This window comes from Oryzias latipes, chromosome 20 (assembly GCF_053564925.1).
Source record: "Oryzias latipes strain Hd-rR chromosome 20, Olatipes_Hd-rR_3.1".
NCBI lineage: Eukaryota > Metazoa > Chordata > Actinopteri > Beloniformes > Adrianichthyidae > Oryzias > Oryzias latipes.
The window spans coordinates 19,849,324-19,993,502 of NC_136256.1; the positions used below are offsets into that span (position 1 = coordinate 19,849,324).

Genomic DNA, 144,179 nt, shown 5'->3' on the forward strand with positions numbered 1-144,179 from the left:
ATAAGCAAAATTGTTATTTTGTTGTAGTTAATAAGAATGCGGTGATGAAGAAAAGAGGAAGATATGAGCACAAACATTTATTGCTTTTAACCACGTGTCAAACTCAAGGCCTGCGGGCCAAATGTGGCCCGCCATGTTATTTTATATGGCCTGTAAGAGCATAAACGTTTTTAATTTCTTAAAATAAAAAATAAAAATTGGTGTGTATTTATTCATATTTAGGGGGAATTGAACTTGAAATATCGGATTGGGCAACTATACATTAGGACTCAAACACTGTCTATATAACCTGACAGAATCAAATTTAAAAGGATTTATGCTAGAGCAGGGGTCGGGAACCTTTTTGACCGAGAGAGCCATAAACGGCACATATTTTAAATGTAATTTCGCGAGAGTCAAACAATGTGTTTGAAACTAAAAATCCAAGTGAATGTGTGCATTTTATGTAATTTTAACACTTTTAAAGTACAATAAGTATAATAAGTTGTTATTGTAGTGGACTGAGTTGAAATGGGCGGCTGTAGTGTCGCATTCTAAGTTCCGGAGTTCATTGAACGAAGAGATGCTGATTGGCCCTCAGTTTTGTCACTCAGCCTGTCGTTGGGGAGTTTCGACCAATGGGGTTCAGCTATGGGCCGAAAAAGGGAAATAGGAGGGCTGATGTGGGAGCAGGGGTATAAAGAGTTGGGGGAGCGCTCTCGGCGGGAGAGATTCAGGAGATGCTGAATAAGTTGTATGGCGTTTGTTACGGCGTGCAGTAACCAGAATAAAGAACCTTAAAAGAGGTTAAGTCTCCGTGCCTCAGTGTGAGAAAGGGACGCTACATTATGCTGTTGCTAATAAATGATGAGCATTTCTTAGCATTAATTTGACTTCTGGTGCTGCATGGTGGTTTTGCTGATGGTCTTGTCTGGTTGGTACGTGGTGGGTTTAAGCTTCATGCAGGCGTTGAGACTTCCATCTGTTAAACGTGATCGTAGGTTGGTCTGAATATTCTTTAGATGTGAGAAAGACTGCTCACATGCAGACGTGGAGCCAAACATTGTCAGTACAGCAATACTCACACGCTGCAGTGTGTGGTGTGTTTTCACCTTGCAGCCTGCGCCCACTACCCCTCCCCTCCCCTTTTCAAAGACGGTAGCGCGCATCTGCCGGGACGGCAAATTTACAGGTTTCAAGCAGGTACAGATTTGGGGTTTTGATGCTTGGTTTTACAGTTTTGATGCGCAATACATTAGGCGCTGAATTAACACCAAACGTTACAAGCTTTAAAGTAACACAAAAAAATCCAAGCTTCTGATGCTGTACTAGCCCTTTGTGTAGTTGTTCATTTGGGTCATACATAAACACCAATACATGCTGAAGCAGGCTAATTATTCAACACAAATGGCACTTATTGATCTAATAAAACAGTTTTTAATGCTCTTTGCCACACTGAGCTCTGTTGTGAGTCCATGAACAAGGATTATAAATCTACAGATACAAAAACTTTGTAATTATAATGGCAAATTCAAAGTCAGGATTTTCTGAGCTGCAATCATCTAAGAACAATTAGGATTTTTAAGCTTTTACCCTGAAGTTAAAAAAAACACAAAAAAAACACCAATTGCTGTTTAGTAAGAGACATTTTTTTAAATAAAGAAAGTCAAGCAATATTTTCTTGAAATCTGAATTTTAATTTTGAGCTTGGGCTGCTGTATTTATCTTACATTTTACCCTTTTACCAATAATTATGCAAAAAAAATGAAACCAATTATGAGCTTTCCACAGTCAAGCTTGACCTTTAGTTCAATATAGATTAATTTGGAATAAATAAAGAACATCGGAAAGAAGTCACTGAAAACATTATCCAAATAATTACTCAACTAAAACCATAAAAAAGCTAAAAAATTAAAAAAGGGAAAAAAGTGCAACAGTTTAAAGTAATGTTTTCATTTTCTTTGTATTGAACTTGATTAGAAAGAAAAATAAAATATATAAACAGTTTACTATTTTAAAAAAAAAGGAAAAATAACTACAGAGCAACTGTGAAATGAAATTAAACATACCACTTACCTAAAATTGAATATTGTTCACTGATCCACAGAGTAATATATATATATATATATATATATATATATTACTCTGCAGAGTAATATAGGGCTGCACGATATGAAGAAAACTCGCGATATGCGATATCAGTGATTAATATTGCGATAACGGTATATAAACAATTAGAAAAACAACCAAAAATATTATTCCCATTCCATTACAACAGCTTAAAAATTATACTACAAATGACCCTTGTTGACGCAGGAGGCGAACATACAACATAATAGGGCGCCATCCGATTAGTTAACAACGTGAAGGGGTCCATCTGATTGGTCAAATGCAGAAAGGGATTCTTTCAGTCCGTCAGATTGTTTGGCCACATCTAAGGTAACCATTTATTACAAATTTGCTGTCTTTTGCGATATGCATATTGCACAGCTTGATATTGCGATAACGATAAATTTGCGGTATATTGTGCAGGCCTAATATATATATATATATATATATATATATATATATATATATATATATATATATATATATATATATATATATATATATATATATATATATATATATATATATATATATATATATATATATACCCTGCAGGAATAATAAGATGGCCAAAGGAAGAGATACAGACCACGGATGTTAAGACACGAAAGCTCCTCACCATGCATGGAGGGTTCCATCCCAAATCCAGCACCCTGAGACTGTATACTAGCCGCAAGGAAGGAGGCCGAGGACTAGTGAGCGTAGAAGCCACTATCCAGGATGAAACATCCAAGATCCATGAGTACATCAAGCTCAAGGCCCCAACTGACAGTGTGCTCAGTGAATGTCTCAGGCAATGGAGAGCAGAGGATATAGTGCTGGAGGACAGATCCTCATGGGAGGACAAACCCCTGCATGGGATGTACCACCGGACCATAACTGAAGTGGCTGATATCAAGAAGTCCTACCAAAGGCTAGAAAGGGCTGGCCTACAGGACAGCACAGAAGCGCTCATCCTGGCAGCTCAGGAACAAGCCCTGAGCACCAGAGCGATAGAGGCTCAGATCTACCACACCAGACAAGACCCAAGGTGTAGGCTATGCAAAGAGACGCCTGAAACAATCCAGCACATAACTGCAGGATGTAAGATGCTGGCAGGGAAAGCATACATGGAGCACCACAATCAAGTGGCTGGAATAATATACAGGAACATGTGTGCAGAATATGAACTGGAAACCCCAAGGTCAAAATGGGAAACACCTCCGAAGGTGGTAGAGAATGAGAGGGCAAAGATACTGTGGGACTTCCAGATCCAGACTGATAGGATGGTAATGGCGAACCAACCAGACATTGTAGTGGTGGATAAAGAACAGAGGAAAGCCGTTGTGGTGGATGTGGCAGTGCCAAGCGATGGGAACATCAGGAAGAAGGAACATGAGAAACTGGAGAAATACCAGGGACTCAGAGAAGAACTGGAGAAAGCCTGGAAAGTGAAGGTGACAGTGGTGCCTGTGGTAATTGGAGCACTCGGGGCAGTAACCCCCAAGCTGGAGGAGTGGCTACAACAGATACCTGGAAAGACCTCAGACCTCTCAGTCCAGAAAAGCGCAGTGCTAGGAACAGCTAAGATACTGCGCAGGACCCTCAAGCTCCCAGGCCTTTGGTAGAGGACCTGAGCTTGGGTGAGAAACCACCCGCGGAGGGTGAGAGGGGCGTTTTTATATATATATATATATATATATATATATATATATATATATATATATATATATACATTTCAGTTTTTGCGTGTTTTCATTAGCTGGACATGTCTTAAATCACGTAACTGCACCTCTAACACAGGCTGTAACATTTTATGTGCCCTCTTTCCTTCCTTCTCAGAGGTGTCTGCATGCAGAAATATCTTGTCTGATTGGCCTCTCAGTGCACTGACCTATGACTGTATAATCATTGGTTGAGGCGATAAGTCAGTGTGGTCAAACCTGCTCAGCCATGGGTCAGTGTCATGGTAAAGACGACATCTCTGCTTTAATAACCTTCATAAACCAGAATCTGGAAGCACTGTGTTGTAACGGTGTTGTAACAAACTAAAAATGTCCCAGTGCAGCAGTGACGAGAGCCTGTCGCTCACATGGTGCTTGGAGTTAAGCTAAATCAGAACGTTGTGACTCAGCAGCTCTTAGATGACTTGGCAGAATACAGAGGAAAAGCTCAGGTATCGATGTGGCAGAGTGCCTGACATACGTCTTAATTTGCTTTTGCGACAGCTGCAAGCATGTGGAAATGTTATCCCAGCCACCGACTCTAATGGGTGTCGCGCACAGGTGGCCCTGCAGCAGTGATGTGATTAAAAGGTAATCATCCTGTACCAGACTGCCTTGTTTCGACGTGCATGTTAGAGGACTTTTATTTTCCCCAGGGCATTGTTTAAAAAAAGTGCTTTAAGAGGAAATAAATGAGAAATAATGAAATTCTCACATTACAAAATGAAGCCAAAAATGTTTTTTTAAGTTCAGTCTATTTACGCTTACACTTACACTGGGAATGGAAACCTCAATTTTCTGTAAAATATCAAGGACATCTATTTATGAATGTACTTACTGTAAGGCTCACATTCTTCTAGATCTGTTCCTTAGTAAAGGACACTTCCTATTGTGTTCAGCAGTTTGCTTCTTTGTTTTAGCCTCCTGCTTTCCTTCTAATAGAAGTTAAGATCAATTGTGTTTGCCTGGAGCACACACCTTTTGCACTATTGTTCTAAGAACTTGGTAACAGCAAAACCCGGAGTGTTTTCTTCGAAGCATCCCAAAGATGCTGCTGCAACCTTTGATTTAAGGCTCAGGTTTGTTTTAATTAATGCCAAAGTGCTGTCAGTTGTAGATCAAATTAAGAGGGTGGTAGTTTCTCTTCTATCTCTGCTTAAAAGCATCATATCTAGCTCAGGTGGACAACTTAACATGGAAAAAGTTTTTAAAAGCCAACCTTATCAATTTATGCTTTTAAAATTGTAATTTTGAAAAACCAATTTTTATGATAATATGAAAGAGACAAAAACTTCCTCAGTATTGCTTACTAGCTTGCAGTAGTTGCTTCTGTAATTTATAAAATTTCAACTTGGATTTGATGCTTTCAACCTTGTAATGTAACTCTATAAATAAAATTCTGGCTCAGAATGTTCTGATTTGATCTGGGGTTTAAAAATTCATGTGTAGATGACCTTTCTGTGACCTTCATTTAGCAGCATGAAACTGTTGGGCTCCGGCTTCCCATCAAACTCCTGCTCTGAGACCAGGCAGGACCTTACTGTGAGAATGAACCAAACTACTGAAGCATCAAATTGCTGAAGGTGCTCCCACAGTATACTGGATAAAATGCTGACTCAAGTTAGCTTCTTTTCTCTCCAAGAGACTCAGTAGAACCTACACAAGGAAGTCAGGTGGAAATAATTGTCAGCTTATTGTTTGTGACATTAAGTCCACTGAGTTTACAGTAGAACACAACTTGGCATAACTTAGTGTCACTAAACAAGAGTTGGTTCAAAATAATCTAAACAACAAGTGACAACTGGAAAGCTGTGGAAATACATGAGGTGCTTCACATGCCTTTTTTCTTTCTGGTACTACCCAAAGAAAACTGAACAAATATTCTCAGGGAAGTCTTAAGGCTATTATTTCAGAGTTTCATACCATGAAAATTTGGATGGTTTATAAAAAAATTAATTCAAATACATATTTTTCATATGAAAATTGTTCAAACGCAATGCATTGCAGTCTATATTTGCCAATCTAGTAATCAACAAGCACGCTGGTTTTCTGCAGAGACTTCTGGGAAATTTCTAGGGCACTGGGTTTTGGAATTGTAGATTTGGACAATTCTACAAAGAATTCAGAAAAAACAAGCCACCTGATTTCTTTCCTTTGATCATGCACATTTGTTTGTTGCCCATTCGTTTTTTTATCTGCTTTTTGTGCTATCCTGGGCACTTTACCATTGGGAGTTGGGTCATCTAGACCCACTAGACAGTGCTCTGAACCTTTTTTCCTCGATGATTTGTGATCTTCACTGGTGTCCATGGATTACATAAAATCTTTCCACCTTTATCCACCTTTGTCATGGTAGGAAGAACACGTCAATGCAAGGGTGGGGTTATCTAAGATAGCACAAGGGTTACAGGGAATCAGATTTGGTTTCCCCTGATTATCCGGACCAAATTTTCAGTCTGAATACATCCAGGTGGACCCTGGTTCAGGAACAGGAACCGCTCTCTGACCCATCTTTGGAGGTGTTTTTTTTTCCAGTTTGAGTACACTCTAAAACTCCTTAGATGTCAATTATCAGGTCTTTGGCCTTTTTCTCAGCCACATTTGTAGGTACAAGAAAGGCAGTGTAATGTCAGTTTCTGCAAGAGTCGTGGACTGTTTAACTGTACGGTGGTTTTAGCTTTGTTGCATTTCAATTCAGTTATCCGGATTTAAATGATTTTAAAATTTCAGTGTTTAGAAATGAAGTCTGTCCTCCTAAGCAATATGTGCTTTTAGTATGCAACTCTTTCAAAATTGTGTTCAGAGATGATGGCCTTCTATCTCCAGGTTTAACCTAAAACACCCTTTATTAAGCCTAGCACTCTGTAATTTTGTAGTACCCACCAATCATGTTTTGCAGGATGACTTCACTTCAGATGAACGACTGGTTAGGGAGATTTGGGGCTTTTATGGCCAATGCTGCTCCCATGATTTTACGCCTAATTAACTCCTCTGGTGTCCTGTTTTCACCTGGTAGTAAATGTTGAATATTTGAGGTTCCGATTTCAGCAGGTGTGGGTATATAAAGCCCATGATAATTTTCTGGACTTCTGCGAAATAAAAAGTGACTTTCTAATTTTAATTTAAAGCCAATGTGTTAGTTCAGAGTTCATTGGGAATCAAGAAAACACAAAGATAAACATGCAATCAATCTCCCTCCAGGAGAATGTCATTAGCAGACTTTTTTCTCCGCTGAGAGGACTAAACGAGGATTGTGTCAACGGCTTCTGAGGCTGAATAGTTTGTGGGCCCAGCTGGTCACTCACAAGGGAGAGAATTAAGAGCTAAAAATGGAAGCAATTTTCTTCCAAGATTAGCCTGCGAGGAAACTAAGAAAGATGAGTTTAATGAAGCCAATCAGAAGTTAGGCTCTGGAATGTTATTATTAATCATTTGGGGTTGAAGTTTTGATTATCTTACATATTACTGGCTTGTAGCCGGAACGAAAAATAAAAGGAAAATGAGAAGAATGCTGACAAGGACTTTTCTATAAATCAGCTGAATATATGTTTCTCTCAAGCTGAGAATCAACTGACCAATTGTTCATCCGTGTGCTCATTGTTTGCTAAAGAGAGCCATCTGCTGGAGTACTGGCTAAAATAAACTCAAAATGTATGGAACAAATGCTTTATAGCTTTTTTATTTATTACTTAGCAAAAAAAAAAAACTATGTTGACAGATGATATTTTCTCGCCATGCCTTCATGCTGTGCTTTCAGTCAAGGCTGCACAGTCCTTGCTCCAAACATTTACCTGGAAGCCTCTCACTTCTGAAACTGCGATGTCTGAGAAAAAATGAGTTTATATACTAACCAGTCCATTACCAACACACATTACCCTTGCTTCCTGGGAATGAGGAATTGGCAGTTTGAAGCAGATGAAGTGGCCGCAGACGTCGGAATGAAGGTCACCGTGATGTGAGCTGGAACACAAAACCTGAGAGCTATACATGGCCGTGTCATCAGGTTACAGTAATGGAAATATTGGACATTTTGTCAGTGTAATAAAATGCCAGTCAGCACTTCCATGCGTGGATACATGACCCTATTTGGTTAGACTCGATTTTTATATTTACACACAGCCAAATACATATGATTTTTATGAGATCGTAGATCAAATCGAACTGTTTAAATGTTTCTTAGAACAAAAACAAACAAACAAAAAAAAACCTCTGCGCTTCTTGTTGCAGGTTTGTGTCAATTGAAACTGATTCCTCACACGTGCAGTTGTCCTTATATTCCCTCAGGCTGACTTCTTTGAATGCCTTTGGACACTAAACCAAGGTCATTATGACCTTGTCTGCAAAATAAAGCGATCTCTTACAAAACACTATTATCAAGAGGAAACATCAGCAATATTTGCATCTGCACTGCAATTGTTCTAACAACTGCACTCCCACTAAATCGTCTGGTGTGTTGGGGACAAGCTCCATTTTCATTAAGTGAAAACACAACAGATGATGCTGGTAGACCTGGACCCTCACAATCTAGAGCTTCTCCTGTTTTGCATAAATCAGCAAATCCTACAGAAACTTTCAGCACTGTAAATAAATGTCTAAACCTCTTATTTAACCCTTGTGCTATCTTAGATGACCCCACCCTTACATTGACGTGTTATTCCTACCATGACAAAGGTGGATAAAGGTGGAAAGATTTCATGTAATCCATGGACACCAGTGAAGATCACAAATCATTGAAGAAAAAAGGTTCAGCGCACTGTCTAGTGGGTCTAGATGACCCCACTCCCAATGTTAAAATGCCTAGGATAGCGCAAGGGTTACATCAGGAATTTGTTATAAAACGTTTTAAAAATACATTTTTCAGTCAAGTAATCAAACATGAAATGTGACATATGAACACAATTTTATTTTTTAGTTTAAAAATCACATGAAACATTTGTTGCAGATCAGAAGTGTTGGACTTTCAAACATGTTTTCCATCTGACACATGAACACAAAGAGAAGGAATTGTGAAAAGTCTTTTAATTTCAAAATACAGAATGGTTAGTAATCTCTACTGAAATGCTTGTTGACTTCATGAACGCTCACACAGACAACTAAACTGATGAGGACAAACTTCTCCTGTTCCTTTGACCACGCAAGCTGCATCTTCACCTGAACGCCGGGTTCCTTATGGTGGATCAGAAAGTGCTCATCGCTGTAGTCCAAACAAACCGACGACTTCTCCAGCTGCATGGAAACGGGAGAGCAGACGCACTTAAAGGGTTTCCTGAATTCATCCAGAAGAGTGAAACTCATGACGCAGCAGTTCTGCAGAAAAGAAAGGAGCAGAGCTAACAAGGAGCTCGACTTTATTAGTGATTGCATTGTGTATTTTTCAGAAAATAAACCAGATAAAAAAGGTTGAAACATTCAGGTGCACAGGTGTTTTAAAGCAAAATAGACTTGGAGTTGTGCAACAGATGGGAAAAGATCTGAAATTTCATCTGAAGAAAAAATTAAATTCTACTTTAAAGGAAAACATTCATACAGATGGTCAATATTTAAATGATGAATTTTTCCTTTAATATACTGTATTCTTCCATTTACACAAAAAGCCAAATCATGTAAAACCAAGATGGATGAAACTATGTGAATCAATTGGATTTGAATACAAATCCTGAAAAACCCACTCCAACAAAATGTTGTGTTTTCTGAGTTTGTAACATGTTGTTGTGGCGTTTTTCTAAAAATAAAGGGCATACTTCAAGAGAATAAAGCTTAAAACTGCATTTCTGAGTATTTCTGTATTCAAATTGATGTGAATCAGAAGGAGACAAACAAGTGCTGTTTGAGTGGGTCAAAAGCTTCCTGCTCTGAGCCCTCAGTGATGGGGAGGGGAAGGGGGTGGGGTTGCTCCACACCGACAGTCCTGGTTTAGATAAAGATATCGGATAACCAACTAAGTTAAATTAAGTTTAATAGGTCATATTTTGTAGTATGACATTTGTGATCTGACCTCAGTAGGTATGTTTATTTAGGATTAACAGTGTGGTATTTTCCTTTTCCATACTTTGCTTATGTTTTAAGTTATAAAAAGAAAACCAGATCCAAATTATCTTGAAGATGCTTCAGCTGTGAGAGACTATCATTATTAACAAAAACCAATGAAAACAATACTACTCACATCGAGCTAAAATCTAGAAGCCACTATAAAATTAAAGTTAAAAAAACACGTTTTATTTTTATCTATTTATGACACCTAACAGATTCAAATGCAGCAATGTGATTTCAGTCAGCTACACACTTTTTTATTTCTTTTTTCAAAGACCTCACCTTGTGTCTTCTGTGTTATAGCTTTGAAAATAAAGTTAAAAAGTCAAAAATGTTCTGCTTCTGTAAACGGTTATGACCATGTGTCATACCTCCACTGAACCCTGCAGGGCTTCACACTGCCAGGGCAAGGTGATGCTGCCTAACACAGGTGTGTGCTGAGCCAGGTTGGTTCTACTGATGGCTGTGAGATGAATGAATCCATCAGAGATCTGATCTGGATGAAGACAGCACCACAAAACAAACAAATCTTTAGAACGTCACAATTAGAAGTCTACTATTAAGAGACTTAATTAAAGGAAATGATAACAAATCAATGATGTAATGTATTTAATATTGTTTTATGACTAAAAAGACCAGGATGCCACAGAAATTGACCACATAAAAAAAGACGTTTCCTAAAATGAAACTGTTGAAAAAAAATCCAAAAGAAACAGTTGAAGTGCAATAACTAGGTACCCTGATGGGGAAGAGGAAGCAGTTTGGCATCTTTGTGTCAATCCTTTGACCAAAGTGAATCAGAAAAGCACATTTTTTAAGTTAAATATATATATATATATATATATATATATATATATATATATATATATATATATATATATATATATATATATATATATATATATATATATATATATATATATATATATATATATATTTTTTTTTTTTTAAGAGTTTATAAATGTTTGGCCCCTTGCTATTATTTATTCATCACATAGACACTATAATTTACCAGTATGAACACAAATAGAGTACCTTTGGGGCAAAAAAGCTGGGAGAAGCTCTCAGAGAGTAGCTGACAGGTGGTGTTGTGGAGAACAATGTGCACCTGGTAACCATGGAGACCATAGTCAGGGTCCACATCATCAAAAGGTGGTTTGATGATGGGCTCTGTGTATGGACTGGAGCAAAAAAAAAGGTAAATGGTTAAATCAACAGGAAAAATTGATCTTCTCTAATGAAAATTGTGTTTTTAGTGTTTTTAACATGTTCTGGTAGCATTTTTCCTATGATCAGGGACAAACTGCGTTTCTGAGTATTTCTTTCTTCAAATAGTGATGATCAAGAGCAGATAAAAATATGCTATTTGAAATAACTGAGTTGTGATGAAGCAACTGAAATGGGTGGGCCAAAGTCTCCCTGCTCCGCTCCGTTCTGATGCATCCACTTGCAAACAAATAGATCCATTAACATCTTCATTTTCCTCATCCGAGCTGACATCTGGTCTTAAAACTCAATGGCTAGATAGCTCCCTTTTTGCTCGCTGTTTTCATAATTCAAAAAACCACGGAAAACACAATTACGATATATAAAAGTATAGATGGAGTGGGACTTACAGGTGGCACAGCAGTTTGCTCCTAATAAAGACCAGTAGATGGAGCTATAAGCACATGAAGATACACTATGCAACTCTCAACTGGAGAAGTATTGTCATAAAAGGTGTGATCGAGACAGTCGCTTCAGCTTTCAGTATCTGATCACCTGAATTAGATTATATTTTCACATGGGCATGAAAAATACAGTTTGCTGTCATCACATCTGATGAATGTCAAGAATAAGATTTCAGAAACAAAATCCTAGGAAAGTCACATTATTCCCTTCTGTGAGGAAGTCCATGAGATGGGACCTTACAGGAACATCGCATGAATTCTGACCTAATTTCCGTTAAATGTGAACCATGGCTAGAATAGTGCAAAATATCTCAGAAATGTGGATGAAAAAGGTCGGTTTCTGTGCTGCCTACCACACGGCAGATCCATGAGTGCTTCTCTCCATCAACTTGTGGAAGTGGAGGGTGAACATGAAGAAAGCAACTGAGCTTTGGCCCTGCAAAAAGAGTGTTTTTGTCCTTTTTTTTCTTCCTTCAACTAGAGTATGCTAATAAATGATGTTAAAGAAAAGATGTGGCTTCATGTGAAGTAATTACCGTCCAGAGACCCATGATGACTCCAGGTTGTAGCAGCTTCAGCTGCACCAGTCTGTCCTGGCCAATGACCTGTGCACATTTAGTTAGAGGCTGCATGTTCAACTTGGCCATGAGGGACCTCCTACGGGGTAAGACAGGGCAAGCACAGCTGATTTCACAGAGAGATGAGGAGACAGAGACATAGAGAGAAGGCTGAAATGGATGCTGCCTGTCGTTACTTCTTCAGGCCGGGGTGGTTGAGTTCAATCCTCCTGACACCGTCAAGTTGAAGGGTAGAAATCTCCCCATAGTTGGATAAGCAGAGTCCTCCGCTCCAGCACAGTGTCAAAGAAGTCTTGCAGAACTGAGACCGGCTCAGTTCCAAAGCACACACCTGTCCTGACTTGGAAGTGACGGTCAGTTCCCAGGTGACATGGGAGTTTCTGCAGGAAGATAACACAATGCTGAAACAAAAGGGGACAATTTTGAGGAAAGAAAGGGAGTTTGGGGTTAAGCATGCTCAACATAGGAATGTGGTGTTTCATACAGAAGCAATGCAGAAAACTTCAAGCTTACTAATTTACTTTTTCATTTTAAAGTTTCAGTCACAGCATCCCCCACTGTCAGATGGTGGATGACATATCAAGAAAATTAAGTTAAAACTGAACTTCTGAGTATTTCTTTATTCAAACTGTTGTGAATGAGGAGCAGACAAAAAAATCTAGTTTGAAAAAGATCATGTTTGTGACAGAAAAAACGCTGGGCTGCATCCTCTTGTGGATGACTAAATCCATGTACGTTATGGATCTAGTTATGGGTGATGGGCGGGGGTGGGGGTGGGGTTAATGAACTGAGAAACTGTTTTTTTATTTTGATTAAAAACTGCATTATCATAATTAAAAGACCACTGTTAACGGACCAAAATATGATCAGAGTGGGTCTTCAATTTATGCTCTAAAATATTGAAATGTTCTTGGTTTATTTTATTTTATTTTGATACAATAAAAATGTGCAATTTTATTTTGAAAACCTATATTTTGCATTTTGACTATTATAGTATTTTGCTTTAACCCTTGTGCTATCTTAGATGGCCCCACCCTTGCACTGACGTGTTCTCCCTACCATGACAAAGGTGGATAAAGGTGGAAAGATTTCATGTAATCCATGGACACCAGTGAAGATCACAAATCATTGAAGAAAAAAGGTTCAGAGCACTGTCTAGTGGGTCTAGATGACCCAACTCCCAATGTTAAAGTACCCATGATAGCACAAGGGTTACGTCGCTTTTGTTGGAATGATATGCAACAAATGAAATGAAATTGCTGAATCAATCAATAATGAATGTCGAGATCCATAACCCTAATTCTCCTCTAATGCAGCCGGCGTCCTGCAGAGAAATCAACCAATATCAATTAAGTAAAGGAACAAAGCTAAAAATTGGAACCCGAGAAGTCTCTGATGACCCAAGAGACTTCTCTCTGCACAGACTGTATGTGTGATGCCTTGTGAAATGATTATTAGCAAGGTAAATGGAAAGCTTCTCAGTGTCTCAAGCAGACGAAGCCCTTAAGGGAAATGTTTCAGAGAGTGGGAGGAAGGAGGGAGCAAAAGGTGTTTCTTTGTGTGTGAATCTGTCATTCATTTATTTCTTTTTCGAATTTTGGTGGGGGTTATTTGGTTTCAACAATTCAGACAGCCTCTGCTAGGAACTCATTTGTTTTGTACTCCCTTTTCTGTGGCCCAGCAAATGCAACAAACCTCAAAATTGAGTGCTGCACACTCTAATCACAGCTTCTAAAAACCCAGCAGACACTGCAGTGGAGGTGGTGAAAGAGCTTTCCCCCTGTGTGCTGGCATCCCCCACCTCACCCACCACTACCCTGAGCAGACATCGCATTCAGACACACACCTCCTTTCTCACCTTTAATAAGAAAGTGTCATTACAGAAAACAAACCATGCTTAGTTTTTGATTTGGAGGGGGATTTTTTTTTCACTCTGTCTGCCCTTGAACTTTCTCTGCAGCAGAGTTTACTCGTTCAGCAATGCTTCAAGGACGGAAGTTGGGGGAAAACGAAGTCTTGGCAATAACAAAAGTTCGCTGTACATTTTCATCAATATAAATGTTTTGAGCTACAATAAAATAAAAACTACATTTTAAAGAAATATCCACAAGGCTTAATACAATTTTTTTTATTTTTAAGCTTGGTAAGTTTTAAATGCTTGAAAAACAAATCTGTGGACACTTCAGGACTCAGAATGCTTCTAAGAGATTTAAAAGACATAACATGCATTATAAATCAAAGACACACACTTCAGGCTTCACTTAATCCAGGGGTCTGCAACCGTTAACACTCGAAAAGCTATTCAGGTCAATTTCTTACTCACCACAACAACCCAGCAGGAGCCGCAAAGTCTTACTTCAGCCATTAGAAAAATCACATTTGTATTTCTGTTATTGTTACTATTCTGATAATGTAAATGAACTATTATTTTTTTTCTGGCATAAGTGAAACAAACATAAAGAAAAAATAGCAATTTTTTAAAATTTTATATGGTTTATATATTTTATATGGTTTATAGCTGTTCAGAGGATTTCCTTTCAAAATAAAATACACCCTGTGCTATATAGGATAATCTCAATGCAGTTGTTGGTAGTGTGATGTCAGCAGTGATTTAAAAATAATGCAAAATTTGTTTTACCGCTGTTTGTGTATCTCAGCCATAATTTGTAAATCAGAACTGGCTAAGGGACTTTTATTGTATTTTTCAGACCATGAGGGGCATTTAAAATCCTTGATCCTTTTTCTGCCTTATAGTATTGGTGCACCTTATGTATCATTTCTGGTTGTGCTTACTGAGCTTCAGTTAATTTTCTGAGGTACATGAGACTTTAAAATCCATGAAAATGTTGTGGTATGACTTTGGGGTATGGGCTGGGGTCAAAGAACCACATGTGGCTCCGGAGCCTCAGGTTGCAGACCCCTGATCTAACCCTTCTCCTTGTGTTTAGGTGAGGGTTACCTGAGGACCTGCTCTGTTCGGCTTGGCAGACCGGTGAGACAACTGACATGTCCAAGAAGTTGCTTCCACGTCTTGGTGTCACGGTGTTCCACGGTGGTGAGGAAGAGGCGCTTCCAGTAGCCTGCAGCGGGATCCTTTACCTCCATGTTTAGCCCGGCTACGGGCGGGGGTTTCTGCCTTTTGTTCTTGCCAAATTGGGCCACGTATAAGTTCTTCCAGAGAGCGCTGCAGGTAAAGAATTGGAGAATAAAGAGCAGGAAAAATGTGTTAACATCAACTATAAGCTGCTTTATTTTTGGCTGAGGCACTAGTTTTCTTTTTTAATTACTCACAAGCTTCGTTCAAGCTTCATATTCATATACCCAAATTCTTAAATCATATACTGAAAGTCAAATCATTTTTGTGTGTTTCAGAAAAACATTTGTGAGCAAACTATAAATAATTAATGGATGGGCTCATTTTGGCTAATTATATTACAACAACTGTTTTATTTCTGAGTTACATAAACTGTCTTTAACCAGCTGCACCAATTGCTGATTAGGTGCCAATTCTCTGCTTTTGATGAAACAGAAACATGAATCATTGCTCCAGATCAAGCATCAATTATCCTATTTGTTTTTGAAAACCTCAGTGTCATACCTCTGCTATATCACCCAGTTACTGTTACGGCTGTGGCTGTAATATTGTTTTGTTTGTACTTTTGGAGATATAGTAGTCAATTCATGAATTGACAAAGCCCTTTGGATAAGAGGTGAAACGTCTTCTAACTTTAAAAACTACGTAAGTCCAGATGACAGCCCCTAAACCTACTACTATGATGGAATCAACCTGGATGAATGAGAGTCTTCATTGACATACTTTTGGAGTGTTTTTCTGTCTCTGTTTTCTTTTTTTCTTTTTTTTTACCGCAGTGGGAGGTTCTGTCTTTCATTTTCTTCCCCTCCTATATTTGTGTGCAGTTTGGAGCCCAAATTGTCCTTAGCACCTAGTTGGCTGAGGACGTCCAGCTCGGGTTCAATACTGCCACATCATCAGCTTTTCTTTGACTGCTATTGTTAGAGGCTTTGGTCTTTGTATTTTGGTGGTTTTTGTGTAGTTTTGAGTTTTTTCCTATAAGTAAATTCCCAGGTTATTTTCAGCCTGGGTTTTTTTTGTGAGAGTTTTTGAGTCATTTGGTGTATGTACCGTATTTTCCGGACTATAAGTCGCACCGGAGTATAAGTCGCACCAGCCCAAAAATGCATTATAAAGTAGAAAAAAACACAGATAAGTCGCACTGGACTATAAGTCGCACTTTGATGGGAAATTTATTTAAAAAATCTGAGACCAAGAACCTTGAAAGGCAACTTAAAATAACAGGGGGTTAGAGAACAGGCTAAATAGCTACATGACGCACAACAAACTGAGTACGTGCCTGCTTTATTAACATAAAACCACTATGTGAGTGGGACTTGGACTTTAAAGGGCTACTGGTAAGCTCAATGCTGGACTCCTTTTTTTAATATGTCACGTTGTTGTATTGGGTTAAAAGAAAAAAAAATAATTACCGGTAAATGTTCTAAAATGTTATACAAATGTTTGTATTAAAATGATACATATTTGTTAACCTGAAAAAAGATAATTATTAGTAAAATACTACTTAAATTAAAATAAATTGTATTTAAGTGTGGGAGCATGCAGGTCACAAACACACTTGACAGTATGAAAGTACCACTAAGTACCACTCCGAGCCTGGAGCGCCCTCTTGCAGTTGTCAGTGAAAATAACGGACATGTGAAATTATTCAACAATGTAATTTATTTCAAATATAAGTCACTCCGGAGTATAAGTCGCACCCCTTGCCAAACTATGAAAAAAAGTGCGACTTATAGTCCGGAAAATACGGTAATTTGTTCATTTAACCTGTATGTGACATCCTTTTGCAAGCCCCCTTGACAGGGGTGTAACAGTTACCAGAAACCAGAAACTTTCTTTCAGCTGAGGAACATCTCCAAGTTGAGCACTGTGGTATCAGAAGCCAACCTTAAAATGATTCTTCAGACCTTCATCTCTTCTCGTCTGCATTACTGCAATGGTCATTCTACTTGTTTAAGCCAAAAGGAGCTTTTACCGCCTCCAGGTGGATCAGAACTCTGCAGCACATCAGTCCAGTTTTAGCTCCACTCCACCGGCTCCTGCTTCCATTCAGAATCATTTCATGGTCAAGCTCCTCATTAAGTCTCTGAGATTTTAGAATCCCGCAAATCCTCTCCTACTTTTAGATTGTCAGGTCATTTTTTTTGTTAGTTATCCATCACACATTTTAAAACTTGAGGGGATCGAGGGTTCAACATTTTAGAACACACTGCCTCTGTTCCTACGCTCCACTGACTTAGCTGGCCTTAGAAAAAAAAAAAAAAACACCTGAAGACCCTTTTAGCTAGAAGTGGATTTTAAAGTTGGCAAAACATTACAATTAACTGAATTTGATCTTTTAATTGCTTCATTTAATTTTTTATCTTGTTTGATGAGGATGTTTGCTGCATTGTGCTTTTCTATGATAAGTGCTATATAAATACATTTTCCCTTTTTTGTTGGTTCCTTAAACATAAATGAACTTAAATAGGAGTGTTCAAACATAAAACTCAACATTTTTTGTTTAATCATCGATAATGATCTAAAATTAAGGGATTATATTCAAAAGAAAAAATGCTAACAAAAAACAAAAAAATAAACCATTGCAGTTTACTAAAAGCTTTTATTAAAGCCTTCCAGCTTCAAAAATAACTTAGAAAAGTTTGATTATAGCCGCAATCCTAATAACATACCCAAAAAAGACATGACTACGGTTTGCATTCTGATAAAGATTTAAAATGTAGGTGTTTTGATTTAAGTTAACTTATCAGAAGACAATATGTTCCTGGATTCATTAAGTGATTCAAATTTCAACTTCAGATTTTTTTTTAAATATATATCTTTGGATAAATCTCTCAGTGATGCTCTGTTTTATTTTGTTCTGCATTCTACAGTATTAATAATCTTTAATATTTGTCCACCAAAAACACACAATTTAACAAAGCCATTTTAAATAATTTTACTTACCAATTCTCAGTAATATATATGCATAATTTGTCAATTACATACACAGAAATGGGCCAAAATTTGAGATTCACCATCAGTGAACACACTTGACAGCAGCATTTCACACTCAATAAATACATTGATTTTGTGAGGTTTTAAAATATTTGGAGTCACCTAATGCATCCGATTAAAACATTTAAGAACGTAATATACAGCTTTGGGTCACCGTGGCAACACCCTTGCTGACACTTACTTGTCACTGGCAAGCTGATGGGTGCGCTTATTGACATAACTCATGCTGAAGAGTGCTGGGGCATCCAGGTACGACAAAACCTTTGTCACAATCTCACACGGCAGTCTGAAAAGATAATTGCAAAGTGCAAAATGTGACGGCGTTTATCTTTGGTTCTTTTAGTCTGCAGTTCTTGTCAGAAAGTTGAATGTTTCTGCCTTTTTTTATGACAGATCTTTGGCAAAAAAGACAAAAACAAGTTGCAGGTATAAAATAAATTAAAGCACGGGTTAAAATACGTTTTTAGAGATGATACGTGAGAATAAATTATACTGATCAGCTTTTTTTTTCTAAAAACACCTCTTATTGTTGATGATAGCAAAGCTATCCCATTAGTTCACTATAATAGTAAAGTTTTCCCACATTTCACAACATAAAAAAACAAAAATGTGTACACTCTATTGGCCACAGAATAAATGATATTGAGTGAAAAAAGCGGATTGACACATCTTAACTATAAATTCCCATTAATTATCTGGCTAAGTTCACACCAACACCTCTGGCTGTGATTGTACAGAGGTGCGGTTATTTTCCGGTGCGAAAAAGAACACGGCGGCTAGTGGTGGTGATAATAACAGATATAAGCTAAATTTACATGAGAGTAACATTTTAGATGGATCCGGCTCCTGTGATATCAGCAAGTAGTTGGGAGGGGGGGGTTTTGATAATCGACAACTGTCTAAAATTACAAGAAAAAAAATCTGAAATACACGTGTTTTTTGTTAATGTTGTGACTGATTACAAAAGTTAAGAGAGTGTTTGACTGCTGAAATAATGCAGAGCAGATTTGGAAACATAATTATGGCTGAATGAACAGATGTGACTGGATGACAAAAACAAGGTTCCAGGGCGATGTTGTAAACATGACAAAAAGACAAACGCTGTCTAGTGTCAGTGTCTAAGTGGCTATCAGCTTTTTTCGTTGCTTTTGTTGCTTATTCGTGGACTGGAGATAAATTGCACACAAAAAAATGGAAATGAGAATAAAAGAGACTCCTATTGACATCTTGATCCATAACCTTGAGCAAAAATAATAAAGTTCAATTGAATCTACATTTCAATAATTTACACAAATCAATTTTCAACATTAGAAAGGAAACCTAAAATTATTTAAAACTATGTGAATACAGTCAATATTTTTTTCATCTCTAATAAATATGGCATGAAATGGGATATAGTAACATTGTTATTCTAGTGCTTGAAAAACTACAAGAGCAAGATTTATTAGCCATTTTTACTAATTACTTTAAAACATATGATCAAATAAAATATGCAGGGGATGTAATCATCTTAATCTTCTTTGCATTTTTGCACACATGGCCCAAATGGGCAACAATTAATGCAGAATCTAAAATCCTATTTACCTGTACATTTACTTAACAAAAAAACACACTTGTTTCATTTGTAAACACAGCTTTGTTGAAGCAACAGGTTACCTTTCCAAGAAGTTCAGCGAGAAAGCCGAAAGTGATCCATCACTTTTTTTGTACACTTGCCTTGATCTAGAAGCAACTACTTTTGGGTGAGTTGCCATTTTTTCTTTACGGTCTTCTTATGTTTGTGGAGAGAAAGCAAATTTAGACAACTTCCTCTGACCATATATTTTTTTTGAGATGTTGTGTGGATAAAACCAATGCTGGCTGTTTCCTCGTCCCAAAGCTTATTGCCTAAAATTCACAACAGTTTAAAGCATCCATAATGACAGGAAATGTGCCCATAAACTATGTTTTTTTTTCCTCTATTTTCAAGCCTAATCTCATGCCTCGGGTTGTTTTTGTAGTCCGTGCTCCGTCTCTATGGTGACGGCGGAGGTACTTCCGGTGGAAAAGGCCTTCAAAGTAAAAGCAGAAAGCAATATTAAATGTTGGAAGACTGGATACTAAAAAGGAAAGAGGACTTGGAATTTCCATGATTCCACAATTTTTGTGTGTGTGTTATTTTTACAAGAATCAGTAAAGTTGAAAGACATTAATAACAAACTCTATTGACAGTTATAAAGGCTACAAATGCCAAAAAAAATAAAGTTTTGTTTTTATTATCTTTCTCTACTCTGTGATGAACTTTGTTGGCTTGTTTTGTACATGACATAGGTCACTTTTGCTGATCCACATGCATAATGTTAACGTTCACATTTGTTAGGTTTTGTCTTTTAGGGTAAAACAGATTTGCAACATTTCTTGTTTAGTTTGAAGTAATTGCAACACATTTTCCTGCCAATGCATTTCAATTACAGGAATTTTTAAAACATTCATTTTTTTGATTTAGTCGTTCTCTGATAGTTTTGGCACAATAACCCATGAGCCATCATCGATAACAGCAGAGGAAAATCTGCCCCTTCAAAGAGTTGAAAAACACAGTTTTCCATCATAAAACAATGTCTATAGTTTCCAAGATTGCTGTTAAGGAGCAATTATTGAAACACATTTCTATGAAATAAAAGCAATATTAAAATTTCAAAAACAAAATTGTGTTGTTGTTGTTGTTTTTACTTTCCCACGTTATGATGAATTCCTTTAAAATGATTGTGGCCCACATGTATTGACATTTTAACACGATTTGACATTTCCGAACATTTCTGTGTGACCTCCATTTCTGCCGCTCTGTTAAAACCCCGAACATAAGCCGAAATCAAAGCCCAAAGAAATGTTAAGGTCTACCATAAAGAAAGGGTCCTTTGGATCATCAATGTGACTCATCATCAGGGCGTTAGGCCTAAACTAGCTAAGGAGGGCCTAACAAAAGTGATGCTGTTTGAACTGCCCTTATGTGCTATGAAAGAGTTAACACCTCAGGGATGAAAGTCGACAGAAACATCACACAATCGGCCTCTTTTTCTTTCTAACTCTGTGTGTCTGGACACAGACAGACCTCACAATTTGAGAGTCTGACCTCATTTCAAATGTGAACATTGTGTCAATTACCACTGTGTGCAGACAGATGGACTTTAGACAGTTGGACAAGTATATTTTTAAGTGTCTAAGTGTCTTACTTTCATAGAAGAATGATCATAGAAACCATCATTTTCTCCAAATTCAAAATAAAAAAAACAGGGGCAGCACAAAATGACACACGTCCATTATACACCTAATTGATTGACAGAAATTTTATTTGGGATGCCACCTTCAGCCTGATTCATTAATGAACTCCTGCGAGTCAAGATAAAGCACAAAGCCTTGCAGATTTTACGACGAGTTCTCTTCATAAAAGCAGATGGCGTGCTTCAAGACAAATCACACAAGCGCCCCCCTGTTCCTGGAAGCCAGTAGGCTCTGCTGGCTGTCAGAGAGCATAACCATAACTCTGTTGTCAGTCTGGCCGATCAGCTCGTCCTGATGGAAGTGAAGTCCCTTTCAGGGCAACATTAGCCTCTGGTAAGGTAATGCTATGTAGGCCACATCCCTTTACTGATGGTGTTCCTTGTACTTGACATTTAGTGTTTTGTTGTTACTGTGTGTCCTTCTGAAGGCTGCATGAGCTTTTTGTCCGTGCACTTGATGTTATACACGTTAAATAATACTTTCACAGGTCAAAGTTTTTTACATATGACACAGGAGGAACAGTACTTTCCATCTGAAAGACACTTTCCATCAAAGATTGATGTTTGCCTTAAGTCATAAGGGCAACATCAAGCATCAGTGTTAGGTTATATTTGTGAATAAAGTGAGTTGAAGATAGTAACTTTCCCCCCAGAAGCAAGAAGTTGAAGTCAGTCTACTTTTTGGCTGTGTTAATGTGGCCAACATGTCTCTGGTTTGCATATCTTTAAATAGGAAAATGGCAGCTCATTAAAGGTCTATGGTGAAAGTTCACCACTTGTGAAGCCCTGTCTCAGACCATTTTAAGGGCGTGGAACACTCAAAGGGACCCCTTACATAACACTTCAAAGGAAAATGACACGTCTGAACTTGAAAGGAAAAGGTTAAAGGTGCACTAGAGCTGGCCGAGCTATAAATCATTTTTTCAAAAGTCATACTTTTAACTTTCCTGTTAATATATTTGATATTTTTTGTTATCATGATTATTTTGCAGGAAATATCCAAGCAATACAATGGGCATTAAATATTTTCTATAATCAAGAAGCCCGCCCTGCACAATTAAAATATTCCACTGGGCGGCGCACAAGTATCTGCTGGACTCGTAAAACTGCTCTTTTAAGTATTGGATTAGTGACATAAACGAGCGTGTTGAATATACTATGCACACGTAGGGCTGTCCAATGCAGCCTCTTAATTTGGGATTAATAAAGGAAAGACACTAGAAGATGTGAGCAAATAAGTGACAGTCACAGCGAGAAAATGATACTGCGTCCTCAGGGGCCATTGACCTAACAGGGTTGAGCTGATTAACATGTAAACAAAGCCGTTAGTCAGGGCATCTGCTCTTAATTGCAGCGTGCTTCCGAGGAGTCTGCCTGCAGTGGCTGCGCGCCTAAAGAATGGGCGTGAGCTGTCCCTGGAAAGAGAGCCCTTAGACTTCTGCTTTTTTTTCTGACAGCGATCTGTGCACTCACTTCAGTCCGGCAGAGACAGAGAACACAGCAGCGGAATGGAGAGCTCAGGTACGTCGGATTTGTCTTATTTGCAAGGTTTAAAGCCCGCACAATATCCAGTTTTCGGGAAACAGAAGGAATTCATGAGTTTAGATTCTGTCATTTTAATTTTGTGTAAAGTTTATATCAGTTATATAACTATTTAAACTGATTAGAACCAAATCATTCTGATTTGAATCTTGTTCATAAACCAATTATCGATGTAGAAGCTGCGGCAGCTGTTTCTTTTACGAAGAGAGTCTCTTTTACGCGCACTGATGAAAGTCAGTTTGGTGTCAAAATTCCATCAGTACCAGCCTTATAAAACAATTTCAACTTTTCCTCTCATATCACAAGGATCTTCAACAACAACAGTTTGAAACCCTCCCAAAATCAGCAAAGACGCACAGGAGGGAGGGGAGACTCTCAGCCGGAGAGAGTCTAAGTGCGTCTGTGTCAGAGGGTGTTTGGGAGAGTGAGGACGCATCACAGATAGAGGAAGAAAGGAAGAAGAGAGAAGGGGGACTAAATCTGGACCAGGTGATCCACAAACCTCCAAGGGTCGGCGGGGGTCTTTCGTTGTGTATACGGGCTCAGTTATCCAGCCACCACCATGGTGCCACCAGCGCGCTGCCCGGGACCCTGTGCCATCCTGGCACTGACCCTACTCTTGGGATGCAGCGTAGTTCTTTGCGTCGGCCAGAACGACACGGAACCCATCGTGCTGGAGGGGAAGTGTCTTGTGGTTTGCGACTCGAACCCTTCCTCGGACGGTGGAGTGACCTCCTCACTTGGCATATCAGTGCGCTCCGCTGGGGCAAAGGTGGCGTTTTCCGCCGTGCGTGGGACCAATCATGAGCCGTCAGAGATGAGCAACACGTCCATGACCATATATTTCGACCAGGTGAGATGCCAACTCAGTTTGATGCCAACAAACTCCCCGTCTGTCTCTATAAACCAATTCATCTTCTCAATCTCAAGTTCTGTTGGCATATTATGTGGCTTTGTTAAGTCGTTTGTCGGGTTTCATTCATTTTCTTCTGTGCGATCTAGTCTCTGCAATTTCGAAAATAGTTTGCTTCTTTTTCCTTTGAAAGGTTTTCCAACTGGTGTGCGCACTGGTGTGATTTACAGACCACAAAAAACACTGATCAGTCACGCGGAATCATTAATCGGCCACGGTTCAATTTCCGTTGTGTAATTTGGCTTTGATTGAATGTTTCAGTTAGTCTTCACGCTTGAGATCTTTGGGCAGCCTCCTGTAATATCTGCATCAAATTGGGAACCCTCCCAAACAGCGACTGAAGCGCAGCCTCAAACAGTTGGCAAAACCCCATCCAGTCTCTTTCATGCGCCTTTTGCGCATAAACAAGCAGCGACATGCATGACCATACATAAATAAATACATAAATAAATAAATCATCTGTGTTTGTTGGAGCCTGCAAATGAAGACGTAAATGTGTATAGATATGTAAAGAAAAACAACAACATTGTCTCATTGTGCACACAGGTTTTAGTGAACATCGGCAACCATTTCGATCTCAAAGCAAGTGTTTTCCAGGCACCAAGGAGGGGGATATATAGTTTCAGCTTTCATGTGGTAAAGGTCTACAATAGACAAACCATACAGGTGAGTCAAAATGGCCATCCGCTCTTAAAAAAGACGGCGTTCCGGTGAAGTCAGACATGAGCCTGGCGCTTTTTCTCTTCTCCCCTACAGGTGAACCTGATGCAGAACGATTATCCGGTTATATCAGCTTTCGCCGGGGACCAGGACGTCACAAGGGAAGCGGCCAGCAACGGAGTACTGCTGATGGTTGAACGGGACGACCGGGTCTATTTGAAGCTGGAACGGGGCACCCTTATGGGCGGATGGAAATACTCCACCTTCTCAGGCTTTTTAGTCTTTCCACTATAATCTAATCTGCGATTCTTCATGGGACTCTACTTAGGTCGAGGATAAAAAAAAGAAGTGAGAGAAAAAAAAATACATGCCATTTATTTATAACTGAACTGTCAGCCAAGGAAGCCGACGAATATCTGTACACTCGTCCACTATTTAGTCAAACGTTTCCTTGGAGTTGCATATATTCAAATCCATCAGCCAACTTTTACGCAATCTGGATGACTTGACATATTGATCGGCCATTGATTGGCATGAGCTTTTTTGGGGGGGGGTGTGTGTGGACCCCCCCCCTTTTTTTTTCTTGCCTGGAAGAGAAACATTGTTCCGACTGAGACACGGGTGAACACGGGCCAAAAAAAGGAGCGGATGGAGCAACTGATGTCCCGGACAGGCCGAGTGTTAAATGCTCAATTTTATGTTTGTGCAGACTTAACCAATATTTGCTTTCTGTCCCTTTCCTGAAGTTTTTGGAATTATGGACAACGACAGAAGAAGTGCTTTCCAGCCCAAGACCACCAAGACATATGATTCTTTTCTCTTTTTTTCTTCTTTTTTATGGTTTTGCACGAGAGGAAGCTTTCTTTTTCTGTTTTCTTGTGCTGTCAATGGTGTTGCGTCTGGATGCTGAACATATTGAAAATAAGCCAACTGTAGGCCGCCGACGGGTTCATGAAGTACAAAAAAGGCGACTGTTACAGTTCACAGAGAGGACTTCAAGACCCCTTTATTCAAAAGAAAATCTAATTTATCATAATGACATTACTGTGTGTTCGGAATCTGCATAGCTTTGACTGATTTAATGTTCAGTGCCGTTGCTCACCAATTGTACATTGTGAAAATAATAGAAAAATCCCTATATGTCCCGCTTAATAAAAGATATTGTATTGTATAGGCGAATCGCATTCATCACTTCTTATTTATGTGACTGCACACTGAAAGTCAAAGGCCTTACAGAGGACGCTGACAGGAGGCCACTCTGGTCGCTGTCCGAGGTGCTGAAATCAACGCATCTCAAAGATAACACTTAGCTTGATAGATACGCCGTTTAGGTACATAAATATTTTTCTATTCTTCAACTACTAATTGAAAACTTCGATCAAACAGTAAAAACAGATAATTGTTCTTTTTTAAGTGATTTTAAAGGTTCCTGGACCTCCACTTGCTGCATATTTGCACCTTGAAAGTAGATACTTCTTCCTCTGATTCCAAATTCCACTTCTACATTAAAACAATACAAACATTTGCATAGATATGAGAAGCTGCTGCTGCTTGATGACATTTTAAAAAGATGAAAATCTTCCAAAGATGCCTGCAATGTTCTGAAATGTTCTTCAGCATTTGTGTTTACACACAAACAAAAACGTGTGGTGTTTGCCATGCCCTTTCCCTCCCCTCTTTTCCATTTCCGGTACACCTGAGTTGAAATGATCAGGTGATCTTCGCTGGGGAGTTTTTTGTTGTAATTTTATTGCTGATTGCGTCTTTTTTTTTCCGGAAAGAACGTACCAGATGTGTGAGGTATGACTGTATCAGACCACACAGAGAAAAGCGTTTATCCTTTATTGATTTTCCTTTTTTCTTAAGTTCATGCCCATCAGGTCACAGACTCATGGGCCTACTGAGAGGTGGGCTGACCAAAAGGCTCAATATCAAAAGGTGTCCCTACTGCTTTGAACCAGAATTTGCCTGGAGTCTTTAATTTTGCAGGTGAAGATAAGTGATCTCTCTGATGTGAGTCAGCTGGGTAAAAGTCTGTTTACTTGTGCTCTAGTTTATTTGCAAAATATGACCTTTTTCATGACTTGGACCAGAGATGTGTGATGGACATTGCCTTTAAAGAGTCTAAAACTTAATCCACTGTGCGTAATAGACTCGGCTTTGAGCATTTTGTATTGAATCTACGATTTATCAGGCTTCTCCAACAATCTTCACACATTGTAAAAGAACACTGAGAAAGGATTTGGCTTTGAAAGTTGAATATTAAAATGGTCTTTAAATCAAAAAGTAAAAAAAACTGGATTGTTGAACTTCATCTATCAAGGAAAGATTTCCCTGGAAAACAATTAAAAAGAAAGACAACAGAAAAAAATCCCTTCAGTGATTTATAGAAGCTTGCCAAACGAGTTGCACTTGTTTGTTAAAATGCATTAATGGCACCACCAATAAAACGCAAACAAAAGAAATCCCTTTAATTATTATTTTTTTTAAACAGGGGATTCAACTGAACACCAGTTAACTCCCCTGAGAATATGTTAGACATGAACAGCTTGTAACTTGGGTCTGCTTGCCTACCTCTGCAATGTGGTTTTTCTCCCTTTTTTCCCCCTTGAATTTTGCCTTCATCTTGTGTAAAAGTGAACACAACAGCTGAGAGTAAAGACCTACTGATAGGCTGCTGATGCAGGCAGTAGGCCTGCATGGCGGAACATGGCAAGGAAATTATTCTGTTCTGTATGAAACTGGCCCATAAAGATCTCACTGTCTCCCTGCTGGAGTGAATCTGACAATAAAAGTTCAATTTAAGATCCTGAAAAAGCGAATTAAAATTTTTTGTGTTCAATAGTAACCCTTGTGCTGTCCTAGGCACTTTAACATTAGGAGTTGGGTCATCTAGACCCACTGGACAGAGCGCTGCACCTTTTTTCTTCAATGATTTGTGATCTTCACTGGTGTCCATGGATTACATGAAATCTTTCCACCTTTATCCACCTTTGTCACGGTAGGGAGAACACGTCAATGTAAGGGTGGGGTCACCTAAAATAGCACAAGGGTTTTAAACCTATTTGCAATATAAACGGCAAACTATAAGTGGCACCTTAAAGATACCATTATGGGAAAAAAAAAAAAAATTCCCAAATCATTTTTTGTTAACAGCAAAAACAAAGCTTCCATCACAACAAAATAGCAATCAAATTACTCTTATGCATTGTAAAATAGACTTGGTTCTGCTGTCACTGAAGCACAGATGGCATTTCACTGAGATGCCCTTCAAAAGCTTGAACTTACTTGCCATGGTCTCTTTTTTAACACATGTCCTCGTGACATGTATTCTTTCAAAACTCTTATTCACATGGAGAGAGATCATAGATCTGCTGCCCTCCCCCACCAGTGAACTACATGCATGAAGCTCAATTAAGTAATAGATTTATGTCAGTTATTTATTTTTTACGAGGTTGGTTTAGTGAAAGAACACCCACCCAGGAAGTGTGTACGATACATCATTCAAAATAATGAATCAAATAAATGGATATTTATTCGTCTTTAATGTTGAAAGTAGGATTTAAATATATCAGAGGAAAAAGAAAAATCAAAGTTGGCTGTTGCTGGTTTGAAATCTTTGTTGTCAGGATCAAGACTGTTTTTAGATGTTCTCTTGGAGTCTCAACACTAATCATGTCTTTGTCTTTTTATTTGGATACTTGTTTACTCCTAACAACACTAAATGTGTTATCTTTAAAAAAAAACATCAGAAGGAAAAAAACACAGATATTTGTTACAGCAAGATAAATGCACTCACTTCTTTTGTTTCCTTAAATGATTCCCCATAGATTTTTTTCCAATGTTTTCTTTGGGGTAAACAATAAATCTTAACAAGGCAATGAGCAAAATGTCTAACCTAATCCTGTTTGTAGCACAGACTGCTTTTTGGCGTAATACATCTCTTTCACACTCATAGGTCATTAGTTTGACAAAGGCCACACAACACATAAAAAACAAAGCACAGTATTTGAAGAGTTTGTTTATTTTTGTGCACATTTGAAACTTTCAACTGTCTAATATCAGTATATTGACACTGTCACAGTTGAACATTTCTCAGATTCTAAAAATATTGTTTGGTTTGGACACTTTCAATCAAATACTTTTGTTGATCTTAAAATGCTAAAAACACAAATCATTTATGTTGATTTAAATGGCTCTTTATGACTGATTTTAAATTTCAACTCTATGCATTTATAGCAATGCATTTCTATACTTTTTGGATTTAAATTTAAGAAGCTGAAACAACAAGAGGGCCTGCTCTGAAAGAACAAAATGTAAACGTAAATTCAAAATGTCCTTTCCTGTGTATTCTGTGACATTTTTAGCTCCTATTTCAGGGAACATTTTTGAACACTTGCACTTTTACAAGGAAATGGTAAAAAAAAAAATCAATTTGCCTTCTTTTTGTTACAGATGATTTAACTCACTGATAACCACAAGGAGAAAAAAAAAACTTTTAAAATCTGATTTTTTTTCTTTTTGCTGAACACTCTCCCGGCTGTGGTCCCTGTTACGAGTGGAAATTGCCTTAAGTGTGATTGTGAGTGAGAATAAGCCTTCCACAGCATCATTTTTATTCAAGCTGTTCACCGGCAAACCTAAAGGCGCTTCCTTCCGGCTCTGAAATTGCGCTTAAGGCCCTCCCTAAATATAATTTAATATATGTGACTGCAAGCTAAATTCGTCCCCATTATAAATGAAGCAGACCTTTTGATATTGCAGCAAAAAACTACCATCTTCAGACTTTATTCCGTCCTTATTTTATGGACCACACAGTTTGTCAGAATGAAACCTTTTCTGTTCTTCCATGCATTTACCATTTCTTTTACCTCCTTCCTCTCTCAAATGTTAAACGCCTGATAATTAACCTCAATCAGATCCCATAAAAGTCTTCACCTAGTTCAGTGAGAAACTTTACCTGGGGCTTTGGTATTTGTAGTTTCTCAGTGACCTAGCTAATTTGCACTTGAATGGAAAGACACTGATGCAAACAAAGAGTACGCTGGGAGGATAACATGTGACGGTGGCTTGTTAATAATGCATTTGTTTGCCAAACAAATAAATAGACGCACAACACTGACAAACATCAGTCACTGCGCCGCCTCTGTGAACAAGCCCATCCCTGAAGAAAAGGCAGAGAAAGTCTGTTTATACCTCCTGCCACTGCCTGCATTATCCATACCGCTGAAACATGCAATTCCCAAAAGAAAATACAACCTCGTCCAAGCAGCACCCTCTCCGGTTTCCCACCCCTCGCTACCACATACAGACAGTAGGCAACACAGAGGCAGCCATCCATGGCTTACATGAGCAACTCCTTGAAGTGATGGTTCCAATACATCATCTGTCTACACATTAGATTCAGGCACAGCGAGTCTGAGAGACAGCTTCCTGCACCCAGCACCTAACCAGTTTAACTCCATTCATTAGAGTTGAGGAGGGGGGGCTTGCCTTAGCACAACCAGCTGCAGAGGAGTACAGGGGCGGTGGATTCTCTGGATCAGGGAGATTTGCACACTTTAAGTGTGCATTTTTAAGTTGACAAACTTAACTACTCTGTGGCAGCACAGAGGGAAAGCTATTTTTTTTTACAGGTGAAGGTGTGAGTTCTGGTTAAAGTTTTAAAGGTAATTTGGTGCAGCAGGGAATTTCATAAAGGCCATAGTTATTGCTCCCCATAAACAAAAATAGAAAAGGAATAATAACTTGTGCACACTCTTCTTCAGCCTTTTTGACATTTCATCCAGTTTCACTGCAAATCCTGAATCTTAAAAAAGTAAAAAGTCCATAAAAATTTGTTATTTTCTGTTTTGCAAGAAAAAGAATCTTATAAAAAGTTTTTCGATAGAAAAACAACATAAACATGTCTTAATATATTTTTTTAAATAAAAATTCTTGGTAAGACCATTTTTCTTACATCAGTGGCAGATTTTTTTACTTCTTTACATTTTCTTTCCCCAATTTTAAGAAGTTTTTAAACTTATTTCTAGAGGGCAGTATGGTTTTCTGCTCAGGACTGGTACACCCCCCCCCCCCCCCGCATTGGTAAGAACTCGTTTTACAAGCTTGTGTGTTTTTCAAAAAAAGCATAAAGGGGCAATAATGTGTCTGATAGAAAACACAATCAACAGGAAACGTGAAAAGTAAAACTGTCAGGAAATTCCTATGACAGCTGTCAGAAGGTTCTTGTCACCCTGTAAATGTTAATGGCACTCTTTCTTGTTTGTCACTGGATTCCCTCCTTCTCTGTGATGACAGGCAGAGTGTCCACAAGTACATGAGAACTGCTGTTCAGCACGGAGAGCAACGTGAGTTGCTTCCAGATCATTTCGCTGATGGACCACACATCTCGTCACTGAGCATTTTCTATGATCAAATCAACATTAGAACAAGTTTTTCTCACAATGAATGATTGATTTTTACTAACACGGAAAGAAAAAAGTTGTATTTATTTAAGGGGAGGCTTAAATTGGCAACTTTTTATAATTACAAAAATAGGTAGCACATTTACATAACAAAAGAGATGCGACTTCACCTAATCAGTCTGTTTGTAGACATGTCTTCTCTTCCAATAAAGGATAAAAACATCTGATGTTAGTGATGGACAGGTTATAAAACACTTTATGAAATTATTTTGACACATTAACCACATTAGTGACCAGATCCAGTTACTTTTATTTACACATGTAAAGTATACTGAAAAATATGTGGGTTTACTAAAGTGCAATGCAACAGTAAACAAAAAGTTGATTGTAAATTGCAAAAGAAGAGAAAGAAAATCAAATTCACGTCAGAAAATGTACAACAGATTATTTAAAAAAACAACAAAGTCCAAAAGTGATCAAAACATAGAAAAAAGTTGAATTCTAAAAATGGCACACTGTTTAAGACTGTATGACTGGAACAGCCCTGTCACCTGCCTTTAGGAATTTAAAGAAGCAGCTTTTCCGTAAATCAGACAAGCAGAAAAATAAATAAATAAAAATATATTATTACAAAAGTTTAAACAAAATGACGAATCAGCCACATAATGTACTGGAAGCAGTAAAGTGACAGGAGTAATATGGTTAAATGTAAGAAGTCTTGACATGGGTCTCTTTTTTTTAAATCTTTTATTTAGAAATCATCCTTTACTGAATTATTGATCTTTCTTTTTTTTTTTCTCCAAACTTTATTTGTCAGCTTTTTCATCCACAGTATTCCGTTGCAGTATTGTTGGGCTCATATTTATAGATATGGACTAGAAAAAATGTAATTATACATAAACAAGTAATAGGTAGAAAGTATTATTGATCTTTCTATCCAGGATAACATCAGAGTCTACCATTCTTCACAGACTACCACAATTATACTTGTTAAACTGTCTCTATCTTCAAGAGGTTGTCAGGTCTTGGTATCATTCAAAGACTGTCTAGCATTATAAAAGTGCTACCATCATCCTTAAATGATGCCATATTTTGCTAAAATGGGCAAAGAGATGGAAGAAAAATAAAAGCTTAAGAATAAAGCCTTGGGGGATGCCACACAAGGATGATGCAAAGCATGAGAGGAAGCCCTCAAAGTAGACTTTTAAACTCTCAGAAAAATCTTTTCTGAACCTATTCAAGGTTGCACCTTTTGTCCCCCAAGAGTTTTTTTCCTGATTAATTATCTTTTGGTACAGTCAAAACCAATGCAAAAATGATCTAAAAAGACAAAAAGCAAACTTTTCTTTTGTTGTTTCTGTTAATTAAGGCTTTGAAATCGCTTCTAGGATTCCATGTTTAAACAAAAGCAGCAAATTCAAATTTAATCTCTTGAAGCAGTCAGTGTGTGTTTTTTAATGCGAACTGCATCTTTGATGATTATTAAATTCAACACATAAAAAGTGTTTGCAAAAAGAGGCATTATGGAAATTTGTTTATCCAACAACGAATCTGATAATCCTTTGTGGAGAGGAATCTAAAACAATTAAAGACTCAATCAGAAAAAATTCAAAAGAACTCCCAACAGTGGGAGAGAAGGAACATATAATGGGAAGTTTCTGTACAAAAAAAACCCAGTAAGTTCACCCTGCTCACCGAGTAGAGCGCTGGGTTGAAAATGATATGCAGACACGGTTTTGTTGTTTGTCACAGCACAAAACTGAGTGAGAAAAAGTAATTGCAAGGTCATGGTAATACAAGAATATTTCTATTTTGTATTCTTCTTCCACCAGAAACAGAACTGGAAAAAAAAATCCCCAAACATGTGGACACAACCTCAGCCACTGCTATTTCACTCCTTAATAAGCGGTTGTCCTGGTGTCTGGAATAAAGCAGGCGTTTCATGACAAAACAGGAGCGGGTCACAATGTTTACTTTAACTGCCTGCAGAAAAATCTTTTAAGAGCTTGTTTGTGGGACTCACTGACAGTTCGATTTATGCTATTTCATTCCATGGAGTACAAAAAAAATGAATGAAAAATATACAAATATTTAAAATTATCAATGAAAAATGACAGGGATGATTCTCTAAACAAACCTGTTTTTCATTTTTCTTGTGCAAATTGATTTAACAGCAGTTTTTTAAAGGTTGTTTTTAACTTCACAATTTAACTATTCTCACAGGAATCATAAATGGCAGAAGAAATTGAACGCTTTCAAGGCATTTGTCCATAAACATTTTATGGGTAAAATTCATTTTTTTCTACAGAATAAGTCTCACATCTTTTCAATTTACCATAAAAAAACATATCTTGACTATACAAACCTTTAAAACCTCCAGAATGTATAAATTGCATATTGATGGAGGGGGTAAAAGTGTCTCAGAGGAAAAAGAAATAAAGGCTTGGACATTTCTGTGTCATCTTATCTCATACACATAAGCACAGACGGGCTTGGCGCATGGATGGCATTGAGTCTGTGTTCAATGGGGTTTCTCCACAGCCTCAGGCATGGCTGGGGACCTTGAGGAGTGCTACAGGCGTGTTTAAAGGTGAAAAAGGAGATAGAAGTCAGTCAGCTGCAAAGAGGAGGTCAGCCACTAATTAATCCAATGTGGAGAAAATGGAAATTCCACTCACTGTCAATAATCTCGTTCATTTGCTCCCATCTGATCGGAGAGGCTCAAAAAAGAATTATACGGTGGAATGCTCTAGTTCATTTATGAAGTTGACACCTATTAAATGTTTAGGTATTATAAAATACATAAAAATAAAATTCTAAGGGAAAAGGTCCTCATTTGTTCATTCTCAGCTCTGTGTTAAAACTAATTAAATTTTCTCTTTCATCATCATATAGTAGACAACATGAAACACGTTATTTAAACAAGAAATTAAATAATGTATCATAAATTTAGAATATTCTACTAAGTCTGTTAAAAATGTGAAAAAAATGAGAAAGCCAATTCTTCAGACCACAGTGTAGGCCAGTTTTCTTTTGAAAAAGAGGTTTTATCTCAAAGGACTTCCTGGTAAAATAAAGGTTACATAAAATAAAATAAAAAATGCAAACTTTATGAGAGGAACATGTGACATTTAATTTTTTATGAGAAAAGGGAGGAGAGACAAGCCCGGACACTGAACACGTTTCCTCCAATTAGGAAATAAAGTTTGACATTTCATTATCAGATGTTATGACCTAGAAATTTAGTGTTTTACCTCATCACACTTTCTACAAAGAGAGAAGCAACATTTGGAAATTGCGTTATTTAAACAGAAAGACCTGCCTACTCCTTAACTTATAACAATAACGGCTCGCCTCCCCTTCTTTCCAATTAAAGATGGCTGCCACAGAATCAAAAGAGTTGATTTGCCTCTCAATTCAAAATCTATTAAATTGTTATAGCTACCCATAGCGAATAGTAGAAGCTTATTTTATTAGGTATACTTGAGTATAAGTATAGCAATATACTATAGACCACGGGTGGCAAAACTACAGCCTAGCGGCTCGTAATACTTTTTAATTTGGCCCGCCAAACTACAATAAATGATATTGATAATCCAGGTACTCAGGTGCCTCCCCATAGATGGTGCTCTACAGAAACATTGACCGTTGTCTAGGTGCAAAACATTATTCCGCATTCATGTGGTGTTAGAAAATGTGGTGGTTGTTGTTTTTCTTACGTTTGGGCGTGTTTTTTGAGTCGGACAGACGTTTTTCCGATCATTTCAACACCACATGAATGCAGCATTTCTCTAATTTGCGTTTTCCTTCAGGGACATCAACCCATTGGTGCAATTGGCATGAAAATGAAAACAAAACCCCCTTTTTTGAAATAGAATCTTCATAATCTTTTGCTTTAAGATACATATAGATTATTTTTTCAATCAAAATTAAAGCATTTTTTGTCCAAATTCCATGTTATTTCTTTCTTTTATAAGGTGGATTACCAAATCACTCCATCCATCTACTGTTAAATTTTCCATCTGTTAAATTTTGGTTTCCTTTGTGGCCCACAGGTCAAACGTTTCCCCACCTCTGTCATAGATCATGTGTAGGAAGTGTACTAATAAATATATATAAAAAGAAACCTTCAGTGTAGTACCTCACTTTTAGTATATTCCAAATATACTTGTAGTACACATAAATAGGCTACTTTCTGCTAAGAGTTTCTAGAAAAATAAATGAGAAAACACAAATTGGTTCTGTGTATGTATTTTCTTCACACACAATGGGTCTTATGCCAGAGGGAGCATACAATTATCAAATAATGACGGCAATATCAAAAAATAATCCCAAGGTCTCTTTTCTTTGCTGTACGTGTTCTGACACTAACTATTTTAAAATGTTTATTAATTTAATCCTCATTTGTAAAAAAGACCTTTGCTTCTTTATTGATAAATCTTTTATTAGTCATTAAAAAAGTAGTGAATCAATCTATGACATTTAACCCAAAAATAAGATTCATATATACCATTAAGAAAATATAAATAGTATATAGTATGTATGTTAATAGTATGTTAACGTTAACATAATATGCCACTTCGCATGAATCTTTAAATGTTTGAAAATTTGGTTTATGCTAAACAAAAGAAAGAGGCAGACGCAGGGCTAAAAGCTTTTAGAAATACTTTGTTTCTCTTAACAAATGTGAAAAAGTCCTTTGGTGACTGTTTATGAGAACTGGATTGAGGGAGTGTGACATCATAGTGAATCTTGTTAAAACATGTAGCACAAACATTTTTTTCCACTGGTGCTTTTTCAAGTTTAGATCAGGTAATGGATGCAGTTTTGCAAGTCTTGTGGCGTTTTCCTAAAAATGCTAGAGCATGCAAGATTTATGGAAAAGTCGGAGCACATGCAGAGAATCAATTTAATATTTTCATTAATGAATGTTGATTTTTGCCAAAAAAAACACATTAACAAATCCAACACTGTTCATTTGTTTATTATTTTCACTTAAATGTTTGTCGTTTTCATTATTTTGAAATCAGCATAAAAACGAATCGTCATATCTCTCAAAATATATAATTTTCAAAGATTTTAAGCTGTTCCATGCATTCTTAAGCCACTCTCTTAGTCACGGATCTGAGTTTGCTTTGTGTTATCTGACATCACTGAAACATGTAAATGAGAACAGCTTTCTTGGGAATTTCTCTGTATTAAAATTCAGTAGTTCAGAACGGCAGAGAAGACAACAGATGTTAGGAGCTGACAGAATGCTGAAAGCAAGAGCTCCATTTTTATGCCTTACCAAATCACCTCAACCAGTGTTACCACAGTGGTACATTTGTTCTTAGAAAGTTTTAAAGCACTCAAGGAAAGACGATCAGGAAGGTCAGAGTAAATTTAAAAGTAGGTGAATATTAGCAGGTAAAACCTGCTAAATCATTTTCAATTTCAAATTTCTAAAAATAGAGAACAGTTGAGCATGTTTAAATTTTCTGCACTTGTCGAACAATAAAAATATTGATTTCATAGAAAGATATTAAATATAAATGTCACAATTCTTTAGGAATTTGCGTGTAAGAAAATGTTGAACTAAACAAAAATAGTGGGCAAACTCTTGTTTTTATTTAAAATTTTGGTGTGACAGTAACAACACAGGCGCTAATGTGTTCATGGAAGAAACACTGAATTTGTTCCTTTTTTGTTGGGAAATTTAAACAAAAAAATTGACGTAAATGGTATTGTTGGAAGTATAATATGCACTTTATCCAATGGAATTGTCAGATGATGTTACTAAAAATGTTCTAACATAGGTAACACAACCACATAAACAGAAAAATAACTGCAGGCCCTCTAACTCAAACAGCAAACAAATGATTCTAAAATACAGAATAACTAAATAATTAAGCCCATTGCTGCACTTTTTACAGATAAATATTACAAATTGCATTAGGAGTATGTCAAAATGAAATAAAAAAGAAGCGAAAGTAAAAGAAAAAAGAAGTTGAAAATGTTCTGGGAAATTTCAAGAAATAAAAAACTTTTGAAGGAAAATTTCCTCAAAAAACTGAAATCGATGGTTCTGACTGTCAACGTGCAGTCAACATTTTTCATTGATGTGTTTACATAATAACAAGACAACACAACTACATGTTTTTTGGTTAGGTTTTCACACATCCATGATGTGGAATCAAAGCATTGACTTGAATTCAAGCACACTGAGTTTATAAAATATGGACAAATGCAGCCAGGACCTTTGGCTTTTACAGATCTTCCAGTTTGAATCCTCATCTGCAGACAGAAATAAGGCACGTCAACTTAATATCACATCAGAAACACTATATTTTGGCCAAATGTAAAGTGTCATAACTGAGTCTTTAATTTGATTCAAGGTTCATGGAGACAAAATATTTCTAGTCTAAAACAAAATCTACTTGATGTTGCCACCAGGAGAATAACACAAATGGAACATAGTACCAGTATCTGGGGGGAGGCAATAGGGGGCAAAAGACTTTGGAAGGGTGGCAAATGAGAATAGCTGAGTGGAAGACCATGAAATGATCAATGAAATGTTCAAAATAGGTATTTCAAACTGTTTTTAATGGTCTTATTATTAAAACAGCTGTTCTTTTAGCTGAAGCGCTATTACTAATGTTAAGAAGTAACAAAAAGACAAAAAAAAGTAGAATCTTTTGAAAGCCCAGATGGAGTGGCGCACCGAATACAGGGGCGTGGCTAGTAATTTCTAGTTTTGGGGGTGGGGGGGTCTGCAGAAAAGTATTACTTTAGTTATTTTTGCAGTGCTTAAAAAAGCTTATAATAATGATTTCTTATTTTATTTCAATAATGATAGCCTACTACTGTGAGGGAAAAACGGGGGGCAAAGTTTTTGCTGTGGGGGCCCAGCTGCCCCTATGGCTCCACCCCTGCATAAGTAGAAAAACAAAAACAAGGAAAACATTTTTGGGTCCATTCACACCAGACAATCCATACTATACCAAAGAGCCTAAAGATGCTGTGAACTGTGCACAGTAAAAGTGTTACATAATCACAGCAGTTTGGCCGAAAACCACAGCAAAAATTCGACTGCAAAAAGCAAAAAACAAAACAAAAATAAAAGCGAGAAAGAAAAGGGTACCATTTGCTGGGTGTTCTTTTTTTTCTTTTTTGTACCAAACATGCTGGCATACCAAGCCCCTAACGGGCCATTAAAGAATAAAAAAAACGAATGGGTGCGCACCCGTTACTAATGGGTGCACATTCAATTCAATTCAATTTTATTTATACAGCCCAAATTCACAACAACATTCGTCTTGATGGGCTTCGAGCTCTTTTTGCTTCAAATTTTTTTTGCTTCAATGGCCCTTTAGGGGCGGCGTACTGGGAAGTACGACAGAGTTTTAGGACCACCAAAAAAAAAAAAACATGAGTTCTAATTCAGTTGTATCGTGATATAACTCATTGCTTCTGTCTGAGGAGGCGCAATTTTGGGTATTTTCAACGTTCTTGTGCTAATAAGAACGTTTTCATTCCTCTTTATTGTTTTATGTTGAAACGGGACATTTCATCTGGAGGAGGAGGTGTATGTAACACTGTTTACTTATTCGGATGACAGGTTCATGACGTAAGGAGACAGATGAACTTCAGGGTGTGTAAATGAAAAGGATGCAGCGGTCCTCTACACCCAAAATTGTCTCTGAGCTCCTTATCATATGAAACTCCGCTTTACCGACACCGAACCCCGGAAAGCTGACTACACTGAAAATAATCTGATTTTCAGTCGCCAAGAGGTTCAGAATCTCTTTGTTTTTAAACCTATCCAGAAATAAAGCTTCACAAAAGGCTCCACATATTTCATCTTCAAGCTAGGCTCCGATAAACGGAAAACTTTGTTTTTTTTTTCCTTGTTGATCTATGACTATTTTCTCATAAATTTACAAGATTTTAAGTCGTAAATTTACGGAAAACAAAACTCTTAAATTTACGAGTTTATATCTTGTAAATTTACAAGATTTTTTTGTGTGTAAATTTACGACTTAAAATCTTGTAATTTAAAAGTTATCATGCGCTAGCATGGCTCAGCCTAAATTGTGTGATGATGGTTTGAATTGTAAACTTTTGCATGACTTTCACTTTTCAGAAACTCATGGAACTTCATCCATTCAATAAACTCACCGTGTTACTCCCGCTGAAGGACACTTGTAATCCCGGAGTGGTGCATTGTTAAAGCATTTCCTGTGATCTAAGAGGGGCTTAAAATTCACATTTGATGCAAATTTCCTCGTGCTGTTAACATTAAAGTAATAGTTTTCTTCTTGTGACCAGTTCATTAAAATCAATTTTGATGTTTGAGCAACGTTATTCAGCAAGATCATTTGGAATCTTCTCCTGGCTTACAAACAGGTTGGTGTGTTTACTTTTCATGGTTTGGGGTTGACAGAAAGAGGCTCTTGTTGGAGGCTCAAGCGTGCGCTGGCTCTGATAACATGTTTAAAGGATTTGATCGAGCCAATTCACTTTGAGAAAAAAAATCTTGTGTTGGATCAATGCTGGCATGCTGATGAGCTTTGCTCAGGTGTTGCCAGAGGCACCATGATAATGGTCAGAGCATGCAGAATCGTTGTAGGAGCCCCAACGGTTCAGGAGGAATTAATTACAGACCAAACCACAGAAACTCATCCAGTGCTCCGGCTCATCACTTTCAAAGCAGAGACATCATCCTCAAAGGTTTGAGGTCACAGACACTTTGTTACACTTTCTTTGTCCAGGAAATTAAAGCGCTTTCGAGGCCAACCCTGTAATTTCATCTGCACAGAGCCGAAATCCCCCTTAAAGCACAAAGACATTCTGCTGTCGACAAAACACACAAGTCCTTGTAGGATTTGATCATTTATGATGTTTAAATATTTAGAACACGAAATAAAACTTAATTCAGAATTATTAAAGACCATTTAGAATGACATGCCAACATAGCAGCTGATCGCCTAGAAGATTCATTTTGTTCTCATGTCTGGTTTGTGCAGAGATCTGCACAGTCAAAGCCCCCACCCCTTCCACTTTTCCTCTTCCATCCACTCTGCCCCAGTTCTGGGATAGTCCCATCTGCTTTGACAATCTGTTTTGATGGAAATCAGTTGGTTTTTTTCCCCCGCCTCTCTCATCTCAACTGACTGCTCTTGCGGTTTTCACTTGAAGTTTCCGTGTTTTCAGGGTTTAGAGGGTTTAGATGAAACTTGGGTATGATCACAGCCTCCTCATTGCCACCATCGCTCAGCCAGTCTCATACAACAAGACCCCTTAATTTTGATTTGATTCTCAGTCAAATAATTACTTTGACATGCATACAATGGAGCTTAGTTAAAATAAAAAGGAAAGTTAGACTGTCTGGGGTCCTTTTCTATTCCTGACTTCTTATCTTTATACAAATCTATTTAAGAATCACAAGAAAAGAGGAAAAAATAAAAGCATCAACATTGGTCACAAGTTCCTAAATTTAAGTCTCTTGCTTTTGGTCCCCACAAAATGCCTGTACAAATTAATTGTAAATAAAGAGACCAAAAAAGTCGTAAGATTTTTTCAAAAAGCATTTGGGGTGTCTAATTAGTGGATACTTTTTAAATATTTATTCATGCAAACACTATTTTTGTGCATTATTAATGTCAACATAAAAGTAGATTCAAAACACAATTAAAAAAGTAAGACTACCAGTCTTATTATAAGGTTATTGTGTCTTACTTACTGATTTTTCCTTTTTTTTTGACTCCCCAAATTCTGCAGACTGTGCAAGGGCCTTGTAAATGCTGCTTGTGTGATAAGCATGCAGCCTGAGTGTTTGAAATGAGGAAATTAGACAATCAGAGTGTAGTTTGTGTGTCACCTGCACACCCTGTGCATGCAGCGTTTGCTCTGGGTCAGTAGGGGCCCAGTACTTCCATATTAATAACAACTAGAGTGTGGCGTAAGGCTGTGGTCTCCAAACTTTTTTGAACTGACCTGTTTAATGTCAGAAAACATTTTCAAGAACCACTCGGAATGAGGGTGAAGTGGGCGTCTGATTGTTTTTAGCTTCCGGTTCCTCTTAACTTTTTAGGGTAAATTCATCCTCTGTGTAATATCTGCATCCGTTTTAAACTTTATTTCTAAAGTAAAAAGCATTAAATGTGATATAGATTTTCCCTTAAAGTCCCACTCCAATCATTTATTTTCAAAGCCATTGGTCTTTTGATTGTGCTGTTTTTGGCCAAAATCATAAAACCTGTGTCGTTTTCTAATGCCATCCCCACTCTGCAATGGGGAGGGTGAGCCCTGCGGGTCACGACTAGCCAGCCCCCAGGTCTGTCCCCACCCATGCACTCTCGCACACACACAATCTTCTGGTTGCCCCCCACCCTCCGTCACCACTCAGTAACCCCCTCCGGCCGATCGACCCCCCAGCGCCGCACGCTCAACCACCACCAGGATTAACAGTTTAAAGTTTTGTATACAAGTATACAAAATATGGTCAATTGTATTTTATTTGCTGACAGAGCAAATAAAATATAATTAAAAGTTACTTATTATGGGGTTATTGCAGGAACTAAGGACATCATTGTTCAACCCTTGTGTTGTACAGAGGATCTGCTGGGCTTCCCCCTTTTTAGTGGAGAAGACCGGCCAACATTCATCTTTCTATCTGCTCCAGGAGTAGTAGAGCAGTCCATTTCACCACTGAGTTTCTTGAGTCATGGACCCCACCAACTCTGTCAATTCAACTTCGCTCTAATTTGCTGCTGAAGAGATCCAGTAAAAAATAATATAAAAAAAGGATAAATTCCAGCTGGTAGAAAACTTTTATCTCTATATCTTATGATGTGAGTGCTGAAAGAGTAAACACAGTTAAAGAGAGTCAGCAAGAAAACAAGATCGGAGAGCTGACTCCCCCTCATAGCCCCTCCCAAACTTATCTCTATGGAATTACTGAGTCTAGCATCACAAACTCTGTCTCTGTCAACAACTGCCAATGCATCTTCAGACGATAAATTGCCATCAACAAGGAAAAACTTTAACCAAGCCAGACAAGGATGCAGAAGGAGAGTTTTTTTTCTTCCTGTTTTTGTTTTCCTGTGCTCAGGCATTGTGAATATTCTTTTGTACCTTGCCTTCTAACTCCTTCTTTTTATTTTGAAGATGAGGAGTGTTTTAAAATGCAAAGGTGACTGGCTTTTCCTCTTCCCCAAGTGCATTCCTGTTCCACAAGACATCAACCCCCATCCCTTCTTCTCTTCTAAAACCTCTTCTTTTCCGTGTTTGCTGTCTCTCACACTTGTAGCAGATGATGGCACCGCCTCAGAATTATTTTCTTCTCTCAGTCAAAAACAGTCATACTCGATTCTGATTTTAGGTGGAGTGGTTCATTTCTGAATGAACGTGCAAGTGCAAGTCTTTCAGTTGTTGCGTCTGAAAAAGAAAAGTTATTTGAAAGAAAAAAAAAAACTATCCAATATACTGTATGGCTTTCACGACTCACCAAAACTGTCAGATGCACACTTTTCAAGGAAATGTAAAAAATATAACCCTTCAAACCATACAAAAACTAGAATATTTCAGTTTTTCCCCCAATACAAATCTAAACTAGAAAAAAAATGAAAGGATAGCATATTTTATTTTTATTTCTTATTGAAAAATTTTATACATGACATTTCAACCCATCAGGATTTCTGAGCCAATTTATGTTTGCTTACCGTAAACTAAAGTAAAAAAAAATCAAATTTGCTGCATTGCTGAAAAGGATTTTGCAACTACTGGATTTTTTTCCAGCCACAACACTGGACGGTTTCAGCATTCATTTCACAAAACATGTCTTTTAAAAATGACTTCACTATAAAATAGCTTGGATTACGATAATCTACAAATGTGTTTTTAGCATTCCAAAACAACACTTCTTTTTTGTTCCTAATTATTTTTCATCAATGGATTCAGTTTTCATATTATTGTTACAACAGTTAAGACGTTTTCATTTGTGTTACTTAACATACATTTTTTTTTAAGTTTTAAACTATATTACAAATAAAGTTGTTTTTCAAATTAGGACATTTTTAACTGGCCAGGAGTACAAAAAAGGAGAGTGCTGCATTTTGATTTTTAGCAAGTCTTTTTCTGTATCACCACAAAGTTATGTTTTACAAAAAAAAAATTTTTTTTAAATATCTATACCACTTGTAAAAAATAAAAAAAAAAGTATGACGAAGTATAAGAGCCACTATAAAAAACAAAAATAAAAATAAATTTATAATTCGTGAGAATAAAGCTCTAAAATTATGAGAAAAAAGTCAATATTTAATTATTTATTCATTTTCTATACCGTTTTTTCCTTTCTGGGTCACGGGGCTGCTGGAGCCTATCCCGGCCACTTATGGGCGAAGGTAGGGGATGCCCTGGACAGGTCGCCAGTCTGTCCCAGGGTAGACTGTCCACAATCTCACACCCATTCACTCTCCCACTCACACCTATGGTCAATTTAGAGTTGCCAATCAACCTATGAAGCATGTTTTTGGACGGTGGGAGGAAGCCGGAGATCCCGGAGAGAACCCACGCATGCACGGGGGAGAACATGCAAACTCCACACAGAAAGGTCCCTCATTGATGTTGTTTTTCACGTCTCCCAGCCTGGACTTGAAACCAGGGGCCTTCTTGCTGTGAGGCAAGAGCGCTAACCGCTGCACCACCGTGCATTTAATTATTTAACTTTGTGAAAATACAGGTGGTTGTATTTGCCTCCATCCATTTTACATGTTGACTAAATCCATCAATGCATCCATTTATGTTTTTTTTTATCCTAGGAATACATGTACCATGATGCATTTGGACCTCTGCAACTAAACTGCCAATGGCGTCAACGGCTCGCCTGTCGGAAATTCACTGCTTATGAGTCAGGAATCTTCTTAAGATGTTCAGTGTCCTCCTTTCAATGTCCTTATTTTTATGATAAAACTATGTTGACTCACTAAAAAACTTAGCATTTCCTTATTTGTAAAAGCAAAGCGTAATGAAGGACAATCCACTCTACATCTCTTGTACATCATATCTTAATTTTTTTATGTTGTATATATTTTCTTAGTAAACAAACTATTGCTTCATAAATGTAAGACTTCAGTCTCTCAACTAATAATTCATGAAACTTTATTTCCAACTTCATCATTGCAAAATATTGACTCTTTACTCATAATTATACGTGTTCACTCCCATAAAATGACAACTTTTTTCTCACAATTTTAGGACTATTCTTGTAAAATTGTGACTTCTCATATTTTTGTTACCGGTACTTTATTTTCATAAATAAACTATTTCAATAATTTATTTTTTGGTGGCCCTAATACTCAGCTGGGGAAAAAAAGAAACAGCTTTTATTTTTGTGTTTACCCTAACCCTGTCAGAGTCCCAGCATTAAAACTATGATAGTTTCTGCCTTTAAACCGTTTGTCCATTTACAACATGAGCCTTTGGAGGCTAAAACCACTGAGACGCGGACAAAAAGCAGAATCTAAATCAAGTGAACGTGCATTAATTCAGCAACTTTCCCTCATATTCTTGAATGGTAAATTTCACTTTATCATTCTTGAAGAGTTCCTGGTGTTTATGCAACTTCTAGAGAAGATAAAGTTTCCACATGAATGCAGAAATTAACTTCTTAACACCTTTGGTGTCTACCTCAACACGTCCACTTCCTTTGCTAATGCTCCCAAAAGCCGTGAGGTTTGACATCTCTCTTAGCTTAGATTTGGAGCAATAGAGCTATCAGAAGAGCAGTTGTTATGACGTTTATGATGGCCAGCAGGCAATGTGAAAACGTCCTACAAATTCTGAGCCAAATTAACAACCTTATATAATTTCCTAACATTGTCCATAAATCAGAAATAATTCAGAAAATCCTCCAGATTGTCCTTGTCCAAATTTTAACCACTCAAGGTGTGATTCTAGAAACATTTCTGGTTTCTGCTACCATCAGCACTTTCCAAGGCATATACTGTATGATTAAGATAAAATAACAATATATAGACGTAGGAGTAAAAGGTGTTTATGCCTGTCTACTTCATCCATTTACATCTTCTACTATAATTATATGACATGGGTATTATGTTAGTATTTCTGCTACTGAACAACGTAAAAAAAGAAAAAGTGCCAAGGAAGAATTACAGTGACTATTTACTGTCCCCCATGGCATCTGTTTTCTCAGGAGATTGTACTTCCTTTTCAGCATCATGTGTGATGCTACTCCTTCTTTCTTCACAGTACATGCTGCTCTGTTCATCTTACATCCATCCCTTCATGAATCAGTTGAGTGGATAGTAAGAACATCCACACGAACCAAAAGGAGAGCTTAAATCTGTTTAAAGTTAAAACGGCACAAGAAAGAAGGCCTGAGATATTTGTGGAACATCCAGACAGGGAGGGTGAAGGCTGCTGATGGCAGAGAGGAGAGTAAACCAAGTCTGTTTTTGGCTAATCCCAACTTGAAACGCCACAGTATCAATTACTGAGTGATTGAAAAGCGATGTGACTGCGTGTGCAGCCATTCAGCAGGGTAGAAGAGGATGTAGTGGATAAATAGTGAGTTCCACAGATTGAGAATGTTTGTTTTTACAATGTGACTATGGGACATCAGCAGCTGTATAATTGCCCACCATTTATGTAATATAAATTTCATGGCAGCACGCTGATTCCTAAAACGGAGCTGTACAGTTTGGTTTCTTCTGCCCCAAATACCAAGCTACTGTTTTTGACCCGTCGTCTTCAACCCTTCAGCAGTTGAAGACAATGTTTTAAGTTACATTTTATTTCTGCTTGAAATGTTGAAAGGGACAGCTTTCATCAAACTTTCTCCATCCCTTCTCTGTCTTTTTTCCATCTCTGTGCTAAGTGTTAAGTGATAGGCCATGGCTTGGGCTTCTTCGTTCAAAAGACAGGCACATCATTAGGGGAGCTGAAGAGCGCATCTCCTTCCCCCAGGGGAGGGATGACAGTCCATCACTGCCTTGGGGCTTACCTTACTTTTCGGCCAAAGGAATCAAAGAAAGCACAGTGAAATTTGAATGGAATAGGATGACACTCTCACAAAGGTTCCATGCTGGCCCAGTTTTAATTCCGCTGTTAAGAAGTGAGAGGTTTAAAAGCGCAGGTAATTTTGAAGTGTTTAGTCATTGGTTACATGTCAGACCATTCTACAAGTTTGACATCTGTAAGAGTGAATCAATTTATATTTTGCAGGAAGAAAACAAAAAAATTTTGTTGTTAGATGTAATGGAGATTGTAAAAACGAAGGATTTAAGACTTGACACAATGCTTGCACCTTTTTCTTTAGTCGTATTCTTGGTTTGCTAAAGAGCGACCCAAAATTCCAAGACTTTCATCTAAAATTAAAGTGCAGGACAACAGAGAGCACGCCTGTAAATCTAAAAAAACAGAATCACCGTGCTTATGGCTCCCATCATTCCAATAACTCAAAAAGAAGCTACCAAGGAGGCCGATAATTATGCAAATATGCAATGTGGTATTGAAGCTGTGAAACTACTTTGATTAGCCACACTTCTGAATGAGTGAAACAAATCTCTTCACTGCTACAAAGAAGCTGTCTAAGAAATGTGTGTCGTACAATCTGATGTTATTATTTGTTGGAAACATGGCCTGTTTTATTTTCTACAGTGCTGCTGTATCATGACTAACAAATAGACTTTGTATTTAAAGAAAATACATTTGCTAGATTAGAAGTTTTCAAGATTCATTCAAGTTTTCTGCACTGCAGTAAACAATGTTAGCTCCACAGCAAAGCACAAGGTCAATTCATGAAGACCCATTCTCATTACACATTGTGTTTTTGGAGTTTTCTATCTGATGGAGGGCATATACAAAGAAAATTAAGCGAAAAAGGTGTTTTTTACTTTTTTCAAATTGTAGTTAATCAGGAGCAGATGAACCAAATGAAGTTTGAAAAAGATCATATTTTGTTGCGTTAAAAAATAACACTGGACAGGTCATCAGCTCCCTTTTCTGCTCCATTCTGATGCGTCCACTTGAAGACAAATAGATCCATGTACGTCTTTGTTTTCCTCGTCTGAGCTGGCATCTGGCTCAAAACTGTACGGCTGGAAAGCTCCAATGTAACTCGTGATTTTTGTTGTACCGGTAATCTTGTATCGGTAATCTTGCATCGGTAATCTTGCAAGAAGACAGCTATGACACAATAAGAGTTTGTGACATTTAGATTGTCGGGAAAACAGGGAGAAGCAATGTGTCTCTCAAAAGATTTTTCCAGTCTGAATACATCCTTAGACTGCAGATCCGAATTGGACCTTTATCCAAATTTTCATTTGGGTTGTTAACAATGTCATAATAAATTAAATTTATCTGTTTTTTTTTTTTGTGTGCAGTGTAAATATGATGAGATTCTGCGTTAAAATATTAACCGAAGCCGATTAGGAAACACTCATCTTCAATTCAGAGGTGCCTGTGATTTTTTTTCTCTGCTTGGTTTCCAGGGTGATGCAGAAAGTCTCAGACCAGTGTTATTATTTTCACCTTTGACACCACTCCCTGTGTTTCACTGATAAGCTGCAATGATCTGGTTCATGACCATCCTTATCCTTTACCATTCATTCCTTCTCCATCTGTCAACTGTTTCATCCATTTTGTCTCAAAAAGGAAAATGGCTAACTGAGATTTACAATGATGGAAAAAAGTTCAATTCAATTCAATTGTATTTGTATAGCCCAATATTTACAACAATAATCATCTCAATGGGCTTCATACCAGTAATTGTGTAATAAACATGAATCATAAAGAACACAAAGTCAGGTCATAGAATTAAATAGCTGATTGCTAAACTAAACTAAACAGACTAAACTAAACTGAGCATCCCTGCCCTGAGACCCTCCTTCGCGGTAAGGAAAAAAAAGCCTTAAAAAATTTCAGATTCCGAAGAAAAAAAAAGGAGGGGGGGTAGAGGGGAGTCTTGTCAGTAGACTGTGGGTACAATCATGGATAGATTGTAGTGCAGGCGGGATCTGGAGGTCCCTTGAAAATATTTATGTGGATTGCAGTCGGGTCAAGTCAAAGATGGGTTAAGATGCAGTCAGGATCTGGAGCAGCCTGCTAGCAAGTAATTGTTATTGTTAAATATTCTCTGATTACTAGCTGGTCAGGCAACAAGCCTGTCCATAGAGGAATGTGATCAAATGATGGAAATATCCTGAAGAACTAAAATGTAAGTGCAAATTTAAGGTGGTGAATGGCTAAAATAAAACTCCCAGCAATAAATGATGAAATCAGTGTTTATCTTAATGTGGGTATTCTTTTTTTTTAATAATTGTGGCTTAGTTAGAACATCATCCTCTTAACTATAAATTAGCACAAAAAACACAAAAAGGTTTTTATTGAATACACAAAATAATTTGAATGAAGAACAACTGGTTTTATTTACTTATTTTTTAAACAGTGGATGCTTCCATATGTATTGTATTCAATCGGTGGTCAGGCCACACTGTTCATTGAGCAGAAATCTTTTCTCAGTTCAGATGTTCCACAAAATAAAACAAAAGTTTCCTTTTTGTATTGTGGCAGGAAAAAAAAAGACAAGCAATAAATTATTTTATTGTCTTAGGCCACGAGTGACGAATAAAAAATATAATTCATTTTTTATTGTTTACCAAAAAAATAAAAGACAGAAATGACTTTCAAGGAAAGATTACAACTCACCAGCTAAAATCTAAAACTTGGCAATATCTGGATCTGCGCCACTTACTTTATTGTGGGTGAACTATAGTTTTATTCAAATCACATAGCAAAAATAATGACGGTTATATAAATCATATATGATCGTGCAAAATTCATTCTAAATATTAAGAATGCAGGGGTGCTTTGTGATATGGGAGGGAGCCAGAAATGCAATTTTAAGGGATAGATGAAGACAGCGGTTAAAGTAAAATATCTTGTAAGCTGAACCAAAGTATAGAGATGTTGAAGTCGCTAAGGGGATGTTATTAATGTCTTATATTCAGCAATATAGGTACTTATCAGTGCCATAATCCTGTGTTGACTTCTCCAACAATATTGTAATTTTCTGATCCTATACGCTGTCTTGCCATTATCTCAGCAGAGCTGTAGGCAGGTAGAAGTAAAAAAATATATTTCTAAACACCTAAACGCCTCACTTTTTGAAGGTTTAAAAAAAATGGGGACAAAGTTTGCTCCCCTGTGCCACTATTTTAGTTCCTGACGTCCCTATTCCACAGAGAGCATTCTGACTACTGCTAGTCACAGCCACGACATTACATTGCTATCATAAATTCACCTGTAATATCACACAGAAAAGAAACGGATCTATCCTTAAAAATAAAACTGATTAAAAAAAATTTTTTACTCAATAAAACCATTTTTTGGGGTATTTTCAGGTATTTTTGCTAAACTCATATAGCAAATCAAAATGCTTTTATTACTGAAGACAAGGCAAACACTTGGCCATGAACTCTAACTTTGACACAATTGTAGGTCAAATCGGCTTAGCGATTAAAGATGTAAAAAAATAAATCACAACTTTTACTTTACTAAAAATATATATGTATATAACAATCCCTCATAAATATTTGATGCATCCATGGTCTATTTATTGACTCTTCAGCTGTGTGCTTATTCTGGCTGCCACAAACCCCGGTGAGAATAGATTCCTCTGAAATATTCGGTGGCAACCCCCCTGTAACTGTCGGAAGCGTTACAGTGGCAGTAAGACAGCGAATGCCCCCGTTTAGTGTGTAGCAATGCTTTCTGTGGCTTTTTGCCTCCTCCTCCTGTTGTCTCGCCTTTCTTATTAACATGCACTTAAATTCCCTTTGTTCTCTCAAGTGCTCATTAAAGAATTCACTGCCTTCTGATGTCTATAGTTTTACATAATTAGAACCCAAGAGGGTTCCACGTGTGCACTAAAGTTCTCCATTTGTTTTACTCTGCATTAGAAGAGCAATTTGTTTAATTTCTCTGGAGTTTAACCTTGCTGACTGTGATGGAAATGCACCTGCAAATGTTGTAGTCACTCAGATCAGCCGTGAGAAAACACAGCTATTGTCTCAGATAAATGCAAAAGAATGAAAATACTTTAAAACGTGTCAGTGGAAGAACGCTGTGCACCATTTTTTTTTATTTTTCTGAATAAACATTGATATAAAAAATATAAAAAAGAGTAAGCTTTTCAGTGTTTTTGTATGCTTTTCTTAAAAAGATTTTGTGAAATTTGTAGGTTTTTCCTGTAGTAAATGTAAAAATTTTACTTCTAAAATGCTAATTTGCTGAGTTTTTCAAACAAGCTGAACAACAAACAAACTTATATCTTAAAATAGTAGAAAGTTAGCATTTTTATGTTTATTAAAATTTCAAACTTATTTAAGCAGTGCCAAGAAGCAGCAAAAACATAAACAGAAGACCTTAAATTCTCTCAGTGTAGCTGCACATCTCAATTCTGCTTCCATATCTGAAAAAGGATAAGCTTTTAGATTCTGATTGAAGTGGGTAAACATTCAAAATCCTAATTAACAGTTTGTAACAGTATCTAAAATAGTAGAAAAAGTGAAAACTAAATGGGGTTTAGACAAAGGTATCAACTGTGGTCATGATTGACCAAGCCTTTAGAAACACTAGATTTTTCATTTAGTTTGCCAATTTTAATGATTTATTAAATCCATCCATCCATCCTCAGAATCCGATGTTTCCTTTTTGGGGTCACGGGGCCGATGGAGCCAACCCAGCCACCGTTGGGTTAAAGGCGGGGTATCCTTTGAACAAAAATATGTCAACAATAAAAAACTATTATTCCCACATTTAAACAATTTTTTGTGTTTGTGATATGCTTGTCTTCAGGCTAAAACTAAAAAAGGAATTCTAGAAATATCTACAAAAAATAAAATATAAATATGTGTTGTTTTTTTTGTGCCTGTCTGAAATACTTCTATGCCACAATGAATCAAAATAGGAACCTCCTGAGGCTCTTGATACTAGGATGCTCACATTGTAAAAACAGCATTCTCAGAGATGAGTCCAAATTTTAATCCCATTGGCAGATAGGCTGAAACAAAACAATCTGCCAATACCATAAGAAAAATGGTTTAAGAATTCTTATTATAGGTGATGAGTTCCAAAGACTTGCTTTCTCAAACAAAGATTATTTGCCACTGAAAAACTTTCTTGATTTTTCTTGACTCAAGGGCTAATTTACTTTCTTAAGTTCCAATTTTTGCAGTGCACTTCAAACTGAATAAAAGAAATTGCAGCACATCAACATATTAATACTAATAGGTCTGGAATTTTGAGCCTAGATATACGTTTTGCGTATTTGTCCAGTAATTGTATGTTTTTCCTGCTTTACGTCAATGCTCTTTCATCCTTTGTTACAAGTAGGCATGGATGTTTTTTTTGTGGTTCAACTGATCTTTCATGCTGAGTTCCTGTGCTGACACCAGTGATTAACAGGATTTTCACTCAGCAAATTTCTTCATGCTGACAATAGCTTCAACATGAGTGTAAATTATTCAGGACACAACCTATGGCAACAAACACGTGCTTGTGAATAGAAGTTACAGCTCACAATGAGTATTTGCTCTAATCAAGCCTATCTTCCTCTGTTTAGTTCCTTGTAGGATTTTATACTATATGGGGTTGTCGTCCTAAACGTGTTTAAAAGCGCAGGACTAGGATCTGTTGCTTGTTCGGTTATGACACCACCCAAGTGTCTCTGTCAGAGTTCATTCAGGAAAATCTTGGTCTTCCAACTAGATCCCAGTAATACTACTACTACTGACACCTCTGCTTTTACTATTACTTCAGATGCTGGGTAAAATCCACTTCCATGATCATGTACACTAAAACCAGATCAAAAGCCCCCACCCTTCAAAGTCCTCAGTTTAGACGTGCTACGAGGACAAACTCTGAGCTCTGCAGAGTCGACTGCCTGGATTTGTATTTTGGAAGCCAATCTTGCAGGGCTTCTTGCTAAAGTCTCTCTTTCTATTCTCTTATCCTCCAAGATGAAGGAAAGGAAAACAGTTGGCAGTGTTTGTCATACAACCAGGGATGCCAACATGAGGGACAAGGCCAGAGAATTTATTCAAAGCCATGCCCCCCCAGCATCTTTTTGTGCTTTTTTTTCTCTCATTGTCAGGATTTTTTGCTACATCCAAAGAGCTTTTTGTGCTTGCCCGATACCTCACAGCTATAAAAGACTGGTGGTGTGTGTGTGTGTGTCTTCCCTCTTGTACACACAAAGGTTGTGGTTTGTGTATGCTACAAGGTCTGGATAACACAAAAAAAGGAAGTTTGTTAGTAAGTGAATGGTCCACTGAGGAAAACAATAAAGCACCAATGACAGGAACAGATGGGCCTCTTTATTGTCCCCTGAAATGCAAACACTGAATATCTTTGCTTGGTGGGTGGCATCATTATATATTTATTTTCTTCCTCCTGTCCCTCTCCCTGCTAATAGCACTGTTGGCTGGCACCCACCCACATTTAAGACTTAAAAGCTGGATACAGCGTTACAGCCAGATGCTTGTTGTTGAATGCTTAGAATTCAATGGGCAATGACACGGAACAAAGATGACAAGGGGAGGTGCAAATGTCCAAACCACAAGCATTTAGACGCTAAACAAACAAGAGTAAAATATGACTGTTTGGACAAAACTCAAATAAGTTAAAGGTGACGCCCCCTTTATGAGGATACTGGATGATAATGTAAAACTAAAACATAAACATGAAGAAATTTCAACCAATAACATTTTGCACGTTTACTTTGCACAACTACAACATTTTGGATTATCGATGCGTACCAAACAAATAGCCTAAAGCAGCCAGTGTTCAAGCAGTCACTTTCAATGAAAAGTCTAAGTAAACGCACATAAATGTGCATTTAGAGTATCCGTGTTCACACGTAGCTACACATATTTTTAAGACAATTTTGGGCGCACAGCCATTGATCACATGTTGAAAAATAAACCAGGTTAAACTTTGACCAATCAGGACTCGGATTTGATAGTGTCGTATGGATGGGGTCCCTTTTAATTAATGTAGGTGCCAACAGTTTGCAAATTTATCATGGAGGAGAAATTAATTGTGATTTGTGCCTGGCCCAAGTGATATGACATCAAGTCTGTCATGGCTACAGAACAATAAAGACCCAGATGCTGAAACCCAGAAGAAGACACAGGTGAGAACGGGCGTAAATAATTTGATAAACAGGTAAGTATGAAGGGCAGCTGGCTCCGAGGTGTCCACGGCGAGGGAGAATGATTCCTGTGGCGTCACTGGTGGATTTGTCCGTAGGATCCGGGGAGCGGCGGAGTTGGTGGAGGCTCGTGAAGGGTGGAGGATCGGCAGAGGCTCGCGGTGTGACCGGGTGGAGCAGACAGAGTGAGGCTTCCAGATAGGCGCATGCTCAGGTGACCACTCGTGGCTATGGATTCCTGGAGACAGGTAAGAACAAGGTTTAGGTTCGAGCTTGAGGTTAGAGAGAAAAATGTGAGCAAAACGATACATATATCCATCCATCCCCGTGGATGGTCCAAATATGCACCATCAGGGGCAATGAACTGGCGATGAATACTGGTCCTGGAGCTCCTTAAGAAGGCAGGCGGTTAGATGAGGTAAGTGGTCGCAGCTGAGAAGAATCAGGAGCCAAGCAGTGAGAGGAGGGGGGGGGGGACTGACAGAGGCACCATAACAAACTTTTTCATAAATTGGAATAGAGTTGTGAAAGAAAAAGGCTGGAGCAAACCTGGAATCCCCTCTCTGCTTGTCCAGTGTGATCACTAAATGCTAAACGCACATTCAAGAATGGCTCGTCACATTCCCAGTGTGAACATGTTGTAATGACCCTGCCCTTTGCAGGTCATGCAGTGGGCATAATGCATTGTTGGGAGTAAGGCTTTTTTCTCTTTAGAGGAGGAGTCTCAAACTCCAGGCCTCGAGGGCCAGGAAATCCCAGAAATCCTGCCTGTGTGTTTAACCAATAAGAAGCTTCAATGGCAGGTTGGTTGGAAATCATGTTGGACACCGGCCCCCCGAGACATGGATTCTGACATCCCTGGTTTAATATTCACTGTGTACAGTGTTGTTTGTTGACGTTAAACTTGTAATAAATAGTGTGAACTGAGGAGATTCTCCTATTTCTTTGTGCCTTTGTTTTCTCTGGTTGCTTTGGGTCATGTGGCATATGAATCGGGCCAGCCTTAAAAACCCTTTACCAAGTAGCTTGTAATTTCGGGAGGCATCCTAAATCTGAGTCGACCAGTCACGACAGCAGCTACAATGCTAGGCTATTTTTTAAAGATTTTCAAGTTCAACCATTTATTGTGGACTGTCACAAATATTCATACAGATCCAGACAGACTGAAGAAACTGGGGGCTATAAAAAACCACACCATGGCTAACCACCATCAAGATTAATTCAAATTTACATTTAAAGAACTATTTTTTTCTCTTTATACTCTTTTTCAATTTATGATTGATCCAGGGTATACCCTGTGTTCAACCAAATTTAGTGAATGATTAGCTGGATGACTTAATCATACCCAATAAATTAACTTATTTACTATTACTAGACAACTTTTGTACCAGGCTTTCTCTTGTTTTTAATCAAATAACAAGTGACTGTAGGAGGTCTGTTAGCCTGTTTTAGGAACTGGAATGATGGTGCTAGTACCTCTACCCTTTGTTAAAAAGTCGTATGTGCTACAGAAATCCAGCCAGTTCTGCAACTCTTTGATTCAAAAGCCTCAAACACAGCTTGTCTGGACTGTCTGTCTTCCTTTAGTGGAGCCTTATATTTTCTTACTGTAGAGAAATTATCTCCATTACACCTCTGATAATGAGTTTTCTGGTATGGAAAAGTTAGTTACAGTCCTGCAGATATTCTGAGTGGCTTGCTGCTATGTGGCCTTGTATACAACAAAGTCTGTTCTGATACCTTTTAATCCAAAACCCACCCATTTCTAAGAGAAATGTTTTTGAACAATGTTGCTCTCTGTTTTCCCTCAAGGACAGTGAAAAAGCAACTTAACTCACAGTTTGATGAAATCCTATCAGACTTCGCCATCCTACTCATTTAAAAATATATTTTCTGACCCCAAAGGGATTAGCCTTCTATTGTTCTTGTACAGTTCAACAAAAATAATTGATAATTGAGCTGATCATGCCCTGGGGCGATGCGTTTGTGTGTCCGCGGACAGTAGACCTTTGTTTTGCTTGTTACAATTTTGGAACCTTCAGACTTAGGGTCCAGTTTTACGTGTTTAACATGAAACTTTTCCCTGTCAAGTGTGTAGTTAAAAACTTTTCGATGTTCTCTCCAGGCTCGCAATATCATGCTATCTGTGGGTTTTCTGAATGATGCTAATGAGATAACCACAGCTGAGCCAAAGTTTGGCCCTGAGACTAAAGGATTGTGGGATTGTTTCAGATACTGAAATGGTGTTCTTGCTTGGTGCTCATCATCAAGGACTAGAATTGGGGGGTTTAATCACTGAAAGGTTACAGAGTGTAACCATGAAGGCAGCTCAGCACTTGCCTAGGGGGTGGATCAAACATGAAAACAAATACTGCCATGTTACCTCTATTAAAAAAGAATAAGGATTTTTTTTCCCTTCAAAAATGATTTTTCTCTCAAATAATGTCCAATGTTCCCACTAAACAACATCCTTCAAAAATGTGCAGCAAGTCTTTTGGTTTCTTCAGTGTTGATGCATTCCTTTTGCTATCATGAGCAAGTGAAATATCGATTTTGACACTGACCATTTTCATTATATGGACTTTTTTTTTTTACAGTAAGACAAACATTTTAGTGCCAAAACATCCTCAAAGACTTTTAGAAAAGAGGTTGGTTTTTCACATGAGCCCACAACAACACCAACAACTGATTTTGTTTTATGTTTAAAAAAATGCAAAACAAAAAAAAAAAGTGTTTTTGTCCACGTTTAAACTGCTCAGCTGCAATGTGGTTATGCACCATCTGGTTCTAAAATGTGTACTTGCTTTTTTTCTCTTGTCCTTGAGTTAAATCTACAGCTCTCAGGTAACTAAAATGCTGCCATAACTGTATCAGAAATTTCCTGTATTTTCATTCAAAAGCCAAAACTTGCCTCCTACTTTTTGTCAATTTACTACATGATTATACTTTTGACATTTATTAATTATACTTTGCAGCTCTCCGTTTTTTTATTGTTTTTATATTTGCAAAGCAGATGATTGGGCTTCTTATCCATAAAAACTGTGCTAAAATGACACAATTTTGACCAAGGTCTGCATTAGAAATCAGATCTTTGTTACCTTTGTGTTGCTTTTTTTTGTTTTTATTTCAATGCATGTTCTGTAACACATCTATGCCCTCTAGCCAGACCACAAAAACTAGTTTTAGGAATTGTCTTTTTCTTAATTATTAATATCTTATTATGTGTTTTTGGTTGCAAATTTAGGATGATTCGTCTATTTCTAGGAACCAATGAAGGATCAGAGCAATGCAGTCCTACAGAAACACTCACAAGGCCAGTGGTGGCAATATTTACATCTTCTACATAATAATAATTGCTAAATGACACTGTAATAAAAACAATTACAGACAGCTTTAATTTGGATTACTAGTTAAGCTCTTCATTACCGTCTTTAGCAAAAGCACCTTCCATTTCACTGAAGTTGGACAAAATAGGAATACATAAACTATAAGATGATTTTTTTAGCAGTTTATGCTGTAGTTCTTACAATTTGAAAGATCACAACTCTTTCTGCCTCTCATGTCTCTCTTTCCTCCGCCTTTCATCTCCCATTCTTTCCCTCCCCCTCCTGGCCTGCTCTTGCCTTCACTTCCCGACCGTAACACAGTGGTGGGTGTGCCACTTTTTTGCTGGGTTCACTGCTTCTCTCACTGATAATTCCCTTGTATTAACTGGCTGGAGTTATTACCCATTATATGAGTTGTCTATGTTGAGAGCGCTTTATGAGATCCTGGTCCCCGTGGATAAGATGATGGAGCTGGTGAGTGCTGTCATCCCCCAGTCGTATAATGGCATCAGTTGGGAAATACACAATGCCATGGATTATTGATAGAGCCATATCTGTACTTCTGCTGACAAATTTTCTGGCATGGGTTGGGGGTGCACATAATCCTGAAGAATAACTCTGCTAATATGGGCGCCTCCATACGGTTACACCTCTGCTCTCTTTGGGGTGCTTTGGCTCCGCTCTACCCCACAGTGACAAACGCTCCAGCATCCAGAAAGATTTGAAAGAGAGGGTGAAGATTTATTCCAACAATAGCCTCTCTCACACACTCTCAAATGCATAGCATCACACAGTAAACAGACCACATTCCGGGTCCTGCTGCTACTTTCAGCACTAAATATAAACTCTAGTTTTTGACTAAACACACTTTAAAGTGACAATTCAATGAATTAAAAGCTAAAAACAAAGTTAGACGTGGAACCTATAAACATATACCGGTATTCAACATTAAAAAAAAAAGAAGTCAGTCTTTTCGCGTTGCATCACCTGATGGTTAATTCAGACATTCAGTAAACTGGGAGGGTTTGTGTCTTTTTAGTATGCTTTTCTTGTTTATTAAAGACCCACAGAATTAAAAAAAAGGCCCACTTCAAGGAAAATTGTGGGTTTTCAGAGATTTTAACATGGTCTTGTTGCAATTTTCTGATGGTAAAGGACATATATGAAGAAAACTGAAGATCAAAACTGCATTTCTGAGTATTTCTTTATTCAAATTATTGTGAATCAGGAACAGATGAAAAAAGAGCTTTTTTTATTTGATAGAAAATACACTGGGCTGGCCACGAGCTCCCTGCTCCGCTCAATTCTGATGAATCCACTTGTAGACAAATAAATCCATGTATGTCTTTGTTTTCCTTATCTAAGCTGGCATCTGGCTCAAAGCTGGACAGCTGGATAGCTCCAATATTGCTCGCCATTTGTGTTGCACCAGTGATGTTAAATTTGGGGTGTAATCGGCTGTAAGATAAAGGGAGGGCGTGTAAACAGAGAGCTCTCAGTTGTGAGTGACATGAATGGGAAGCAGGGTTTGCTTCATGCCGAAAGTGCCGCCCACAACTCAGAGGCGAATTTCTAATGAACTCATTGCCGCTGTGCAGAAACTATAACCAAGAAAAACAACGCAGGTTTGGGGAATTTTGGCTAAAAATGACAATTAAAAGACCACTGGGAATGCTTTGACAATAGATGAAAAAAAGGACTGGAGATGGTCTACAATATGCAGTGGACAAAAGTGTCCCCTGCATGTGGCCAAAATATGGACACACCAGGATGGCATAAGTCCATAACCACTATTGTCCCACTACTGTACGGAAGTTACCAAGAAAGAAGCTCAAGAATCCTGGTCTGCATTTAAATAGAGTAATTCTCCTGGCTCTCATTACTTGCCCCCTCCCTCTATATTCCTCAATCTGTCTGAGACGCTGTGGTGGGACTCTGCAGCGTTTAGTCGCCGTGAAGACCACAGGCTGCATTCTCAGTTCGGGCCTTGATGTTTTGTCTCGCATGCAAGCATAACACGCAGACATGTGGGCTGAGAGGAAAGCAAGACACGATAACTGATCAAATGTGAGCAACTGACGAAGTTACCGGGGGACTCTGTGTGCCCAAGAAAAGAGGCCTCCTTCTGTTCTGAAGATGCATCAGAGGCTGCGGTGTTCGAGCAAGGCTGGCTTCCAAGGCCCCCGTACCAAACGTACTTATTTGTTTGAAGAAACTCTATGTTAATGACCAGACAAGCATCTTCTGGTGAATTGCTCTTCATTACTCACCTCGAGACTCAAGCCTGGGCAGCCATGATGCTTTTCAGTGAAATATGAAATTACTATCACATTGAGGGAAATCAAAGTCTTGTTCTGCTGCAGTCCTCTGGGCAGCATTGTGCTGTATTGCTTTGGAAACGGGCCTAATTGGTATGTGTGGGCCAAACTCACCCCACCGCCTGAAACTAGCTGGCTTCATGTTCACAACAATTGGATTTAGAATAGCTGCCCTAGATTGTTTGTGTTTTGCAGTTTGGGTGTGTGTGCATGTGCGTGTGTGTGTAACGTCAAGAGTGCAAAGCTAATCCCAGTCTCTCCTCTGCCTATCATATTAGAATGCATGACTCTTGTAATTGCTTTAAGTCCATTATATAGTTATGGCATCAAGTACATATTTTTAAAAGTGGTGGGTGGCTGTCGGTCCTGGAGAAAATGGAAAGATTTGAGCCGAACAATTAGTGGCAGCCTCCATATGACGGAACAGGTTTCTGCCTTTCAGCTTAGTGTATGGCCTGGCAGCGCACCAAAAGATGGAAGGGGGGGAAAAAGGAGCATTAAGTCACCTATAATTTTCTTTCTGACAGTGAGAATGTGAAACAGACACATGACAGCTTAGTGATTCATCTCGTCTGTGCACCATGTCTGCCCGTGAAATGATGATTGGCTCTGGCACAGGGAATGCCTCCACCATGCAAGCGGGGCATGTGTGAGTCACAACCTTTGTCTCCTTTACTATGCTCATCCATTAACCTGCTTTCTGACTTTAAATGAAAGACTCCTTCCTGCTGGATGAAGCTTCCCCCCACCTCTGATCTGAGAGTTTACATGTGGAAAAATGCGAAATATTTCGGGATTCATTTTAACGTTCATTCTGTTGTTCAGCTACACCCTAAGCACCACCGGTAATGTGCACTGCGCTCACCTCCAGCGTGAAGGTTTGCCGAATTAGCTTGCGGCAGTAAGTTTTTTCCTCCCCAGCGCACCTTGGTGCAATATAGGGAAGGAGAGAATGTGATTACAAACAGTAAGTTATTACCTCGGGCACAATTAAAACTTTGCAGACGAGCATTCCTGTGATTGCAAACTGAATCAGATCTGGTGTTGGTGGGGTGTGTTGCTTGTTAATTGGTTAATTACAGAGCAGGAAGGCTTGCTGTACATGTACTAACTGGGAAATCTCTTCTACATTTTCTGTCAATCCCTCATGTAAACCAGACACTGGGGCTGCCCCTCAACTAAAAATAAGCTCATCAGCAATTTGGAGCTGTGTGGGCTGTCTCTCATCATGATGGAGTAGCTCTCACAAACGGGCTGCTCACACAGCACACATCAATGTGATTGTTGTTGACACAGAAGTAGCGACTCCACCAGAATTTAAGGAACGTGTCTCTAATTAAGTAAAAAAATTAATAAATCGTTGTAGAAAAGTCATTTTGAACAAAGGTGAGTGGTCAGAAATCCATCTTGGAATCCAGTGGAAGTTGTTTTGCTCACATGTAGCTGTTCTCTGCAAGATAAGGAATAAATCTGGTTAACCATGGCTTGTGCAGTTCACGGCACCAGTGACTTAACACCATGACTTGCAGGTGTATTGCTTCATGCAACATGTTTCCAACAAAATCGAAGAACAAACAGCCCAGGGCATGGACACGCCACAAGGATAGGGTGTGCACACACACACATGCTCACATTCACACATATAGACCCTGTACCTCTAAGGAAATGTTAGGATTTCTTAGTCAATGCCCTCGCTGCTTTAAATCCTACAGGTCTTACTCAGAGCCAATGTTCACTGTTGCTTAAGTAAATCAGAAGTGTTTTCTGACTGCAACTGCATTTGGCTTTGATTAAAGCAATGCTGCAGGCTAAAAGCTGTCCACATCCCTTTATGAGCATGCTTTTCTGACCTTTCTGTTCAAGCGAGTCTTCTTAGGACTGAGGACTTGACACAACATGACATGTTGCCAGGTCAGTAAACATGATGTTGCTGGAGATGAAGCAGCCACATGCAAAAAACAAATTTTATTTTGGTTTCATTTTTTTGTGTGCAAAATGTGTTGACAAAAATTGGGTGGTTAATTCTAAAATGTTTGAATTAAAAAGGTGTCTGTTGCTAAATTAATAATTTGCTCTTTCAGCAACATATTTACCAGTTTACCAATTTGTTGAATTCCTTTAGTCTTGGGTTTGTTGTATAATACCATTTATTTGCTTATCAGTAATCCGTGCAGCAATCTGAAAAGTATCAATACCTTCATATGAAAAATGTTTTGACAGAATCCACCTAAATACATTTTTATTATTTATGGTTTGTATTTGACATGATACATTTTGCAATTTTTTCAAAAACAACTATTTAAAATAGGTTTTTGATGGGAATAGTAACTCTGGATCAAACAACAAATTTTAGCTTTAATTGAAAAAAAAAAGAATAGCATATTGTTTGATTGTTTTGGATCTTATTCGCAGAACCTGGTTCTTCATGGCTAAGCTGCAGCTGAGAACTTGAAATTAAGTTGTTGCCTAGAGGAGCAAAGTAGATGTGAGCTTCAGGGTAGCTTTAGGGACGCCATTGGTGAGGTTACTTCAATTGACTAGAACAGGAGCTGTTTGCAGTGGGCAGCGCTCCCTTCCACAACCATGGACTTCAGCACCTCGTTCAGTTGGAATTCTATGAAGTTCTTATTTTTCAAGTGAACAGATTTAGTGTAACGCAAATGTTTTGATTTTGCAACAACTATTTTCTTTCAGGTATGATTTAAAGCTGCTCATTAACATATCAATTGTTTGATTTTGCTGCAATCAACTACTGACTGACAAAGAAAAAGTGGAAACAAATTGAAAGAAAGAAAACTACGTTTAAAAGTCAAACCTAAAACTTTAGAGTGTTGTTTGGCTAAGTGAATTATAATAGCATCCCTTAAAAGTCAGTGTTTTGTTAGAAATGTTACCTTGGACTAAAGAAACATGAATGACTAGTATTGTTAGTAGCTTTGCTCTGATGGGAGCCCAATAAAATACTTCTTTTAAGAGAAACCCATGCTTAACCATGCAGTGTATGACCAGTTTTCATTAATTATGCGCTCTTTTTCTTATTGTTTTTCTAATTAAATTAGCTTGATCTGTCCATGATGCCTGAGATACAATAATAAAGATCTGTAGACAACAAAAACTTAAATAGCATATACATTTACTGTATATAGGGAGGGGGAAAAAACAAAAAAAACTATTGGAGCTTAATTTAGAAGGCACATTTCAAATATCTGTTTTGCAATTTCAAGTTTCTTTCTTGCATCAGTAAAACCAGATACATAACTTGTCCTAAGACTGTTGTGGTTTGGCCTATTTTTGCAGTTATCACCTTGATGTGCACTTTGTGGAACTGTGGCATGAAGGAAAGGGACACAATCAAGTCTCAGTCTGCTGGAGACAGACATGAAGTAAGGAGAACAGATTTTCAAGTGTGTGGCGGCAAAACTCAATGCTCTAGCGCCATTTAACCACATGTCATGAAAAATTGGGTTTCGAAGGAGCGAAATGCAGGTGAACGGCATCTGGCAGAAACGCAAAGCCTTTGAAAAATTAAATGAAACATGACAAAAAGAAAAAAAAACTAAAGCTTAAAAATGACAACACTAACAGTGACCTTTAAGCAACAGAAAACAAGAGATGGCAAAACAAGAAGACACCAGCAATGAGTAACTTAAATAGAGTGAGAAACAAATTAACTGAAACAAAAACAGCTTTGAGGGATGGAATCTCAAAACCAAACTGATGGAAGGGGGGAAGAAAAACAAAACACATATAACATAAAACAAAACCATGATTTATTTCTCAAAAATCAAGACAACAAACACAACAAAAAAGGCTCAAATCCCAACGCTGCAAATGAAACTCGCAGTGGTATCAGAAACAAATTTCATGTCAAAACATTTCCAGTATAAAAGCTGTCACTCTAAGAACTTGAATTAGTTTATTCTTTGACCTGAATAAGTCCTATTATTTTAGTATTGAGATATTTTCTGTGCTAGCAAAGTCTCAGCAGTGTCTCCTGTAGGACATGTGAGTAATATGCAAGTGGAAAAGAAATCCTTCCAGTACTTCACTTTACTGAAGACAAATGTCATTAGATCAATGTGGTTCAGCTGGAATGCTAACATCTACTATAGTTGTGTTTTGTCCATCTGTACTTGTACATTTTAAAAGCTAAGCAGATTCATATTTAAAAAAAATTGAAAATGTATTTTTTTTTAAGCAAAGGCACCATAGCCTTTCCTGTTTTATTGTGGGATGGATCAAGGGCACTTAGTTTTGCTCACTAGATACTCAGACATCCAAGAAAATAAAAAAAATTACATCATCAGTGGGGCACTGCATTGGAAATAGAGTGGATTTTGTTCACACCTTTGTTTTTTGTTTTTAACCCTTGATAACTGATGTTAATTCATGACTTTCATTGATGTTCTGCAATTTTAAAACATCTTGATTTCAGACTTCTCTATGATTTTTTTAATGAATCATAATTTATTGTCTCCTCTTCAACACACTAATAATTTGTTTCTGTCTCATTTAGGCTGCAAGTCAACACATTTGTGATTGCTTGAGAATATTTACAGTAGCATATGTTAGTAAAGCAGCAACTACTTTAATCCACTTGTAAATTGTAGAAAAAGATGACAATAATAAACAACTATGTGTGATGTTGAGGGTTTCGCTTTTCTCTTTTTCGCAAACTCATTATTTTCCATATCAACAATAAATCATTGCTTCTGAGTAAAAATGTATTTTTTTGCCTTGTTTTTCATGTTCATTATGCAGTCTCAGAGAGGAGTCACTCTCTCATCCATCACACATTTAAGAATTGATATGGATAAAACTTAATATCTCCTTTGGTTTGTTGTATTGTTCTTGTATGGTGTAAAATCTGTTACCTTAATACTTAATTTTCTTTTTGAAAAGACTCAAAGTTTCCATGTTATTCATTAAATTATTCTTTAGTTAGTCTTCACTCGTTCCCCCAATACTCCATACTTAAATTTGCTATTTTCCTGCTCTTGGTCTTAAAAAGTAGCTCAAACCAGATGTATGAGAACACATTTGCCATCAGGTGTGCAGCTTGGCGCTCTCACCCTGTGGCACCATCCTAGTTTACTGGTTGCCCAGGTATGCCGCAGTGCACGGTATATACTCTGTCCTCTTATCCAATGCCAGTTCACCCTGGATGAAATTAAACTGCTGTTCAATATTGCAAGCCCTGAGCTAATACAACCTTCTCCCAGTGAAGAGGGAAACTCACATTTGAAAAGCAATGGAAATGGAAAAACAGGGGGCTTTTTGAGGTGACAGGAGCAAACAAAACTGCTAGACTAAAATATATGAATAAATGTCATTTCGACTTTATTTTTATTTTTAAAAAGGTAGTATTATGCTCCCCTTAAGTTGTGTGTTCTTAATCTTATAAACCTTTACATCAGAATGACATAAAGCAGTCATCACATCTTTTCTAGCTTCTTCTCTTGGACAATGACTATTCTGATTTATCCACAAGGCTTGGTCTCTGTGAAACTTCATCCCCCTTTAGCTAACAGTTTTACAAATGAACATTTGGTCCATTGGGAATTTTGTTTTAAAATCAAATGTGAAAGTTGTGAATAGCTGTAGCTTAAGCCTGGACCTCCCTCAAAGGGTGCTGAGTAAACATAGCAACAACACACCCTTACACTTTCTAATTGGTTTGTGATGACGCAGAAGATCCAAAATGGTGGCTAAAATAAGAGAAATTGACAAACACAGAACAAGCTGTCATTGAAATGATGTAGATCTTCAGATGTGAGCGACCCTGGGAGTATTTCTGGCAAGCAACTCGAGCAGCGCGCTGACTTGGTCACTCCTCCCTGCAGGCGGTCAGTTTAATCAACTCACCTGTTACGGTGCGGTCCAATCCTCTTCTTTAATTTCCGCGAGCTCTGCGTTCGTCACCCCACCCTTCTCCCCGGCTTCCACCTGTGAGCTCCGTTAGGGGTAGTTTATTACCCAAAGTTTTCTATGGAGATCTTTGTTTTATGTATCTGAATGGAGCCTTATGCCACGCTAAAAGAAATATGGAATAAATCTTCTTTACTGCAAGAGTTGTCTGAATGAAATAGAATAAATCTATCTAAACTTTGTGGTAAGCCATGTGAGTTAAATATACACAATAAAAGCTAAATTAGGTGATGGAAAATCAGGAGTCAGCATGGAGGCAAAGCTATGAGAATGTGTATCAGACAGACAATTGTCAACAAACATGTTTGTAAGTGATTACAACTCACGTTAAAGCATAGTAACTAAAGGAAAAAATGCTTTCAATTTTCACATTTGAGCAGTTCTGTGTTTTAGCAAAAGCAAAGTTTAAACAGTGGCTAGTAGTGCTGCACTATATGAGAAAAACTCGCGATATGCGATATTGGTGATTATTATTGCGATAACGATATAATTTGCGGTATATAAACAAATAGCAAAACAACCAAAAACATAATTTCAATTTCACTGCAACAGTTTAAAAGTTATACTCCAACTGACCCTTGTCGACATAGGAGGCAAACATCAAACATAAAAGGGCTCATCTGATTGATCAACAACGTAAACGGGTCCTTCCGATTGGTTAAATGCACAAAGGGATTTATTTCATTTGTTCAATATTTCAAGCTGCCATGAGTTTGTTTTAGCACATTTAAGGTAACCATTTATTGCGATTTTTGTCATCTTTTGCGGTATGCATATTGCACAGCTTGATGTTGCGATAACGATAAATTTGCGATATATAGTGCAGGCCTAGTGGCTAGGCTTTTGCATTAATATGTAGTTAAAGTTTTTTACATATATATACCTGGGTTGAGTATACTGTAGGGACTCCCATCAATGAAAGTATGTTCTAAATCTGTTTTTGTCTGCAGTTGTAATAGGTACATAACTCATGCTACATTCGCATGTCAGGCGTGATCTTGTTTACTTTGTGGGGTTCACAGGCAACAATGCTTCTTCTTCTTTTCAGTTTTCTACTGTTTAACTATGTATGTCCGAGCCTTGTTGCGAAATGTCAAGGCGGTGCAAATCTCTTGAATCTTGCTTTTTCCTTCACAGCTCTGTTCCGACATATAAAAGACTTAGTGTCATACAACTATTAATTTCTCCTCCACAATCAATTTTCAAACGGTTTGCACTTGCGTGAATTAAAAGAGATTCCTTCCATACGTCATACCAAATCTTAGTCTGACTGGCCAAAGTTCAACCTGGTTTAACTTTTCTCGTACTCGTACATAAAGCCCGTAAATGGTCATAGAAAACTTATATACCTTGACACAAATGCGAGAGAATTTTCATTGGAAGTAGACGCTTGAGCCCAAGTTTTCGGGCGGGTGTTAACGAAACTTTACGCAGGCTTCAAATCAGAGAGTTTTAGACCTTGAAATTTTAGAGTTCAACTCTATAAAAAGACAGTAGATTACTATGTAAAAAAAAAGCACATTTAACCCACATTGCACTTCCAATATTGAGAAACATACAGAAGTATGTCTCACTTTACTTGTTTTACTTCCATTGTGAGACTTACATGGTCTCTCAGCCTGCCAGGGATTTACTTCGAGTCCTAAATGCAAAGTTTCTGTAGAGAGGGAAGTCTGGGCATCTCTGCTTAGACTGTTGCCCTCACTCTAGATAAGCAGTAGGAGATGGATGAATAAATGGATGGATGGATGCATGAATGCATGGAAGGATGGCTGAATGAAAGAATGCGACTGCACAACACACACTTACTCAGGACACTCACTGTAGAATGTGTTTGACTCATCGCATGTGTGTTTTGTTTTCTGATTCTTTTAACCCTTCAAACACCCAAACCCCCATGTCAACTCTGCCAGGACAACAGAATCCTAAGCTTAACTGTACCCACTGAGAGATAACATCATACAAATGCTTTTTATTTTGCGGCATGTTGTCAGAGTTGCATCATTTCCTGCGTGAACTGGTGGCTTGCAGCTAATATGGAGTTGCCTTATTGGATATTTTCGTATGTTTTTCTGCCTTAACAATGCCAACTGGGATAAAATCTAGCTGTTGCTCCATTATTGTAAAACAAAAAAAGTCTGATAACGTGGTGTAAATTGAAGGGGCTTAAAAATATTCTGTGGATTTGGAGACAAAGGAGTTGGTGCAAAAGGCGCTGTTGAATAACGTGATGTCACAAAAGGGGGGGAAATTGGTTAAATAAAGCAGAAGGCAATGAGATGGTTGGGAAAGAGAAGATATTTCGAAAAAGAAACAGAGAAGGAAGCTACACAGCAAAAAAGATAAGTAAAAAACCCCAGAGAAATACTGGAGCAGATAGTTTGGTATAAAGTTTTGCATCAATGGTAATAAGCAACTGTCACCAAACACTGCAAAGCATCGTTATGGTAATTCCTGAATTTTGTTGCTACTTTGGGAATCTAACTTTGGCACAAAAGTTGGGGATAAGAAATGAAGCAATATAAAAACATAAGGATTTTCTGACAGACAGCATAATAAAAGAATTCCCCTAGTAACTTGAAGGGGCCATGATGCTTGCCTATTTGTCTTCCTGTGAGGATTTAATGTGTAAGACATGAGACACTAATGCCAACCAAATAGGATGCAAACTTCATGTTAAGTACTCTCTTTTGACCTGGTGCACTTCTGTTATGCAGTTTAGCTTTACGTTGTCTCATAATATTATACACATTCAGGGATAAATCAATAAAAAATACAAAAATTGTTGTTTTGTTTTTCAAAAAAGAAAACAATGCGGTTTAAGTGCTTACTTAACATGTTTGGAGTGCCTGCTCAGTAAGGTGAACATCTGCCTTTAAACCAGCTGGTTTGAGGTTCAACTCCCAGGCTTGGCAGTCATTGATGCCTTGGGCAAGACATCAAACCTCACATTGCCCTCAAATTTAAGAAATGCGGTGGCCTTGGATAAAGGCATCTGTTTAATCTAGTGTAATGAAAGAGAATTAAAGGGCAATTGTCTTGGTGAGGCAATTATTGCTGCATATGAATCTCTGAAGGGTTTTATTTCCAGAAGATCCCATAATTTTATTCACAGTTGCCTGTTTTCTGCAGTGAGGCCACACTCTAACATTTAAAGCACAGTTTAAATGGAGTCATGTCACAGGGCTGGGGGCCATTCATAGTCCTGGAGAGGAGACTCTGGTCAATCATGGGGTGGAGTGTCTAGGAAATGTTTGTGAGACTCACTAAAAAAGGAAAGAAATGTTTTACTGAGAAATTTGAAACATCCGTACATTATCTGGACATTTTATTACATGGTTTATTAGGAAAATCTACAATCGAGAACAATAATGCTGTGTTGGGTGTATCTAAAAGCTGTTTCTCCAGAAGTAAGGTGTTGTTTTAAATCAATGTCTATACTTAAGACAAACTAGGACGGAACTTGACTGGAAATAGTCAACCTACGTCAAACCCTCATTTGCAATCTCATACTATTATCCCTCCCCCCTCTGAAACCCTAAACTGGCACCATGCAATTAGGCAAGTGATGTGCCTCTGTTAAACCCAAACAAAAAAAAAAAAAAGAGTAAACATTGTGGCGCCTGTACCGCAGGGGGTAAAAAAAATGAATTGCTTGTAACAAAGAAAAGTGTAAACACTAACCCATCTAAGGTCATCATCACTGATTACTCTGCACCACTCTCTAATAACATTCTTGGTATTCTATCACAGTACTGGATATAATCCATGATTTGTGGAGCTGGAAGCAAGTGTTTTTGATTCCACGTCCACTATGACGGTTACACTAATTTAAGTCCCTGTACTGACATGTGCATGAACATGAATGTTAGTGAATGAAAGCTGCACTGAGCTACCACAGTATACTTCAAAAGCATGTCTGTGCTGCAGCCTGTTTATTTTCTGTTTATGAACTGAGTCTGGCCTCACAGCATTCATATTTGCATACTTGAAATATGAAATTGCTCTCAGCATAATTGTACCCACGGATGAAGTGGCATCTACAAGAAAGTGAAGAGAAACCCAAATGGCATCAGAATGGCCTCAGAAGATTTGCAGTTTTCCTTACATTTATTGGGATATTTTTGCTCCGAAAACAGATCAAATTTGCACATTTTTTACATTAGAACAGTGCTGTTTGCGGCATTAGTATCAGCCCAAAGATGGAAAAGTGACCATAGCCATTTTAATGCAAAAGCACAAAAAAAGAGCTATAAAACATCTTTTTTTCACAAACACATACATGCACACACACAAATCAGTGCTGACTGTGGAGATAAATAAATGAACATCCTGAGTCCCTCTCCACCCATAAAATATAACACACAACACGTCCCTAGGTTGTTGAGATTTGGAAACAGCTGTTGCTGTGGTGGATTCGTCCCTCTCAACCAGTTCACATTTCCCCTCTGCCTTCCCCAGGGAAGCTCTGGTAATTTTTCTGCTGTTGGGGGAGGTGTTTCAGGGTAGGGTAGAGTAAGGTTTCAGATACAAGTTATGTCAGATCCAAAGCCCAAGGAGATACTTTGAATAATGGAGCACCTGCCTGATCAGAGAACAACCGTGCACACTCCCATTCATATGTGTGCATTTGTACAGTAAGTGTGGTTTCTTTGTTCATTTAAGAGACAAAAACACAGAAAAAAAAGGCACAGAGAATTTTGTCAAACGGGATATTTGTTTTTGCGTTTCAGCTACTTATGTTAGGCCAAAACACTTCATTTCTATGCTATTAAACTTTCATCTTCTACAATTTGCAGATGCATGCACTCTGTCATCTCCGGAGATATCAGCTTGAACAGCAGATTTATAAATTATCCATTTGTAACAGTGTGGATTTCTCTCTGCCTGTTTCTTGCCCCACCTAACAGCACCCTCACTTTGCATATAATCCACACTCCTTCTAATCACCTGCTCAGCTTTATTCTTCCAAAGAGATTTCATTTTCAAGAGAAAGCAATTATTTTATTATTATTACACAGACTACTTCTTGTAAAAATATTTCCAGCTAATTCATAGTTACCAATTGCCCTTTGCAATAAAACATTTGGTCAAAATAGTTGCTCTAAACAGTAGTCTTCCACTGTGGTCGGGTGTCAGGCATTCCTGCTTGATTTGTATGTTTTTTTCCACTTCATGTGTTGTTGAGAGGATTTGTTTACCATGCAAAGCGGCGTCTGGTTACTATAGAGTTTAAGTGTAAGCCAAACTGAGTGCTTACGCCTCACCCATCGCAGGAAAAAAAAAAAGAACTATATCAGCCTGCTGCTTTCCTGTCCCATCACATTAATGTGAAGGGCAAGTGACATTTAAAAACTGCCCCTTGACAAATAATGGACGGTAATGTCTGCATTTTGACATTACCTCACAAACTTGCAAGGAGAAAATGGAAAGTCGAATCGTTTCTTTTAAATCCTAAGTCATCTAAGACTTGCACTAATACGACATAAAGGGTCATGGTCGTCAGAGTTAGTTATTTTGAATAGCCATGATGTTTTTATTTCATTTAGTATACTCCTTTTATTGTATTTGGATTAAGACATGCTACTTTTTAGGACTGCAGCTTTTTAATGTTAGTTAAAACTTTTTCTTTGTTATTGACCAAGTTTACAAGCAGCCTAGTATTGCAGTGTTTGTCAAAAGAAAGTCATTTTTAAGCCATAGTCACATGCACCCGGACTGGGTGTTGACCTGTATGGGCGCTGCTACTTTCTAGGTTTTGCGGCCCTGTGGAGGGTCATGGACAGGAGTAGCTGCATCTTAAGGGGAGTGCAGGTGTGTCTTGCAGTTCTCACGTGGCTCGTGTGGCCACCTTAAGAGATGTCATGAAAATAGAACATGTGATTGTCAGCTTTTGTGAAGTGTTTGTAAGTTATGCACACTTGTGGCATACAAGTGATGCTGTTATGCGGTCCCCATTGACTGCATTTGAGAACTGGATTGAGTGACTCCTCTCCCCTTGTCTTCCAAACAGGAAGAACCTGCTGGTCCCAAAAAGCTGAAATCCCATAGACTTCTATTGAGAAATAAACAGATATTAATCAGTCGTTATATTTGTCAGAATAATCCTTTTTGCTCTAATCCTTTCTTTTAGAAATGTTCCTGCTAATCCTATTTTTTTTTTCATGATATTTATTCTGTAGCACAAGTTATTCAAGTTCTAAACTTACCAGTCAGATGCCTCAGTAAAAGTAGGTGGTCTTGCATCGGACTTTCGAAACCTTTGATAGGCAGCCCTTTCAGCGGTAGGCGTGTGGTCCACTAAGATGCTCACTCCTGATTGGTGAGAAAGGTTGCCATAGATATGTGGACTCAGACCAACTTGGACCAATCACTGCTTACTGACAATTTTTGGTTTCAACGACTGTACCGCAAAAAAAAAAAAAAAAAAAAAAAAGGCGACTGAATTGATTTCCTTTCGTTGGAACCAGGAGGTGATGTTAAACTCACTCGGTCCAGTTCTCATATACAGTCAATGATGGTGCTCTAAATCCACACTCTGGTCATTAAGGTGTGCAAACTGGCTGCGTGCACGAGCTGTGCACGCAATAGATAAGTAACCGTACACCCATAGGAACCACACACAAACTACACTAATTTTCTAATTTCTAACAGCTGAGTGCAAGAAGCATGCACCTACTACTTGAATGGACCTCTTGCATCGTGCACAGGGTCTAAAAAAATACAAAAATTCATATAACACGCCTGTATCTCACCTACGTCACCCTTAATTAATTTTGTGTGTTGTCTAAGTGTTTGCTATGACCTGTCGCCCACAGCATGCCCGCAGAAAAATCAATGTACATGAAAAAATTTTTGGTCCATGAGGTCAGTGAGCGATCCAAAACTTTAAAGTCCTACCTTTATAAACCGTACAGGTTTGCCCATTTTTTGCCCGCAGACGCCCCCTATCCACCCGTATGGGCCGTTTAGAATAAGGCTTAACATAAATGCACATTTTTTGAATAGCTAAAAAAAACAGAGTTGGCAGAAAACATAGCTCAGACAATTTGTATTTTGATGTTTTCTAATGTTCCAGTGAAGTCTGAAAAGATAAAATATGCCAATTTGTAGTACTTACAGGTACTTAGTGGCGAATGTTGTCAGTGCTGTACAGCAAGCTAAGATTTACTGTGTTTAGTCTTTATGCTAAGTTAGCCAGATGCTGGTTGAAGCTTCTTAATTTGATATGTCAACAAATTAAAACTGTGCTCAAAAACCATGTCAAACTGTCTCAGCGGAATTAGGTTGAAAAATATGGTTGTTATGAGTACCGTGTGTCCTGTACTGATTGTAAAAGCAATAAATAACCTTGTAAGTATGCAAATATACATTTTGTGTGTGTGTGTATGTGGAGACAAACTTAAATGTGCACCCAGGATTACCCATTAATTCAAGGTTTATGGCTAGGGTTTGCGCAAAAATTGCATTTTCTTCCCCTAAATAAGTCATTTTGAATTCAGCACCCTGAATATGTTTATAGCCATTGTCTATGGAATACACTGCAGCTTTTTTAATAGCCTGCCCCCATGTGCTTTCATCAATCACAGAGGAGAGCAGCCCTCTTGCACTCTCCACAGTCACAAGATAACCAAGTTACAGGCTTCCAAAACTAACTCTAAGTTTTGAAATGTGATCAAAGTAATCACATTTCTCCCAGTCAGTAGTCCTACAGATGCGAATCGATGATGTTAATTACTGCATCTTATTATATACGTTATCCTTTTTTTTGTTAACCTTTTATTACTGAAAATTAACCATTTACCAGGAGAGGCGGGACGTTTTGGTTAATTGGTGCCAACATTGCACTCTTCACTGAAGAGTCATTGCAAAAACCCACAACAAAAATAAAAAACAAATGAAAGGATAGCAATACTGCAACATAAGAGCCACAGTCCTTTCCTTTATTGTGGTTTCACACAACATTACATGAAATATCACTGTTTGTGTTGTGGGAAGAGACTTAAGGTCTGATGTTTCACCACTAATGTTTTCACATATATTCTCCTTACGTCTCCTAACTCAAGTGACCTAAAGTATTTTGCACAGATATGCCAGGAGACTACAGCTGCATAGTATTAAAAAAAAGAAAACCTCATGGGCCATATAAAAACAATTGAGTCCAATGAGGTGCCAGAGCTTCTAACTAAGACAGAACACTTCCCCTTTCAGACAAGTGACATTACCAAGAGCAGCGATGCATGACTAAAGCCACATAATTGTTTGGGCTTCCTTTATTATTCACTTTTTACCGCTAAGTGCCCATATGGAAAAGAAATTACACTCACTCAAAGACATGTTATGAGATATGAAATATAGAAAAGCATTCAAATTACAGCCCAGTTCATTTAGGCTTTGTGATAGAAACACTCTGGTAGCAGCAGCAGTGAGTGAAGGGAAGATTCCCTGGAGGCTGTTATTGTGTTGCCGTCATTTGTCCTTGTTAAAATATCTACAACACGTGTCGCCTGCATTTATACAGTACTTTTTAAGGGATCTGTCAATATCTGAGTGCATCATTTTATGTATCTATGCATCCATTGATCTTTCTACCAATCTATGTGTCTTGATGTCAGGATGGGATTAAATGCATTGTCACCAGAGGGTAATTGGATGTCTTGTTTTCACTGAATACAAATTAAAAGACAAACATCTATAACCCCTTTTATATTATCCTGTCTTTTTAACAAAACTCATTACAATAATGACAAGGTGTTCTCTATTTTTTTTTGTCCTTTTGAAACATCTCTTTGGGATCTTAAAACGATTTATAGTGACATCTAGTGACAAAAATACAAATTGCAACAAACTAAATTCATTCCATTTTATTTAATTAATTAATGATTGCTTATTCATTAATTAGTCCCACTCTATTCTAGTGTCAGTGTTTTGACATTTATATATCCCTACACCGTCAAATTAGTGTTGCTTAGCACACTAGGCTCACAGAGTCAGCATGTCGTTTAATAAGAAAAGTTGCATTTTTACCAGCTGTGCCTAAAATCTGGTGTTAAAATTATTAAATTAATTTCTATAAGATTTTTGCGTGTTCAACCGTTTACGCCAGGCATCTCTAACACGAGGCGTCTCCTCGTTTGCTACCACCCTGCTTGTTTTGCAGCTAACCATAGTTTAGTAATTGCTGATTAGCTGCATTGAGTGAGTCCAGTTTCTGATTAACTGAACACACCCGATCCAAGGTTAACCGCAAAAACAAGCAGAACAGTAGATCACAAGAAACAGGGTTGGAGACCGGTGGAACTTTACGCAATTAATGTAATTTTAACGGATTCGGAAGCGGAGGAAAGCGGCCTTATACTGATATCCAACACTGTAGAGCAGTCAAAGGCTTTTCCAATCAATGCGATTCAAGGATCAGCTGATTCACGTTGATTTTGTAAACCGTTGGAATTTTTGGTAGGTCAAAGAGTGAGTGTTATTTCGGATGTTTAATAGTTAAGCTCTTTACCTTTCAGAAATAAATTATGTGGAAAAAGGTTATATATATAAATATATATATTTTTTTAAACAGAAAGCCCTCCACAATAACTCTTGAAAAAACATCACAATGTTATTTTTCCTGATGTTTCAGATGCTGCATAAAAAAAGATGTGGGTGTATGAACATAATACGAAGCCTGGAATTAACAGAAGTCAAGAGCCTGCTGGCGAAGCAGAGAGTGGACAGGTTAAGAGGTTTCAAGCAACTGAAGGAGAGATGCGTGCCATGATGGCCCTGAATGAAAGCGCTGGTCTGCATGCTGTGGAAGTGTTAGGCTGGCACTTGCCACAACTGGTGGTATTAATAAGAGCGAGCTAAGATGAGCTCTGGGATGTGGGTGAGTCAACACGTGCTGGTGCCGCTGATGGGCAAGTGCAAATGAAATTAATGGGTAGGGGAAATCAAGTGAGTGAGCCTGGAATCAAATTACTAATCCAGATCTCAAAGAAATTAGTTGGGTGTCAAAGTTGTAATTGATAGCAATACAGGTGCTTGGTATTGGATCAGACAATATGATCTGAGATGCATCGTCTCTGATGTGATTTGCTGCTGTGCTGTTGTGATGGAATATTACAGATGTGTGGATGAGTGTACTCCTTAATACATGGCCTCATGGGGTATATTTGGAGAGGTGTAGGTTAAATTATGCATGGCTTTGTGGTGAGGAATTAGTGTGAACACAAACACCATGATTGAAACATTAGGAGATACAAGTCCTCTGCACAGGATTTAAAAGGAAATGAATTGTAAAAACAAATTTTTTTTCTGATAATACATTTTAGGTGAGTAACGATGAATCGATAAATCCATTTATATACCTACGATCCAACCAGATTTATCTGTCTGAGGCGAGATGTTAATGGAATCAACCTAAATAAATTTAAATTGTTTCAAAATAAAAGGTTTGTTTTGCTATAGCCTAAGTGACATCACAGCAGACAACATACATGTAATGGCAGCAAAAAATGATTAAGTCATCATTGCAGTCCAATGTGTGGAAACACTTTAAATTTGGCAAAGACACGTGACCCAGGTATTTAAATCTGAGTCATACCAGTTGAACCTTTGGCTAAAGATGTCCTGGATCGATTTTAGGTCAGTGAATCGGATCATTCACAATGAACCAATATCGACTATGAATCATATAAAATTATGAAATGAATCGAATCATTGTAAAAGTGAATCGTTACACCCTTACTACATTTTAGCAAATAACTGAAAAAGCTCCTATTTTAACATTTGTTTGGGTTTAAAAGTGTAACCTATAATTACTATCATGGGCCAAGTTTCACCCAGTTGATTTGTGTGGTTTTACATGTTCGACTTTTTCTTTCCAGCATCGGAAAGGGCTTTTATATAATGAACTGAGATGCTTTTAATAAAATATAACGATCAGCTAAAAACTGAAAAAAAAAAAAAAATCAAACACTACACAGTGGCTCAGCAAAATGCATATCTCAAGGCACATCTCTACCCTGGCTGCAAAAGATGAGAGATTTTTCTACCCCCACACACTTTTATTCCCCCTTTTTCTTTTAATTTGCAAACCTTCATGAACCCCCCCCCCCCCCCCCCCCCCCTCCCTAAAACACAAAGCCTTTAAAGCTCCTCTAAATTCCTTGGCTTTGTCCTCACAACTGGTGTGCATATTTGAGCAGATTCTTTATGATGTGGAAAATTTTAACAGTTGCTACTGGCTTTCGTGATTCATAAAACATTGCATGCATTAGGAATTCCAGTTGGGGAATAATTTACAAAGACGACATGGGACTAGAACTATTATGAATCTATTTACAAAAAGAAAAAAAAATTGCAATCCCATGTAATGCTGTACTCTCTGCTTTAATATTATTACTATATTTTTTCTGTAAAGAATTCAGAAAAAACAAACAAACAGAAGAAGCATTGAAATCCTGTGAGGCAACAGAAAAATATATCAAAGTTCCGACCCTTCTCTGTGTTTTCTTTGTGATCTGCTCTCGCTGATCATGGATTATTTCGAAAGTTCATCCTAATTAAACAGTTCGCTCAGCTCTGTACACAATCCCTACAAATCATTTGGGTAAAACTCCCAAATACATGATGCAGTCTTCGCACAAAGAGTCACACACTTTGACACACCAAATACCTCACAAACCCATCCTTCACGAACAGCACCATATAACATTTCAACTCGCTTTTTTCTCAGAACTGTGGAATTTATTTCTGTCATTTTTCCACATCCAACCGCTGTGTATGACTTCTGTAGAAAAAGGGCTTACAGTTGAATGCAGTACAGTTATTTTACTGCTCCACATATCAGCAAGCAAGTGTGTCTGAGCGTGTGCAACACCTGTGTGTTGCTTACCTGTATGAGAGTGTTTAGTTTTGTCATACCTTCTTGCATATGTGTCTCTGTTTCAGCCCAGAATCATCCTCTTTGAAGTCTGTTTACCAGGCAGAAGTCTTGCAGAGAGCTCTGGGATGGCAATCTGTGACACTGTTGACACCTGGCATGAAAACACTGACAATAACTCTGTCATAAAATCTCCAGCAGGTTGCCCTTTCTTTCCTTCATGAGAGTTGGCTGCCAACACAGTGCTCCCTCTGTTACTTTTGTTGTTGTTGTTGTTTGTGTTTTTTTTTTTTTTTGGGGGGGGGGGGGTAGTGTCCTTTGGTCAGACTTAGACTCTCTTTCATGGCTTTATATTCTCCTTTCATCTATTTATTATGTCTTATAAGTTTTATGCTGAATTCTTTTCTTAAAAAGTACCCTCTGTATTTACCGGGCTTGGGACAGGCACACAGCTGACTTGTGCCCTTTTGTGGCTTTTTCTTTTGTCTGTGTGTCTATTTGTCCATTTGATCATGTATGATCTTTCCTTTTTTTATGGTATTTTAAATGTTTATGCTTTGTGTGTTTGTTTATTTTTTTAATTTATGTAATTTTGCTATTCTTATTTCTTTAGTTAATTTTGCCCCCCCCAATCATCACATGGGTGGGTCAGTCACAGCATTTAGGGAGGCATTTCCCCCCCTCGCAAATGTTTATGTCCAGCCTTGCCATCAGGGGTGACATTTCAAATTATATAACCTTAATAGAAAGTTGTAATAAAGTAGCAATGCAGATCTGATTTTTATTCAATTTTCTTTTTTGCCTTCATCTAAGAACTGCCAAAAGCTCTCTGGCATCTCCAATGTGTGATAGTTTGGAATGCTTACCAGTTGAATTTTTATTTTAATGTTTAACAGTTTTTTTTTCTGGTGTAAGGTAAAAGGGAGATGATATGATATAACAATTTATTTTGACACTTTTTTTCCCCAGAAGGATGCAATTTACTCAAAACTGAGAAAGATCAGAAACTTGAAAAGATCCCAGAACCTGAGATAATGATAATTTGTTATTTGTTGGAGATCAGTCTGGTACCCAAGAAATTTTTACAATGAAGAATTGCACCAACGAGTGTAAGTAACAAAAAATAAATAAATAAAAAAAAATAGAAGAGAATAGAAGCCATGTTTAGACTGTCAACAAAAACTCTAGAACCAAAATGAAATACAGTAGCAACAAGTTATAAGTGAAATGAACAAGAAGAAAAACCAAAGAAAAAGGAAAACAAATCAAATGAAGACAGGCATATATAAATATTGCATGGTAAGCATCAAGAGTTCCTTTCCAAACACTAAATTTTTCAAAATTGATCAACTTTTGTCACAGAGTTAAACTAAACATTTATTTTATAAACAAATAGAAAATATGTTATAAAAGTATTCACTATTCATTCAAAAGGTATTTTGATATGTTGTCACATTTTAATCAGAATCAATAGGAAGCCACCAGCCTTGGAATTGAAAAAAATGCAGAAACAAAGTGCCATCTGGCAGACAAATAAAAAAAAATCTAAACTGAAAGCGAGAAGTCTAAAGTAAAATCGTATCACAGACCATTGGATTACATAATAGTGGGATCAAAAATGGCAATAAATTGGACATCTGTTGTTGTTGGGGTTGTCAAACAAATGTTTTTGGTTTTGTGCAGTTTAATCATGTCCGGTAAAAATTAGTCGTAGAGGAAATTTGAGAAATAATTATTTTGGCAAAGTCAAAGTGAGTAAAAACTTTTTTTGTAAAAAGCAACTAAAGAAAACCTTGGATTTCTAAAAAATTTAGAAATTAATTTTTGTTTTTATGAAAACATAGACGACAATGTACACAGTTAAAACTATTTCTGTTTTAATAATTCTTTTTCTTACGATGATCATCTGTCAAATTCTCCCCGTTCAGATATTTAATTTAATAACCAATAAAGAGAGATGTTATAGGTAGAATCTGCAAAAAAAGATGTAATTATAAATGAAAAATTATACATTAGTAGTAATGTGTTCTATATAATTGAAGTAATTTGCCCAAAATGAAAAGTCTGTCAGTTTTGTTCTCTCAAAAGAGCGTGAACTTGTGCTTCTTTGCGACCAGGATCTTCAGTCACCACTTGTTTCATTTCACATTCACTAGCAATAATCTTGCCCCCTCTGCTGTCCTTGCTCTCGCACAGGGATCTTATGAGAAACAATTTACTTTTTGAGCATAATTTATCACTGCAGCATGGCTGTTTCATTAGCATATTATTCTGCTAACTCCTCCTTTTGGTTTGACAGATTGCTTTCATATGTCACTGGTAAAAACCTTCAGCGGGCGTTTGGGATTTTACTGTCACACAGGCTCCATCTGCTCAGTTTTGGTGGGGTTTTTATGTTTTGCCATCATTCACCTCCCACAAGCAATAAACACCATCTCTGTACCCACCTACTTTTTTTTTACATTCATTTTTTTGATCTTTTTTTTTTTAATTCCCCATTGCTTATCAAAAAGAAAATTACCCCAAAAATGCTCGACTGAATATTTCAATGAATGACTGTAGTTTCTGAGAAATGCTCTGGGTCTTTTTGCTTTTCCAAAGCACATAAACTCACTCATGAACTGATTAATCTAAAAAAAAAGAATTGTGAAAAAAATCTGGACAGATCCATTTTTAAATGCTGGTATAGTGAAAAACTTAGAAAAAAAAGGAGGCAGCACAGCTTTTCTGGTTGCTTCATTTTTAGCCTATCATTGATGGATACAGGATATAATCTATGTTAATTCCTCTCTTTTTATACCGCCAGATTCCCAGCACCTATCACACACTCGTGTGCAGCTTGTGATTTATGGACCCTCCCCACAATACACATTAGGGATGAGATACAATTGTTTTCCCAAATCAAAATAAATGGGTCACACAAGGTTCTCATATTGTCAAATATTTTGCAGTAGAAAGCCATCTCTGCAGTGCCGACTGGATAATTGAATCGAGTGAAAGCAGAGTCGATTTAAAACAATAGATTTGAAGGATGAGGAAACTGTCAAGTCATGCATCATAGTCAGCATTTCAGCCTCAACATTTACGACAAGATTGCTGAAGTTCTTTCTTGTTGCTTGTTTGCCATAGCATAATTGTTTTACAGAAAACAAGATCTGGTTGGCAACCCCTTATTAATGAATTCAGTGAAAAATAATAACTTTATTTAATTAACAAAAAGTACAGTCTAACCGCTGGACAGGATTTTCAGTCTAGATTCTAAGCTGCTTAGCTATAATGACAGAAAAACTCCATAAATAAAGCTTCTCAGATCCGAGCTAAACATTTTCCCTTTTCTTTTTTATGCCATCAATCTCCCAGTTTGTCTAATTTTACTTTTGTCAAGTCCAATTTGTTTGATCAGAATCCGCACAGACTGTGACTATATCATTTTCCACCCCTGAACCAATAAAATTGCTTCTCTCAACAATTTGATCCATGCTGAATTTTCTTGGAGAGCCGTGAAAAAAGGGAAAAAAAAGCAGGGTACAAAAATGTAACTTCCTCGTCAATCCAACTGTTATCAATCACAAGATTTCACATAGCAAGTGTATAGGTGCTTTTATAAAAAAAAAAACAACAACAAAAAAACAACATAGAATGTACAATATGAAAGTCAAGGTGAACCAAGGTACTTCCAATCGCAAATCGACAGATTTCTTCACATTGTACAGATGGCGTATTGTTAATTAGAAACATTTCTAACTAAAACTGCTTTTTTTCCCTCACTTAATATTTTCTTTCTGCAGTTAGACTGCTACTTAAGAGGATTTTCTGGAATCTGCAGCTGTGACACCAAGCACTGATGCTGCTTTGACATATAAACACTCTGTTGAAAAGCGAGAAATTCCCCACAAAACATCAAGACATATGGAGGGCAATAAAACTTAAACGGGGATATAAATTCTTTTTGATTTGCCAGACTCCCGAGGGTTTACATTTTCATAGTCGAGCGGAAAATTTTATGTTACTCTGAGGAAATTGATGAAACAAAAATCATAAAGTGCTAAAACCATGACAGTTATTTTTAAAACATTCTCAAAATAATGAAGTTTTTCTGCTTTTTTTTCAAGTCAAATCTACATGAAAAAATGTTTATTTCTAAAGTAATTTTATTTCTGAGCATTAATAGAGGACACCATGATTTCTCATGATTTGGTTTTGTAAAAACTGTGTTTGTTCAGTATTTTCCCAGTGAAATCATTGATGTTTTTAGAGTTTCAGGATAACTTTTTTGGGGTAAAATTGACTCCACTTCGCCACCCACCACCTAAAATGTTGTTTTTATTTGTCCTTTGCCACCCACCAGCAGCCATTGCACCACCCTGTATCCATTCTGATATATCTGGATCTTTGGTAGTTTTAATAAAGAAAACTCCTTCACTACATTCTTCATGTGGACTGAATACGTTATGATCTATTACTGAGTTGTTTGTATTCATTGCCAGCTTTGCCAGATGGCAACAAATGCAAATTTGCCAATTTAGATAGATTAATTTGTAAGTAATTGCTGATATCCTTGGGGTTAATGTTTCGTAAGGATAGATGGACAGAGGCCGGTGAACTTTCAGATACCCACCAGAGACTTGGAAAATAATATTTCCTCCCTTTGGATACTCCAACAACCACCACACTTCACATGGAACAGCATTAAAAGTGTTGTTTAGTGAAGTGGTCCCCAACCTTTTTCAGGCCACAGACCGGTTTAATGTCAGACAATTTTCACAGACCGGTCCGAACGCAGTCAGAGTTTGCGTTTAATATTTTTAAGCTTCCGGTTTCTGAAATACCAATACAAAAAACTTGATATAAGAAAAATCTAAAAACATAAGTAACGTTTTTAGATTATTTCTTTTTACATATGACAAAGATTCAATGAAACAAAGTTGTTGATTTGTAAAAATTCTTCCTGATTTGTAAAAAAAAAGCAACATTACAGTTTTTTCATAGTACACAGTTATAACACTGAAAACTCAACCCAGTCTAGATCATCTTTCAGGGCAAAAGGATTGATCATATTTTGTTTTTACATAAATCCTATTTAATTTAGCATTTCTTAACACATTTTCTGTGCCGCAGTTTGTTACCAAATATCTGCCTAATTGTCCCTTCCTGCAAGAAAATTCAAAAATGTCTGTTTTACAAGTTTCCACAAATCAGAAACAAATTTATTTGATTGTGTCTTCAGTCTCTGTAAAAATCTTGGACTGTGTGATGAAGATTTTCCCTTTAAGGGCAAAGTGGATGCTAATAACGGACGTTAACTTGTGATGGATAAATAAAGCAAAAAGAATTGACACAATGGTCATAAAACTGGTATTGTCTAAATATAATAATAAACGTGAATCCACCGTGTCCACAAATTTATTATCTGCGTGCCTGAAACATTCAAAAGTCAATGGCCGCATATTAGGCAAGCGAGCAGCGTATGGTACATGGGAACAACTGTCTCAATAAATCCTTATTTGGAGTAAAGCTCCTGGTTTTGTCTTTAAATAGCAGCTTTATTTTTCTGTGAAGTCGAAAGCTCTTCTTTGTTTTCCTCACTGGCTCTTTTCTCGCCAAAGAAACTTTCCAAATACGTTTTATTGCTTAGTTTTGCTTATCAACTTCACGGCACGAGCAGCTGCTTAAAGTCGCATGACGTGTCTAGACAGACGGATGGGGTGAACAGAATTCTGTTGTTTTCCAAAATAAAACTTCCTTAAGTATCAGAAAGAAAGAAACCAAGTGGCCCATGGGCCAGTACTGGTTGGGGGTCCGGGGGTTGGGGACCCCTGGTTTAGTGGATGACTGCACTGATTTGGTTCAAAGTTGCACAGGGCAAAAGTAAAAAGAAAAAAAACAAACATTTTAAAGATGAAAAAAGACAGTCAGTTAGACAGAAAGTTAAACACAAAAAAATGAGCATAAAGAAGACTATTTTTGCATTAACCCACGTTTTTCTTGTTAGATTTTAAGGAAATAGCAGCTGCGATTTATCGCTGTTTCTTCTTTTTTGTGTGGGAGACTTGATAAAAGACACCTGCAGTGTGTCAGTCGACCACCTGTATTGTTATGACACTTTAAACATCTGGAGCTCTTTTAATGTTTTGACATATAGGGGAGTTGCAAGATTGCCATTGATAGAAAAGGCAGCTGCGGACTGAAGGTTTGGTGACGGGGTTGCCAGCTTGTTTTTTAAAACCACTTGGGAATTACTGAGCTCAGGACGGGGAGATAAAACCTTCTTCCCACTGTTAAACTGACACTGAAGTGCTCAAAGGTACTTGGGACAAGTGAGCTTGGGATGTCAGGACTCACAGCAGCGGACAACTGTGGAAATAATAACAAAATCATTATCTCTGTTAAAATGATGGGGAGACATTCGGATATTTTAGACCACCTAATTCTCAAAATATCTCATGCAGAGCCTAAAAGCAGAAGCATCAAACAATATCTTGCCAACCAATATTTATCTTTCATACAGCCTCTTATTAATCCAGAATTTCATTTACATGACAAAATAGATGGTTCAGCTAGAACATACTTGCTGAAGAACCAGAAGCTGGCTTGGTGAGAACTTAAGTCTAATGCTATGTTCAAACCAGGCATGCTGAATGAGGGTGGGTTCTTGAACACGCTTCAGTATCTGGTGTTTACACTGGACTGTCACTACCCAATACCAGCACATTTACCTACAGTTATAAGAGGCTTCGTGCAAAATGTCAAAGCGGTGCAAATCTCACAAATCTTGTTCCAGGCTTTTCTTTTATACCTCTGCTCCAATATATGATAGACTCTTTGTCATAATTCCAGCTGGGCACAAACCGCAATTATTAATTTCTCCTTTATGATCAATTTTCAAATGGTTGGCACTTCTGTCAATGAAAAAAAGACGCCATCCATATGTTACTACCAAATTTGAGTTCCTAATTGGTCAAAGTTCAAGTGGTTAAACTTTTAATGCACGTTCAATAGCTACTGCATTCAAAACTGACTTTAATACTTGCACAGCAATGCAAGAACACTAGATTTTTTAAAATGCAAGCCCGAAATGTGCATGTATGCACATTTTCATAGAATCATTGAAAGTGGTCACTGGACTGGGTGTTGCCGAGGCCAGAATAAACGTAGCGTAAGTCACATGCAACCATACTGGGGTTTCCCCGTTCGCTTTTTCTAGGCCCATGAAGCAACTGCATCTTAACCCTCCTGTTATGTTCATTTGTGAGTAACAGAGATGATGTTCCCGGGTCAATTTGACCCGGTGCATGTTTTATTAATAAAAAAATGTCTGAAACCCAAAAAATCTTAAATAGCAGAGTGAATATTTCATTTCTAACTCCATTAACAATTATTCTTTCAAAAACCTAGTGAAATGGTGTTCCTTACCTCTAACAGGAAGTGGTTCAATTATTAAATAATTCACTCGTTTTTCTTAAAAATATACATGTTCTAACTTTTTTTTAATTTTTCACTACTGTATTACTTTTGAAAAACAACATATAAAATACAATAGTTTTAAATAACATTGAAACATAATCTTGAAATTTTGTTTTACATACATGCACTGTGAACCAGAAAAAAACAAAATCACAATACAACAGACGAGCAATCGCAATATGAACTTTTGTGTGTGTCTGTACATATATACAGCACAAGAGTTTCCAGTCATTACACTGTGCTTTGTGCAAATTAATTTTGCACATTTCGCGCAGGTCATGCTTGTTTTGACCTAGATCCTGTCTCCGGCTCATCTCGCGCCCCCGGCCGTCCCCCCAACTCCATCTGGATGAAGCTTGTCTGCTGGACTTTAAATATGTAGTTGTAGAGTTTTATAAACTACTTCCTCTTTATGAGTTCTGGTAAATCGCCTGTCCCTCCTGGGGGAGGATCCCTCCTTCATGTGGGCACCCCTGAGGTTTCTTAGTTTTTTCCGGAATCCGTTTTTTTTATTAGGAGTTTTTCCTTACCGCGAAGGGGGGTCTAAGAGAAGGGATGACCGTTTAGTTTAGTCTGTTTAGTTAGTTCAATTTATTTTTTTCCTATTGAATTCTATGTATTCATGATCCTTTTTATTTTATGCTTTACTTTTTCAATTACCGATACGAAGCCCATCGAGACAACAGTTGTGAATCTGGGCTATACAAATAAAATTGAATTGAATTGAATGGAAATGAGTTGAATTGAATTAGATTGAATGAATTGACATGGTCACTGCCATCCTAGTGGGCCCTGGCACTGTCTTTTTTATGTTTTCTGCAGACAGGTTTGTCTGATGCATATTTGGGGATGAAGACCAATGTATTTCACCATTCTTTGATATGAATGTCTTGCTTGGAGGAAAAAGAATAGCAATTCCCTCATCTGGTTCAAAATCAGAATCATTAGAATCAAAATATGGCTCAAGATAGTCTTCTTCTGATTATGATCAGTGATGACTTCCAGAACCTCCTGGACTGTCATTTTTCTGCTTCTGCTGCTCATTTTGTAAAGGTCTGCCTGTGTAATGTTGGAAGGACTCCCATGCTGAGAATCTTTTATATGTTTTATATGTTTTTGTGTGTGTGTCTATGTGTATGATTGGGTTGAAATATGTCTCACAGCTGCAAATAAAGGAAAACTAATATTTATAAGACATCCTTGTATCTCCAGTTTGACTGCCGGGTCAAATTGACCCGGACATCATCTATGTGATATAAACATGCAGGGGGGGGGGGGGGGGGTTGCATATATGTGAGATGAACCATCTTCATAATATCTGTTGATTACGCTAATTAAGGCAAGCAGAAGAAGTTTCAAGCTGAAAAAATACTTTTAACTATTTTTCCTAGATGTTCAAACTTTAAAATGGGTCAATTTGACCCGGAACATAACAGGAGGGTTAAGGGGAGCACAGGTGTGTCTTGGAGTTCCCTCGAGGCTCGTACGGCCATCTCAAGGAACGTAGTGTATTGTGAAGTTTTTGTAGGGATAACGCAAGTTGCATGCACTTAAGTCGTACGAGTGATGCTATAGTGTGATCCCCCTACGCAACACTCTAGCCATTTGTGAAGTGTGTGTTCTGAATGATCGCGCACAAGTACTTTAAACACGGGGTGTGCAGGAGATATGGAAGTACACAGGATGAAAATGAAAAAGAAGTCATACAAGAAAACCAATTGTAACAAAACTCAAAACACCTGAAAATCAAGCAACAACTAAAATGCAGCAGTTCTGGTGATTAGTGCCTTCAATCTGGTGGGATTAAGATTGGGAAGATAAAAACAAGAGTCTTATCCCTTTTTAAGAAAATCAATCCAAAACCCGGAACACAAAATTAACTTTAACTTGCATAAAAACCAAAGAAGGCTGTCTAAAATGTTATATTCTGACTACTCTCCAACTGATGAGATTGTGTGAATTTTGTGGTTGTCTTCCTGAATATATAGTGGTTGGTGTCCATCCTAGCGTCCAGATGCATCTGGTTTGTTTGCTTTCTTTTAACAGTTTTGGGGCTTTAAACAAGCCAGCTTCCAGATATATTACTGACGTAATTTGCTCTGCTAGAAAGGTTTGCATGAAGTGAAGAGAGCAAGCAGAAACAACCAAACCCTTTAATTGGACAAAATTATTTGGAAAAGTAACAAAGACTATTAAAGACTAGAATAGCTACAATTTTGCATTTGTTCTCTTGACTGTCCTTATTTTCTATGGGTACTCAATTTAATAACACTATTTAAATTTAATTTCCACATTCGAGCCTACAGTTCCAAGGAGCATCCTCATACTGAAGGTAATTAACATGTTGTTGCGGACAGGGGCAGCAGAAAAAGCATATTTACCCTCTGTAAAAACATACAATTGCAGTTGACTTATCTATAAAAACGAAGCTATAATATGCAGAAATTGTTCACTTAGCCTGTTCCCTTCATAACAGGAGGGTTAAGTGGTAATAGGAAGATGAAGCAGGGAACACAATACATCACACTAGGGGCTTTATTTGCTTTCACAGTCACACTTCACTAACACTTTACTATACATAAGGTTGTTTTACTGTTATTTAGCAGCTGTTGTGTGAACGCTTTGTTTTCTGTCAATTGGAGGTGTAAAAGCTACTTTTTATAGTTTTTTTTTCTTTTTATTAAACATACATTATCCATTACTGATGAAGACAGAAACATTTATGTTCCATATTTTATATATATATATATATATATATATATATATATATATATATATATATATATATATATATATATATATATATATATATATATATATATATATATATATATATATATATATATATATATATATATATAATATACACACACTTCATGTTAGCAAGAACTGTGTAATACTGCAGTGCTTGTAGCTTAGCTAAAAATATGTGCATGTATTAACTGTTTTTTTTTCACTTATTATACAGTGGGTGGGTTTTTCTTTTTTTTGGCTTAGATTCATCTGATTCCCTGAAATTTGCATGATATATTAAATTAGCCCATCACCTGCTTTTTACCATGTGAGTAAGTGCTGGCAGTGCAATTAAGGTCACAAGGTTTTCTTGATTTGCTCCAACTTCCCCCATGATGTCCACAGTGAAACTTTGCTGTATGTTATAAGACTGAAAATAGTTTAAAAAAAAAATTTTAATACTAAACCGTGTGGCAAGGAAACAACTAATCTTTACTAGTGTCTTTTAATTGCAGGTTTAAGGAAAGTGGATGAATGAATGGAGGTCAAGTGATATGCATGGTGTTCAAAGAGCTGCTCTGCGCCCTTGACAACCCTTTTTTTTTGGAAGCAGCAGTGCTCTTAATTACAGTAACCCCTACACCAGCACACAGATCTCTATTAAAGTTAAAGCTGTGTGCAGTGCCAAAGTACCTCAGTGTTTGGTAAACTTGTGTAATGCAAGAAAAAAAAAGTGAGTAAAAAAAAAAGATTTTTAAATGTGACCAAAGAATCAAACAACTGAGTTTATGATTTTGGATATTTCTTTAGTCTTTCTATGTGAAAGGTGTCTCCTTAAGCTACCACCAAAGCCAGATGGCCTGAAGCTTTGGAGGTTTTTATGGACTTTAGGTGTGACCAGCTGACAGGTAAGCTATAATTTAGAGGCTACTATTGAGGTCTTGAATCATGTGATGGATTGGCTGTTTATGAACCAACCACAAGTAGAAAATTATGAAAAAATTTGGTTATTTACCAAACAATCAAAAAACAATAAAACTACAGAATTATAAAGTATTGATATCAATAAAGGAGGCATGTGAACATCACTTAACCCTTGTGCTATCCTGGGCACTTTAACATTGGGAGTTGGGTCATCTAGACCCATTACACAGTGCGCTAAACCTTTTTTTTCAATGATTTGTGAACCTCACTGGTGTCCTTGGATTAAATGAAATCTTTCCACCTTTATCCACCTTTGTAATGGTAGGGAGAACATGTCAATGTAAGGGTGGGGTCATCTAAGACAGCACAAGGGTTAACTGGGGCAACCCAAGACAAAAGTAATGTGAAACAACAATCACACAAACCAAACTGACTGGCGGATCAAACCATTAATAAAACCAAGAGGTAACTACATGATGCATTAAACAACGCTGTCATAAATAAACAAGCGTATCAATCAGTCATTTAATAAATATTATATATAATCTAAAGATATTAGCTAATGATAATTAAAAGGATAGCAGAAAAAATAACTACACGTCCTCTGCCACGGAAAGCTAGATACTCCAATGAAAAGCAGCTCTACCCTCAGGTCAATATAATAATTGCAGCGTTTGAAATAAGCAGTTATCCTGTTGTCCAGATCTCACGGAGGACAACCAAAAATGAACCCGATGGTTGTCCGTGTGACAACCTGGTCTTTTATTCAACATTTTGGTATTTTTCGACTATTTTTCAAAGTTTTTGGGAAACCGACGTCCGACTCAATTTTCTGATATATTATAGGGTAAGATAAAGTATTTTCATTTGACCGTAACAGTATTTGATTTGCATGGCAATACTTTGTGTAACCAGATGCTTCAATATTTAGTAAAATGTTGTTTTTTTTTAATATTTGAAGAGTTTTTTAAATGTCCATCATAGGAGGCAGTTGATATTAGATGTATAGAAAGAATAAATATGTAAGTACTGACAACTGAGGAGGTTTTGTTGCTGTTGAATATTGGTATCGAAGGACAACCAAAAATTGGGGAGGACAACCAAATATTACTTGCCAGGATGTCCAGAGGACAACCATTTGTTTTTCCTTATTTCTAACGCTGAATTGTATGTATTGTATTCTTGTAAAGGCATTGATTAAATAAAATACTGAGTAAACATGTGCAAGCAAAACAAGAAATACACATATACAGCTACATAAATGTGTAAAACACACATGTTTATATAAATCCTTTTTTAGGAATAGAATATAAAATAGAGACAAAATAAGTGGTTCCTATATATGCCTGTAAATCAAATCAAATCAAATCAACCTTTATTTATATAGCACTTTTACAACAACATACAGTATGTGACTCAAAGTGCTGTGCATAAAATACGATAACATTTAAAAACAAGATGACAAGACAAAGAGTACCGACAACCCCCCCCCCAACACACACACACACACACATACGAACACCATGATAAAAAAGTGGTAAAATGATGGAATGTAGAGACTTGGCTTTGTCCTGAATTGGGGAAACGATAAAGTTTGGAGTGGGAAGGAGTGGGAAGAACAATATTTTTCACTTTTTCCTTTTTTACTAAGTATCTCAAATCTTTCTTGTATTTTCATTTTTTTTGATACAATGAATTACTAATCAAAGATACATGATAACAGATAATAGTTGGATTGATTGTCACTGTAAGTCCATAGAACAAATGTTAATTTCTCACACAAACACAAGTAGATATATTAAGAACCATAAACATTTAAATCAGTTTTTTGTCTTTATTATACTGTAAAGCGAATAAATGCTTTCATTGGAAAGAAGAGCAATCTGAGGCCCTACTTTTAGGCCCTAAAAAACTAAAGAACAATGCCCCTACTATTGGAGGGGTAGGGAGGCGTCGTGGGGGTAGGGGGAAGAATTCGGATTCCGCCTGAGATTGAACAGTGATTATTTTGCTTTTCAACGTGCCCCCAGAGGTTATTTAATGAACTACACCTTTCTCCTGTTATTTTTAGAAGAGCTTCAGTCTGGAAGCCATTTGATTGATATTTGGCTGTGACTGAGCTCCTCGTAAGATGTAGTTCTTGATAACAGCGAGTGGCATTGCCACAGGGGGTTGTGTTTTGCACGAGCATGTGCACACCTGAAAGTTTTAAGGAGGGAAAAAGTAACAAGCATTCCACCCTGAAGCTTTCGACTTTTTATATAACAGTTGCCAGTGTGGGTCCTGAGATTAGTCTTGTTTGTCTAATGTCTACTCTTCAATGGTTCCTCTTATCTCCACTTTTTTCAAAATGATCCTCCAGTTAGCTCACAATGAGTCTTAATGTATCTGAAAGAGCATGAATACACACTTAAAGTTGCTTTTTTTTACCTCTTCACAGGAAACTCAGGGTTAACAAAAATATTTAAAATGATTTAATCAAAAACATTAATAAAGCAATTTAAGATACAACAATGTAATGCACAGTAAATTATATAAAAAATATATTATAAAAAAACAGGCAGAAAGTTAAATCAAGATACCTAAAAATGTAAAACAAATATAGTATATGCTGTTGCTGAATCAGACACTTGGTTGTTGAATAAGAGTTGTTTTTCTAAGTGAGTGTAGGTGCTTTACAAACATTTTGCCATCAAGGTGTTTTAAAGTGTCGTTGCACAAGCAGAAGAGGCTCGATCCCCTCTGGTCTTCCCTCTTGTGCTTTGGGAGAAGCTGATCAGTTGACCTGAGGCACCAGGCTGAAGTTTAGGGGAGATGGTGAAGAGGTAAAATAAAGTGAGATCATGTGAAAATTACAACGACACCGAAATAACATCTTGAAATAAACTCAGACAGCCAGTCAAGGGCAGCCACAAGATATGATGCAGAAACAGGTTGAAGATGCTGGTTAATCTTAGACTGTCTGAGCGGCAGTTAAAGTAGGGGTGTGTATTGGCAAGAGTCTGGCGATATGCTATATATTACGATATGGGATGTATCGCGATACATCTCCAGTGTTACTTGTTCTCATCTGGGGCTCACTACAAAGCACCACAATCCACGTTTTTATATGGTATTGGCAGCAACGTGGCACAGAGTTTCGGTTGGTACCCATCCCAAACAAAAACTAACTAGTACATGTCTCATAACAACAAAAAGTGCAGGGCTGACTGAACATTTAGTATTTAAAAATGCTGATTCTCGCAAAATCTTGTTTTTTTTTTTGGTCTCTTGTAGAGCTGCTCAAAGTGGCTCAGTCTGCTGTGCTGCCAACTAGCGGAAAACAATAGTCAGACACTGAAGGAAGCTCGCAAATAATTAAATAAATATCATCCTGGCTGCATTTCAAATTGATACAATTATCACCAAATTAAATATTGCGAATCAAATCGATTTTTCCCTACACCCCTAAGTTGAAGTAGTTGTGGGTAATATTGCCACTATATAAGAAGATATCATTGCTGCCTTGGCTTGGGGGGGTGGTCCCTTTGCCTGTGCTGGGGGGGGTTGGCGGGGGGCGCTGCTCGGGGGGGGGCCCAGCGGCGCTGGATGGGCTTCCCATCTACACCTGGGGATGGAATCGGCCCTTCCCTGGCTCTGGGGCGGGACGGGACAACCCTCTTGGGGCCCCCGGTCGCTCTGGGTGTCATCTGATTCGGCTGCGGGGTCGGGGGGGGGGGGGGGGGGGGGGGTCTTGTTGGCCCTGTCCTGTGGGGGGGCATTCTGGGGGAGGGGGGGGGGGGGCACTATTGGTACGGGGCAGGGGGGGTTGACGGGTCGAGGTCTCTGCTGAGGCCATCGGCGGTTTCCCCGGCCGGTTGGCTGCCTCGGTCCCGTCAAGGCCTGACCAGAGCTCTTCTAGGGCCGGCGTTTGGGGGTGGGGGCCTGGGCTTGCTCCGGGGGGGGGCCAGCGCTTTCTGGCTCCTCTCTCTCTGTGTGGGAGGGGGGGTGCTGGGCCTGGGGTGTCGGCGCCTCCGGGGGTGGGGCCCCTGGGCTGGGTGGGCCTGGCCCCCTTGCTGGGGGGGGGGGGGGGACAGCTGTTTGACCACCGGGGGACAGTCTATCAGCTGTCCCCAACTTACCCCCTTCCTCATATAACCTCATAATAGGGTGAGGGGGTGGGGGGCTTAGCCTGCGATGAGCCTTGGGGGGGGGTTTACTAGGCAGTGGCCCCCCTCCTATGGTTGCCGTATGGAGTGGGCCCCCCCTCTTTCGGTTTTATTTGCACCTTAGACATGTAGGGCCCTTGGTAGGGGGGGTGCTTGGACATCACTGCCAGCAAGCAGCGGATGTCCTCCTAGCACCCTACCCGCCAATTTTAACCGCACCTTAGACATTTAGGGCCCCTTGGTGGGGAGGGTGAGGGGACGTCACTGTGAGTAATCAGGAGATGTCCCCTTAGTGCCCTACCCGCCAATTTTAACTGCACCCCCCTTAGTACACACACCCCTCCCCCCTCAATATATACATCCCAACATAAACACACACACATGCACACACACACACCCTCTCAAACACACATACACGCACACACATTTTGCAAGGAAGGTGGGACCTGGGTCCATCTGTCCCCTGCCTCTTCCCTGGTGGGGGGTACGGGCCCCTTTGCAACGGCGGCCGTGTCCCCGGGGTGCCGGCTTCCTGGGCCGGGCAGTGCTCTCTCCGCGCGGTGGGGGGGTTCACATTACATCTGAGCCGGGGGTGTCTGGTCCCTGGGGGGTGGGTTCTGGTCCTTGCTCCTGAGTGCTGGGCCCCGCCAAATTTCCAACTGTGGCCGAGCCTGGTCGGGCCATATTTACAACACCCCTTGTGGGCCCTCTTTTTTTCCCCGGGGTTCCCCCCTCCTGGGCGGGGGCGGCGGGCCCCCTGCCTCGCTCCTCCCTGGACCAACCGTGGGCCGGGCGGATGGCTGCCTGGAGTGCGGAGCGGGTCTCCCTTGGGGGGTCCTGGCTCGTACCTGGGGTTGGGGCGGGGGGATGCCCGGTACTCCTGGGTGGTGGTGGGGTGCTCGTTTGGGGCTGTGGGCGTCCTTCTCCGGTGGGGCCCTGCGTTGGGTTCTCCCGGCGCGGCGGGGGGGCTGCTCTCCTGGTTGGGCTGGGGCGGCGCTCTCTTTCCCTCCGTGCCTCCCTGGCCTCTGGCTCTGGGGGCCTTGCGGCGGCCCTGCTGGCCCTGGCCTGGGTGGCGGGCTTGGTCGCCCGGGCGGCGGTTGTTCCCTGCCGGTTCCCGTGTGGCGTTGGGGGGATTCCGGCTGCCGCTGCTGCTGCGGTGGGGGTCTTGGGGTGGGGATGGCTGGGCACTCTCCCTCCTTCTTTTCACGTTCCACCATCCATTTCAGAAGAACATAAACACTCACCTGACCACTGGTGTTAGCTCACCTTTGCACTAACAGTTTGCATGACTGAATGACTGAAATATTTCACACTAGTTGGTTTTAAGGCATAAGTATGCGTGTGTGGACACTATCTGTTTTGTGTACATGTCGACAGGTGGACATTTTTGCAGCTAGCAGGTGTGTTTATAACATTTGAGTGTGTGTGTGGACGGGCCCCGCCCTTTTTGTACTGCATTTGAACCTTACCATAATGATTAACAACCAGTAAACTTGTTGCTGTATGCTGCTTCATGGTCTTATCCCCCTTCCCCTCCTATTATCACCCCCCTACCCCCCCTCTCTCTAGCGTCCCTCTCTCTTCTTCCCCTCTTTCCTTTTCCGTCCGGTCCAACACCAAAGATTTTCAGACATGATTGAAATTAATAAAGTTTGGCCTCAATTACAAAAGGGGTTTATTCAGACATACCTTTGGTTTGTCTGAAGATTAATAACCCCTCTTGTTAAAGCAAAATATGTCCAACACAAGAGGCCCTCAGCTCTCGTCTGTCTGCCCAGCTGTTGGACAGGACAAGTTAAAAAAAAAAAAAAAAAAAGAAGATATCATTGCTGCATTTTCAGACCTATGCAAGCTGGAAACAAACCAAACCATTTTTAGGCATTCATGAAAGCCTCCGCAGAGACACTGAAGAAGTCAAGCACATGCATATAAAGCCATTATTTAATGAATTAATTTCACACTGTGCATCAGCAGGATTCCTTCGTCCCTCTTGGTCTTTTCTGCATGTTCCAGCTTACATGGCACACCACACATCCACCCACACAAATTAAAAAGCTTCATCTACAGAGCTGGCCCTGAAACAAGATGCTCCCTCAAATTGCCATGCAAATAGCCGCCCCAGCTGTCGCTTATCAGGGAGGATCCTGTTTGAGTACATAACTGGTGGTGTCCCACAGCTGCAACCTACATCTCCCTTCATTTCTCATTATAGCGGGTGGGAAAACATTGGTGGGAGCAAAATAATGGGCCTGCTTAAATATGAGGGGGAGTAATCTAGGACAGAAATTAAACTTTCATCTCCTTCAAACAGCATTTCCACGACTCGGCTGATTCATTTTTGCGCAACAGTGCCATTTGTAAACTCAGACATGAATTATTAAAAACGGAGCTTTGCATAACGCCGAGACTCATTGGACAGTTTTCACATTTTGGACCGCAGCTTCTTAGGTTCCAGTTGGGACATACAGGAACATTGGGGTGTTGCACACTTTAATCAGACAAACAATATGAAAATCCTGTTAATCTCAATTTGGAGGCTGAACGGCAGTAAATGTAGATCATCACTGTTTACAAAGCAGACATTTTCTGTTGCTTCTCCTGATTAAAAAAGGAACAGCAGAACAAAAACTTCAAGATCCAAACTTCATTTTGTCATTACAGGGAGGCAGCAGAAGGATGCACTTAAGCTTTCTGCTGTCTCTGCAGTTCCACCTGTATATATTACCTTGTGTATAGGAATTGCCTACAAAGAGGCAACTGAAACCATATGCTCCTTGTTTATTGCAGAGTTTTCTTTTTTTTTTCCACATCTACTCAGATGCTACTATGTCATTTACATATTTGAGTGCAAGACAAATATTCAGTAATCCAGTATATAAAACCACACACCTGGAATGAAAGGGGGTTTAATTGGTAATTGGGATTTTTAACACAATGCAGACACAGATTCTTTCTGTAGTTGAGGAGTTACCTTTATAAAGTAGATTTACAATTTTTTTTAAAGTAGCTGAGTTCCAGGACCTTTCAACCTTTTATGCAGTTTGTGATGAGGCTTATGAGCTGAGAAGCAGAGTCACAGGTTTACTAGGACAGACAGGACAAGTTCTGGTCAAAATCAAACCAAAAACATTTTTTGATTGAAATGGGTTGTTTTAACCCTTTGATGAAATCCACAAAAAAATATACACTTTTGTTTTTGTATGAGGTGTAGATGGTAATAAATATGATATTTTGGGACATTGAGTAAGTTTTTGCTCAAAACAAAGTCAGTTTGCAAAAATGTTAAAATGACTTCACCTTGTTAACCTGTTGTCTTAAATTTTATCCACACATTTCTATCATGGTGTAACTGTATTATAAAGAATTAATTATCAACAAATGTTGCATTCTTTCAATACTGTAAGTTTTGAAAATCTGCTAAACTTTTACACAAGTGTTTTTGAGATTCTACGGAAGCAGTCATTTTGAAAAACTTGGGAAAAGCCCTTCTACTTCACCAGTGGAATGGTGATTAACTACAAGGCAGAAAACATGGACCAAGTCATATCCAATGGGATTTTGAGAAGAGTTTGGACAATGCTAAAAAGATAGGTGTCCCAAAACAGGTCCCTTGGAACTAGGTTCAATGTTCATGGCAAATTGTCTTTAAATAAGTAAAAAAAAATGCCAATTGGTGTAGGAGAAATGGTCTTACCAAAAATTCTTATTTAAAGAAATAAATTCTAATCGCTAAAAACTTTAACCTAAGATTTTTTTTGCAATTGAAAAACCGTCTTAATAAAATTATTTGTTCTTGCAAGACAAGAGGATTTTTCTAGAAACAAGGTGTTTTTTCTTTCTTAACATTCAGTTACTGAAGTGCAGTAATGGTTGTATCAAATATGATAAAATGGTTATAGGGATAGGGATAAATATCAACAAAATAAATGATTAAAATATTTTTTAATGTAAATAAGTTTTTATTCCTCATGCATTTTGTCCTTTTTTAGTTTTCAAACAAAACAAATGCAGCTATTGATTTACACGTGATTAAAAATTGATCGTCAGTTGCTCAAGCAAGACTCTCACATGGTGTATCACTGCTGGATTGTGGCTTGGAGCATTAAGTGTAATAAAAGTAGGTGACTTTTGTGCCACCGAAAGGCTGCTCAGGCCAAAAGGTCCAGTTCACGCAGGAAGAAGGACAAAAAATAAGCAATTTATCAGTGAGGGGAGAAGCTCACCTCTAAGACCTTCCCTGGCAGTAACTCAGACAAAAATGGATCCTGCAGCCATATAGATCTGATATTGTCTCAGTGAGACGTCTGAACATTTTAAAGTAATAACTTACACAAATATGAGCAAATACAGATTTGTTAGGAAATCTAGTCAATGTAATATGTACTTTGTTTTGCAAATGCATTGTTTTAGCATCCGTACCATGTGTCCAAATATGACTTTTTTGTCCTACACTTATAAAGTCCTCTGAAGAAGAAGTTCCAAGTGTGTCAGTAGTCAAAGAGCTGAGTTTGTATGTGTCATAATGTGCTTGCTTCCATCTGTTTGCCAAGTCTGCTCACTGCCCTGGGCGAAGGGTCAGACTATGCGACAGGGGGAGGTGTCAGGTTATGATGCAGCTCAGCGAGGTCAAAATGGAACTGGTCATTGTGAATCTGTTGGTGGTTAATGCCTCATCCTGGAGGGTCGGAAGTTTGTTTACTAATTGATTCAATTATCCAACTTGGGTTTGGTTAAAAACAAGCTTAGCTTGTGAAGTTTGGGAACATGTAAATAAATGTTCCTCACTAACAGTCAGTCACACAGCCACCACGAACATTTAGCACATTTTCCACGTAAGAAATTTCAGTCTTCTGTGGTACTTGTGATATACATCATGTGCAGGTGGGATTCAAGGGTTTCAGATGATAGGTCTTTACGTGAATTCAGTTTTGAGCTGAAAAATTATTGGTCGGTTGAGAATTACATAGTTTATACGCAGTTATAATGTAAATTATATACAATTGCGTTTGATTGTTCTAAGATGCATACGCAAATCAGCGGCTTTCCACGACCGTTCCACGTATGTCTAACTGACTTTTTACGCATTAACCACACGTATAATTTTTACATCGCGTATACGGCACACATATCACATTAAAATTTAGTCATTGGCGCACCAATTTTGGACCAGATTTGGCTTTTACGTTGACTTGTGTGTTCTTTGCATAATTTAATCATGTGTGAAACTTCTGTAATTTTAACTTGGTTCATTTGTGATACATCTGTTAAAATTATCACGCTAAAGACCACAACTTTTCTCAACGTCTATTCATGTATGACCAATTTTCATCTGTGCAATATGCACAAAATGTATGTTGCAGCTGTTTAGATAAAGTGTGTATATTTTATAATGATAAATTTTAAGTGTAACAAACATCTGGAACTCAAATGCTCCAATTTGCTTGCAGCTGTAAAAGCTTCACAAAGTTCACATTTTATCTTGTGATGATGTTAATTTTTTAATGTTTATGGAGTATAAGTTTCTGACTTTTGTCATAGTAAAAAAAAGGAATATAGAGCAAGAGAAACACATTTAAGTAAAAATAAATTGAATCTTTCAAAATATCACCTACTATTTTCAGCATCTGCCTTTGAACTGCAAGGAAGAAAACATAATAACAATATTTCTTGAAAGGGAGAGTTTTTGATAGTTATTGAATAGTAGTCTTAATATTTATGCATGTGTACATGCATGGGCGCCTCCATTGAACCAAAGGCTGAGATGAGTTGCACAGAGTCATGTTGCCCAGCAGCTCCGTGCAGCCGCCACAGACAGACACAGCAGCACTCTAATTATCTGACCTGTCACCATCCACACCCACAGATGTACAGTGCTGAGGGAAAAGACTGAGCACAAGCTGGGACTGCTAGTTGCAGGGGGAAAGGCAATAGTGGAAACACACACACTGATGAAAACTTTCAAAAATTCTGTCACAACCTTCAGGCAAACCAGTGCCACCTCATCCTCTGTGCCTGTGAGGTCGGCCTGCAGTTTAAATAAATTGACGTCACTGAGAATTTTTCCTGTGAACTTTTTCTTTTTTTCTCAAAGTAATACTTATTTTACTTACAGTCCCACTCTAATCATCTTTTAAGGCATTTTAAAGTGTTTTCAGTGGCCTTTTGAAATATGACTATACCGTTATTAGCCAGAATTAAAAAAACAAAACAATTTTATTTCCTTGTCATAGTTTCTGCAGAATGGCTCTTTTGATTAGAATTTTTAATTCTCAGCGGGACTGTTGGTGTAGAGTAAGCCTTTCAATTCAATTTAATTCAATATAGTTTACATAGCCAAATATTACAACATAGTTGTCTCAACAGGTTTCATATCAGTAATTGTATAAGAACATGAAATCAATAATAAATTCAATAGGTAACTGCTAAACTAAACTTAACAGACTACGTAAGCTAAACTGGCATCCTTGTCCTTAGACCCTCCTTCTTGGTAAGGAAGAACTCCTAAAAACAAAAAAAGTTTACCGGGGAAAAAAAGACTAAACCTCAGGGATGTCCACATGAAGGAGGGATCCTTTCCCAGGGCAGAGTGGTGACAGATGGAAAGCCTGCCCACACTTCCCGTCCTCCTTCTGTTTACATGTTCTCCCGCTAGCATACAGCCCCTCACAACCCTAACCTACCATTAGAGATCCAACAAAGATGGCGAGCAATATCAGAGCTGAGCTGGTTTTTGAGTCAGATGCCAGTTCGGATGAGGAAAACAAAGACATGTATGGATCTAGTTGTTTACAAGTGGATGCAGCAAATTGGAGCAGGGAGCTTGTGGTACTGCTACAAACCTTTTCAATCTGTATATTAAGAAATGTGATATTAATCTCAATTTTCTTTATATAAGTCATACATCATCAAAAAATTGCCACAATAACATTTAAAAAAAACTGCAATGTTAATCAGGATGGGTCTTTGAGCTTTAGTGTAGTCTTTATGTATTTTCTACAAAAAATAATGCAATTAGAACATTTAATGATGTATGAAATGAACACCTGAAATCCTCATGGTCGTTCCATGAAGTGTTTCTACCTCTCACCACCCTCTTTCCCGTTCATTTTTGAGTTGGAATTGATTATTGTAAGGGTCATGGTAGGAGTGGGAACATGAGGGTTGATAGCGCTGAGGTAGAGATTTGAGACATGCTGCACTGCCTAGCGGAGGTCTCCTGGTAGGTCTCAGACATGGTGCTTTGTGCTTCCCATCCTCAGTCAAGACTCATTCTTGGTCTGTCGCTCACACACACACACACACACACACACTTAGGCAGGGCAGAAAAATTCCTCATCTTGTATCTAGTTCAAGGTCCGCTGCAGTTGATGACAGTTGATGACAATCCAGCGGGGAACAAGGGAATCTCACCTGTGCAGAGTAAAATAGTAAGACAGGGAAAACACACAGCCGCAGGACAGAATGCAATTCCTCACACATTTAGTTTCCTCTTCAGAAATACAATGAAATATCATCATCGTTGAGATTAATGTGGTATTTCCCAGCTTTCTTCTTTAGTAGATTCCTTTTCTTTTCTTTTTTTGCAATAGCATAAAAATAACATTTTTTGCAACGCTAAAACTTCATGCATAAGCAAGTACCCAATCAGTCATTTAGTTATTTAGCAGTGACACAGGTTAAACTACTGACAAGCAAAAGTATTGATTCCATCCGCTACCTCTCACACCCCACTTCCTGTGCTCACTGCTCTGATATGTGCATGTGGAATCCAGGCCTGCAGAGGCTTGCTTGTCCTTGCATTATACTTGAGTGATACGATTTATATCATTTCAGGGAATAGAAGGAAATCAATGGGGTTTAGTATTCATTCTCAAGGTTTGGGTAAAATGTTTGACTAATGAGAGAAACTTGTAAATGTTATGAAGTTTCACTCTATTTCAACCTCACACCCATCCCCGCTGCAGCCATAATCGAAGCCCTGAAAGTCAATACACTGTCTGCAGAAACTACATTAGCTTGGCTCTGTCTCTTTCATTCTTTCAACCTATCTTTTGGGTGGTTTAAAAAAAAATCCAGGGAAGTGAAGAATAATGATTCCCTACACATTCAAGAGTCATTTCTTGCATTTGTTTATTAAATAGTTAGAACACTGGAAAACTGAAGAATTTCTAAAGAAGTGGGAAAAGAAGAGTCAGATGAACATATAAAATAGAATTTTTAATTATATACATGACAGTCTTAAAAATACATTAACATTTTTTCACAAATAGAATTTATCAATTAAATAAATCGAAGGAGACGTAAAACAATCTCATGTTAATCTTGGCAACTATATTCATTTCTTAAATAGTTTTCCCTATAGACATTAAGCATTTCTCTTGTAAAATTATTAAAATCCCTGTTCAGGTGCTATGTGCACCTTGTTTTCAGATTTTTGCTGCTACACCGATCGGTTTTGATATAGACCGAAAGAAAAGTGTTTTATTTTGATGATTGCTTGTGTTCTTGTTTTGGATTATATCATACGTTACTTGAAACTTTGTACATTTTACTAATAAGCACTACGAAAATATTGTTCAGTGACTCAAAGTAAAGTTATATTTTCCTTCAGTATAAACTGCACTACTGAAATATCTCAATAACAAATGAAACAGTAATGTATTTAAAAGTGCGACATAAAAAGCAGGTTTTGACACTGAAACCAATTTGAAGTAGAACATTTTGACACTAAAGAGCAATAATACTCTGACTGGATTTTACACAAACTTTTTTGCAAAGAGTCTCAGATTTTCAAATTAATCTGTTGCTGCTTGGGTCAAATTGTACATCATCTCATATTTTCATACAAAACAAGCTTATTAATAGACTTTGGATTTGCTTTGTGTAGGTTTGTTGGCATGTCTTAAAATCAATAATCAAAAAGCTAAATTTGATGTTGGCTTTGTTGTTCCTATGGAGTGATTTCTGTTGTTGTTTTCTCCTGGAAAAGGTGACAGCAGTCATTAATTTCCTCCAATTGTTTGCTGAGTTTGAGGATTGTTGTTACAGGCCTGATGAACATCATGTTTGTATCTCATTACAATTCCAAGAGCCTGTTGTGAAGATAAATCTTGATTAGTAACCTTGTGTGCAGCTAATCCAAAGACATTAGACGAGGCAGGTTCATGTGCAAAGGTTTCATGTGGTGTCTGAGCGTGCAAAGCTAAACAGTGTAGTAGAGGACTAATAGCTGGTTTTAGACTTTCACAGTGCTGTTTGTAGACCTTCAAAGTCCATTGATGGGATTTGGGATATATTGTGTTATGATTAATTACATTTGCAGGATTAAATTCTAAAGTTATTTCATTTGATTTGATGCGATTTTAAATTCACTTCATGTAGCACAACATAGGTTGTCGGTAAGTGCTACAATGAGAAACATCATATCAAATACCAGATCAATTCTTGGAATGGGTGATTTGGATCGGTTAGGATCTGATAGAAAAAAAAGAGCAAGACAAACATATACACATGAATTTCTGTTAAAGAGAGAAAAAGCAAGTTATTAAATACCATATCTTTGGACTATAATTTGCAGCACCCAGAAAATGTACAATAAAGAAAAAGAGCTGTTACACTGGTCGCACTTTTGGGAGAAGTTACTTCAACAAAATGTGGGGACAAAAACGGAGATTTCATCTTGAAAGGCAAATCTTAATAACGGAATAGACAGACTGAACTAGGCCTTCACAATATACCGCAAATTTATCGTTATCGCAATATCAAGCAGTGCAATATCCATATCGCAAAAGTCAGCAAAAATCGCAATAAATAGTTACCTTAAATGTGCTAAAACAATCCTATGGCAGCTTGAAGCATTTAACGAATCAAATAAATCCATTTATGCATTTGACCAATTGGATGGACCCTTTTCGATGTTGACCAATCAGATGAGCCCTTTTATGTTAGATGTTTGCCTCCTACATAATCGAGGGTCATTTGGAGTATCATTTTTTTAAACTGTTGCAATGAGATGGTAATGATGTTTTTGGTTGTTTTGCTATTTGTTTATATACCGCAAATTATATCGTTATCGCAATATTGATCACTAATATCGCACATCGCAAATTTTGCTCATATCGTGCAGCCCTAGACTGAACATATAAAAACTTCCCTGACACATTGATACTTATTTAGCTTTATGATGTATAGGGGAATCTAGTATATTAGCGCAACATATAATCAATTATTCAGATAACCATAGTATGAAGAACATGTTACCAACTCAACTAAACTGTTTATATCACTTCAAATCACCAAAACACTAATCAATTCAATTTTATTTACATAGCCTAATATTACAACAGAGTTGTCTCAACAGGTTTCATACCAGTAATTGTATAAGAAGATGAAATCAGTTATAAAATACAATAGGTAACTGCTAAACCAATCTAAACAGACTAAGCTAAACTGGGCATCCCTATCCCTAGATCCTCCTTCTCTGTAAGGAAAAACTGCCAAAACAAAAACAAAAAGAAACTCTGGGACAAAAAAGAAGAAACCTCAGGGATGTCCACATGAAGGAGGAATCTTCTCCTAAGACAGACAGGCTTTGTACCAGGACTGTTAAAGAAGAATTAGCTTTCTCTAACTCTACAACTACATGTTTGAATAGTATAGCAGATGGAATTGGGGGACAAATTAGAATTGGGATTAGGCAGAGGCCAGGTCCTCAGCCAAGTACAGGAGCACAGACCAGCCACCTGGAATCTGGAATCTCTTAACGCGGGAGCTGTTGCTGTTTCTTTTTTAAAAATCACATATAAGTCGCTCCTGAGCATAAGTAAGTTTTCTTACTTGTCCTGTCCAGCTGATGAGCCAACAGACCTCTTGTGTTGGACAGATTTTACTGTTTTATTTTATGTTTTTTTTCCGACTTTTATTTATCACAGTTTTGGGAATAGTTTACGTTTTTCCCATTACTTTAGATATTTTTTTTATTTCTACCCAAACCTTACTTAATGCCTTTACACCTTTACTAAAGTCTTTATGTTTTATTGTTTAGGAATATTATTTCTCAGCTGTTCCATAAACCTACTGCCTGTCAGGAAAAACCCATTATGTTTAGGATTTCTTTGAAAACTGGTGAAATATTATCTATAAAAAATGTCTGTCAACATATAAAAATATCAAAGAAACACTCAGACAGCTTCAATTAAAAATTTAGAGTGACTGAAACACTAACATTGTTTCCACATCTGTGAGCAATTTCTTTGGAAATAATTAACACTGTTAAATATTATTCTACAATTTTTAAAGCTTTTAACAAGACAAACTGTTGTATAAAAAGACAAAAACACCAACTGATGTTGTCTAAAATAGTTTTCTTGGATTAATATTAAACGTCACCTTTAACTTTGATCTATGTTCTTCTGAGCCTTCTGAACATCAAGGAAACTGCACCCCTTTTATTCCACCTGTCAACTGCCACAATCTGTTTTCCAGGTACCTTCTCTGTCTGGTTTGGAAATGTGCCTACAAGACTCAGTTACCTGCTACTGAGCCATTGTCAAGTGTGTTTGGGAAATGAAGAAACACTGTGAAGTTACCTGTCTCTGATTTTCGTGGTGCTGCATTATTCACTGAATGCAAATAAAAGTAAGATCAGAAGTATCTCTGTGTGTGTGGAGATGCTGCAGAGGACATGATGCAAACACCAGCTGAACTATCGGTCCTCAATGCGAGGATTTACACTGATGAATAAACTTGCTGTCCAGATGCAGGATTAATATGATGCAAGAAAGAAAATGCAGACATGTGAACTATGTGTGATTAAGATGCTGATTTAAACAGACAAAATCCATTACATCAAAGTTGTGATTGACATATGAACAAAAGCTGAAGATTACACTGTCTGTATAGATTTTTAATGGCATTAGATGCAAGTTATTTTGACTGAGCTTTTGTATCAGTGGTGGGGAAGAATGGTCACTGTTATCAAAACAAATGGATATTACATTAGGTAAGACACTGGTTGTCAATTTATATAAACTACAAATAAATTTGACAACATTTTTTCAAATTGGGCATGGGTTTTGTTATGTCCCACCCATTTAAAGTTTAGATCTCTTGTTATAAGTTTTACAAACACAATCAATTCTCCCACTGGTTTGTCATTCAATAAGTGACAGGTCTAGGTGGGACCTAATGCTTGATAAACAGAAAATATTCAGACTCAACATTTTACCCTAAAACATTTGAGCAAATACAAATTAAAAAAAAAAACCTTTTAGGTGGAAAATAAATGTTTCTAAATTACTAAGAAATAAGTCAAATACAAATTTGAAGCATGAGAGTGTGTGAGTGTGAAAGAAAAAAAAAACTTTTAATTTGAAATTCTTATTTTCCCCCAAACAGAGCAGCTAAAAAAGAAAAAATCCAGTGATGTATGATAATTGGAACCATCCCAGATGTAGTGAAATGGATGAGAGCTCGATCTTTATGCCACTGACAGTATTTCACCATCAGAGTCCCTAACAGCATTTACTATCACTTTGTGACGCATCTACATGATAAACTGCTGCAATTAAGTTAATTTTTGTTTGCATTTGCATCAACAAGCCCATCATTTAGCATGCCTGCCATTGTTTAAAGAAACCAAAATGAACTTGTTGCTTCTAAGTAAGATTTGCACGTTTGAATATCAGGTTAATGACGGTGCTGTAGTTAGTCTGGACAGAAAAAAAGCTAATAGGAACGTACGTGTAATAGATGTAAAGGACAACCAGTGTCTGTTGTGTAATTGTTCTAAATAATCCTAACCCTATTCTGGTTTATTAATTCAGACTGTCAAAGGCTAAATATGTTTTTTGTAACATGATTTCTTTTAGTATTTCCATTTTTACATTTTCTTTTTCTTGTTCAGATATTATGGAGCATTTTTTGTCTAAATATTAACTGTTTTTCTTGCTGTTTTGTGCACTTAAATTCAGCTAGCATCTCTTCCCTAACACCCATCTAGACTAGCGGCCTGCAAACTTTAATGCTAAAAGGGACATTTGATCCAATTTCTTTGCAGCGAGAATTAGAATGTCCCACTGTATCCTATTAGAAAATGTATTTATTTATGTTTTTATGACCAATAAACTATTAATTTATAAAATGTAGTTTTTTAATATTGACAATAATTGAATTTTAGTGATAAATAAATATATTGATGTAGTGATATATTTTTATTTATTTAACACTTGTAACTTATTTTCCTTTGACAGCAAATGTTCCTTTCATAATAAAATACACCTTGTCAAATAAGACACAGATCTGCTCTGGCAGATATGCTCATTCACACCAACAGAGTTCAATCTGCAAGATAGCCAAGTCAAGCATGACGTTTTTTTTTAGCTTTTTGATTGTGGTGCACTGTCATCTTTTACTATTAAATATAAAAAGGACAAAATTGGCGTACATTTCAGTTTTTTTTTTCAGATCTAAACATGTTAAATGCAATTTTACATGTTTAGATTGCAATTTTATATATATATGAGAATTTTTATTTTCATATTTATTGATTTATATCCTATCAATGAAAACTGAATCAGCTGTTTTGATTTTAGCACAGTTCAAATGTGTGCAAGTTATTTTTGATGGCATTTGGGTGGACCCTGTAAAACGCTATTGAGCTGGGCGTATTAAACAGCCACTACTGGCTTTATTTTTGCCCTTTAACGTTCACCAGGTGATCCCCAGAGATTATTGAACCCATGTATTTATGCCTATGGTCAAAATGCAGCCAAATGCCCTCTTTTAGCACCTTTAACACAGTCAGTGTCTATGTGTTCCATAAATCCAATTAGGCTGTGTAAGCACAAGCCTTTTCTTGCAGGCATTGGATTTTAATGTTGATTAAAAGCTTAAAAACTCGCCACTGATGTTATGATCAAAAGCTCAAGGTGCAGTTTCTCATTTAAGAGTCAAATTGTTTTTCGTATATAATCCGCTCATAAAAGATAAACCCAACAACTAAATTTACTTCCAACTCCCTAATTTGTGCTTTGTTTTATCACATTTATTATATCTGCGTGTAAAGCAAACATTAAAGACATTGTTCATCATTTATCATCGTGGTTCCAGGTGGCCAATAAAACTGATATTTATTATAAAGGAAATGAATTTTTAGATTTAGTTACAGTTTAGTTTATATTTTGTTATTACCATGGTTAATTTCTCAGATGTCATTAACTTTTTCGAGAAGAAGCTAACTTTTTTGCAACCTCCTTACACATTATCCCATTAAAATGCACCTTTGCATGAAGTGATAGAATTTATCACTTTTTTCTGTCAAAAAAAAAAGGGGGGCAAAAAAAAGCTATGCTGGTATGTTTGAAGCACGCTATTCTTGTGTGAGCTGTTTCACACACAGGATGCAGAGTGTTTTCATCTCCTTGATGTTCCCAGACTCAGGCAACACACGGAAAAGGCAGGCAGGCAGGGAAGGAGATGTTGCTTTGGGCCTTACAAATGACCTAGATACTTGATTATGAATTTCATTTAGTTTTGTCACAGCATATAAACGTATCTTTCTTTATTCAAATATTCATATGGCATCTATGCAGCTGGAACGGATCCAGAAAGGGCCCACAGGTACGTTTGCTTTTTTGGGTTTTTATTTTATCATGCTCAATCACTCCCTCACATGTTCACTACCTGACGCATTTAAAAAAAAAAAAAATGAGAAAGACGAACGATTCTAAGTGGCATGTCTCTAATACTGTCGAACTTATCTGCACGGTTTAAAATGTTTTCCAATAAGTCAGTTTTTTGGCTGTAACCGGGATAAGTTAGACGCTTGCTATTCTGCTCCAGGACTGAACATTTCCCCCAATGTAATGTAGAGGTTACAGGTGTTAACTGCAGCCAATGGGAGTATTGATTAATCGGAGAGACAGTTTGGCGAGCTTTCTTAGACCACAAAGTGGCTGATCAGAATTCTGGAGCCGCCAGTTCCAACAGTTTCCTGCTGAGCACGGAAGGAGAGGTGAGGAAACGGCGGAGACAGAGGAAAAGAATAGCAAGAGATGAGGGAGATGGAGGCGGGGTACGGGGGGGGGGGGGGGGGGAGAGATATGACATGCTGCACGAAGAAAAAAATCAGATGGAGGATGCTGGAGTGGGGGCGAAAGTGTGGAGGCAGGAAAAAGTGAACGGAGAGGAGAAAGCGGTGCAAATTGAAGGGCAAGTAGCAGGACTTATCATATCTAAGCTTCAAGACTTGAATCTCTATCAATCAATAAATGCTACATTTTGGAGAAGAAGAAAAAAAAGACCCCTGTTGTGACTGTCCATAATGGACTTGTGCAGTAGAATGTGGCACTTTTACAGAAATCAGAAAGACTGAGTCTGACACAGCAAAGAGATCTGATACAGATCAGTCCTTACATGAGAAAAAACTACTCTCTTTTGCTTTTTAGTTATATTTCAGAATTTTGATAATGCATTCTATTCTTTGAAATGCTATTTTTACTATTACTTTCTTTGATACTAAAGAGTATCCAGATATTTAGACCAGACATTTTTAAAAACGCTGAAATAGAAATTACAAAAATATTACTTCATAGGCTTTTTAGCAAATTAGCACCCCAGTCTCACAGCAAGAAAGCCCTGGTTCAAATCCCGGCTTGGTTCTTTCTTTGCATGTTCTTCTCGTGCATGTGTTAGTTTGCTCCAGGCACCTAGGGCGCCTCCCACTATTAAAATGTGCATCATAGGTCGATTGATGACGGCAACTGTTCAGTGTTGCCGTCGCACAGCAGTCCTTAAGCTGGGATAGGCTCCAGCAACCCTGAAATGGCTCACACGGGTTTGAAGATGGATATTATCATATCTCAGTCCTGCTGTATTTGTTGTTTTAACCAATCAAAACTTTGACTTGTGGAAAAATATGTTCAGATATTGAATTTCCAACCTCTACCTTAATTTACGTGCTTCAAAGCTGGAGGTAAACGACCAATGACCTAATGATGAAGTCTTTTTTCATGTAAAGTCTTTATTTTATTTTTTTTAATTACATTTTTTAATATCAATATGGCAGGGCTTTGAATAGTTTGAATATTAAAAGAAGATAATACAGGAATACTTCAAATGATTTTAGATTTAATAATGTTAAAGAACAAAAAGTATAGAAAAATTCTAGCTATCAAATTGTGTTCATATTTTGAAAACTTTTAAAAACTGTAATACTAAATCTTCCATACATGGTAACTTTTAAAGAAAGACAGAAAAATGTTAAAAAATAGTTTGAGATTCATGTTCACAATTAAACCATCAACTTAGGGTCCAATTTATATAATTTTTTTGGGTGTTGTACTTTTTATTTATTTTTTTATTGTTTGAGCTTATTATTTTAATTTGTCTTGGTTTTCATGTACTGCCAGTTTTAAATTGCCTTATTCTGAAAGGTTTTTACCCGCCTGTTGTCTTATCTCAACAATCGGAATATACCTTTGTTAAATGTCTGCCTGTTTAAAATAAATTTTCATTAATTTGTCACACCTAGAATCTGTTTTTTGTTCTTCAGACTAATTTTCTCCCCATCAAATTTTTAAAAATAGCTTACGTCTAGTTAGGATTTTATATTATCAGATCTGGACTTGTCAGAGAATAAAATAAGAATTAATTTCTTATATTCTCTGTTTTTATTCATTAAGAATACTTTAAAAATACATCATACTTCTATTATACTTTTATCCATTTTCTGATGATTAGAACTAGCAAAAGCTAACAATTCCCAATTCATAAAGAGCAAAAGATGGAAATAAAGTTTTTTTTTCTTCTCTTGAATAACACAGTAATTTATCACAAAATCAAGATCCACATTCATAAAAATGCATCTGTTCAAGGTTTACATTACACACATGTGCTGTGATTCCCCCACAAAAACTTAGAAGCAAAACATAAAAATCGTTTTTTTAATCCAGTCTAAAGCTTACTGTGCTTCCCAAGCACAACATGATGCATATGCAGGCAGCTCGCAGGCTACGATACCACTGACAGATCTGCAAGGAAGATGCTGGGAGAGGCATCCCTGCAGAGAGGGAGAAAAATCCTTTTTACAAAGCATCATTAGAGAAATCTGCTCTAATTGTGCTTAGATTTGGTGCTGGTTTCTGCTTAGGAATAAAAAAGGGAGTAAAAATAAACACAGTTATCGTAAAACTAGCATAGTTTCCAGTTGCTGTAGTCATCATTTGTTTTGTCAGTTTTTTTATATCAAATGTTAACCTGTTTTTTTTAATGGACATTGAAAAATATATAAGTTTAGTTAAGGTGTAGGTCACCAATTCATAACAAAGGTTTGCAAAAGGTGTATAAAATAAAGAAATACATTTTTCTAAAATAAGGCAAAAAACCTCAACCATCCAAAACAGTTCAGTTGTGTCAAGGCCGCCCTGCTTTGACGGCATTTTAGCAACAGCCTTTGTATGAACAAACATGCACTGAAAGAAAGTGACAAGTCCCTTTAACAGAACAAAACATTCTGCAAAACCAGTTAATCTGGGTTGACCATGTAGAATAGATGCACACAAAGGCAGGGGGCATACTCATTGCACATGAGAGCATTGGATCTGTACACCTAGACTTGTTCTTTTTGTTTTATTCATTGTGGGATTTTTTAAGATCTTGGGTACTTTTATCTAGACATCCAGATTTTGTTTCTACTTCCTTCATGTCATGTTTACCCCAGGTTTAGACTTCCAGTTATCTCATCTGTTTTAACTTGTGCTTATTATCCATTTATATAAGTCTGTGCATTAACATATTCCAGGTCAGAGCCTCTGTTTTGTTGCCTTTTTATTTCTTGGAGTATCAGGTTATTAATTCATGTTTAGATTCATTCAAAAACCCACTCCAAAGAATACCGTGTTTTTGGTATTTTTGATTCACAAATTGTTTTGAATCAGGGGCAGACGAAAAAATGCTGTTGCAAAAAGCTTGTAGATGTGACGTAGGACCTACAACGGCAGGCCACAAGCTCTTCACTCATTCATTCTTCACCATTCTGATGCATCTGCTCAGACGACTAGATCCATGTATGTCTTCGTTTTCCTGGTCTGAGCTGTCATCCGGATCAAAAGTGTACTACTAAAAAGCTCCAATATTGCTCGCCATTTTTGTTGCACTGATAATGTCAACTTGGCGTCATAAGTGGCTGTAAACTAGCAGGAGAGAGTGTAAACAGAAGGATGATGGGGAGGGGGTGGGGTTACTCCACAGCAACCGTCCCACCAATGACTCAAAAGTGAATTTCCAACTTCTGCTGGTCTGTAGAAACTACGTATGTCCTAGATAACAAGACGTTATTATATTTTAAATAAAAACAGCACAATCACAACCTTGTGTGTTGCTTAGGTGTTTGCTACGACCTGTCATCCACAGCATGCCCGTAGGAAAAATGTGCATGAACATTTTTCTCAACAGCCTCACCGAGCATGTGAGCCAAATTTTTACCCTTTTTTCTACCAGACTATATAAGCAAGAAGACATTTTCTGAGTTTACCGTACTAAAAGGTGCCTTCATGTCCTCCGTGCACCATGTTTTGAGTGTCACATTCTGTTTGACCTTTTACAAACTCTTTCAGTCCTCGTAATATTCTGCGCTGCATCTTTGGTTCATCCTCAAGTGAACCGAGACTCACATTCTCAAGGGGGGCCAGAGTTTGTACGTTTGGTCCACACCAGGGATACGTTGAGCCTTCACACTTGCCTAAAAGAGTGGACCATTCAAACCAACAAACCCTGGATCAAGTCAATGCGTAGATGCACCCTTATACCTTTTTATCTTCAGCGTGAGATAGAATGATTTTTTTTTTTTTAGAAGGGGCACATTCAAGTTGCTGTAGATGCTTCACACAAATGCAGTGCTGTTATACAGGAATAGAGTTTAAATATAAAAATCACATCACTGAGAGAAAAGGGAGGAGGCAAATCAGTAACCCAGGAGCAGTGGGTGGGGATTTCGTGCTAGATCAAATTTAGGCACGCTGTTTGGGGTCTTTATTGTTCGTCAGAGACCAACCCTAAAGTGAATATCTCTACCAGAGGTGCTGCTCTTGAACAATGTTTGAACAGTGCATACTGAAGTGAGCACAAGCAGATATCTGCTCTCTGCCAGTGCCCCAGGTGTACCTCTGTCCCTCACTGCGATGTTGTCAGATGGGCTTTCCCATCCTTTTCTGTTGCAACTTTTTTCTCCTTTTTTGTTGTCTTTAAACACAAAGACAAACAGAAGGGAGGAGTCATGCTAAGATTTAAATTTTCTGCTGAAATACTTTTCATCCATCACTTCCTATGTGAGGATTTACATAAACAATACATTCAAATTCCAGAGCATCAGGAAAGCTGAGAAAAAACAAATCCATGTGAGACTTGGCTTTACTCAAAGCTCACCGATGTGCCGTGACCTAAAGGGTACTTGTTTTCTCGTGACTTGTGCCATGTTTCAAGGTGTAGTGAGCATGTTCGTTTTACCGGAGCATCCATCGAGGCAAAAGTAATCAGCGCTGCTGGAGTCTTCAGAGAATATTTTGTAACAGGTTTGTACTCAGACATTTTAGGAAGGCATGATACCTGCAAAGGAGGCATAGGTGACGGCAAAAGGTCCCCTTCAGGATGGCAGGAAGCTGACCTCGTTGTCTTACAAGCTAAGGCTCACATTCCCATTTCACGCTTTGTCTTGCAGAAAGATTCAAGAGACAGTGGATATTATTCCCTCTACTCCAGAGCCTGCTGAGGTCCGATCAAAGATCCGAGCCTTTGATGTTTTAACCTCTGGCTGTTTTCGGGAGAAAACACACCCCTCCTCTGAACCAGATGGTGCCTGTTGCATGCTGGGAGCAGCCATGCAGTGTTATGGGTCCCCACCTGTGGTTTTAATTACAGTGCACGACAAGGGGATGTGCTGGAGCGGAAGGAGAGAAGAAAGCAGGGGTGACCCTCGCTGTTTGGTGTAAAGAGAAGGGAATACATCGAATGCTCATTTGGATGAAATTGTAATCATTATCTGTCGCTTTACTACAAATCTGTGACATTATTAGGAAAGACGCACCTTTACCGATGCATGACTCCAGCTGTCATGTTCTTAAAGCAGCTCGCCATGCTTTTTTTCTTCAGTCCCCCTCCCCTTTTGCAAATCATCAAAATTCCACGCACTCGTCCATATGTTATCAAGTGTCTATCTTCCATTTTCACTGCTGTCTAATTTGTGCAGATCACTGTTGCTTCTCCGCATGGTTCTCCAGCTCCTCTACATGGATGAACTTAGATCAAATTAGACTCACTCAGTCCGACCTTGCTGCCCCCCCCCCCCCCCCCCCCCCACACACACACACACACCCCACACTAGGTTCCCCAGGGTCTCCACACCCCTCTCCGTGTTTTCGCCAACACCTCTCCCTCCATCCGTCTTCTGACATTTCAGTTCCTTCTGTCATCTAAGGTCCTGCTGAGAGTTGAGGTTCTTCAGTGGCATGTGGGGGGGAGAGCCCAAAAATCCCCACAGCAGGGCCTGGTGTGGATTTCCACAAAGCCCCTGAAGATCTTCTGATCACACAGACATAACCTTCTGTTTTCAATGAGACCAAACAGGAATTTTCTGACAAATTTACATCGCAATATTTCCATAAAGCCGTTACATGGAACAATAGGTTTGGAAAGAAAAAGAATTTCTCTCACAAACATTGTTTCTGGGTTGCAGGCTTCACCTTATTTGGACCCCCCTTCCCAAAAAAAAAAAAAAAAAATTCAATAAAGTTAGTTTTTATTTTTCTCTAATGTATTCAGCCAGGATTCTGGGATCAGATTTTCTTTCTCTCCCTCTTTTCTCTGTGAGCTTGCAGAGCTGCGTGTTAGATCTGTGGGATGCCTGTAGGCTGCTCCCGAGAGAGACACGGTGCGCTCATCCAACACAAACAGGGTCACAAAACAACGACTCAGCCACTTGTGCAGAGTTTACTTCAAATTAGCCCAAGTCTGGTGCAAGCGCATCGCAGCCAATCAAGCCTGTGTCATGTCAGACAATGAGCTGACAATGTGAGGCTGAGACAGAGGTATTGCCAAAGGTAGAAACTGAAACCGACTGCTTCAAAGTGAAAATGGAGGAGAAATGTTTTTTGTTCTTTTTTTAAGAAAGAGAAAAAAATTCTGCACCGGGAGGAGATCAGTGAAACTGCTAAATACTCCCCCGAATAACAAGCTGATTCTTCTGTTGCTCTAAAAAAATATTTATTTTAGACAAAGACAAAGCTTCTGTTTGCAAATACAGTCTAACACATACTTGGGTGAGACAGTCGTGATTTCAAACAGCCCAGCAGATCAGGACTCGCCGGACATGCGGAGAGTCACGAAAAGCTGTGTTAAGCAGAATTAACAAGCACAATTAAAATTCCAGCCATATTTTGCGGAGAGGAAACAGAGGGCAGGGCAGCTGCTCCCATATGGAAACCTTGCTGTTACGACCATGGGGGCAATGTCAGACACTCTACCCCCCACCTTTTCTACCCCTCCCCCTTCATTCCCCATTAGGTAGCGCCCCCCTCTCCCCTTCTCCCACATCTTCCTCGTTGGCATTTAATCCTCGCCCCATTGTTCCGCTTCCATTACTTAAAATCTGCTGGTGAGTAACACAGATCACCCTGCCTTCTGCATGAGTCAGTGTTGCACCCCACTGATGTGCGGTTCTGCCCACTTACACCTGCTTCAACTAAGATTCAGTTACATTTAGTAATACTTTGTTAGGTGGAATGAAAAATGGTTCATTAGAGGTCAAACATGTTATATTTTAAGCTCCTTATCAGCACAGAGATCCTGCAAAAAAATAAAAAATTAGCAAGAAAACACAACGTTTATCATATTTGTAGTACAGCACCATCTACACAAGATGCTGGATTGCTACATGTAGTCTGTCAAAACAAAAAAAGGTACAATATTTTGTTATTAAAATATATTTTATTGTTGGATGTTTTATTTGTATTGGTGGAAAGTAGTTGACAAAAATGATTGTGAATCTCCAGATATTGTTTATTGGTCACCTTATGCCCTCAAACAAACAAGATCATCATTCAGTGTTGGCTGAACTCTGTTAGAACTGTTGGTTTGACCCTTTCAGAAAATTATGCTTTTACTTTACACACACCAAAACAACAAGGGATGTTGTGCATTGATTTTGTTGGTTTAATAACATCAATACAAGGAAAGAGGAAGGGCTAAAAAGTGCTGGAGTCAGAGTGTAAATTTTGCATTGCAGTTTGATTGGAGTCCTACTCCGATCATCTTTTGATCTATTTTCAAAGCAATCACTGTGGTCTTTTGATTATGATTAAGGCGTTTTTAGCCAAAATAAATTAAAAAAAACACTGTTGTTTTTTAGGACAAAGTTTCTGCAGAGTGGCAGTAATTCATTAGAAATTCATGTCTGACTTGTGGGCAGGACTGTTAGCTTAGAGTTATTCTATCTGTAGTCTGGCTTGTGGATGACACCTTTGTTGACATTGTGGTTTATGAAATTCCACACTCAAACAGATGTACAATGTGTAGAGAGTACCGTAGACCGATTGGCACCCTGGATCACTTTTTAAGCTCACTATGACATCAAATGTGTCACGGTACCCCCAGCAGGCTCCTCCTACTCATCAGGTACACCTGAGGACACCAGCTGCGCCTCCTCATCCTCATCGGCCGGTGGATTCTTAAGGAGAACCAGGACCTGTACTCAACGCTAGTTCGTTGTACTCCACGGTGCATCCTCTGGCCCTGTTCGCTATTCTTGTCCATGCTTAGTATTCTTCGCCTAACCTTGCCTTGTCTCTGCCTACGTAGGATCCCGATCTCGCCTGTCACGCTCTGGACTCTGGCTCACCTTCTCACTGGTCCCTCCTCGTCACCCCTGGGAACACGGTGTTCGCCGCCAAAACTCTCCAACCATCCTCGCCGCATCCTCACCTGGAACTCCAACCTAAAATCATTAAATCTATTACTACTCACCTTCCTCGCCTGCTGAGTCCCTTCCGGGTTCCAGCATCTGGGTCTGCCACTGTTTTGCTAGTCATGACAAAATGCAACTTTTTTTTTTTTTTACGTGAAACATGCAACGTTTCAAACAAAATGAACTATATTGTTTAGGAAGAATTGCCTACAATGCATAAGCACTTAGAGTTAGCACAAATTTGCAAAATTGCACAAACAAAGTGGTCATTTGAGATCTGACACCTATTACCAACTAGGTTGGCACTGTTCTTCGTTGACATGACCGCTTAGCAGGAATGCTTCGGCCATTGCAGCCCCACACTCTGCAGCTGATCAGCCTGTATCTGATGATCGCCAATAACGCCCTTGCAAGAAGGATGAAAGATAGTATGCAGGAACAAACATTTAGAAAATGAAGACAAAAAGCCAACTGTGAGAAGTGAAATACAAACACAAACATACAAATAAAAACACAAACATTGCAGCACTGGATGTGCAAAATATGAAACAGTCTTTGTTCTATATTCTTTGTTTTTGAAAGTAAAGATGCTCTCTCTTTGTTGGGGTTTATTGTATAATTGTCTTTCCTTGAAACTATGACTACAGACAATTGTGCGTATAATTGTCCCAGTGAGTGCCTGTCTGTCAGATGTGCAAAATATAGACACAAAACAACATTCGCCGTCCTGATTCATGCTTGATCAATTCTGTTACGTATGTTGTTATGTTTATGTTGTCAGAAAAGTAATTATTACATATCCATATATAATGATAAATTAGCTACATTTATTGCACAAACATTTTTGTCCATTCTTTTTTCTTTTCTTTTTTGGACCTGTCATGTTTCCACATATTTCACAAACCTTTTATAAAGCAGAACCAGTGTATCAATTTGTTGACACGCGTTTGTATGGTTTGTTGAGCCATAACTAAAACACATTTAAACTTAATGTATTAATTTAATATATTTATCCAACATAATATAATATAATACATTCCATAAAATGTGTAATTCTTGCGCTGCGTTCACACTAAACAAACTTTGTGCAGCAGGGGCATCCAGTTTCATTGTTAGCGGAATTTAAAGATGTGATCAGAGGTCCTACAGATTCTCGAGCAGCAGCATCGTTTGATGGATTTATTTCATTTTGAAACAATTTTATAATGGTATAGGTTGATTCGATAAACAACTTGTCTCAAACAGATTGATCAGGTTAGATCATAGGAATATAAATTGATTAATTGATAAAGTTGATAAATCCTTACAGATGAGAGCCCTTTTAAACAAGAATTGACAAGGTATGGTTATTTCACCATGATTTATCCATTTCTACATATAATTTTGATAAACAGTTTCTTTCCAGGAAGACAGACAGATGCAACATAAATGTAGAAACCAGCACTGTAGATTTATCACCTAACCTACGATTTTGCTGTCACAGCCCTGCCAACAATGAAAAAAAGAAAACAAATATATGACTTAACAAACACTTTTTCCCACAGAGATCTGGTATCCTTCAGATGAAGGAACAATAAACTTTACATCATTATATACGTATGTTTTGTAAATTAACTGGTCTGAAATAGTGAGAGGTTTATAGCATCAGTATAGCAGCAGTGTCCCCATGACAACAACAAACTAAGGGTGAAAAAGGGACAGGCTCCTAAAACTTTTGAAGGTCAAATGCAGTTCAGTGTTGACGCACAAGAGCTGTGCCCACATTGGAGACCCTTTCTACGCAGTCTTTGACGTGTGCTTTGGTAACAGTAGAAGACTCATAATGGAGAGCTCTGCAAAGACACACTGTAGATACCAACTGCTTCTGTTTTGATTCCTATCAAACAGTGTGCATATGGTATCATGTCTCCTCAGACTCACATGGTTAAGCTGAAGCTGCTGGAGCAATGATTGAAACAAAATCCCCATACAATGAGATTCAGTTAGTCAGGTGGACTGATTTAAGGATTAAGAGTTTTATAATCTGTAGTTTTCTTTTCTGGGCTAAAAAATCTATTTTCACCAAGTCTAGCACAGTTTTTATTTATTTTATTTTGTCTTTCTCTTAGTTGTGATGGTTTTTTAAGGTCATTAGGACATAATGTGGCATCAGGGCGGGTGACAAAGGGAGGCAGCTTTGCCCCCCTTCTTGCCACCCAATTTTTTGAGACAACACTAGTATTATTGACAAAGATTCGGAAATAATCAATAGAAGATTGTTTAAGCATTGGGAAAAAAAAGCAATATTTTTCAATGAAATCTTGAGCCCCTTACAAAGGCTTATCCATATTTTTGATCCTTTCATTTGTAATGGCTTTCCACTGTGCTGTTTGCCACATTTGACCCTATTCTGCCCCCTCAAACCCCCATATGTCTGACACTAAGTCTGATTTACCATTGTTTAACTTTTTTATGAAGAAGAATTATTTGTTAGTCTTATTTCAAAGAAAACCACACAAGGGAAATTAGTTTTCACCAAAAACCTTTTGCTGTACTGGGTTCACTGAATGAAATATTTTTTCATAAAAAATAATAATTACAGAAATGTTGTCAATTTCTAGTGTACGAAAGAACCTCAACACGACTATTTTATTTTAAGTTTGATAATGTGTTGTTTGTCAATAATTTGTTTCTTGCACAGTTTCTTGTGATTCAGTTTTTATATTAATATTTTGTTCATCTTTCCTGATTGTGTCTCCGTAAAGGTTCCTGCTAATGTAGGCATTTACTTGGTATTGTGTTCCAATGCAAAAAAAAACTTTAATTATTTGATAATTTTTCAGCAAATCTGCATTTACATTTGAGTTTAGTTATAGACAACAAGAGGTGTCAGGGCTGAACTGATCATTAAAAAAGTTTGCAGTTATTGCCAGCGATTTCTCAACATTGTCAGGAGCTGGTGATGTAGGACCCAATATGCAGTAGACCAGGCATGATGGGAGAAACCTAAACATTTAATAATTAAAGGGAAAGGGAAGGAAGCAAAAACATTTTGAAATAGTAAAATTTTGCATGTTCCTGTATCATCATGCTACCGTATTTGATTTTATTTCACCAGAAACAAAGGAAAGAAAAATGAGCCATGACTGTGAGTGAGTCAGATAACCTCATTCTAACCAGCTTTTTTCATTAAGTTCATTTTCTTTTTAACTTCACACCCACATGGAAAATCTGCCACGTTCACTGCACAATGTAGAATACCTGAAAAGATTAGCACATTTGTAAGATTAATTGTAAATATGTGAAAATGAGTGGATTTGAGGTTTATGGTCTGAGGCAGAGGACTTAGGCGTGTAAAGTCAGGAGAAAAGTGTAATTTTGGTCATAGTAAAGCTGTTCCCTGACATGCAGTCACACCTGGGTGGTCTGCAGACCACAGAGGGGAGGATCCCCCACAGTTGCAGTTGTTGGTATGCTGAAATTCTGCAGTGCCACAGTGAGAGGAAAGAACAAGGAAGCTGTGGAGCACATATAACGTGAACATTCTCCTTCACTGCTCTGTGAAATATAGTAAGAGGGTAAAGACAAAGGCGTTTTGCTGGCCCGACATGAAATGTGTCACAATCTGAGGAGCAGCAACATGCATTCCGTCAGTCTCCAGCACCGACGATGTTTCATCAGATTTCACTCAGAATTTGACTCCCTGACTGTATGCTGTGTTTTACAATACTACACGTATCTGTGCTGAAGTTTCACATGCAAAGAGTAGGATCCTACAAGAGTGTGAGACAGATATAAAATAAAGTTTAGTGCTACTTTTCCTCTCTGCAAAAGTTTGTAGTGTAAGAGCAGGAAGTGGGAATCCTTTTGCCCTATCTTTTATGCTAATTCAGAGAAAAACGTAACAGAAGAGTATTCTCTGTATTCTCTTTAAGAGCAGAAAATAGTGTATTTTAAATCTGGGTAGTTTTTAAAAAGGACAGAAAAAAAGTTTGTGCCCAAAATGTTAAGAATTTCTTATGCTCAAAGTGATATCAAATAGTTATTATATGGTGTTTAAATCCATTATTATACTTTTTTGACTGAGTGTCAAAAAGTCAGTTTTAGCACAAAATGTAAGAAATGAATATGGTACACTTTGCCAGTACAGGGTTGGACCCCCTTTTGTCCTCAGAACTGCCTTAATTCTTGGTGGCATAGATTCAACAAGGTACTGGAAACATTTTTCAAAGACTTTGGTCCATTCTGATACGATAGCACGAGTTGCTGCAGATTTGTCGTCTGCACGTCCATGATGCCAATCTCTTGTTCCACCACATCCCAGAGGTGATCTATTGGGTTGGGATCTGGTGACTGTGGAGACCATTTTAGTCCAATGAACTCATTGTCATGTTCAAGAAATTACTCTGAGATGATTCCAGCATAATGACATGATGCCTTATCCTGCAAGATGTAGCCATCAGAAGAAGGTACACTGTGGTCATGAAGGGATGGACATGGTCAGCAACAACATTCAGGTAGACTCTAGCGTCGGAACCATGTTCAATTGGTACCAAGGGGCCCAAGTTGTGCCAATAAAATATCTTCCACACCATTACACCACCAACAACCTTTACCGGTGAAGCAAGGCAGAATGGATCCATACTTTCATGTAAATTCAGACCCTACAAACCGCATGTCGCAGCAGAATCGGAGACTCATCAGACCAGGCAATGTTTTTCCAATCTTCAATTCTCCAATTTTGGTGAGCCTTTGTGAATTGTAGGAGAATTGACATGAAAGGCACATGTAGTGGTCTTCTCCTTCAAACCCATGTGTTGTTCGTTCAGAGATACTCTTCTGCAGACCTCGGTTGTAACCAGTGGTTATTTGAGTTTCTGTTGTCTTTCAGCTGGAACCAGTCTCACCATTCTCCTCTGACCTCTGGCATGAACAAAGCATTTCTGTCCACAAAACTGCTGCTCATTGAATTTTTTCTTTTCTTTTTCTGTTCATTCACTGTAAATGCTAGAAATAGTTTCAGGTGAAAATCCCAGTAGAACAGCAGTTTCTGAAATACCCAGACCAGCCCATCTGGCACCAACAACCATGTCACATTCAAAGTCACTTTAGTCACCTTTCCTTCCCATTCTAATGCTTGGTTTGAACTGCAGCAGATTGTCTTGACCATGTCTACATGCCTAAATTTGAGTTAGCCTTGGAAAACCCAAGAACAATTTCCCTCTGGGCTTTTAAAGTTCTTTGTACAGTTGTACATTTTTTTACTGTTTGTTCATTTTGGGTAGCAGAAATTAACAGTAACCCTGTGGGTTCTCCAGAGCAGTTGGACAGGTGTGCCTGAGAAATGGCCAGTGAGTTTATATAAAACATTGTACTGAAATCTGCGCTTAGGCTTTCCTAGAAAAGCATTCCAAAAAGTGACAGCATTCCAGCGCATAACACCTCTTGTAGGATTGATGGATCACAGTCATGATGACACACAGAATCTGTATCCTCACAGTGTAAATTTGACTGTTACTTTTATAAAAGTATAAATAGTAACTGGCATTATTTTTTTCCTATGAAGGCCAAGTCTAAATGTGTGCATAACTTTTGATTATTTATGATGAACATGCAATAGCTGGATATGGCAGTGGAAAGTTTGTGACAGACATTATCAAATCAAATCAAAGTTTATTTGTAGAGCACATTTACAACACAAGGTACTCAAAGTGCGTTACATGATGAAATATAAAAACAAAAGGACAAGACAAACAAATATGTAATTAAAAACCGGCTTGATGCACCCCCCCCCCCCACACACACACACACACACACATATATACTCACTCGCTGTGATAAAGGACAAAAGGAATCAATGTAGAAACCTGGCTTTGTACTGAGGTTGGGAAAACAATGTTTTGGGGACATGTCCACAGTGACACCCCACCCAGGTTCATGGAGTCCACTACCACAGGACCCCCCCAGATCTAGACAAATAGCTGGACCTGAGAGATCCCATTACAGCGACCCCGCTCACTGAGAAGGGTCCATCACCGATGTGGAGGATCCTTCGGAGGAAAATAACTGCAATTACAGCTAAAATGTAAAAGGAATCAAATAAAAGATCAAATAAATTAAAAAAGAAATTAAGTACATAAATAAACCTTAGTAGACATATAAAATGGTAAAAGTGACTAAATACATTAAAATGAATAAATAGATAAATAGATTGATTTAAAAAAAAAGAAAATAAAAAAAATAAAAAAGAGAAAATAAAAATATCCAATGAATTCCTAAATTTCAATTAAAAGCAAGATTAAAAAGGTAGGTTTTGAGCCTTCCCTTAAAAACATGAACAGTCTCTGCGGCCCTGAGGATTTCTGGGAGGCTGTTCCACAGGCGAGGTCTATAAAAACTGAATGAGGCCTCGCCGTATGTTTTTGTTCTAACTTTTAGAATAACCAAAAGGCCTGCATCAGAGGATCTTAGGGTCCGTGAGGGCTCATACTTTAAAATCATATCAGATAAATATGAAGGCCCAAGACCATAAAAACATTTGTAAACCTATAAAAGAACTTTAAATTCAATTCTGAATTGCACAGGGAGCCAATGCAGCAATTTTAAAGTTGGTGTAATGTGTTCCCGCCCCCTGGTCCTCGTCAGCACGCATGCTGCTGAATTTTGCAGAAGTTGAAGGTTCGATATCCTTCTTCTGGGAAGACCAGAGAGCAGGGCATTACAATAATCTAGTCTGCTGGAAATAAAAGCATGCATTAGCACCTCTGTGCTGGCAAGAGAGAGAAATGGGTGGACTCTGGCAATGTTTTTAAGATGATAAAATCCTTTTATATAGTTTTAATTTGTGGGATAAAATTCATCTCAGAGTCAAAAATAACGCCCAGGTTTCTCACACACTGAGAAATTTTGTAATTTTTAAATTTAGACAAAGCTATCTCTCTTGTCTTCATAGCTCTGGTTGAGCTGTAAGAAGTTCTCAGCCATCCATGACTTAATGTCTAAAATGCATTTAAAGAGTTTATTGAGTGACTCTTCGTCATCAGGAGACAAAATGATATAGAGTTGAGTGTCATAAGCATAGCTGTGAAAACAAACGCCATGCCTCCTGATGACGTCCCCAAGTGGCAGCATGTATAGATTAAAAGGTATTGGGCCTAAAATTGAACCTTGGGGGACCCCACAATTGATTTCAAAAATCTTTGAGGAGCATGTATCCATACTTACATAAAATATTCGATCTGTGACATAGGAATGAAACCACTTCATAACACTACCAGAGATGCCCAAACCTCTCAGCCTGTTGAGTAAAATACTGTGATCTACTGTGTCAAATGCAGCAGTCAGATCCAGTGGTACCAGGACTGAAAGGTTCTGAGAGTCGAGGTTGCATCTAATGTCATTTACTATTTTGACAAGGGCCATCTCTGAGCTGTGGTTTGTCCTAAAACCAGACAGAAATTTTTCAAGACTATCATTTCTATTAAAAAAGTGAATTTGATTAAAACAGTTTTTAAATTATTTTACTTAGAAATGGTAAGTTGCATCATGGACGAAAAATGTTATAGTTGTTTGATCTAATTTGGTCTTCTTCAGAAGAGGCCTCACCACTGCCGTTTTAAAGCCAGCAGGGAAGACACCCGTCGTAAGAGAGCAATTAACTATATTTAAAAGCTCAGACTCAAAAAAGTCATAAAATGTTTTCAACTACGAACTGCCTCTAAAAGGCAGGTGGTTGGCTTTAACTGGGAGAGAACTCGGCAAAGTGCCACGGCGTCAACCAGGACAAAACTTTCCATGGTTTCCTCCGATTAATACAATGCTATACATTCATTAAAATCAACATATTTTTGAGTTAAAAGACTAGATTTAATAGCATTGATTTTACTCCTAAAGTGGTCTGCCAAACTTTCACATGTAGCATCTGATGGTGCCATGGAGGACCTCTGAGAATCTCTTTCAGTTAGAGTGTCTATTGTTTTGAGATAAATTTAGGGTCGTTTTTGTTTTGTAGGATTAAGTTTGAGAAGTGGAGGGTTTTAGCTTTTTTATTGCCTGGTTGTACATCATTTGTTTTTCTTTGAAAATTTCGTGATGTACAGTTTTTCTCGTTTTTCTCCACCTCCTCTCCGCTCTCCTACATTACTCCTGCTGAAGAAGATGGAAGCTGCAGCAATTAGTTCCTCTGATTCAATGGCATTTGGCACTTTGATGACAAGCTGCGTACATGGAAGGCCTTAGCTCCATCTTTGAGACTGTTTTCTGGTTTGAATGACTTCCAAATTGATCGTCTCTTATGTGAGAGCTGAATCAGGGAGCTGCTTCAAGCAGAGCGTCAGAAGCTCACGCACAGTGACTCCAGGCCCAAAATCTGGACCAAGAAGTGAAGGTTCGCAAAAAGAAGCTGAGCGATGGTGGCGTGCAAGCTCTTTTGACACCGGATCAAAGATAAGTGGGAGGTCAAAGTGTACAGCTGGTGGGGAACAGCAGAGCACACAACTCAGCAGAGGGATGGGATTGCATTCTAGGCATGGGCGGACACACAAACAGTTGCACTCACATATGCAAACTAATAAGGGAGTGATTGTCCTTTGACCATATAAATCTTGAGCATCCTTTTAAAAAATGTAATTATTATTTCTATAGAAAATTGGAAAAATTTACAAAATCCGTGACTGAAGAATTAATTGCACCTTATCTGATGTGCAATGATTTTTTTATTTTTATTTGACACTCAGTATGGAGGCAAGGGGCTTTCATCACTCTGCTCAGTCCAGCTCTCGGTGCAAGCTAACAAATTAGATGTCCAAGATGAGTTGAGGGATTTTTCATATTACTACTAATAGTGACAAATGGGACAGTGTGATAGCTGTAGAACCCCCCCATTAATGTGTGTCCGTTTCTTTTTTGTCAAATGTTATTACAATCTGTCCGATTGCCTCAGTGACAAAGATCACGGCTGCTTTTTCTCGACTGTTTCTAACTTGTCTGACCTTAGAAGGCATTAGGCCTCGAACCGCGATGAACATTCAAATAAAGGAAATAGGCCCATTGTCCTCTTCTTGGTCACTAATTGCACTCAGTTCTGAGCCACTGCCTCCTTCCCCATGTCAGGGACGTTAGCGGAAAACTTGGAGTGAAATGTTGACGCAGTCAACGTGGGGGGAGCTAAATATAAAATGGCTGCTGTTATGCTAATGGATGCCACTGAATAATTGAAGCATGGATGATAGTAAAAATGGAAAAACAGCAGACCTGTCGAGCCTCACCACTTCGTATGTCACGACAGGGCACTAATTTGCTGTCAAGCCTCATACAAAAGCTCCTCACCACCACAGCCTCCCCCGTTACAGTTCAGCTGTGAAAATTAGTAAATATTTTGTCTGCCGTTGGGCTGTTGTACATAGTGCTGAGAAGTCAAGAGCAGATTTGGCGAGCTCCGGAAGACTAGGGAATTTGTGGAAAAGCTAGCCTCCTTTTGCACGACACTCTCATGTGCTCTCAGGAGAGGCTGATGAGGAAGAGGAGGCTCTCCTCCCGGCACGCTGTGGGCCTTCAAGGCCGACGCGGAAGGGTGAAGGCCACGTCAAAAGGAAATGGGGACAAAAGAAAAATGGGGAAATAAAGAGGAAAAACAGAAAAAAGGTTGGGTCGTGCAAAGGCCTCTTTCTTCTCTCAATATCTTTTTTTCCACTGTTCCTGTCACTGTGCAACACTCCTGCCATTACTCCATCCCTCCTCCTCTCGTTTTCTTTCCGTGGATACCTGCCAAGCATTCACACTCTGTCATCCCTTTCCAGAAATAGTCATAGGTGGTGGATGTATAAACTGATAAGTGCACAAAAGCAAGTGCTAATATATGGGGACACATTTTAACATACATTTAAGTCACCTTTCTTTTCTTCATGAGATGCACGCACGACTGCTTAATTTCAGGTGAAAAGGCAGTTTTAGAGTTCATTGTCTGGCAGCGTCCGTTTAATTATCCACTGAGTCTTTTGATTGTCTGAACATTTTAGTGTTGGGTTTAGATCTGCTCTCATTAGCCACATACAGCCCCTTTTTTGCTTTTATTGGGATGTATTGCTGTCCAGGGAATGGTCTCACACTATTTGACTCTGTCCCCAGGTATTACCATATTTCCTGCTGCTTATTCCAGATGCATCCGTAAATAAAGTCCTCACTTCCTGGCATAATACATCTTAATTCCCAGCTTACCACGAGGCATGCGGTGGCCTTTTCGTCGACTCTACGCTTGGCTGTCGTGCTCTTCCTCAGCCGGATGCAAAACTGCAAACGTTTCAACCTTTTACAGATTTTTCTACTTCAGATTTCCTTTCTTTTTTAAACAGAGTGGTATAAACATGAAAGATGTGCAGGAAAGAAAAACGCAGTTAATAAGCACTCAGAGAAAGGATTTGTGATTTGTAGAGAATATTAGAGAAAAGATGAGAAATCATGCCCTTACATTTTTATTATTGATCGTCATTAAACAGACAATTTAAAATAAAGGTTTGATAAAATGGCAGCACTGCTATCTTTAAAAAAAGGGTAAAGTACAGACACAGCTAAAAACATCCCAACATTTGAAAACAAACCAAAGCTCTCCTCAAATAATTATTTTCTAAAATGTCTGTGTTCCTGCAACCCACACAAATATCAACACAATGAGTCACCTTCATAAAACAAATGAGGTTAAATGTTTCCCAAATTCTGAAAAGCTGTGCCATTTGGGCAAGACCGGAAATGGGCATGTGCAAGAGGAGGCAATGCCCTCTGTAAATGTAGTGACTCCTCTCCAAATATAATGCCCCGCAAAAATCAGAATTAAGAAAAAAAATAAAAATCAACAAAGCAAAAAATAAAAGACAATTCTAAAGATGGACGCACATCCAGATGGACAAATAGACTGAAAGATATTTAAAAAGAATTTTGAAAATTATAAATGCAGCCTCAATAAAGCACAACCCAGTGTCCTGCTTGTGCCAGTCCCAATCCCGGTAAATGCAATAATTAGTGTCTGGAGGAGCATTCAACATAAAACATATTATATAGATCAAAAGAGCGGATATATATGACTAGAAGAATTGGTTTTCTAAGAATTTCAGGGGCTCAGAGAGATATGGTACCCCAAACTCACACCCAGTCCCCCCCCCCCCCCCCCCCCCCCAATTATATTTTACCTGCACCTCATACTGAGGCTGGCTTCATTTGGGGCTCCACACCTTCTTATCTGGCATTTTTTCCTATTATGCTACAACTGTGGAACATTGTCCTGAGATGAATAGGAAATCTGCAGAGCCAGTTTACCATTTGTTCATAATATAGCAACCAACTCCAAAATTAAAACAGTAATTATTATGCTGTGAGATTGGTATAAATACAATAAAACATGACACCATTAGCATAATATTGCATTTTAGAGGGCCACATCATAGAAATGCATTATAAGACATGCATCTCAACACAATTTGCCTTTTTTTCATCTTTTTTGACCCATTGTTGAATAAATGTCGCTGTGAACCCAACAGCTTTCATCGCAATCTCACTGAGTGTCTTTTAAATATTTAAGAGCTACATGTAAGGCTTCAATATGTATGACAAGAATTTCTAAACAACAGCAAAAGTTCACTGCAGAAAAAAAGAGAAGTCTGAATAGCGAGCTTGAAACCTAGCTGGAGAGAAATTCAATGTGATAGTGAGACTTTTCTACAAGAAGTTAGTGATGCCAGAGAATAGCTGGCATCAGATGAGGAACAGAGATTGCCCTTGAAACTAGCTTTGTCAAATGCAACAGCAAACTCACATATTTTGCCAAGGGACATTTTTTATCCTGTATCTTCAATAATAGTTTTTCTCAACTGTCTTCTGTTTATGAAGTTTGACTCCTTTTGCTCTTCCTAGAAAAGTGCATCACTTCTATTTTTTTTTACTCCTCTTTTTTTTTTCTTTTTAACTTCTTTTAAAATCATGACGGTTTCAGCCTCCTCTCTTTTTTTTCCCCGTCTGGGGTTTTGTTCCTGCGAACACAGATTTTTCTGGCACTACCCTAATGAGACCCTCTCTCCGTTTCCATGGAGACAGTCGCAAAACTGTCAGGTTTCCACCCTTTCAAAAAAATCTTCTGGGGGGTGTTCTGCAACTGTCAGAGACACATTTTCAAACGGCACATTGTTTCCTTCAAAGGTGAACCCTTCATTTCTGGTGAATTCAGCCAGTTTTATGAAACCTCTTATCAAAACACACAGCCTGACTGCACCTCCAAGAATCTGCAGACTGCTGAATAAATAAAGCAAAAAAACATAAGCAGCTGGGTCGCTGTTAACTTCTCAGTTTGTTTCCTTCAGTGCTTTATGTGGCTTACTCTTCAGATTGACTCCATGAAATGATCCAGAAGCTGGACACCAGAACATGTCAGTAAGCTTACCAATAAAATCACTTTACCAAAAAGAGAGCTGGAGTTTGGGGGAGTTTTATTTATATCACAAGACGCATTATTCTTTTGTCCAGCTCTTCATTGAATCTCCAGCAGCAGGAAAGGAGATTTTTATAAAGAAATTGCTGTGCTGACCTTGACTGACATCAGTGCTTTGATTTGGGCTGAGCTTTAGGAGGCTGTGCTCGACAACAAGGTAAAAGTGACCAAAGAGGACATCAAAGACTCACGCTCCGGCCCCTATGTAGCCAGATGACACGTGTGTTCCCTCGGAATGTAAATGCTTTGCTCTCATACATGTAAGTCCAGCAGATGAGTTCTTTCGAACCACACCTGTGTACCTGCCATGCGTGCGCCAGGGTGCTTGTCCTGGCAGAAAACCATTTGCTGAAGCAGAAAAAGATCTCACCGCTTTGCGTACAAGAATTGACTCGTGCAGTTTCACACATAAGAGGATCATTCTTGCAAATAGATCCTCCATTCCTCACTCCACACAAATGCGCAGATAATATTATTTTCTTCCTCCCTCCTTGTCTTCACAGTTTCTCATCCTCCCTAAATGTCCTCATTTTTGTTCACACATATTTTGGCGCACTCAACCATGTGAAAGACCGTCCTTTTCTCTTCAGAATCAGACGTCAATCAGACGGCACATGGCATGCCTCCCTGTGAGTGACAGGTGATGCAGATGCACATTTTAGGAGGTGAGTCGGAGCGACAGAGCCCTGCTGGCTAAACAATGTGGACAGAAGACAGTCAAGACCGCCTGCTGCGTTTATTAAACAAGACAGGGACAATGAGCAGGGATCAGTTATACATAAGAACATGACATTCTTAGCTTTTCTGCAGAAAGGCAGACCTGCTCTGTTCTGCTGATTGTCCAAGGATATTTAATGCCATCAGGTGACCTTCAGTTAAAGGTTTTCTGGGGCTTTTTTAAGCTGAATTGTGTGGCCAGAGTGTGAGATTCCAAGCCAGTCTTTGTGAGAGGCTGCTGAAGGGGGAGAGCGAAGGAGAAGGAAAGTAAGATTAGCCAGTGGCTGTCTGCAGGCAGCGGGCCACTGGGCAGGTGAGAGGTGAGGAGGCAGTGAAGCGAGCAGACGGAGGGGTAACGGCTGACTCACAGTGCCCACAATGTCCGCCCCTACAGCAAACACACACATACTGTTGTCATGATTATATTTCTAAATATGACCCAGAAATGAAGTCTGTCGCCCCTATAGATGGAACTGTACAGTACACTCTATAATAAACTGTGTTATCTCGAAGGAAAAAACCCTCACAAATTTAATTAAAATGGATTTACATAGCAAAAAATGCAGTTCCCCTTCAGAAAAGTGAGGTTTTTTTTCTTCCAGTATGCTCTCTTGCTCTTCAGCTGAATGAATAAAAGTACTGACATTTCTGCCAAAGTGAAATGTCAAGGTCAAATTTGTCTTTCTCAACTTACGGATTCTTTTGTCATCTTTTTTACTGAGAGAATATATGTCTATATGTGAGAATGAGAGATGGTGTGGGGCTTAATGCATGACATCTTTTTTGAATGCTTGTAATAAGAAATGTATCCTATCATCATGCAACAAAAACATATTTTGTAGGTATTTTTGTTGACGTTGCATGCTGCAGTGTAGTTTCAGGAGGATAAAGCAACATTTAATTATTGGATTCTTTTTCTGAAAATGCCTTCCAAACTTCCATAAACATGCTAAGTCATGCCCCACTGGCTCCCCCTCTGGGACATTAAAGCCATATTTACCTGAACCGCAGCCCTCTGAGTGCCCCGATCATTCCCTGTGTCACGAGTAATCCACCAGGGCCACCGTCTTTTTAATTAAAAAAAACAAGGTTTACCCAGGACTATATCCCTCCAGCATTCCATATACATTTCAATGAGATGCATCTTATTTCTGTTGCAAAAGGAGAGTGATGGAATTTCAAATGGCAGCATAATTATGGAGTGCTTTTCCCTCTGACAGAAAATCAGTAGCCAGTTCTCCAGGTTGAGTAAGCTTGGCTGACTGGAGCTGATTAGAGGCCATCAGGGGAGAGAATACACCTTTAAAGACATTGATACCTACGCTCAGAAAAAGAGTCTATTAGCATACTTCTAAGATATGAGCCATGTAGATCTTTGTATCTGTTTCACAGAAACAGATTAGGAGTCAACTATGCATCAGCGCTTCAAAAAAAATCGGATCTTTCCTGCTCTTTTGATATTTTAAATTCATTGTGGCTCCAATAAATAATGCATGATTACAGATTAGAAGGATAACATCCAATACTGTGACTGATTCTACAATCTTGTGTAATATTCTATTTTGATTTGACACAAATTAAATGTGTTGTAAAATAAAAAAAATGGTAAAAGATAAAACATTGTCATACATGCTTTGTGTTGTTAAGGAGATGAGGCAAAACATAATTCACACATCTACCTCCTCCTTTCCGCACAGAATGAGAATCAAGAACAGATAAATCCATCAATTGAGAACAAAGCTATTAAAACTAGGTGATTTAAGGATAAGGGACTATTTGCAAAGTGTTTGACAAATATCCTGCATGCTTTAAAGTACGTTTGACTGATGGGTAACTATTTTTAGGGTTATACACTCAGACTACCATTTAATAATGACCACAGTAAAACAAACATACAGTAAAGTCTTCAGTCAAAAAATAAAAATTATTTTCTGCCCCTACTGATGTCAGTCAAGGTCAGCACAGCCATTTCTGTATAAAAATCTATTTTCCTGCAGCTGGAGATTCAATGAAGAGCTGGAAAATGAACAATGCCTCATGTGATATAAACAAAAAAGCCCAAAACTCCAGTTCTCTTTTTGGAAAGGGGAATTTACTGGTGAAGCTTACTGACATGTTTCCAGCTTTGGGATCATTACAGTCAATCTTTTTTAGAAAGTCAGTTTTGGGTAGGCAGCTATTGGCTTGGCGAACAAATACATCACACTGCAAAACAATTTTGCAGAGGAATTTAAAGCCACATTACTTTAAGAAAAAACACAAAAAACTTGCATTGAGAGCCAACTACAGTGTATAAGTAAGGCACAGATATGCGGATTTGGACTCGAGACTAAGTCTCAAGTCAGGTCTCACACTTGAGTCTCAACCTCAGGGAGTTCAAATTTGCTCTGATAGTAAACAGAACTGCAGAGCTTTAAACTTTGCTCTGTCGTGCCCCTACCTGGCCTTTTCTGAGTTTAGCTTTTCTTGGAGGATATTGGTGAAATGAAAAAATATTTCATCCATGAATGGAGTATCAAAAACTACAGAAGTCTTTAAGACAGTAGTGTTGTTGAAATTTTTCTCAACAGGGAAAGAATCCACATCTGAACTTCTTTAAGGTGTTCTAAATAAACTTTTGTGCAAGTAAGGAAAAAGAGCTGCTGCCTGTTGAATAGATTCCACCTGCTTATCCATAGAGTTGGGTGTGGGTGTTTTTTATTGTAACAACATCTGCATACAAGTGCAAGAAGTCCTTGAGTCGTCACAACAGGCAAACACATGACTCTGCCGTTTATCGCCTCCCCTGTTGTTGTCATACAGACTGCACAAGGACAAACCACATCTTATATCTCCATCACTGACACAATGCAGGCAATCACTCCATTCCTACTTCAATGTGATGGGCTGCCTGTGACTAGACAGTGCCCCACACATCAAACCCAAGTAGGATGATTACCAGCTACTTGGGTTTGATGTGTGGGCTCTAAAGCTATGATTTGGCAAAAAAAAATCAAAGGTGGACATAAAAGACACAACAGTTGTTGATTCAATAATCAAACATTGTCCGCTGATGCAACGAGACAACACATGCAAACAAACAGCACAAGCACACACATGCACACATATTTGCAGCTGGTGCAGCGTTATAAAGGCAGTAACACATGCTAACAAAGATTGTTACACCCTCCTGTGTAATCAACAATGTTGTGTGCCACATTATGAGTATAAATAAAATAATTAAGTAAGAATATAAGGTTTTCCCTATTTTTCTTTTTGGGGGGGGGGGTACTTTTTTCTTTGCAGCTGATTGTCTACCACTTGTAATGCTGCTGCTAGGAGCCATCAGCAGAAATGTCAGTCGACTCAGCAAGTGATGAGATTTGACATATGGCATCAAAGCATCATTAGACTTGCACCTGCTGCAGATGGAGGCTGCTCTTTTACAAGAGGTTCAGCACCGATGGGAGGTCTATTTAGAGATTGAGAAGGAGGATGAAGATGACCAGAAACAAGCTTCCATTGTGTCCAAATAATCTGTTGTAACATTAAAAGGAATTTTCTGAAGGCCATCTCCCCCAGTAAACTGCTGTCGTTTATATAAGATGTATTTGGTATGCATTAAAAATCCAGAAAAATGTTACATCAAACAGATTGTCAAACAGATTATATAGCAAAAAAAATGCTCTTTTTTGTTAATCTTCATTTGGTTGTAAGACAGGCCTTCAGATTTACATTTTACTTAAATGTATCATATAAAACAATTTGTAACAAAAAAGGATTTATCTCATATTTTAAAGGTGCTACAAAGTTTTTGTCTGTTAAATGAATGTCAAACAAGCAGGAAAAAAACAAGATTAAAGATCACTGAAAAAATGGAAACGTTTAGCAAACTGTGATTAAATACGGGAAAAAAATGTACAAACTCAAAAAAATATTTAGCTTTAATTATGATCCCTGTCAGTCTATCAAAAAACCTAAATTGTTGGTTGTAGGAGCCACAGAGCTGCAATTAATGTTTTCTGTGTTGTGCACGTGCAGTCATCTAAAAGCTTTATGTGTGTATGTGTATTGCTGTGTTTACAGAGAACATTTTAACACATTTTCTTGTTTTTATTCAGACAGAATATTTTTTTTAATGTGTAATGGTTTGTATTTGGTCAGTTTTTGAAGCTTCAAATCCTGCTTTATGGAAACTGATGATGATTAGCACCTCATGTATGAAGAAAAAGATGATGAACGTCATAACCCATTTTTAATGACCTTCTGAAACTGAATTTCTGCTAAACTTAATCACAACAAATCCATCCAAGCACTTTTCCAACCTTGTCCTATTTAGGATTCAGAGGAGCCTCTTCCAGCTGCCACCAGTAACGATGCAGAGAAAACCCCTGGACAGGTCCCCCTTCCATTACTGGGCTTCACAGAGGCAAAGAGGAAATCAACCACCACCCACACTCACACTGTCAACCAAATAAAACAGTGAAATGGGAAGATTCTGGGAATTTTAAGGACTTTTCATTTTTGCTATAAGCATCATTATGTTCTACTTAAATTCTTGTTAACAATAGCTAGTAAAAAACAACTTCATTTTCTCAAGACCATACCTTTATTTCTATCAGCATGTTGTTGATTATCAAGTACGCACGAGTGGTCTCCAACATTTTCCCATCCACAGACCAATTAAATGACAAATATGTTAAATATCAATAATCACTATGTTCTGTGCTGAGACAAGCATTACTGGAGCCTATCCCAACTACCTCAGGGCAAAGACAGCGTACACTTGGACAGGTTGCCAATGCATTGCACGGCCACACACAGAGAAACTACTGCACACCCTCACTCCCTCCTAAGGGACCATTTTGAATCACCAATAAACCTACAGAGGTTGGTTTTGAACTGTTAGAGGAAGCTAGTAGAGAGTCTACAGACAACACCATCATGCAGCCCTCTTCTCAGTCCTTTAGCTGGAAATTTTTCCCCTTTTTAAAAGGTTAATGTGTCCAATAAGAACATTTTTTAAACAAACACAATAATTTGACATGTGTTTATATTGTAAATTGGTATATATTATTTAAATGACTCTATGTGTATGATCGTAACCCTTGTACTATCCTAGGCACTTTAACATTTGGAGTTGGGTCATCTAGACCCACTACACAGTGTGCTGAACCTTTTTTCTTCAATGATTTGTGATCTTCACTGGTGTACATGGATTACATGAAATCTTTCCACCTTTATCCACCTTTGTCATGGTAGGGAGAACACGTCAATGTAAGGGTGGGGTCATAGGATAGCACAAGGGTTAAAAACATCAGTGTGGCTTACTAATATAAAAGCTTCATGTCTAGAAAGCAGTGCAGATGTTTCTTGTTTTAAATTATAGAGGAAAATGCCAAAATATAATCTCAAATGGGGTTTAAGTTTGTCTGATCCAAAAATTGGTTCCTCACTTTAATGTGAGCATAGATGAGTATTTTACAGTTTCCACTTTTCCAGTGTGGAAAAACAACCCAGGGAGCAGAAAGAGAAGAGTGAAAAATTCACTTCCTTTTGCAGGTCTAGTATTACATATTGCTATTTCATTTATGGTGTATTGAATGGGCCAAGGGACTCCATGAAGATTCAGTCTGCTTCCCCGTCAGTAGACAAATGGCACTTGGGCTTTTGAAATGAATAGAAAAACGGAAAAGTTTTAAAGATAGGTCCCTTTAATTAACATGTTTCTCATTAACCTGACCAACCTAGAGGTAAAACAAAATCAAGCTGAGAGCTTTCCATCTGTAATCAAACATCTTTACACACTTTTTTTTTAAATAAACACAATATGCATGGTTTCAGCTTGAGCATCTTCGCTTCAGAGTGTTGGACAGAGTGATTTACTCCAATAATGATCATTTTATCACTGGTCCAATTAGTAGGTTATGAGAACCTCTATCATATGAACCACACATCATTGATTCAGGCACATACATATATCTACATGGACGCGCATGCATGGACATGTTTGCACATATGTGATAGCTGATCTTGAAAAGTAAAACATGGACATTTGCATGAAATGATGAATGGTTATTTTCATATTTTTCAGCATTGCAATATGTTTTAATACAATGCTACTCTGTACATTTCTCTGCTGCTGCTCGCCTATGATTCATCTCTTTTTCTTTATTAGAAACCATTAATTATTCTTGACAATCTAATGAGTGTGAATGATTTGTGGGACTATTACAGTCAAAGATTTATTGTTAAAGAAAAGGAGAAATAAATAGTTGGCCCAATATTTTGTCATAAACAAAAACTTTTACATGCACTTTGGTCGTTTTCTGCAAATCTGCAAATATGTTGTCAAATTTTATGTGTAAATTGTGAGAAATTTAAGTTCACAAATGATCAGAGAACCCATAAATAGATGCTGTTGTGACACCTCATTTAGAGCACCACGCTAACTACATGCAGAAAAGCAATTTAAAGGTGCCTGAAGAAACAAAAAAAAAAATGGCAAAACTCAAGTGAGTGACAGCACTGCGCCTGAAGGACAAATATTTGTAAGGACAGAAAGAGCTGGAGTTGAGTTTTTATGCTAGGCAATGTGAAAATCAAAAGATAAGCAGGATGTTTGATTATTGAAATGTTTTTGTTAAGTACATCCTTGTTTTAGCACTTAAAGGACACCAAGCATAACTGCACAAACAATTTAAAAAAGCAAAGACTATTTAATTTCTTCTGATAAAATGTATTGTTTTTCAGGACAGTATTTTTTTATTGTTTTTAAACCAAATTACTGCACATAACTGAAGCTTTTTTATTTTGATCTTCTCTTGGGCGAGGGCCTCTGCTGATGTTTGGTTGGCAAATAGGTTCTATTACCCAAACTGCAACATCTGAAAGGATGAAGAAACCAAAGAACAACAGGGAGAAAGAAGGCTGAATAAACAAACACATACTGTATGCTGCAGAGGACACAGTGGGAAAGTGGACAAGGTGGAGGTGTGCGTAAATGAAACAGTCGTGTGTCGATGCTACAGGTGAGGTGTGTTATGCCGAGCATTAACCCAGGTAACAAATTAACTAACATGGGAGACTTTGTGACATAATCTAGCCACAGGGGTTGCAAGCCAGTAACTTCTGTGCCGGTCCCAAGCCCGGATAAATAGAGAGGGTTGCGTCAGGAAGGGCATCCGGCGTAAAAATTGCCAAAATAACCATGCGAATCATCCACAACACTTTAGACATACCGGATCGGTCGAGGCCCGGGTTAACAACGACCGCCACCGATGCTGTTAACCTACAGGGTGTCGGTGGAAATTTGACTACTGTTGGTGGAAGAAAGAGGGGAGGCAGAAGGGTCCGTGGCCAGAGAGAGAAGGGAAAAGGCAGGAACATAGGTTTGAGAATAGGGACTCTTAACGTTGGCACAATGACAGGGAAAGGCAGAGAGCTGGCAGACATGATGGAGAGAAGGAAGGTAGATGTACTGTGTGTGCAGGAGACATGGTGGAAGGGCAGCAAGGCACGTAGTATTGGAGGAGGATACAAACTGTTCTATCATGGTGTTGATAGGAAGAGAAACGGGGTAGGAGTGATTCTGAAGGGGGAGTTTGTAAACAGTGTTCTAGAAGTGAAAAGAGTCTCAGACAGGATGATGAGCCTAAAGTTAGAAATTGAAGGGGTGATGGTGAATGTAGTCAGTGGGTATGCGCCACAGGTTGGCTGTGACTTAGAAGTGAAGGAGAGATTCTGGAGTGAGTTGGATGAGGTCATAGAGAGTTTTCCCAGAGGAGAGAGAGTTGTTATTGGAGCAGACTTTAATGGGCATGTTGGTGAGGGCAACAGAGGTGATGAGGAGGTGATGGGCAGGTTTGGTGTGAAGGAAAGGAATCTGGAGGGACAGATGGTGGTGGACTTTGCGAAGAGGATGGAAATGGCTGTAGTCAACACTTACCTCCAGAAGAGAGAGGAACATAGAGTGACATACAGAAGTGGAGGTAGGAGTACTCAGGTGGACTACATCCTATGTAGACGAGGTCATTTGAGAGAGGTTAATGACTGCAAAGTGGTGGTAGGAGAGAGTGTAGCCAGACAGCACCGCATGGTGGTGTGTAAAATGACTCTGGAGGTCAGGAAGAAGAAGAGAGGGAAAACAGAAAAGAAGACCAAGTGGTGGAAGCTACAGAATGAAGAAACTTGTGAGGAATTTAGGCAGAAGTTGAGACAGGTCCTGGGTGGTCAGGATGAGCTTCCAGAGGACTGGGAAACTACAGCAGAGATTATCAGGGAAACAGGTAGGAAGGTGCTAGGTGTGTCATCTGGAAAGAGGAAAGACGGTAAAGAGACTTGGTGGTGGAATGAGGAAGTACAGGAATGCGTCCAGAGGAAGAGGTTGGCTAAAAGGAAGTGGGATGTAGAAAGGACTGAGGAAGGGAGACAGGAGTACAAGGAAGCGCAGCGTAGAGTGAAGAGAGAGGTGGCAAAGGCCAAACAGAAAGCTTACGATGAGCTATATGACAGGTTAGACACAAAAGAAGGAGAGAAGGACTTGTACAGGCTAGCCAGACAGAGAGACAGAGATGGGAAGGACGTGCAACAGATAAGGGTGATTAAGGACAGAGATGGAAAGGTGCTAACAACCCAAGAGAGTGTACAGAAAAGATGGAAGGAGTATTTTGAGGAGCTGATGAACGAGGAAAATGACAGGGAAAGAAGGGAGGAAGATGTGGTTGTTGTGGAGCAGGAAGTAGCAGAGATTGGAAAGGATGAGGTTAGGAAGGCTCTGAAAAGGATGAAGAGCGGAAAGGCCGTTGGTCCTGATGACGTACCTGTGGAGGTATGGAAGTGCCTAGGAGAGACAGCAGTGGAATTTCTAACAAGGTTGTTCAATAGGATTCTAGAGAGTGAGAAGATGCCTGAGGAATGGAGGAGAAGCGTTCTGGTCCCGATCTTTAAGAACAAGGGTGACATGCAGAACTGCAGCAACTATAGAGGAATAAAGTTGATGAGCCACACAATGAAGCTGTGGGAAAGAGTAGTGGAAGCCAGGCTTAGGAAGAAGGTGGAGATCTGTGAGCAGCAGTATGGTTTCATGCCCCGTAAGAGCACCACTGATGCCATTTTTGCTTTGAGAATGTTGATGGAAAAGTACAGAGATGGTCAGAAGGAGCTGCATTGTGTGTTCGTAGATTTAGAGAAGGCGTATGACAGGGTGCCGAGGGAGGAGCTGTGGTACTGTATGAGGTCGTCTGGAGTGGCAGAGAAGTATGTCAGAGTAGTTCAGGACATGTATGAGAGAAGTATGACGGTGGTGAGATGTGCTGTAGGTCAGACAGAGGAGTTCAAGGTGGAGGTGGGACTACACCAAGGATCAGCTTTGAGTCCTTTTTTGTTTGCTATGCTGATGGACAGGCTGACAGACGAGGTAAGACAGGAATCTCCCTGGACAATGATGTTTGCGGATGACATTGTAATTTGCAGTGAGAGTAGAGAGCAGGTGGAGGAACAGCTAGAGAGGTGGAGGTTTGCTCTGGAAAGAAGAGGTATGAAGGTCAGTCGTAGTAAGACAGAATACATGTGTCTGAACGAGAGGGATCAAGGTAGAAGCGTTAGGTTACAGGGGACTGAGGTGAAGAAGGTGCAGGAGTTTAAGTACTTGGGGTCAACAGTTCAGTGTGATGGGGATTGTGGAAAAGAGGTGAAGAGGCGAGTGCAGGCAGGTTGGAGCGGTTGGAGGAAAGTGTCAGGAGTGTTGTGTGACAGAAAAGTGCCAGCAAGACTCAAAGGAAAGGTGTACAAGACAGTGGTGAGACCAGCTCTGCTCTATGGGTTAGAGACGGTAGCAGTGAGACAGAGACAAGAGGCTGAGATGGAGGTAGCAGAGATGAAGATGTTGAGGTTCTCCTTAGGAGTGACCAGGTTAGACAGGATAAGGAACGAGTACATCAGAGGGACGGCTCATGTTGCCTGTGTTAGCGACAAAGTCAGAGAAGCCAGACTGAGATGGTTTGGACATGTTCAGAGGAGGGATAGTGGATATATTGGTAGAAGGATGTTGGAGATGGAGCTGCCTGGCCGGAGGGCAAGAGGACGACCAAAGAGGAGATATTTGGATGTCTTAACAGAGGACATGAAGTTGGCTAACGTTAGGGTAGAAGATGTTCATGATAGAGTGAGGTGGAAAAGGATGATTCGCTGTGGCGACCCCTGATGGGAAAAGCCGAAAGAGAAAGAAGAAGAAGAAGGAGACTTTGTGACATGGTGCCCCTGTCTGTTACCTGCCTCCTCCCCCTTCCTGCTCTGCCGTGGAAGCTACCAGCTGGTTCCACTTACCTCGTCATCATCCGTGCCTTCTTAAGGAGATCCAGGACCTTTCTTCGACGCCAGTTCGTTGTTCCTCTCACGGGATCCTCGTCACGAGTATTCCATCGGGTCGCAGCTCACCAGCCTCACTCTCCATCCTCCTTACGGATCCAGCGGAATCCACATGCTCAAGCTTCATCTGCCTTAACCCTCCAGTCAGCCGTCACGCCACATCAAGATCATCAAGAACTCTGTTACAGACTCTCCTTCAGAGAATTAAATCCTCTAGCACTTACCTCTCGTTTCCGAGTATCCTTCCGGGTTCCAGCGTCTGGGTCCCTCTGAAATCCCGCGTGACCATGACACTTTGTAGCTCATTTTATTGTGATTGTAGCTAAACCCATCAGCACAGTGAGACTACAATATTTCTGTTTTACTGCTCTCCTTTTTTAATGTGCATTTAACTCTTTTACAGTTAACAGGGGAAACTTGTTACCTTTATTAATAAATACAAAAAAGGCGAAATGTAATTACTTATTAAAAATGTTAATTATTAAAATTCTACAAAAATGTTGATGCATTTTAATGTAGTGAATGGGAATTTCTGTGTAGGCTTAATTTTTCCATATTAAAACATTAAAAGGAAATTCCTAAAACATAACCACTAAAACAAGTAAAATCAATGCCATGCCATTTCTATGTCTCAAGAACCCTTTTTTTTATTAAATTTTCATTTATTTGTATTTTCTACTAACGTCTTTTATTATTTTCTTTTTTTTTTTTTTTTTTTTTTTTTTTTTTTTTAACTTGTCCTGTCCAACAGCTAGGCAAACAGATGAGAGCTGAGGGCCTCTTGTGTTGGACATATTTTATTATAACAAGAGGGGTTATTCATCTTCAGACAAACCAAAGGTATGTCTGAATAAACCCCTTTTGTAATTGAGGCCAAACTTTATTAATTTCAATCATGAAAATCTTTGGTGTTGGACCGGACGGAAAAGGAAAGAGGGGAAGAAGAGAGAGGGGGGTTAGAGAGAGGGGGGGGTAGGAGGGTGATAATAGGAGGGGAAGGGGGGTAAGACCATGAAGCAGCAGAGAGCAGACAGGTTTACTGGTTGTTTATCGTTACGGTACGGTTCAAATGTAGTACAAAAAGGGCGGGGCCTGTTCACACACACTCAAATATTATCAACACACCTGCTAGCCGCAAAAATGTCCACATGTCAACATGCACACAAAACAGATAGTGTTCACGAACGCATACCTATGCCTTTAAACCAACTAGTGTGAAATCTTTCATTCATTCAATCATGCAAACTATTAGTGCAAAGGTGGGCTAACACCTGTGCTCAGGTGAGTGTATATGTTCTTCTAAAATGGATGGTGGAATGTGAAAAGAAGGAGGAGGAGCGCCCAGCCACCCCCACACCCATACCCCCGCCGCAGCAGCAGCGGCAGCCGGAATTCCCCCAACGCCACACGGGAACAGGCAGGGAACAACCGCCCCCCGGGCGACCAAGACCGCCACCCAGGCCAGGGCCAGCAGGACCGCCGCGAGGCCCCCAGAGCCAGAGAGCAGGGAGGCGCAGAGGGAAAGAGAGCGCCGCCCCAGCCCAGCCAGGAAAGCAGCCCCCCGCCACGCCGGAAGAGCCCAACGCAGGGCCCCACCGGAGAGGGACGCCCACAGCCCCAGACGAGCACCCCACCACCACCCAGGAGTTCCGGGCATCCCCCCGCCCCGACCCCAGGTACGAGCCAGGACCCCCCAAGGGAGACCCGCTCCGCACTCCAGGCAGCCACCCACCCGGCCCACGGTTGGTCCAGGTAGGAGCAAGGCAGGGGCCCGCCGCCCCCGCCCAGGAGGGGGGAACCCCGGGGAAAAAAGGGCGGCCCACAAGGGATGTTATAAATATGGCCCGACCAGGCTCGGCCATGTTGGAAGTTTGGCGGGGCCCAGCGCCCAGGGGCAAGGACCAGGACCCACCCCCCAGGGACACGAACACCCCCGGCTCAGGTGTAATATGAACCCCCCCACCGTGCGGAGAGAGCACCGCCGGGCCCAGGGAGCCGGCACCCAAGGGACACGGCCGCCATCGCCAAGGGGCCCGCACCCCCCACCAGGGAAGGGGTAGGGGACAGATGGACCCAGGTCCCACCTTCCTTGTAAAATGTGTGTGCGTGTATGGGTGTTTGAGAGGGTGTTTGTGTGCATGTGTGTGTGTTTATGTTTGAATGTATATATTGAAGGGGGAGGGGTGTGTGTACTAAGGGGGGTGCAGTTAAAATTGGCTAGTAGGGCACTAAGGGGACATCTCCTGATTACTGACAGTGATGTCCCCTCACCCTCCACACCAAGGGGCCCTAAATGTCTAAGGTGCGGTTAAAATTGGCGGGTAGGGTGCCAGGAGGACATCTGCTGCTTGCTTGCAGTGATGTCCAAGCACCCCCCCTACCAAGGACCCTACATGTCTAAGGTGCAAATAAAACCGAAAGAGGGGGGGCCCACTCCATACGGCAACCATAGGAGGGGGGCCACTCCCAAGTAGCCCCCCCCCAAGGCGCATCGCAGGCTAGACCCCCCACCCCCTCACCCTAATATGAGGTTATATAAGGAAGGGGGTAAGTTGGGGACAGCTGGTAGACTGTCCTTTATTATTTTCTTTAAACTTTAATTTCTTCATATCTACATTTTTATCATGTAACCTTATACTGTATTTTTTACTGTACTTTTACTGTACTGTTTTACTGTATTGTTTTTTTTCTAAAATGATGCAAAGACCTTTACATTTTTTTAAAAAGGTGTTTGTTTTTTGAGCAAAAAGTCTGGTTTGACTTTAATTCAAGGTCGGACATCAAGTTTTATTTTATTTTTTATTTTATTTTTTCACTGGCAAATAATATAATTACAAATTAATACTGAGTTACTATGCTTTTATTTTGTTTTTTGTTTTTCTTAGCGTGTTAATGTACAGTATTTTTCCTCCTTGAGCTAAAAATACAGGTGTCATCAAGAAGCAGTCTAGGAACAATTTAGTACTTACTAGCTCAGTGGCCTTGTGGTAGAGTGTCCGCCCTGCGACTGGAAGTTCGTGAGTTCAAATCCAGGCCCAGTCATACCAAAGACTCTAAAAATGGGAGCCAATGCCTCCCTGCTTGACATTCAGCATTAAGGAGTTGGATTGGGGGGGTTGGTCCCCGAGCGCGGCTGTGTCTGTAGCTCACTGTCCCCCAGGGGATGGGTCAAATGCAGAGAACAAATTTAGCTGTTACACAGGTGTGTGACAGCTAATGGTACTTTAACTTTACAATAATTTTATAGCCGTATTATATTAAATTTTTCATAAATGTAATTCAATATTAATAATGTCAAGCACCAAACAGGTGTGATTTTTTTTTTTACATCACTGCATGTCAGTTGGGATTAAACAGTTTGGGTCAATCTGAAACATCATGCAGTGAGAGGTGGACAAGTTACCAATCCTGTGAGAGGGGTTATTTATAGCGTTTTAATCACTCCATTATGGGATTCCTGAACTCTCCTATCCCATATCATTCTGATTACACATTAAAGTTGAGTGCATTCACCTGCAAAACCCTTAATATGCTCAAACACAAAGTCAGCACCTTATCAATGCACTCCAGAGGATTTGATGGCTCTCTGATTCCGCCTCCCTTATTATGGTCGTCCACATTGGAAGGATTGTAGGAATTTGAGTTTTTTTCAGGCACCATTCAGAAAATTCCTATAGCCCCTCAGCATTGAAATGAGATGAATTTTTTTTTCCATCCTTACTTTCTATTATGCAAGGAACACTTCACAGTCATAGGCTTTTACCCTATTTTACCTGGTATTTGAAGGCCAAATACTCAAGGCTAAGAGTCACTTTTTCCTGTTTTGGGTCTGGCTTTAAGAGATAAAAGTACTCAAGCTGCAAAAATAAACAAAAAATAATACTGAGAGGTTTAAATAACTGTAACATAAAAGTAACTTATGTGGCACTATTTCATACAGATTACCTGTAAAAGTACTATGCACACAATAACATTGGGAACTTACAACATGCTCATATTAAATAAAAATAATTACCTCAATAAAAAAACAACCAAATGATTTATTAAAAGAGAAAAAAAAAGACTGCTGGCACTTAAAATGAGCTATGCTATTTGGAACACAAACACAGTGCAGGAAAAAAACTATTAAACATAGAATGAAAAATGTTTAATAAACGAATGATCATTTATAAAGATAATAAATAGCTGCATTTATCTTAAACAGATTTGTGAAAATCTGTGCCTTTCAGGTTTTTGTTTCAAATCTAATTGTGGTTTGTTTTACCCAAATAAGAGGAACCAATGACTCAACGGTTCTGACTTTAGTTCATAGTCTTTTCTTTGTCACATTCAGATCCACTTCTACTGTTGAAGTTTTGAGTTATTTCTTTAACATCCACTTTTGATTCGTCAAACTTGGTTTGAGACTTTCACAAACATCCTTTCCTGACAATTAACACCAAGAATTCTTCAAAAGAATAAAAAAATAAAACTAATCCAAATTAAATAAAAATAAACTAAATAGGCTGCAGTTTAGAAATGTCAATTAAATCTAGTTAAAAGCTAAACCAATAGGGAGCCTAATTTTGTGTAATCATTGCTCCCCTTAGTAAAAAGTAGTACACTTGAAGTTTATTTTAGTTAGTATACTGGGGTATAATTATGGCGTATACTTGTATCGCACTTTTCTACCTCCCTCAAAGGCCCAAAGCGCTTTACAGTCACCGTCCCGTTCACCTATTCACACACCAATAGCAGCTCCGCTGCCGAACACTGGCGCCACTAGAGGCAAAGTGGGGTTGAATGTCTTGCACAAGGAAACTTCAACACATGGGCCTGCACGTGGGGTATTGAACCTGCAATCTTCCTTGGTTATTTCAGAAAACACAAGACAGTATTAAAAAACAGACACCAATAGCCCAGTACAATTTCTCTCGAGGGGAGCCGAAACAGACACCCATCCAACACCTCTGTCTCCAACAGCTCTGTGGATCTCCATCCGACCTATTTTATTTAGAATTGGTTGCCTTGGTTACAGAAATCTAACAGGCGCAAGGTCAGCAGTTAACAATACAACCGTTTAAACTCCTTGCTGCAATCATGGGAGTCTTGGTTCACAGTTCACAGTTTGTATTCCAAACTTCTGATACGGGAGAGAAAGGAAGTACCCAGGCGCAGGGAGGAGGAGGAAGCAGGAGGCAGGAGGTTGCAGGGGAAACCAGGGCTTTAATATTAACAAAAGACACCAAACCAAAATCCACTGTTTAGCAGGCTAGAAAACTCGAAACTCGTAAACACACAACACTCGAAACCAGGGAACAACATAATATGGACCAGCCCAGGAGGAAGGGAAAGACTAGACTTAAATACATGCAAGGCAACGAGACACAGGTGTAAACATTCAAGAATGATGGGGAAAGGTAAAACTCGAAAACAACAACAAAACAGGAAATACTACAAACAGGAAGTTAAACTCAAAACGCCACTGAACAAAAAACAACTAGAACACAAAAACAAAGAAGCTAAAAGCCCCTGTCTTATGGAATAAACTCCCAGCTCATGTCAGAGAGGTCGACTCAGTATCTACATTCAAAGTTAGACAGAAAACATTCCTCTTTGGACAGGCTTATTGTCAGAATACTTAGTATTCTGACATTATTTGACTCAATGTAAATGTGTTTGAAATATAAATCAATAACTATTTGTTTTTAGTAGGCTGCTAGAAGTTGAAGCTGGGGTAGCTATGGTGCACTGGGGTTCTGTCCTCTTTTCTCATCTACTTCTCCCCTTCTTCTCTTCTCCATTCTTGATTATTATTCATCAATTAGTTCCCTCTGTTTGGTGCAGTGCGATTCAT

The 144,179-nt window shown here is 38.6% G+C and overlaps 2 protein-coding genes and 1 long non-coding RNA gene across 7 annotated transcripts; 2 read left to right on the top strand and 1 right to left on the bottom strand.

The window, feature by feature from the left end:
• Positions 1–8,793: 8,793 nt before the first annotated feature.
• Positions 8,794–20,178, bottom strand: fbxo15 (F-box protein 15). Of its 4 annotated transcripts, none has more exons than XM_023950402.2 (9): positions 19,817–20,178; positions 18,342–18,446; positions 15,029–15,253; positions 12,246–12,449; positions 12,028–12,148; positions 11,845–11,927; positions 10,857–11,002; positions 10,193–10,317; positions 8,794–9,017 (listed from the first exon to the last, which is right to left on the bottom strand). In XM_023950402.2, the coding sequence occupies exons 1-9, from the start codon at positions 19,912–19,914 to the stop codon at positions 8,832–8,834; spliced, it is 1,293 nt and encodes a 430-aa protein (XP_023806170.1). In that variant the 5' UTR covers positions 19,915–20,178; the 3' UTR covers positions 8,794–8,831. The 4 variants fall into 4 exon arrangements, with proteins under 4 accessions (XP_023806170.1, XP_023806168.1, XP_023806169.1 ...); XM_023950400.2 differs by having other exon boundaries at positions 8,794–9,098; XM_023950401.2 differs by having other exon boundaries at positions 12,246–12,470.
• Positions 20,179–22,557: 2,379 nt separating this feature from the next.
• Positions 22,558–25,703, top strand: cbln2b (cerebellin 2b precursor). The gene is made up of 4 exons (XM_004081017.5): positions 22,558–22,938; positions 23,266–23,812; positions 24,419–24,538; positions 24,629–25,703. The coding sequence occupies exons 2-4, from the start codon at positions 23,522–23,524 to the stop codon at positions 24,824–24,826; spliced, it is 609 nt and encodes a 202-aa protein (XP_004081065.1). The 5' UTR covers positions 22,558–22,938; positions 23,266–23,521; the 3' UTR covers positions 24,827–25,703.
• A 43,437-nt stretch (positions 25,704–69,140) lies between these two features.
• LOC144988148 (uncharacterized) lies at positions 69,141–114,886 on the top strand. Of its 2 annotated transcripts, none has more exons than XR_013651972.1 (3): positions 69,141–69,367; positions 111,589–114,641; positions 114,723–114,886. It is a non-coding gene; the product is annotated as an uncharacterized LOC144988148 (long non-coding RNA). The 2 variants fall into 2 exon arrangements; XR_013651971.1 differs by lacking the exon at positions 69,141–69,367 and adding an exon at positions 106,267–106,493.
• Positions 114,887–144,179: the final 29,293 nt, after the last annotated feature.

What these genes read in the sequence shown, in the direction of transcription:
- fbxo15 (XM_023950399.2), bottom strand. Translation starts at nt 19,914, where the DNA reads ATGGCAACTCACCCAAAAGTAGTTGCTTCTAGATCAAGGCAAGTGTAC. An exon ending in CATCAGCTTGCCAGTGACAA is followed by an intron (nt 15,254 to 18,341) that starts GTAAGTGTCAGC and finishes CTTTACCTGCAG; the next exon opens with CGCTCTCTGGAAGAACTTAT. An exon ending in AACCACCCCGGCCTGAAGAA is followed by an intron (nt 12,149 to 12,245) that starts GTAACGACAGGC and finishes CTTACCCCGTAG; the next exon opens with GAGGTCCCTCATGGCCAAGT.
- cbln2b (XM_004081017.5), top strand. Translation starts at nt 23,522, where the DNA reads ATGGTGCCACCAGCGCGCTGCCCGGGACCCTGTGCCATCCTGGCACTG. An exon ending in TGACCATATATTTCGACCAG is followed by an intron (nt 23,813 to 24,418) that starts GTGAGATGCCAA and finishes TTGTGCACACAG; the next exon opens with GTTTTAGTGAACATCGGCAA. An exon ending in ACAATAGACAAACCATACAG is followed by an intron (nt 24,539 to 24,628) that starts GTGAGTCAAAAT and finishes TCTCCCCTACAG; the next exon opens with GTGAACCTGATGCAGAACGA.